At 39.1% G+C, this 126,776-nt stretch overlaps 2 protein-coding genes across 5 annotated transcripts; one reads left to right on the top strand and one right to left on the bottom strand.

Annotated features, from left to right (window-relative positions):
* Window positions 1–11,581: 11,581 nt before the first annotated feature.
* On the top strand, window positions 11,582–31,179 carry LOC139145396 (conditioned medium factor receptor 1-like). The gene is made up of 9 exons (XM_070716538.1): window positions 11,582–11,900; window positions 16,440–16,661; window positions 22,987–23,123; window positions 23,518–23,789; window positions 25,602–25,781; window positions 27,381–27,470; window positions 28,034–28,178; window positions 28,650–28,726; window positions 29,571–31,179. Exons 1-9 carry the CDS (start codon window positions 11,736–11,738, stop codon window positions 29,720–29,722), a joined length of 1,440 nt encoding a protein of 479 aa, XP_070572639.1. The 5' UTR covers window positions 11,582–11,735; the 3' UTR covers window positions 29,723–31,179.
* A 2,220-nt stretch (window positions 31,180–33,399) lies between these two features.
* On the bottom strand, window positions 33,400–124,141 carry LOC139145395 (tetratricopeptide repeat protein 28-like). 4 transcript variants are annotated; one of them, XM_070716534.1, is made up of 15 exons: window positions 123,971–124,141; window positions 91,695–92,009; window positions 51,613–51,907; window positions 51,158–51,283; window positions 50,370–50,528; window positions 46,143–48,959; window positions 42,363–42,929; window positions 41,695–41,939; window positions 40,913–41,112; window positions 40,035–40,566; window positions 39,313–39,544; window positions 38,718–38,794; window positions 38,259–38,367; window positions 37,788–37,895; window positions 33,400–37,431 (listed from the first exon to the last, which is right to left on the bottom strand). In XM_070716534.1, the coding sequence occupies exons 1-15, from the start codon at window positions 124,001–124,003 to the stop codon at window positions 35,246–35,248; spliced, it is 8,001 nt and encodes a 2,666-aa protein (XP_070572635.1). In that variant the 5' UTR covers window positions 124,004–124,141; the 3' UTR covers window positions 33,400–35,245. The 4 variants fall into 4 exon arrangements, with proteins under 4 accessions (XP_070572635.1, XP_070572636.1, XP_070572637.1 ...); XM_070716535.1 differs by lacking the exons at window positions 91,695–92,009; window positions 123,971–124,141 and adding an exon at window positions 77,672–77,972; XM_070716536.1 differs by lacking the exons at window positions 91,695–92,009; window positions 123,971–124,141 and adding an exon at window positions 61,828–61,975.
* Window positions 124,142–126,776: the final 2,635 nt, after the last annotated feature.

Here is a 126,776-nt window from a genome sequence, read left to right as displayed (position 1 = left end):
ATAAATGGCGCGATCTGTCTGAGCTGAAGGTGTTTTGTAGGCACTGCAATGCGCTGTACAGCAACATAATATGCGTCCTCTTCACGGTTACGACAATGCTATCTAATTTCAATGAAAACAGGATACATTTTACTCCTATGCGTGATATTTTGTTGCGATACATAAATAGAGGTACAAGATATCCAAACCGTCGATGCACTTCCGCTCGCAACAAATACGGACGTAATTTCAAATGTCATGTGTGTCCAGTGTGGGGGAGTTTTCACATCAATAGCTATTCTGTTGTAAAGTTCATTTCGAAGACACGACATGAATTCTACTCGAGTTCTCCTCTGACGTGCGCTTTGAACTTTACCCGCCGTAAACGAAAACAAGGCACAATCTAATAAAGCGTTGTCGAATGGAAAGAGAGAGAGATTAATACGCACAGCGTCGCTCTGATTCAAAGATACGACCGTTTGGAATTTAACAGGATTTCCGGTCAGGACAGCTGAAAATCAATCATTTCGTAAAAAATTCCGTGAGTCGATTTTTATTTTAGACCGTCTTCGTTCTGAGGGTGTATTATGTGCAGGAGTGAAAAGCCATTAATACCTCTTAAGCTTCTGTCGGTTATATAAAATTGTGACACCAACTGTGTGCGACCAAATCAGTATGATATATGAGGGCGCCAGGTGGAAGATCTCAGTAGAAGTGCAAAACTATTGTTTTAGGAAGCGCGCAGTCATTGCTTTGAAGAGCTGATTATTTGATGGATGTCTTCCCGACGAACTGTAAACTTGTCCGTTGCGTTTAGGTGGCGTCTGCATTTCAATCTTTCCATCACTCTTTTTACTGCATAGAAAATTATCAAAATCTACAATAAACAGATCAATTTTTCCCTGGGTCAATTTGACTCATCAGTGACATATAGTTGACAGGGAAATCCATCTTCACGATGGTTTCTGAAAATCCCCGACTTCTTATTGACCCATCTGGAGCTAAAGGCTATCAGATCGAAAAGCGATAATCCGCGATTAAATTTGCCATTACGACAAAGTGTCGACGTCATTGAGCTGAGATCAAGTATACACACTCGTTTCAAGCCAAGGTTATATCACGTTTGATGAAATTTTGACGTTAAGCTACTGCTAATTGCGTGTAGAGGTACTTTCTTCTTTTTGCATATCCCTTTCAGCTCATACTCAAAACTGTATTCTGTTAATGGATCACTAATCCATGATCAGCTTTGCAAGAAGATATAAATATATACTTTGAAAAAAGATAAAATATATCTACCTGTCTGTCTGTCTGTCCGTCCGCCTATCTGTCTGACTGTCAGTCCGTCCGTCTGTCTGTCTTTCTGTGTCTGTTTGTCTCTGTCCGTCTGTCTGTCTGTCTGTCTGTCTGTCTGTCTGTCTGTCTGTCTGTCTGTCTGTCTGTCTGTCTGTCTGTCTGTCTGTATGTATGTATGTATGTATGTATGTATGTATGTATGTATGTATGTATGTATGTATGTATGTATGTATGTATGTATGTATGTATCTATCTATGTATGTATCTATCTATCTATCTATCTATCTATCTATCTATCTATCTATCTATCTATCTATCTATCTATCTATCTATGCATCTATGTATCGTTTATTTCTATGTTACATATGGAAGAGCGACAAGACAATAAAGTGTATTTGGCGCACGTATACTTATTTGGGGTCGTTTATTTAACTCCCACCTCTCTAAAACCCAGAACTGATCCCCACATACTGTTCAAGGGAACCTTGAAACATTACCTCTCGCCACTCATCTTTGTTTGTGCCCTCAAAAAAAACAAGGAACAAAGAATTCACCCCTGATATTTTTTGGTTTACAGAACCCAATCGCATCAACGTTTCTTATAATTCTTGAAATTAATATAGTAACTTAACGGGAAAACTTTCATTTTAACGTTCATGTGTTCACCCGATACAAAGGTCCCTACTGTCGTGTTTCACGAAAACACCTGTGTGAGGCAATGGGCATCGTTTGAATTTCCACGTGACTGATATTGGAAATCTCTTTAAATCTTCCTTCAAATCGAGATGTGCCATACATAGAACCCTATTGCGCAAATAGAGGGGCAGATTCTGGAGGAAATTAATGTTTCGAGCGCTAACACGGTATAATCTAAGATAGTTCCGACCATACACCAAACGATCCAGAAAAATGTCTTGTAATAACTATAAACGACGGCTCTTCAGTGAATCGTTGAATGGATGACTTTCAAAGAAAGAGAAATAACAGTAGAGCTCTTTAGCTCTACACTGATACATACATTGTTCATTTTCACTGTCTCACAAGAACCCCGTTATTTCATGTGCTACATTTCAAGCTAGTCTACGAAAAACTACTATCAGTCATAAAATTTTTCATTCAATTTAGTTTTTTTCCCAAAATCCGTTCTTTTCGTCGGTTTTTGCCATAATATACTAGCCCCATCGAGATTTCATAAACGTATACGGGTATATAAATCCATTTCGCGTTTGGGTTTAGCATAAACCAATGTTTGGCTATATGCTCGATCATTGGTGTTCGTTTCGTGTTAAATAACGCAAGGTTGAGGTCATCGTCTTCAGAAGCAAGGGAATTCTTATTTTTGGTTCGGGGGGAGCTAATGAAATGCCTGTGTACCTTTTGACATTTCAATCAATCACTTTTGCACATTACAGTGACGTCAGTAGGCTTACACACAATGCTTTATGGGACAGCCTGGACAGTATGAGTATGATACAGCCCGGGGATACAGCGGGAGCTAAACTTTTGTGGGGTAGACGCAGATGCTATCGATTTTGTAAATCGATACATCAATGTTTTTAAATTTTCGGCAAGTACGCTTTCTTCGTGATTGAACCCGTCAGTCGATACGGCTGTATCCTGCAACTGGTCGAGAAGACTGGGCGGCTTGTGTAGAAAGGACGGCTCCACTCTGATATTATCTCATGATGACCTGTAAATAATCCATATTTGCACTTTCTCTTGTATGTAGTATCTGTACTGATATCAGATGCCTCTATTTATAATACCCATGTTCAAAATGATACAATGTTAGTGTATGTATTGCCATAGGTAAATACGACACGAAAATCCCAGGAAAATAAAAGAAAGTGAATGCATTAGATACTGGATGTTTCGTCTCTCTTGTTTATCATTTCCATCATTAATGGTAATGTACTTGGGGTCGATCGCCTTGAAATACCAAAAATACCCAACCGTTATTATTATCATTATCTCACGAAAATATATTAATAACGCATGGTGTGCTCATTTCAGCTCATTATACATAAAAATGTCATGATGTTTAATCTGGTGATATGATCTGACGTTCTATGCCCTATAGAAGATGAACTCTATCTTTTTCAAGTTTTATATGAAGCGAAAGAAAATGGAGATGGATTAAGCATTTTCAAAGCAGGAATCACTGAGGAAGAACTTCTGTTCATGACATTCACATCTATAGTGTATAAGAAGTTTGCACCTCGGATCTTGCAGTGTATAAGCATTCAAATCCGGAAAATCACCTGGTCCTAACAGTCTTCCGAACAATCCTTTAAATACTCAGCGAATGTAATTTTGGTATATTTATTAGTAATGTTCAATTATATTCTAAACTCTGGGAAGTTTCCATTAGAATGGACTGTTGTTGATATGATACAATTATTTCAAAAAAAGTGATAACAATGATGTCAATAACCATAGAAGTATTTTTTTTTGAATGCCAAAGAGAAAAAAATTACTTACATTTTGAATACACCTTTAACAAAATGGTCTCACTGATAAATTCAATGTGCTTTCAGATTGTCAGACTGGTTTCAAAAAACTTTACAGGACTGTCGATAACATTTTCACTCTCCACGCCATTATGAAGAACTATATGTGAGACGTGGAAATTGTATTGCCTTAGATTTCGCTAAAGCTTTTGAGTTAGGGCAAAATGTTCTGCATTTGACAGTGTTAAGGCCCCTGTCAGAGAAGGAAATGGGCTTTCTGAGTACTTCAACTGTCAAGCAGAGCGTACGGCAAGGTTGTACTCTGAGCCCACTTATGATTTTTTTAAATTAAAGAGTTAAATTCCATTTGATGGCTTCCAGACAGATTGGAATACAACTTACACAAGAGCTATACGATCGTTTTACTCTAATTAGGCTCTACGCTGATGATATTGTCATCTTCACAGATTCTGTTAGAAATCTTCACAATTCCATCGATATCTTCCATTGTTTTTGCTTAAAGTGGCGTTTGAAAGGTAACACAGAAAATACGAAAATTGCCATCTTAGTAAAGGCGGTCAAAGAGCTCGACATGAAACCTGGCATTTTGGCAGCAATCCCATCGTTATATTCTCTTATTATAAATATTTAGGCCTATTTCTTTCGTCGAGAAATAATTGGTCCAAAGCAGTATTTACTTTGTCATCTCAAGCCAATAAGCACTTAATATACTATCGATTGCCGGGTGAAACCTCGAGTTCTCCCAAGGCAGAATCATTTAAAACTTTCTGAAACAGTGATTTTATGTATATGGGTCTGAAAGCTGAGGATACCATGTACCTCGATGTTGTTTAAAAGGTTCATAGAAAGTGATGTTGAAGATTCCTTAGTGGTCCAAGCCATTACGTCAATTAAACAGTGGTTGGATTGTGTGGCCGCATGCAAGCAGATTCACTATCACACTCCTAAACGATGTATACGCTACTTGCTTAAACTTAAAGATATTCCGTTTGATCGTCTGCCAAAGAAAACTTACATCATGCTGTGCAACCTAGATAATCTAGGATGACATACCTGGGTTACTGGGGCTACTAGTATTGAACACGTGTTATATTCTTATTGGTTTGGAAATGAGTACTAAGGAGATGTTTATGTAAGCCTTTGAACTTCGAATCCCAGACATTTTGAAGCGACAATTGAAAGTCAATCTTAAGGACAAACCAAAATCAAGAAGATACAGATGCTTTAAGAGTATACTTTAACAAAAAATATCTATTATTTAACTCTAACTGGAGAGTAGTACAAATGTTTGCTCCTTTTCGATCTTTACTTCCGCTAGCTACAGAAGAAGGGAGACGCAGGACCATTGATTGATCAGTCAGACTATATAATTTTTTGTAAGCAAGATGGCGTTGATGAGGAATATCATTTTCTTGTAGTGTGCTCATTGTAGATATGAGTCGCGCAAAAATATCTAAACTTACCTAGTAGCCCAATAAGTCAAGAATCAAACTTTTGTAAATTCCATTCAGTAGTGAATACGACAAATACGACGTTAACTTGGAACATCTGTTGTTTTGCATATCATTCTTTTAAAAGTAAGAAAAGAATCTATCTGCATATATTAATTACATCAGTTCGTATGATAAAAATTGCTAGTGTAAAATGTTTTCTCTGTAAAAAGTGAAAAACTAACGGCATTTTCCCGCTGTATTTTCTTTTTTGTAACCTAACCGTCAGTGTACCCCTTTGCATATTGGTCGGAGGCCTTGGAATGCAAATTTATACATGTTCACAAGTTGTGTTCATCAATCAATAGCGTCATTTGTGCAACACTCAAATATGGTCAGGTTGAACGTAAAGCTGCTATTAGAATTAAATAGTTTATTCACTTTAGTTTTCCAAATTCGGTTCTTTGCGTTGTTGTTCGACATCACCCACATGGGACTTAATTAACGTATACAGGTATATCAATTTATTTCGCGTTTGTTTAAGACAAGAGCTAATGGCTACTCAATAATTGGTGTTAGTTTCATGCCAATAACCGCAAGATTGATTTATCTCTGTCTCTAGTCGAAAACATCGTCTTCAGAAGCAAGGGAATTCTTATTTTGGGTTGGGGACCTAATGACATACCTGTACCTTTTGACATTTCAATCAATCACTTTTGCACATTACAGTGACGTCAGTAGGTCTACAGGCAATGCTTCATGGGACAGCATGAGTATGATACAGCGGGAACTAAATGCCTATGGCGTAGACGCAGATGCTATCGATTTCATAAATCGATTTATAAATGTTTTTGAAATTTTCGGCAAGTACGCTTCCTTCGTGATTGAATCATCCAGTCGATATGGCTGTATCCTACGATACTAGACGGCTTGTGTAGAAAGGACGGCTCCACTCTGATATTATCTCATGATGTCTGGAGTATATATGTACATATGTGCCAGAGATAACTTTATTTGAATCATTTGCAAATTCATGACCTCTTGTACGACCTGTAAATAATCCATATTTGCACTTTCTCTATCTGTATAGATATCGGATGCCTCTATTTATAATATTCCTGTTCAAAATGATACAATCTTACTGTATGTATTACACAGGCAAATGCGACACTGAAAATTCCAGGAAAATAAAAGAAAGCAAATGAATTAGATATGTGATGTTTTGTATACACGTGTCCAACGTACTTTCAGATTGTAAGGCTGGTTAAAAAAACAGCACAGTACTGTCGATAACATTTTCACTCGTCATGCCATTATATATAAATATTTGAGTGCAAGGAGGTGAGACATGGAAAACTTTATTGGCTTTTCGTAGATTTCACCAATGCTTTGACAAAGTGCCAGTAAATCATTAAGTCTTACTGTACAAGTTAATCTTTTTGGTATTTAAGGGCAAATGTTCTGTATTTGACCATGATGTACAAAAACGTTAAGGCGTTTGTCAGAGAACAATGTGCTTTCTGAGTACTTCCACTGTCTAGCAGGTGTAAGGCAAGGATGCACTCTGAGCCTACTTTTGTTTTGCTTTTTAAAAAAAGATTTAAAGTTCCATGTTAATGGTCTCTGGGCAGATGAGGATACAACGTACACGAGAACCATCCGATTTTTTGCCATACTGTACGCTGATGATAGCAGTACTAGTATCATCCTCGCAGATTCTTGTAGAAATCTCCAAATTCTCATATCTTGCATTGTTTTTGTTGAAAGTGGTGTAGGAAAGTTAATGCAGAAAATAAGAAACTTGCCATCTTTCGTAAAGGTGGTCATAGAGCTCAACATGAAACTTGGCGTTTTTGCTGCAGTCCCATCTGCATTTTCTCTCATTATAAGAAGTTAGCTCTGTTTCTTTAGTCGAGAAACATTAGTTCCAAAGCGGTATTTACTTTGTCACCTCAAGCCAGCAAAGCACTCAATTTACCTTCAATTGCTAGGTGAAACCTCGAGTTCCTCCCATAGCAGAGTCATATCCGAACATACACGAATATAAAATGTTTTAATGGAAGTAGCGCAGGTATGCCGTCCTAGATTATCTAAGTTACACAGTATTGGCAGACGATCGAGGGGTATTTCTCTATATGTTCGGATATGCGTGGTTGGCTCAAGATGTTTGTGACAAGATGTTTATCAGCTCTTGAACTTAGAATCTCAGACATTCTGAAGCAAAACTGGAAAGCTAATATAATGGGCAAATGAACATTAAGAACATGCAGGTACCTTATAGTATACTTGAACCTGAAAAATATTTGCTATTTAATTGTAACTGGACGGTAACACAAATGTTCGCTCGTTTTAGATACTCAGCACTTCCATTAGCCAATAGCAGAACGAAGATAGAAGCACTGCTTCATCAGTCAGACTATGCAATTTTTGTAAACATTTGCAGCGGTACTTTCATTTTTGTAACCTAACCATCAGTGTACCACTGTGCATATTGAAAATAATTATGAACAATTTGTGTTCATCAATCAATATCGTCAATCAAGATCATGTGCTACACTCCGAAGCTAGTCAAGAGTTAGTTATTATCGAACTTTAAGATTTTTCTTTTAGTTTAATTTTTCCCGAATAGGTTCTTTGAGTTGTTTTTCGACATCATATACTATCCACATCGGGATTTCATAAGCTCATACGGGTATATACATCGATTTCGGTACAATTTGAGGCGTGGACCAATGGCTGCTCAAACATTGGTGCTCTTTTCATGGTATTTAGCGCATGGTCGATTTATCTATCTAAATTTCAATCTCACCGTCTCCCTCCGGGGAAGAGAGAGACAGGTAACAGGATCGACACCCGGATTCTCCACCATGTATTACTGCTCGCCATCTGCCTTCGGGGAATAGCTAGCGAGAGGACGTCGGGGTACAGAAACACTGTAGAGGCTCATAGTCTTCAAAGATAACACTGTCTGTTTCTTAAACATGAATGCTGCAGGTGTTGTCCCTTCTTCCTTTTTTCTGCCTTCTTCCACATTTCGTCAAGGCACCTCTTACATACGTGGTTATTTGCATGTAATTAAAATGTTAACTCACCATATCATCCACTGTACATGTGGACATCATGCGTGATCAGACCGTATTACACTGCTACGTCAATATCATTATCATTTTATGGGTTTTTTTTTAATGATTTCTTTACTTATTGGTCACTGGGCGAAAGGTAACAAGTGTAGGTATTACGTAATAATAGCAAAGAAATGACCTCTGTAACACATCTATCACTTTGCACATTGCCGTGACGTCAGTAGGCTTACTACACGCAAATGACGCAATACTTTATGGGACAGCATGAGTGTGATACGGCAGGAACTAGAAACGCCTATGGCGTAGGCGCAGATGCTATCTACTTCATAAATCGATTTATAAATGTTTATAAATCCTCGGCAAGTACGCTTTCTTCGTGATTGAGCCCGTCAGTCGATACGGCTGTATCGTACGACTGGTCGAGAAGACTAGACGGCTTGATTAGAAAGGATGGCTCTGCTCAGACATTATCTCATGTCTGAAGTACAGTATATATGTACATGGGTACAAGAGATGACTTTGTTTGAATGAAACTTTTGCAAATTCATGGTCTCCTTACGACGTGTAAATAATCTACATTTGCACTTTCTTTATCAGTATACATATCAGATACATGCATAATATTTTGTTCAAAATGATACCATCTTAGTGTATGTATTGCCTAAAGCAAATACGACATTTACAATCTCAGGGTAAAATATTAATAATCATGAAATATGAATATTATTGATAACATAAGTTTGATATTTGATGAGTGTCGAGCTACCATTACGCTCTTCAGTACCTTATCTTGAAAAATCACTAAACAGGTTCGACAAGGTTGACTTTACTTTTTTGCGCTCATATTTGCGCATATTTGCGCTCTACAGTACCTGGAAAATCACTGAACGAGTACGGGTCAATTTTACACAGCCTATACCGTTTACACCATGTCCAATGTAGTGTAACGGGACCAAATCGGGTAGACATATTTGAAATGAAGAAGTGGCAGTGAAGAAAAGGGGCTTTACTTGAACTGTTTGCCGACACTTGCCCCCTTGTTGTTATTTACTGTTTAGAGAGACTGCTATGGGCAATACTGTGACCGCACATTACTGTGCAGATGATCTACAACAATAAACTATTTCCGAGAGTCATTGCTACAACCGCGCGATTTGACATAAATACTGAACATCATTCAGGATTCCAGTGCAGTGCGGTACTTACGTAAGTGTACTATAACAATGGTGATATTATATTTTTATCAACAATGTTAATATTTATAAATTTAGTAATAAGATAAACATTTTTTAGACATTTGATATGACTAATGACGCCTTGTTGCCCAGTGTTGTTACTGTACCTCTGATGTTTGTCACTAACATATGTGGGAAAATTAAAGTTTCTTCGTTCTTGGTATCAAAGTAGACTGCAAAGCATTATGGGAAGGTTTTGCCATGTGTAGAAGTCCATCACTTTCCCCGATAGCCCAAATGACTCCTAGATAACTGACCTAGGCCTACGTCATATTCATCCATAAAATTATCATAAGAAGGTGCGAACAGAAAGTATGTTATCATAACACTGATATTTTAAATGTTGAAAGATAAAAATGATTTATAAATCAGCGTTTATCAACTTTTTGCCAGACATGTTGACAAACTCATCAAGCAGTCATTCTTTGATATAGGCTAAATTATGTAAATACACTCTGTCACATCATTACAGAAAATCCATCGTTCCAGCTAAAAATTTAATATTTAGAATTTTTACAATTCACGTTGTTCTGTCCGGCGTTTTAGAAAACTGCTTGAAACTTCTGGAAATTTCTAACTTCCGTCGCAAACAATAATAATAATATACGGTGACGGATCTACTCGAAATGCATAATGTGATATAAGAAGGATCTTATAAAAGTATACAGTCCAGATTATTTATCATCATCGAGGTGATTTGTCTGACTCTATTTTGGTACACGTCAAATTGAGAAGAATGAGCGAGTTCTGTACACAGCCTACCGAATATGTCGTAGACTATGAAGCGAGATAGAAGTCTTTGCCAAATATTTTATGTAACTCTATACATGCGTTAAATTAAATCGTTAAAATTTCTGAACATGATACTAGCTGCTAGCTGTGAAGCTCATATAATATAGGGAGTTATATTTGTGTTTATAAAATAAGAAACAGGACTACGAAACCATCTGCTCCCTTGAAAATTAATAAGCACAGAGAAACCCACTGGTCACTCAGATCCCACATTCATCAGTTTTTCAGGCAGATAGTGGTGGATCTTTGGCTAACCGAGGAATTCACATGACAGGGAACGGGTTTAACTGGTTGTCAAAAATGATTTAGCCTATGATCGAGAGTATGCATTTTCATTGCAATGAATTCAGAACCTGCTCCTCATTATGTCGGTTACAAAAACAAAAGCGACGACCATGCTCAGGACTAAGGGAGCCGCCATTATTTACGGCCTGGGGGTCGGAGGAATTTATTCGGAAACTTTGAAATTTCGTGTAACCTCCCCCCCCCGGTCAACCCTGATGCATTTTATTTGCCGCCTTCTCTAACAGAAATTATGACTGGCTTCCCCACTTAGAAAAGTTAAATATCAAGACATGTATTTGTAAAATCTACAAAAATAAAGCAATGATAAAGACCTTTCATATCCTGGTGTACTGATGTACCCTGTTAGATTATAATCGGTTATCTCATGAGGGTTGAAAAAGCTTTAGGTGAAACCAACGTACAAAATGAAATTCAAAGTCACAAGAAAATGTAGATATAAATGCTTAGGCCTACGCTATAACCAGTATCCAACCATATAGTGTTGTTTACTTTGGATGGGTATCATGACAGGGTTTTCACCAAGATATCTGACAGGGCGCGCAGAATCTGAAAGTTCGTGGGGAGAACACGCGGCAGGCTGAGGGGGAAGTGTCAAGAGCAGGTTGTACCCTCTCTTGCGTAGGAATATTTGATAAATTTATGTGTACAATGGTGCAGTCTGGTGCAATATGGTAGGTGTTTTCAATTTGTATTTTTACTAAGTAAAACTGTTAGAACAATTCAAGGGGGAAGGCGCTAGAGGTGGGTGTCCCCCTCTCTCATTGAACATTTTGAGAAACTGATGTGTGAAATGGTGCACTCTGAGATGTGTTTCAATTCATTTTGCACCGAAAATTGAATAACCCCCTTCTTTCTCTCCACATTTTGACAAACCGCTCGCACGGGTCCGTTACTTCACAGTGCAGCGGCCCGGACAAGAGACCTTGGGCAAGCGAAGCTCGAAGATGCTTTTCTACCTGTATAGGTCGAGTGCAAAGGTCTCCAAGTTCAAAGGTCGACAGCTGTTCAGCAGTGTCGATGCATTGTGCGGCTGGTGAGCGATACATGTATTTGCGGCTGGAGGGTCCGGTTCTTCCTTCTGACGCTTGCGCCCATAGGTGGCACGTTATCATCAGTATTAGATACTAGCCAAAAGCCTTCGCCATGGCGACTCTAGCTGGTTCTCTCGCGGCATTGATTGAAGAAAACCAGTTTATCGCGGCAGTTGTTGTAATCATCGCGTTGATTGCAATCGCAAATGTATTCAGGACGCTTCTCAACCCACATATTGACAATTTTCCCCGAAAATACCCTTCCGATGCAACAAAGGTAAGTTGGACGTAGATAAGTTTATAGATCTTTGACTGTGGGGTTGAAAGAATCTAGCTCGGGAAGACAAAGCAAAATCATTTTTACTAATGTGTTTCCAACTAAGATCCGTGTATATACGTATTCCGTAAGGTACAATACAATAAAGCCTGTTAGGTTCAGAGACAGGTCCATCATCTGCCATTTACCGACAAAGTAGACTGCTCGAAACCTTAAAATGCAAATACAGTAAAACTGTACTGTGTTTCATTTAATGGCAATTTCAAGCCATACTTGTTCATTGAAGTCGACGGAAAACGGTTCTGAAAATATTTTTGGCTCCGTAACAGTGTGTGACTCAATGACCACTCTTCTCTCTTGGCAATTAATGTGCACTTCTGGTGCTGCCATTGACCGACATGTCGGAATATTGTCAAAGTTAATATTGATGTCCATTCGATATAGCTATGGAAAACTGGAAACGTTGTTAACGTTGCAATTCCGGTTTAGCTATTTTGCGGGTTAATGGTCCATCGAGTTAGCTAAAGTTTGCTGAGATGACCCGAGTTATCTCTTGGTTCAGAGTCCAATGTCCCGGTGTCCTCTAAACCAGTTCTGTGTCACAGGCGTTATGTGGACCGGGTAGTTTGTAAAAGTGTAGTTTATTTATGCTGTGAGTTTATTCTACGTTCCGACGTTATGATACGTAGCCTTTACGTATCATAACGTCGGAACGTAGCATTATTAACTCACAGCATAAACTACACTTTTACAAACTACCCGGTCCACATAACGCCTGTGTTCTGTGCATGAGGATGAGTCTCAACGTACGAGATTTGTATCAATCAATGTGGAAGGTTTAATTTAGGGTCGCTAAATATTAATTTTCCGATTTATATTAAGTTTTGACTTCCGTTTTCATCAACCGTAAATTGTTGACTTCCCAAGTCACGGCAGAAGGATTGTTAAACCGGGTATTATTTATTACATATAAAGAAATTAAATTTTGTATATACCGGTACTCATTTGCCAATGCCAGTTGAGATTTTATAAATTATCTTTAGGTAGCGTCGGAGGTCCATCCGTAAGTTCGATTCACAGTTGTTGTGTTTCAGTCTGTCCAGAAAAAAAAGGTGGATATAAAAAAAGGGTGGGGATTTGGCCGGACGGTTTTGACTGTGATGTCTTCTCTAGATGACTGGGTGCCGTACATTGTGAGTTCGAATCCGATCAAAAATTTACTGAATGTGCTGACAAGCCCCTCGTGAAATGGAGCTACCCCGTAGGACTGCACCTTTATTTTTTGGGGGTGGCCGAGGATGTGAGGGGGTTGTCATCTACAACCTATACTGCGCTGGCTTGCGCTTGCCGATAAAAAGCCATGTATGATGTCGAAACGAAGTCAGTTGATTATGATTTCTTATTTAGAATAAAGCCTAAGGGTTTTTTATTTGAATACGTTTAGAGTGATTTAGAAAAAAATCCAAACGTATGTAGAATAATTCCAAACGCAGCAGATCTTGAGTCAATATGACTGAAATTTAACAGCGCTTTCAATATGTTTAGTCAAGCAGCACCCCTGATTGATGCATCCTGTTTCTGTAGATGAATTGATTCGTGACGAGATAGGATCAGTAGCTCCATGGCACGACACTTTAATTTACAAGGCCCAAGGCCCAAGGGCGGTATCATAGCAGATTCCATGTGCAAATAAAGTACTTTACGTAAAGGGAGGGTGATCATCTCAAGGCATCGGCCCAAACTTTTGTCTGTCCCCACTACATTCTACCTGAAAGGTATACTGTCACCTGTTTCAATTTTGCCACAATTACCATGGAAAGAGAAAATCTAACCAATCACAGATTTTAAGTGGGTGGCCACTTTTTAAAAACAGCGCCATCACATGGGCATTTTGAATACCAAGGAACGCCCCTTTGACCATATAAGGGCATATGTAGATAACAGGTGACTGTATACCTTTAAAGTTTGGGTGAAAGTTTACGTCTTTCAACTTCGAGGCGTGTATTATCTCTCATTTCTGTTGCGTGTAGCTCACTGTCATTTAAACGGAGACAGTCGTCTGAACTGCGGGTGTGCGACTTTCTTGTTTACAAACAATGTATATTTCATGCATGATATCTAGATGCATCATGCAAACATAGCTTCAACATTTAAAACATTTACAAACATGTGTTAACTTTCATCAATCGCCAACATACCCTAGAAACTGCATCGGTTGTAGGGGTCCTTGGCAACCATTGAGCAGAGTTTCGATGACAGCCTCCCTTTAAATTTTTTGAGCAAACCGTGAAAGAAAGAAAAGAGAGGCTTGGCTGGTCTAGATAGTGTACTATAGGAGTGAAAACAAAACCCTTTCCCATTTTTTTGCCTAAGTGAAGTCATTTGTCATCTTTATCGTCTGGTTGTTTCTGGCATACCCGGTTCATGGATTTCATAAGAACATGTTCAACCTCACAAGAGACTTGTTATCAGGAAAATGCTGTTCAAAAATTCACAAACACAGTGACATAAGGCGTATTTCATCTTTAGAGACTTATTAAGAATCCTATTGCAAATATGAATATTATGAAATATTCATATTATCAATAAAATCATATCTGAATGCCATGAGGGTTTTCTTCTCGTCCACAGTATCATAATCAGAAAATCGCTTACTGACACAACAGAGTTCCTAGCGCTTTAAATAAAATTCTTTGCGTGCCGTCCATTTGCGAGTAGGTTTTCAAACAAAATTAAGAAAACAAACAATGTTAACACTATTACAAATGAAAATATTCGTCCAGAGGAAACGAAATTAAAAATGAGCTTATGTTAATATTGTGTTTGTTTTTTTCCCCGGATGGCTGGTAGGTTTTTCATAAATCCAAGGACGGCAAACAAGGAATTTTCTTTAAATGGCCTTACCCAGCCACCCATGGTGTGTCCAATAGAGTAGACACCCTTCAACACACAATATGCAATGTAACAAATATATTGCAAAAACTGAAAAATTGCTGATTTCAGCAAATTTAGCTGTCATGAATTCTCTCTCCCCACATCCCTTGTAAAAACTGCCTCATATATGTTAGTAGAAAAATTGACCAGGGCCAATGGTATGTGAAATCTCCAGGAAGTTGAAGGGTTCTGCCCCCCCCCCCCAAAAAAAAAAAGATACGTTTTTTTGACCTGCATGCCTAGCTCCAAATAAACATAACTCAAATTATGCATGAACGAGACAATTTAGTTTGCAATGTAAAGGAATAACTTGATGTTATTCCAGAGGAAATGATTTTTATCATTGAGTAGCATTTCATACTTCCTTGAATCTGTTACAAAAATATTTGCATATTTTTCTAATTGCATAATCACTTTGTAGTTTATGAGTCATAAGTTAGGGAGTGAAATTTACATCGGCTTTTTTACCTAAGGGTTGTTAATGACAGAGTACAAGAAATTTACATGTCAAAGGGCCTTTCTTAAATATGGCAAACACTCGTAACCTGCCATGTAGCTTTGATGAATTTCATCATTAATCGCTATTAATATTAGTTGCTGTGGGGTGCACAGCTGAGCTAATGTGTTAACAGCAAGCATGTAATTCCCTTTCTTTAGACATTTCATCGTCTCTGTTGTTTACATCTGAAAGTCCTGTAGAAAAAGAGGGGCATTGGGTTGTCCATGATATTAAATAAGCGTCTTTTCTCATTTGCAAATATGTTACTAGGAAGTGGTGAAATATTGTCTTTTTGATTGGGTAAATTGCCCTGTGGCTTACTAGTCTGTTCTGAATTACCGTGGTTTGACGTCTTTGCCAGAGGGTGTTACTAGTACCATAAAATTCTACGTCTATTATTGAAATATTACTTTGGTTATTTTATGTGAAAGCAGCAAGCAGTAACTCTTAATAGTGATAATGGGGAGATAGATGGACAGATAGACAATAAATAAATAAATAAATGAATAAATAAATATATAAAATTTATTACTAATAAATGTATAATGGTTAATTTTTAAAAATGAGTGCAATATTAAACTTGATTGATAAATTGAAAATAGGTAAATAAATAGATAAATAAATAAATAAATAAATAAATGAATGAATAATCTACCACTAATAATGCTTAACGATTAATTTGATAGCGAAAATGTTTAATGAATAGATAGCCAAAACAAATGAGTCAATTTATAGTGAACAATTTCAAACTAAGAAGTGAACTTGGAAAATAGCTATTGAATTAATCTGGAAATGAAAAAAATATGTAAGTAATAAATCAAGAAACAAATAAATTTATAAATAAAGACACAAATATAGAAATACCTGAATACATATAGTTTTGTTTTTAAAATGTTTCTATACCAAAAGAATCTTAGTATTATTTTTTCTATGAGAATATCAGGTCAATACATGATCTCCTCCACTTTTGATAGTTGATATTACTGATAAATGAACACAACTTATGCATGGTGTTGAATATTGATACACTTCAGTTTGATCCTTGTAAATTTTGATTTTTCTCAAAATTTCTTTTTTCTTTGATTTTGTCACATGATGATGCACAGGAGAAAAAGGACTTCTACCATGTAGGCGTGGTTGGAGCCGGTCCAGGGGGTGCCACTACTGCTTTCTACCTGGCCAAGGCAGGCTGGAACTGTCTGCTGCTGGAGAAGAAGAAGTTCCCCCGTGACAAATACTGTGGAGACGCTGTCTGCAAGACAGCCATTGAAATTTTAATGGATATGGGAGTCTATGATCAGCTCATCAAAGAAAAGAAAGCACATGTTGTGAGTATCCTCTGCTGTTCACAGGGAGTAGCCCAAATGTTGTGCTGTACACAGGGACTAGCTCAAATGGTGCAATCTTTCCCTAACCTTGTCACACTGTTTGTACAGTGTATTATATTGTTGTCAACCTTACACTTGGATTTTTATCACTAACTAATCCACAGAAATTTATCCAACTAATTGCATCCACAGATAAGACAATCAACAGGTGTTTGTTGACAGCAGAGCTTAATGTAGTTGATACGCTACCAATGAAAGCCAAGCGCCAGGTTAACCCTTTGAGCGCCAAAGTAAACTTTTGTAGCCTTTATAAAATGTACCCCAGTCAAATTTTTTCAGATTTTTGCCAAAAGTTTGATGAAAACCTGTTGCCAATGAAATGTAATGTCCGTTTGGTCCAAAATAATCAAAAAAATTACAGAAAAATTCATAAAAAATGTTAAAATGTTGCACTAAAATTTTGATGGGAAAACTTACAGCAGTCAAAGGGTTAATACAGGATGAATATGCAGTTCAGAAATGGAAAATAACTGAATTTGGATATAAGAAAAGGAAAAATGGGTGACGTAGCGCGGATACAGATTGGTACATTTTAGCAACTCCTTTCATTGGTCAAAACAGGTCACATGGCTTCATTTACAAGCCTGTAAATACATTCTACACACATAAAAACCATTATGGTAACAGTTTATTAAAATCATGAATTACTTTGTAAATAGAGTAGCAATCGGATTCCTGGACAGGTTTTCATAATGATGTATTATTTACTTTGTTTTTCAAATCTGTGTTTTAAAATTGTGCCAATTTTGGTGAACATTTCTATATGCCTATCTTTAAGCATGGAATGCCAGATATTTACAGTATTGTGTATGATTCCAAGCCAAAAACTACAGTTGATTGTTCCTCAGGCAAAATTTTGTCACATCTTCGTAGTGATGATAGAGTGTCTCAAAAGAATTGCTCTGCACATTATGACTGACTGTCCTCCAATTTACACCTAGGTAGGTTTTCATAGGCAGCCAACATTCCTAAACTATGTTGACATTAGTATCACATTCTGTGTAACATGTTTTGCGAGATTAAATAATTTTATGTGCCGTGGGGAAATCGACCAGAAATACCCTAAGGTTTTACTATATAAAAACAGTATTATCGATATAATCAAACGTCATTGCTGCCATCACTTGTGTATTCGCAACCGTTTATTCAAAATAACTGTTCTCAGGGAGTCATATCGCTTGCAATTGTATTACACATAAAAATTTTCTGAAACTCTATTATTGCGTTTCCCTCAAATTTAGTTTTTAAAAGGGTTGGAAGGAAATTCTGAAATAGAATTACAGTGATATTGCTGTGAACTAGACAACAGAAGTGTCGCATTACCAAGCAACTGGTTCGCTTTAACAAAAGAAAAGACAGTGCAGCACTCAGAGATACAGAGATCTCTGGTTACACAGTCTGATCAAAAGTTTGATGGACTGAATTTGTGTTGAGACTGACTCCATGCCAAAACAAATTACTACTTACCCATTGTTATGTAGGCAGAAGTACATGTCAAAATAAGATGTACCATAGACAGATATACACTTCCACTGCACTGTCTAAATGGATGTTCACGCTTTATATGCATACACACATACATACATACAGGCTACACACAAACAAATTTAACAGCTGCTATGCAGTTGTCTGTGTCAAATATTTACATGCATACAAATAAACCTTACATCCCATATTTTACAATGTTCAGGTCCAACTCTACCACAGAATGAGTAGAATTGGACCATGGCGGTGAAATTAAGGGATAACTCATGCAAATACACACTACAGCAAAGTGCATGCTTCCTTATTTTGGAGAGATGAGTCCACTGCATTGACAAGTGGGGTTAATTATTAATTATAATAATAATATATATTTCTTCCATGTTAAAAGACATCTCTAGGCACCTTATACACTGCAGTTATACAAATAGAGTAGAGGAATATGGTTAAAAATCACTCAAGTAACACTCTATAAAAAGTTCAATTTTAAATCATAGACCCTCAAGAGTTTTTCTCGAGGGGATATGTTTAAATGAAACTTATAAAACATTGAAATTAACAGCATATCAGAATTTAGTTGACAGCCCTTTCCACAACGGTGAAGCACACAGAGAAAATGAATCACCCTAAAACATGGTATATTAAGCGCTAGGCCGGTGTAAATTGATTGCTGCACCCTCAACACTCGACCAAAGAGTGCGCCCTAGATTATGAGTGTGTAGGAGCTCCTTTATGTATCCTGGTGCCAAGTTGTTCAAAGCCTTGTATGTCAAGCACAAAATTTATAGTCTGTTCACTAGAAATAGGTATAGCAAGTGAAATCTACATAGTACTGGTTGAATAAAATCTGTTTTCTTCAATTTTGAAATGAGACATGCAGCTAAATTATGCGCATGTTGAATTTTTATAATAAGGTAATTAGCATTGTAAGACACAACACTCCACCCCATGCGGATTCACACTAATTTTCTAAAATTAATGTCTGTCTCTTCGACTGGGGAGGTCTTTTGCTTTAATTGACAAAGGCAACAATCATGTGCTTTAATAAACGTCAGCAATTGTCCTTAAGGGAACCGTCATTATTTACGGCCTGGGGGGTCGGAGGAATTGCTTTAGAAACTCCAAAATTTCGAGTAACCCCCCCCCCTGCCAACCATGACATGTTTGAGTAACCCCCCTCTCTGCTACAGAAATTTTGAGTGACCCCCCACCCAAAAAAAAAGAAAAAATTGGGAAAGTTAAATATCTATACAGTAAAATGGATTGCTGCTGCGACAGACCCTGTACAGACCCTGATTAAACCCTGTGGTCAGGTCTGTGTTGGAAAGAGGTTCCATTGTTGTGACAGGGGCTGATGTACAGGTCTGTATCCAGTGCTCTGATGACATGCATTGTTCTCCGTAGGATTTTTTTACAAGAGGGCGAAGATGTGGTGCGAAATTTCGCGGTCGCAGGGGGAGGTCAGGATGGGGGTGTCTCCCCTCCTGCCTTTGGAGCTTTTGAAATATAGAGATTAAAATGGTGTTATTTGGTGGCACTTGGGGAGTATTTTTTTCAGATTTTTTTTGTATAAAAAACTCAAAGGAACAGAAATCTGAGACAGTATTCCAAAACTTATATTCCAGTTCACTGATTTCAATGAAGATTACATTTTTTGAAAATGAAAAAATACCGACAGACATACATAAATTTATTCACATTTATTATTTATTATTATTTTCCTGCAATAAAAGATTGGTTTGTTGTCAAGGCATTCCACTGGCTTTAAACTTTATAGAATCAGAATTAGCTTGCTTTACACATTTTCCCCTATTGGTAACCTACATAACCTAACCTGTATACAATGTATAATATAGAAAGCAGATGTTTCTCATGAATGATCAGGTAAATATATCAATCTTTAATCAGGAAATACTGAAAAATGTGCACAGTACTAGCCTCTAACATAAGGCTTGCCAGGTCAAATAGCTGATCATTCTCATCTGAAGATCATAATAACGTGAAAAACACACACACACACACACACACACACACACACACACACACACAGTCATATAAATATATATATATTATATATATATGTGTGTGTGTGTGTGTGTGTGTGTGTGTGTGTTTACATATACCGGGTATGAACATACATATCTCAAGCATACATATTGCTGTTCTTTACTATTATTGTTGTATTGATTCATAACTTCACTGAATGCTTCAGTACATATCAACAAAATTGAGTAGCCCCCCCTTCTTGTTCTCCACTTTTGAGCAACCCCCCCCCTTGTAGCTTTCGATTTTTTGAGTGACCCCCCCCCCTCAGATTCCTGCGACCCCCCCAAGCCATAAATAATGACGGCTCCCTAAGTAGCTCTTGTAATGATCATCAGATACAGAGTTGTCACTTACTAACATGACTATGGCTCTAAAACTGGCCATACAGTGGGAGATTTCATAATCTCTTTTCTGCCATGAAAAGAGAGGGTTTTTAGTTTCTGTAAGGAAAAGACATACAGTACATCACACTGTTGCTAATACACAAAAATTGTGTTCTATGGTCAAAATTACACATTGTATTTGTATCTGTATTTCTTTACCTCAAAATATCAATTTGAAAGTCAAGTGTGATCCTAGTTGCTAGGAGACAAGATGCATCTCATCTGAATCTTCTTTCTGAGGTGTCAGTGCAGAGCATCATGATGAAGTTTAGTCATCAGTGATTTTCTAGTTTTATCATCATTTTGAGCATTTTTCTCCCAGTGTAAAAATGGCATTGAGTCCACTGCATCAGAGTATTGGCAAAACTTTCCAAATTTTATTGCCGAGGCAAGATTACCCAAAGAGAAAAGAACATTACCGGATTTTCTTTTTCTGCACATTTTGCAAAATGTCGGCCGGGATTATGCTCTTTGCTTCTCAGCTTGAAAAGGAATTCCTGGAATTGTCTTTGAAATGACTTTAGGCATGCGATTTTCGTGTAATACATGAAATAGAATCGCTACTTCAGGGGATGAAACGAGAGAAGCTGTACCAACTCTGATAAATAGAAAAGAAGATTCCCTGTCATTAATCTTAAAAAAACCCTTAGCTAATATCTTCATTCCTGGCTGAGCATTGAAGATTCACCCATTATCTATATATGATGATTCATCTAATTTTTTTATGGATTTATCATTTTTTTACGATAAAGATTTATCCAGATATATGTGAATGCTCATGAAAAAGTGACTCTTATTGTCTTCCATTCTTTTGATAATATGATATCTTGCTAGGCCTGGTAATGTTTGTATTGTCCACTTTTGTTTTGAAAGCTGCTTTGTCTCCAGTGTTCAATGATCCTCTTTGGAGACTTCCTAAAGTGTGGGGCTTACATCTTTCATTTTTGATCCCCGAGTGCCTCCATCACTGGTCTAGAAACACAGTTGGTTTCTTTCTGACATGGCAAGCGGGCAATGTGCATTTTATTTACATTTTATTTTTACCGGGTGAATAACAACATTTTCATGTTTCATGCTGCAGGCATAGAATATCGCAAAACTGGAGGACATTTTACTTGACTTTATCACGTACATTAACAAAGAAAAGGGGTGACCAAATTTTTCCATCGTAAACAACAAATAAAAGATGTGATATCAAATGGGGAGATGAGTGTTCAAAGGTTTGTCCATTTTAAAGCTGATATTTATGACTTAGCACATAGAAGAATACATTTTTAAAACTATGAATCACCAATTCATCCAAGTTTTTCATTCATTTCTCGTGAGAAAATAGGGGTGACAAATTCAGAGACTAATCAATATCAAGCCCTCTGTCCGTGCAGTTGGGGTAATTCATACCTCAAACAATAAGTGTTTCAAGATTGGCCGGGGACTGTGGTAATACCCCTTTAAATAGCAGACATATTTACACTTCTTCAGTGTACTTGGGAGTTAATTTATGAAAAGTAGTATACTTCTATCAATAATGGAAAAAAATTGACTCCTCAGGGGACTGAATAAGTGTAGCAGAGTCGTTTGCTCCCTGACATTACAAATTAAGTTGTTTCCAAGACTTGTCAGACTAAAGACATTGTAAATTAAGGCTTGACCAGTATAGACTGAACAAAATTTAGCTTCTCTGATACTGTTAGCTGCTTGTTAGTGTGCTTCCTAGAAAAAGTTAGGCACCACTGACTGAAAAAAACTTTATTTAAATTTTTTGATATTGGCAATTATATGCTGGTACATAGCTTACACAAGAAATATCTGAAAATTCTTAAATTGACTACAAAGGTTCTGAAATATTGTTAGGTTTGGGGCACGTTATTCTAATCTGAATGCTTCTTTGTAATAATGTGTTAATTATCATGCAGATGGATAATTTGGCCCTCATGCTGAGACTGGAAGCTCTCTTGCTGAGAGGCCCTTCAAGAACAAGAAGTGCCCTTGAGCAAGAGAAATTTCAGCGTAGACCCTCCAAAGCAGGGATATTTTTGGTGATTTGACTTTTGGAGCAGCCAGTAAAATTAAAATTTCTTGTTACCTGGCTACAGTTTTCAAGCCCTCCAGTATTGAAGATAACAGCAAAAATGCATCTAATTACTTTCTTGTATTTTTGCAGGTTCCAGGGCTACATTTACATTTTTATCAAACCTGTTTCATAAATATACATGTTTTAGGGCTACACATGTTTTTTCCCCAACCTGTTTTATGGTTATACAGATTACAGGGCGAATCAAAGTTCTCACATTTAAAGAATGTATCTGAAATGTATGGCATTATTTCTTTTAACATGGCTTATCTGTGATTTGTAGTCAGATAGCGGTGGACTCTGCAGTCCTGGTGGCCTGAGTTATGTCGGCCGCAGTAAAGAAATGTTGGGAGAAATTCCAGCTGCTATCGCCTGCAAGAGAATTCATCTGGATAACGCCATAGCAATGGCAGCAAAAAGGTACATTAAGATACGTACTGTTGAGGCACAGCAGAGTTGTATACTTGCTCCTTGCTGATCTTTAATATTTGAATTTTTCTCGGTGCTTCTTTAACTTTAATCTGTTTTTATATATTAGACATTTGAAAGGTAACTGCAGTTAAAAGGTAACTTTCATCAAACAGCACATGATTTTAGAATTTTTATAAATTGTGAAAGCAAGTGCTTACTGTATGTCAGTTGATTCTGATCCGTTCTTGCTTCTGGTCGATTGATTTCTTTTCATGTTGAAATATCACATTAAAGAAAATAAATTTCAGTGCCAAATCTTGTACAGAGTTGGCCCCCCAAAATTTGTTACTTAGGTTTTATAATGATATTACCAGTAATGCGCCTGTTCCCCGAAAACTAACAGAATAGGAGCTGATCTGCAGGAAAATTGCAGTGTATCCAAAGCAGTTTTCGACAAGAACGAAGGACTGTGGACCATTCACTCGGAAGATAGTGACCGCACCTTCAAATGTCGTGTCTTGGTTTGTGCTGATGGCGCTCCATCCAAACTTGGCCTGAGTCTAGGGCTTGTGAAGACGCCACCTGGTGGCACTTGTAGCAGATCGTACGTTGAGCCTGGAACCCACAAATTCAAAGCTGATGGTGTTATCTTCTATAACAAGGGACTTTTGCCAGGTAAGTTGTGATCCGGCCATTCTGTAGAGATAACTGATTGTATGGTAGCTATGAAGGTTTTCAACACACAGAAACAGCAAGGATAGATTTTACCAAACACTAAAGCTTTTTTGTCAGAATATGTAAGCCACACTTTTACCAAATACTGAGATTTTCACCAACAGTAAAAACTTGTATCAAGCAGCTCCACCCTGATTTTATTGTTCAGAACTGCAAGAAACTTTAATGCTATTTTCTCCTTCTGTCCCCCAAATGAAACTTTGGCAACTCTTACACATATAGTAGTTATATTCAATATTCATGTATGTTCGCCAAACAACGCATTACCGGAAATCAGCTTGCCTGCCAAAATTTTATACTGCAATGTGATGTAAAACTTTAAAAAAAATGGATTCTTTAAAAAAAAATCCATAACGATCGACAAGTGCCTGCTTTAGCTAAACAACATATTTGAATTCGGTTGGTTAACTCAGTCATGGATATTTCTAAGTTGCCTGAGTACATAATTTATAGTCTGAAGAATTTCCTAACACCAGGGAAAACTCCTGCCTGATGGTTGCGTATCAAATATGCGTTAATGGCACACTGATTGTGATCAAGATTGACTGCCTTCGCTTGGTAGACTTCCTTTTCTCATTTCGCAGAAGCGAAATCTCAAGAGATTTCTTGCCGAGACTTTTTAGCGGAAACGTGTTCTACTCCAAAGAACATCGGCATTGACTCAGCATATATGACTCATCATCTCCTCTGAATTTTTAACGCAAATCTATTGTTATTTTGAACATTTCTAACACCATCATTGAATAAACACACAGCATCGACCCAAACGTCTGCAAGTGATGTTTGAATATTTAAAATTTCCACCATGATAAATGGCGCATATTTTACCCTGTTCCAGACTCCCATGACGGACGATTCTGCAACAGTAGAATTTACGATTTCATATTTCATTGTTATCTGGCATACTGACTGAGTGTACCTATCAATTTTTCATGAGACACTGGCTTGCAGGCACAAGATTAATGCTTTGTTTGCGACTGTAACTTCTACCTTCTTAAATAAATCAGAAGAAAGGAAAGAGAGAAAATCTGTCACAATCCAATCACAAACTTTCAAACCAGAATGAGTTAGGAATTTGGTTTTACCTGAGAGATTATAATCACTGATTTAGTTTATTTGGGTAGAGCCTCTGGATTTGCCATTTAAAACAGAATTGAACTCTGGGGACCATTCTATTGTATACCAAATAACAAGTGTATCTTTCAGATCAGTAAAGTAAACAAACAGACAAATAAACAAACAAACAAATAAATAATGAGATAGATAATAAAAACCAACAAAATTAAATATAAATCAACCAACAACCAAGCAAACATAAATAAAAAAATAAATAAATTTATTAAGTAAGTGTAGTACCGTATTTACTGTTTTTCTACAAATAATCTTGTGCATATCATATAGTGTTTTTCACCCCACTCCCCTGTGGATGGTTTTTTATCAGGAGAATGACTCTGAGACAAATATTGTTGTCATAATGCCACTGGAAGTAACCGGTTATTTATGAGTAATTTTGATTTTAATGGAAGGGCATTGTGCCGGGATGCAAAGCAACTATCAACGGATGTCAGATTTGATAGTGAATTATGAAATATGACATCATCATCGTAAATTATGAATATGAAATATATCACCATTGTGAATTATGAATTATGATATAATCATAACGGATTATGAAATATGATATCATGGCAAATTATGATCATCGTACACTTCAATGGCTAGATATGAGATCTTGTCTTCCTCTTCGTGTAGGCTATGCCGCTCTCTTCCGTCACCCAGGAGACGAACTCAACTACTGTGTTTACATCATCCCCGGCAATCCCAAGGTGACCAATGATGACCTAGCTCACTGGCACGAGTACCTTAAAAAAGAGGATCCCAATATCAGCAGAGCCCTGGGCAAGGATTTCAAAATTGAAAGAATGAAAGCAGGTGAGAAGAGAGGGTTCTTGGCTGGAGGGGCTGACACACAGAGGCTGTTACATTTTATGCAGCCAATGAGGGAGAGACAATGTGGCCATCCAGATCATTCCTTATGTTTCTCCATCACTTTCAAGTTGTGTTCATGCCGAAATGGAAAATGGTGTTTTTATCCACTGCCCTCATACAAAAATAATTTTATGAATATGGTAATATTTTACTTCTGCAATAATTGGTTTTAGAATTAATTTCAAGTAAGTTTTAGCCAAGAATGTCATAGCAAAGTCTGATAAAATTTGTCTTTTTCAGTCGGTGGCTGCTGCATTTTGTGGAAGAGCTATAAAACCGCCGTACAGAGTTGTTATACTGGTGTATATAGCTGCATATAATCCCTACTATGTTTTGTAATGATTTTATTGTCAGTTCTATTCATTTGACTCTTTTTCTGCAGTCATGACAATTGATAGAGATTTTGCTGTAAATTTTGAAGGACATATAGCTATCTGAACAAACTCTTGAACTCTGTTTTCATGAATGTAAATATTTTCTAAAGTGAATGAAGTGCTGACCATAATTGAATGTTTTTCTACGTGTACGTCACTTTTATGAAAAAAACCCCCAAATTTATAAGTGAGTATTGATTTCATTACGGTATGTATCACAACTGGCTCACGAGTTCAACAACCAGACTAAAAGTGATCTTTAAATTCCATCAATGAAATACTGGGTATTTAGATTTGGTTCAAATGTAAACAATATGTTGTACATGTTTTCTGTGTATAATTTAGAATGTTCCAGGTAAGTTAACATGCAGCTGAGGTAGCTTATATAAATGCATAATTTGTGACAATGGCTATGGCTTTGACCTTATAATGAATATTGGTATAACGTTGAACATGATATTGATTAACAAGGATAACCTAGCTTTTTGCAAAACACCTGGTAGAAAATTCGAAAATTGTCATCATTGTCTCTGCACACATACTGTATTCCTCTGACAACACACGGTATAAACAGTTTTTCTCATGGCAAGCACAGTACACGATGTTATCATAAAGAAGTTTTGGGCTCTTGAAACCATCATGCTTCAACGACCTTAGAATTGGGCATTGGCAATCAGATGGGCATTGTAAATATTTTATTACCCCCCAAATCTGTTAAGGCAGACCTCACTTCAAGCTATTTTTAGATTCAATGTTTTTTATCACTTTCTTGCTAGAGGATGCATCCTGGTTTTTTGATGCAGGTGACCTTACCTTCTGCAAAATTATCATTCAGGCGTACCTAGATGCACAATGTATGGCTCCTGGGTGGATGAATGTTAAAGTTGTTTGTAGGGGAGAGAGAACTAATGAGCTCAACTTTGCATGATGTTGTTACCTAGCAACAGTGAAGTTGCCTTTTACTATGCATTATAGTGTGAAGGACGCATCCACAATACTATTCCCCACCAAGAAAGGCTGCATGACCATTTCATTGAAAAATGGTCACAAAAAATGAAGAGGACAGACAATTTTCTTACAAATTGTAAATGCTTGATTGGACAATCATCATTTGTTGATGACAATTATAATCATATTAAAAATGCTCCATCTTTCTCAATGTTTACAGCAAGCTTGAGATTCGGGGGAGAGCCAGTTACCTACGGTGACCACGTTATTTTGGTGGGTGATGCAGCAGGTATGATCGACCCAATGACAGGTGAGCAGAGTCTGTGTGTGTGTATTTGTGTGGGTGGGAGGGGGGTGTCTCGGGATTATGTCTGTACCTTGTGACAAATTTTGACCAATGACGGTTGATGAATATTTAATGCATGAGTTGATTTGTAGAGTTCTGTGAGAATAACTGAGAATTATGTGACCTTCGATGGAAAAATTCACCAACATTTCCAAACATTGTTAATGGTTCTTCAACATGTACAAAGTTTCACAACACTGACAATTAATTTATAACAAAACTGATTGAGGTTAATGTACTACAGGAATGTAAAGTTGATATATGGACATATTTTAAACTGATATTAAATGACAAATCATACCAACTTTTATCGAATAATAATGGGGAGAGAGACACAAACACTCAGAAAGAGACAGAAAAAACAGGAAAAAACCAAAATTATGAAAGATCAGCATTTACTCTCTGGGACTGATCTGTCTTCTTAGAGGTGCTCACAAATACCAGTCTTAATTTCATGAATAGTTTATAATATGAATAGTCTATAATGAAGAGATGTCGTTAAGATACTTTTTGTTCATTTCTCCGAGGCGAGGGCATTCACCATGCCATGGATGGTGGGCGTATTGCCGCCAGGTTTCTCTCATCAGCCTTGGTCCATGGTAACTACGACAGCCAAGTGATGCAGATCTACCATAAAAGATGGATGAAGGAGTTTGGATCGGATTTTTACTGGTAAATGATGAGCCATGCTTTCGCTGGCTTTGGGTTATTAGATGCGATTTGCGTGGTGTCTGTGTATTTTCATCACATGTGGCGTAACGTGACCCCCCGACACGATCATCACGTTCAAAACAATCTTGCTGATTGATCATGCAGACCATGAAAAATTGATCATCTCATCTTGGCGAAATGCTTAAATTCTCACTTCAGGGCAAACCAATTTGTGTCATGGAAACTAAGACTTATCTTTCAAAAAATGATCGGTTTTTTCCATCATTGAAGAAACCACGCTGAATGGCCATGTCAAGAGATTCAATCATGCAGGAACCACGCATTAGATTCTGAATTTTCAACAAGTCGTCTCATATATTCATATTGTTTTGACCTTCAGTTGGTGCTGCGCCCTCTCTGATAATTATCAAAATCTTTTGCAACATTCTTTTTTCATTATTGATGACATTCCTATGGGGTAACCTTTTACAGGTCATGTCACATTTGCAATCTGCTGTATCGCTTTCCAATACTCCTCGATGCCGCAACTGCAGCCGTTGCCAGGAAAGGTGGGTTTGACATAGTATTTTGTATCCATTTTCTCCCATCCCTTTTTTATGCGAGTACTGGAATACTATATAAGCAGGTGAAATTTCCAGAAGATTAAAGAAATCAACTTCCTGACGGGTGTTATATCAGACATCATGCAAATTTTGATCCCCAGTAAATTTCAATCAAGGGCAGGGCTTTGACCTTTGGTTGTCATGGTAACAACCAGCTGGCTACCTCTGTCGTGGGTGTGCCTCGATAACGAAGAAGAGAAACCTAATTCTTTGAGAATAAATACCATCATGTACGTCAATTAATTGAGGGTGTCATCCACTTAAATCTGTTTTCAGAAATTGAAATTCCAAATAATACAATCATTTTCCATATTTGTTATTTTTGCAGAAATTTCAAATTTTGATATTTTCTACACAATCACAAAGTGTCCTTCAATTTTTTTGCATTTGTACATCATTTGCTTGTCCCTAGAATCAAAACTGCACATTGGCCTTGAACTCTGTTCATCATAATTTTTTCCTTCAAGTCTTCAAGTTTTCCTTGTTACTAATCAAGATTATAATTTCTTAATTTGTAATCAGTGAAAGAATTTCAACATCTGAATATAGTATGTACACTAACATTGATCTGACTGTATAGTGACTATGGTTTCAACTGTAAGAGGAAATGCTGGTAACACTGTTCATATTTCTTATTTTAAAGATTTTCAGGGCATTTTTGCTATTATTACATAAAATTATCATGTATACTAGCATTGCTATACCACGACATTTGATAAATAGTTTTATTGATATTATGTTGTGTCAAAAAATGAATTTAAAGACTGACAGTTGAATTTTTCGTTCCAAGGTGACAAGTTCTTGGCTAGATGGGCAGACATCATGACAGGACGAGTTCCCAAGGTGCACCTGTTGAAGCCCGAGTTCGTCATAGTGATAACCTTTGAACTTTTTAAGTTGATTGGGAAAAGACTTCTGGGAATGAAGATCAAGCAAGATTAAAGAATTACTTCAAAAGTTGTAATTTGTTGTGAAATCTTGCGTTCATGGGGCAGCATTTTCAGATTTGCTGAGGATGTTATTGTTCAAACTTTTCTGCCACACTTTCAATTTTTACATATTTTTATCATTAATTTTTTTCAATTAGGGATGTTGTTGAACAGAATTTTTTAAAGCTCTGCCTGGCAGACAAGTGATTCAGAGTTTGTAAATTTTGATACAAATATTGATGTAAAGTTGTCCCATACAACGTTCAAAGCAACAGTGTTCCCTGTGCAAAAAAAACCTTGAAAAGATTGGCTTCTGTCAATTGTATGCAGATGTTAGAATATGTCTCCCAAGTAATGGATATGTGCCTTTGTGTTTAATTATGGATCAGGGAACCTGCATTGAATTCCCTCAGCTTTCCCTTAATCTCTCACTTTCCTGGAAAAATGCCTGGAATCACATTACAGAAATAGCATTTGAATGTACTGCATGGGGAATCAAAGTGGGCAACGCATTTTTATCGATGGGAATGCCTCAGGCAGTTTAATAAATACTCCCAACCATAGACAGATTTTGAAATATTTTTCAGTATACTTAGAATTACATTCGTTTATCTCATTTTCTTATCGCTGATACTTTTAGAAACATATAATTTTGTCAGCAAAACGGTAACCATCAAATTTCAGAACTGTAAACAGAAATGATTGTTATTCTGGGCACATTGAAGCTAGCCAATATGGCGTGAGATTTGTCTACAACAGTGCCGATCTTTGATTTTCATCTTCAGAAAAAAACAAAAAAAACCAACAATGCAGTCACAGCTTTTGTGCAAATTCTTTTTCCAACTTTTATGTAAAACATTAGCAAAAAGAATTTAAGACCAAATTTTCAAAGGTCTTTTGAAATAATTGGAACAAAGAAAAACGTTGTTAAAATCAAAAGCATTGAATTTTTTAATACTTTGTCGCTACATTTCTTGCTGGACAAGAAATAAAAACGTTAGTGTCTTCAACTTTCAATCTTAAATCTGTGCAATGGTAGCTGCATACATCTCTCTGCGATACCATCATCTTGTTCAATGAGTGTAGCTGTTACATTAAACAGAGCAAGCCTGATGCCAATCTCCATGAAACTCTCTTTTGTCATTGAGGTAAATCTCTAAAGTTTCAAGTCTGTTCTTTTCATTTACTGGCAGGACCATACTTGCTTCAGTGACCGTGAATTGAAGTGACTGTGATAACAATTCCATTCTGTTTGATTTCTGAAGTCTTACTGTGCAACTAACATCCAATCAATCATGGTGACGGGACACAGTGAATTATCTGTACTTTATAAAGCTATTTATCTACAGCACCTCTGTATGCTTTACAGAGATTCTTTGTGTCATTTTATATTAAATACCCAATTTTAGGACTGTGGAATTGGAAATTTGTAAGATCATTTATAATAAATAGCTTTTTTAATGACAAGTCAGATTTCCATTGTGTTTACTCAGTAACGATACAAAATATTTTACATGTATGTATTAAACCATTGAAGTGAACGTCTAGACTTTATAATTGAAATGTTTTCAAAACATGATGAAAATTAGAGCCTTTGTAAAGATTTATGCTCCTTCTAAAGAAATTTTTTGAATTATTTTTCAATACTCTGGAGCTTCATATGATGAACTACGCCACTTATGCAAATTTATAAAATACACCAGAGTCAGGCGCCCTCAGTGGCAGGACCAACTTCGTCTGTTCATCATAATTTGAGTAAATTTAAAAGTTTGGATGTCATGTCATCTCTTCATCAATATTTGGATATCTTTCACGTACCTATCTTCACACTGTATGAATGAAATCACGATATTCTCCTTTCAGCGGTGGCATTCATTAAGCCTATTTACACCCCTTAATCATATCACTGTGTGTTTCCATGGTGTTATTCTAACCTCTACGACATGACCTGCCGTTTCCCATATGGATTATGGAGTGTTTGCTTCAGTGTTGTTGCTGGCTTATAAAATACACATTCTGATTGGCCATTCACAAGCACAAGATTGGAACAAGATTTCAGTCTTGCAACTGAAAGGCCAAGGCCGGATTATGTACATAGAAATTTCACTGAAGATTACGGTCAAGCTAATCCCCTTCAAGGTTTTTGAGGATAAAAGCATCTTTGATTTGAAGCAGATGACAGCATTATATCCCTGCGTCTTTCATAAATAAGTAGCCATCCTATCAACCACCTGCAGATAATTTACAATAAACACACCTGTTGTCCCTAGATTTGAGAGACAAACCTACTCATGAGTAATTTAAATTCACAGTAACAAATTTACACACAGCTAGGTATGAAAAACTCTCTGTGGTACAGGATCATGGAAAATTAGAAACAGAAACAAGAGTTTCACTTGCACTCCCTAATCCTTCATCGTTACTGATAGACTTAATTGCACTTTTTGGAGGCAGTTGGATGGGATCAATAACTCTTAGGCCAAGAAAAATAATAGGTTTGTTTCTCATCCAAGACATATTTCAAAAATGTTGCGGTGACGCGGTTTTTTTTTAACTCTTTGATTTTTTTATTCTTCAATCAACAAGAACGCCGCAAAAACATGAAAACAAAATAGGAATGCACACAGAGATAAATGCACAGTAGTGTTGCTTTAGTATTTTTGTATAGCAACAGTTCTGTGGTTTGACTTTTAGTGCAGCAATGCAGAGTTTTGACAGCTTAATATAACAGTGACATATGTGTACAGTTCTGAATGGAATGTTAGTGTCAGTTATTTTGTTTACGGTTGTTTTATATAGCACTGTGTTATGTGCTATCGTTGCGTATTTTTGCATTTTTGTTTTTATTTCATGAGCAGAAAAAAAGGTTGATGCAGTGGGTGTGAATTGATGCGCGCGCCGATGAGAAACAAACTTTTTATTTTTCTTGGCCTTATCACCCTTCTTTGTGATAACACCCTGCAGCACTGATCATAACAGCAAGAAAATCAAATATTGGGCAACACTGATTCTGGTGCTGTGTGTCATGGAAGTCTTCACGTGGTTATACTTTGAGTGATCCTGCAGCTATGTACACAATGTGTACACTGTTACCAAAAGAAAGTGTATACATATCGCCATGGTGATCATTCACATGCACACTATGTATGACAGTCTACCCAGGTGAGGTACAACACTTAGTACACATTGCCGGGGGGACGGAGGATGGCGAGGGGAGGTGCTAGATGCCATGATGGCTGCTGAGGGATAATTCTTGATCAATCATTATGATAAGGAGAACACATCATTTTTCATCATGACACTCAATTATAAAATCTACATGACTTTTGCACTTTGCATTGCTATGTTCATATCCATTCAATTTTGGAACGGCACTTAAATAATTTCTGACTTTCTACTGGAATGTCACTATTTGGACGTTTGATAAATTTACACTAGGATTTGCATTCACTTATTTGCCAAAGGAACGATAGAATCTATAATTATCCAACATCATCACATCATTGATTAATATATTCCATCTGTCGGTGGAAATTGCAAAGTTTAATCCCAAGAACAATAGTGATGCTTTTAACATTTTGAACGTATATTACTCAAAACCAAACGTGTGGGACTTCACAACTTTTTTCCATTTCTTTACTGCTTATCAGCAAATGGGGACAAACACTAAACCACAACAAACACATAACATCATGTAAATTACTTGCTTGTTTTATTAATTTAAAAGAGCTAGATAAAACACTTGTTATAACAGCATCATTATTTCCTTCACAATGAAATATTCTTCCGCGTGATAAAATAGCTCCCATGGCAATAATATAACGTCAGCAGGGGGAAAAAAAAAATTCCTCATGCTGGTCCGAAAATCGACCAACAGGCCAAATATATACATTTTTCTGTATTGTTACAATGTAAAATACTGATTTATCATTGGAAGCAATGAAGGGTTGTTAGGATTTATAAAAGAAGAAAACAAATTGATTAAAAATATTACAGTATGTACATAATTTGTTTTCTTTCAACATCACACACTCTGAAATACGAGCCATCCCTGTAGCTACAAAAATATACAACCATGTGTTGGTTTTGCATGGAGTCTGATTTTCTTTTGTACTTAAAAAAAAAAATCCATCTGTTATGATGTTAATTGATTGCTTGATCATTTGATATAAAATTCATTTTTCTGTTTAATTCTTTTTTAGCTGTAAAAAATAATCCATTTCCATCAGTACTCCTGATGAAGAATGCCAAGACATGGTTATTAAATTTGGGTAACAGATAAATTAACAAACATAGATACAGGAATTTTTGAACACTTCCCCGGTCATACACAGACATCGGCCATTCTTTCACAACACCGTGTTTACAAATTAATAATATGGAACACAACGTCAAAATCAAAATATTACTTGACACAAATTAAAACACAAAAAAAAACACATTGAATTTAATAAATATTTGTGCCCCTTGCTTTTCTGTGGGGAGCCCCTTCTCAAAGAGCGTAATCGAATACTGCCATCACAGGCATGAGTAAGTGCACTTTTGTTTTTCTCAAACTGCCACCTTTTTGGACACAGCTTGATTCTGTAAGCATTGCATATTTGTTCTCATATGGCACAAACCAGATTAAAAAAAAACTTCTCAATAAATACATCTTTACAAACATGTAAACTTACTATTTACAATGTGAAGCACTGCCTGCAATACTACAAATACTGGTAATCACAGAGTTACAGGCTGAGACTGGGATAAATTTGGTCAATGATTGTGAAGCAGTTCACAATAAATTAGTGCATGACTGTAATTTTAGCAAATTTCTCTCTAAGTAATAACTGCATACCGGTGTTGTACAACAGGCAAAATATACAACATCCGAGAAATTGTTAGATTTATGGAAATGATACCGGACAGATCACCCGAGAGGAGAGACATCCCTTTTGATAACATATTTGAAGTTCATTCAATCAATGCAATTTATTCCCTCTTGGGTAATCTGTGACACTTTATGTTTATCTGCACAGTAAAGGTTTTGTATGTTATAAATATATAATTATGGATATATTACTAGAAAAAAAAAACGCAACCTGTGGTACATTTTATCAGAAGTGAAACGGACAGAAAATCTTTCCAGGGCACTTGGTGAAAACAAAAACAACTTCTGTTTATATTTTGCTTATAAATGTATTCTGTATGATTTTGAATGTACAGAGTTTTTCCTGTCATAAATTCATTTTCTACCAATTTGATCCATATACTTAGGCAGAAACACTTTTCCCCCAAAAAAGTGTAAACACCGCACTGTAGATCCCTTCCTATTAAACAAAACCACAGAGCGATGTATTCAATTGATATATAAATATACATTTACATATATAAATATTCATTTTCCATGTTACATACTTTGTAAGGCAGATTACTTAGAGTAAATGTTACTGCAATGTAGTAGACATGTCCACGGCCCCTAATACTTGAGTTTAGATCAGTCCGTCCATAGAAATAATGGACTACGACACTCTAGTGTGGGGGTGGACAGGCATCAGCAGCTTGATGACTGCAGGTTGATATTAGCTGGTAGAAGTTTCCTTCCTTTGTTGGTCTTGGTTGACTCTGAGTCCTTGGGTGGGATGTGATTCCTAGTGAGGTGTGGCCCACCGTTCATGTGTTTATAGTTCAACGTCCTCTTTGTATCCCCGCTGTTCATGGCAGTACGTGGTGACTTCCCAGTGTTGCCGGATTCTGATGTTTCCTGTGTTAGCTCCAAGTCGCCTGAGTCCACTATGAAAGCGGCGTCCTCAAGGAGGTCTGCTCTGATTGGCTGTCTGCTTCGTGGCGTGTGCATTGACCCCGTGCTGCTCTGCGATGAAAAAGAGTCATTGCGGCCGTGATTTGTCTGGTTGCCTCGGGGGGCAGAGGACTGGGGCCCTCTGCCGGCCGGAAAGTGGATCACACTTGGGATTGACGAAGTTGAGGAGTACAGGCTGCTGGTTGTGCTGGCCACACTGCTTGGTCGGTTCAGGTAACTGCTGTATTGGTCTACACTCTTCACTGGACTTCTCACCACAGACTCTTGTTTTGGCAAAACTTTGTAACCTGGCGGTGACACATAATTCCTTGGGCTCGGCGGCTGTTGCCTTGTCTGGGGCCTGACACTTGTTGTCGGTTGAGTCCTTACTGGCAGATTGGCAGTGGGACTAGTTTTCAGATTATCCACTTGGCTGGGTGAAGACCTCTGGTTCGGGGACGACCTTTGACTTGGTGATGACCTTATCGCACTGACATGTTGGACGTCTGTAGAGCTGGGCGATGCGCTACTGGGGCGACTTCTGTTGCTGTCTCCTGCTTGCTTTGACGCCGTGAGAGAGTCTGTACGGCGTGGTACCTCAGGTCTTGATTGCTGGCTCGGCTCTACCACAGCCTGCGTTGACTCTTTCCCTTTCCTTGCTGCTTGGTAAGCAGATTTTGAAGGCTTTGCCTTGACGGGTGGTGGCACTTTCTTCGACGAGCTGCTGCTGGTGCTGGCGGCACTCGGTGAGGGAGGTTGGTACCTGGGAGGCGGCGTCTCTGGTGGTGTCAACCCAGAGTGTGAACTCCCTCTTGGTGATTTTACACTCTTGAAGGCACTCCCATCAGCAGTCTCAGAGAGACTGCCTCTGGTTACATGAGTATCCCCAGCACGTTCACCAACATTTCCCTGCCGGAGCAGATGTTTCTTCTGTTGCTTCGTTCCCACACTCTCACTGCCGACTCTGTCCGCCTTTGGAGCTACTTCAGGTTTCACTGGCACACTTGGTTTCTGTGGTCTGTCCACACTCGTGGCAATTTCCTGGTTTTCGCACTCTTCCTCCAGCTCCTCGATCTCCGGTTCCTCGGTGATGACCCGGCTGCCCCCCGGAGACACCTGCCTCTGCATCATCTCCACCGCTTGCATGTGTGAGCTGGTGTCGCTCAGCACTTTCAAGGCGATGGCCTCGGGGCCTGACAGACTGATGGCAGCGGCAGCAGCAGGAGATGTAGATTTGGTGCTAGGTCTGACAAAAGCACTCGGCCTGCTCCCATCCAGGGCCCCGAGCTTCGCAGCTGCCTGCTGCTTCTCACTGGGGCTTGATTTTGAACGATCCTCCACTGGACTTACGGAAGGATATGATTTTTTGGTTGTCCTTATCTTTGATTTTGGTCCGTGCATCCTGCGACTGTTGGCAAAGATGTCCTCTTCTTCGTCTTCATTCTGGAACGTTGGGTTTACAGTTCCTGTGATAACCTTCCTCGATGGCGTTTGCTCCAACAAGTTTTCGTGAGATCCGTGTTGGACTATCTTGCTCACATTCAGTCCTCCGCTCTTCCCCTCCTGGGATGAGGGCCTGGCAAATATGGAGGTTATCTTGAGGTCATCCAGGGGGTGGCCGCCGCCCACACTTGATCTTCCATGGAGGGCACAGTATCCATCCCTGGAGACTCCATATGGAGTGGAATGAGCTGTCGGCATGTATGGAGACCTTTCAGGGAATGCTCCAGATGCCCGCCTTGGCTTTGTCGTATCGCCGTCTTTTCTGTCCACAGCCGGGGAACCCTTGAGGGAGTGGGTGGATATGACGGATACACCTGACAGGGATGTTGCCGACATGGAGATTCCGGACAAGGAAGCACCACCCGATTGAGAAGATGCAAGACTTTCCAGGGAAGATGATGGTTCTAGCGGCAAAGTCTTGAAAGCCTCTGACGGTTCTGTTGTAAGGTGTAAAATACCATACTGTCAGTGATGATTGCGAAACCTGCTGAAAATGATATTTGTATCAATGACGAAACAGCACAGTCATGGTGTTTGGTGACATAAAAATTTGTAAAAGAAAAACAGCATTTCACTGCATCTACTTGTTTGTGTACACCGCCAAAGTTACCTGCTCAGTTGTCTAATAGTGCCAAATACACTGAAACACTTACTAATATCTATTCTGGCACAAACAATTTTCCTTTACACCTTGCTTGACCTGGTTACATTCACTGGGCTTGGGAATACTCCACATTGCAGCTTTTATTCACATTAGATGCACATCAGTGTAAAGATGATCTATGTTACTCACCAAAGACAGCTAGCAGTGACTGCAATGCAAAGTACAGAACTCTCTTGCTGGCTTGCTTGCCACTGTGTAGCAGAACTTCATCTTTCCGCACGTCGATCACATCAAAGCCTGTTTAAAAACACATCCAGAAAAGATTGTCAGTAAATCTAATCAGTAGCCTCACCTACTGACAATAACATTTATCAGCGCTTTACAAGAAATTATGATGAAACGCTGTGATCGTACACTTCAATTGCGGTTTACTGTCCTGTATCTACAGATGATATAATATTGACATTGTAAATTTATGGTCAATAAGTGTTGGCAAAAAATAAAATCAAAGAGTACAGGAAGTCACCGTCACATCTGCACTCAGCTTTGTCAAGTTCACAGCCGGACTTTCGCCAAATTCAGGACGGCTAAAGTCAAATTGAACACTTGACAAGAAGGTTAGCGGTTCTCATCAAGAAACGATATTTGGTTTTGACATACCGAGAGCTGCCAGGAATTCATGGCATCCCGGGAAGTTCCACTGGTTGACATGGAGCGGAACCTGCAGCGGAGCGTCACGGTCCTTGTAACGGGAGATGGCTTGCTTCAGCTGAAATGGGATAAAATACGGTACATTCAGGATTAGATGAACTATTCTAGAGGTTTACAGATGTGTCTGCACAGAGTGTGAAATAAAACCACCATTGGTTGTCTTCACACACATTATGTAAACAGCTACAATACAGTGAATTACTGTGGTGCATTACCTGCCTCAATAAAAACATCTTTTGCTTGGGAGGTTTGTTGTAGAACATCTTTAACTTTTTATTTTCACTTTTACAATAGTGACTTTTTCCCCCACAAAGTTATCACGTGTATTGATTATAATTCATATATTGAGCTGGACTATCTCTATCTGATTAGCAGGCAGCTGAAACATATCATATGTATGTCTCTTACCAGTTTTATTATGCTGTGTGCTGTATCTGATGAACCAAGCAACTTTGACAGACCAAGCAACATCTCTCCTGATAAACCTACAATAAAAACAAACAAGAAAAATTGTTCAATAATCTCTTAATATAAGTTTTTCATATAGACTAGAAAATTTTGACGTTTCTGTTTCTAATGGAAAATTCCTTTCTGATTTTTTAATCACTTCATTGCTTTTAATAAGGAGGCCAGGTATCAATAGCTTACAAAAAGCATACTGTGGTAGCTGACAAAAAACAAATGCTGAAAAATATCTGAAATAGAGGGCGCTATACACAGTTGTAGGACCTCTCACACTGAGGCACCACAAGGGTACATAAATCCAGTAGTCAATGGTCTGAAACTACTCTTTTGCAACTGGTGAATTTTGAGATTCTGCTGGTTTTATGGCAAGTGAATACTAAGGGAATGGCACAATATAAATTGCAGCACGAATACCAAATCTTTCAATCTGGGACCAACTCGATCACCACACTACCAATCATATGGATCAACAAGCCCAGAAAATGTTAGTTCCCCTCATAGTGACTATGTACAGACAAAATCACACAAAATCACTCACCAAGTAGTGCCTGTAGGCTGGCACTGGCTTGCATGAGTCTCTCCCCTGGGTCTGACTGTGGGAAGAACACTGATGCTGGGATGTCTTTGCTGGTGGCTTCAAAGCGGAAACCCACAGACAGCATGAGTTCTCTCCATCCCTTCACAGGCCCTACTTTCTTCATGATACTCTGCTGTGTGGTGTACATTGGGTTCCTCTGGCCTCGGTTGATTCTCTGCAGTGACTTCTCAACCTGTTACACGAAAATAGTAGATGCAGTTAGTATACATAGGCATAACACTGATGCATGGCATTTCTTTTCTGTTTCTGAACATTTTTTTATTCAGAATTTCATGTGATATTCTCGTAGAAAAATTGTGAAAGTTTCAAATAAGATACAAATATTTGTTATACGCCATGTTCAGGATTAGTGCTCTATAAAAACAAAGGAAATTCCTTTTGCCCCCGGTGGTGGCTATATTCCATGAGAATGCACACAATCACTTTGAGAGCTAATGGAAGGTTATGATTTTCTGATCTTTGGACATTCAGATTTCCATTGTTTGGAAAAAAGCACTGAAAAGTAAAAGTCTGAACTACTGAAGCATGTCTATGCAAATTGACCATACAAGACTTGGCAAATCACCAGTACAGATATTACAGTTCATATTATGTCTTTTATTGCCACTTGTTGGTGCCTGTGTAGTGGTTCCTATAAGGTTGTAATGAGTAATAAGACTTACCAGATGAAGGAGCACTCTCATGGCTTCTCTGCATTTGGTTGGAGTTGACAGTATTTCTGCCAGGGCGTTACCAAGCATCATGGTCTTGTTGCTAAGCTTGACGTCGGCGCCCACCAGCATGAACCCGGCCCAGTTGGCTGGGTGGTTGTACTGCTTGACCGAGTGGATGCACTGCATGGCGTCGGTCATGGCGTAGCTGGTCAACTTCCCCTGTAGTAGGTTGGTGTACAGTTCGCTCATCAACACCCGCGACGTGACTTCCTTCACCGGCCACAGCGGTACGATAACGCTCTGCGCACCTGCTGTCAGGAACGCCCTGACAAGCCCTATCAGTCCGTCGGACGTGATGTGACCGAGTCGGAGGTCGTGATTGTGGGCGCTGAGCACGATCAGCTTCGCTGATAGTCTGAGATTAAGAATGTCGGCCGCTGTCAAGAGGAACTCGTTCAAGGCAGGCATGTCAGCGTTGCTCTCCAAGTCGCTCTCGTCACTATCGTTGAAATCCATGCGTTCAGGAGGTCCATGGGCATCACTGCAGAGAACAGAATCAAACAGGACAACTAATGTGAATTTCACTCATGAAGACATTGTGTAACATGTGAAAGGGCAATTTCATTAAGGTGCACTTATAAAATGCATTAATTGTTCCATGCACATCGCAGCACACATAAGGAATATCCCATAAAGCATGTAATAAGTCATGTACTAGTTTCGCTTGCTATCACATTTTTGCCAAAACAAGGGTTTACAGCAGGTCAAACATGGGTCTATTCACACTGGAATGTGACATTGCTTATTCTCTGCTGATGTGCAGCTGGCTCGGAAGGTTATATCTGATTGGTTGATTGTCACTATTCTTGTTGAACATCTACACTTACCCAGCCAAGTGGAGGCCTGCTCCTTTGCCGGTTATGGAGCTGTCGCCAGGTGACAGAATGATGGCGGACAGTTTCCAGGAGATGTGAGTGGCAAAGTGAATACACTCAGCATTGGCGATGCTCTTCAGTACTGTCTCCTTGGTAGCTGAACTACCCAGCAGTGGCTTGATGCCAAAGATCTCACCAACAATTCTGGCTTCCTGTAATAGTATGACAGAGAAAGATTTTTTTAAAAACTATTTTATATATCGTCAAATGTATGCTACAAGCTGACAGTAGGCCATTCAGTTATTATACCTCCCTTTAACTACAATGGTGGGGCCAAATTCTGATGCTTTATAACTAAAGCACACTTGGACTGTACGACAGGAATATGGGGGTGGAAGCCTTCGATTCATGGATGCATCCACACTGTACTGCATGCATGACCTTTCAAAGCAATGTTGTGGAAGACCTCAAAGAAGTAATACAGTCATTGATGAAAGGCTGATTGGAACGCTCTCTAAGTATTTCTGAAGGACATAACACTAACAAATCAGCAAAACGCTGACGAGAAATTCTCTCTCAGTTTACTTCATCTTGATTGGCCTTAGGTTGATGACATTTTGAAATTAGAGACATGTAGACAAATGCTTCTGTGTCCTGTAAAAGTTATTTGTAAGACAACTGGCAAAAGAGGTTTTGTCCTTGCAGGCAGTGAGTAAACTTGACTACTGAACCAGGTTTGATAATTTGTCATTTTCATCTCAGATAGTATATGTGGTCAGAAAAAGTTGTCTTACCTGTTCAGCATTCGCCAGACTTCCCCATCCCCACCTATCCTGGGCAGCGGCCGGAAGTTTAGGACTGCCGATGATCAGTGCCGGCAGTGTGCTAGTACTGTTGTAAGTCGCCTGCTGGTGGCTGGCCTTGACGCCTACGTTGAGCGCCCTCAATGACGGAACTACCCTCAGCTTGAACCTCTCAGAGAGGTATTCCTGTGAGGAGGAGCCCCTCAGGACGGCAAATGGTACCAAGTACAGGTCACCTGACAATGGCAATAGACACACATTATTGTACATAAACTGAGCACTGGAAATGATTGGCAAGTTACTCAAAAATTCTATACACAGGTATATAGATGAAAGTTCTATCGTGTGGAACCCTGTTCAGTAGAGTGAATTTATTTGCTAAATCAAAAATTCATGGCTTCAGTCTGCTTGAGCTCAGCTTTCAGTCTGGATATGAAAATTCCCAAACGCAATATTCAACTCAGGATACACATCATGTCTATGTTATTGTTAAGCTCTGTATTGTCCTAATGAGAATGATCAGTTTACAGCTCAGAAATCAGATATTGTCTTTTGACGATTAATTGGTACAAAGCTGTTACTGTACTTACACTTACAACACCCAATACATATCTCTGAATGTATAGATAGGAGAGAGTTTATAAATGGATTCAACATACCTTGTAAGACAAGCACTAATTCCATCGGTGGTGTAGTGGGTCCATTTTGTTTTGGCAACATGTCTTCCATGGGTGCAATCAGCAGGTCATACAGTGTCTTCATCGGTGCTTTTCCCGGTCCTCCTCTCCGGTTTCTCATTCCGCCTTTCCCGAAGCCCATCCCGCCGAACACGCTTCCGTTGAGACTGCCGCTGAACTGACTGAAGAGGCTGTTCAGACTGTGCTGGCTACTTGTCAGAGGGTTGTTGCGCTGGATCCCCCGGATGAAGTCGCTGTCGCTTTCCGAGCTGATCTTGCGGCCGATCTCCTCCAAGTGCTGCTGGAGCAGATCGTCCGCCTCGCTTTCCGTCTCACTGGCGACCTCCCCGCGGCCTCCCAGCGGGGGATGCATGTCCACGCCGAGGCTCTCCCGCGCATACTGAATGTACTGGTCCAGTTGTGTTGAGGTAGTGGAGTTGAGTATTGTGTTTATGGAATTGTTGCTTTCTGATGATGAGGTGCTGTCGGGGGCGCCCTCACCATCAAGTTCCAAATCAGTGAGGTGGCATTGATGAAATTTGACAATACCTACAAGGAAAACAGGCAAGCAGGTTAAAATTTCAATGTAACACAGGACAGTAGACTAAAGCTAAAATGAATTGTATTATAACTGAAGACACTAAAAAATGTCTGAATGTTAGTTTTGATACAACCAGAGACTACCAACTGATGACTGTGGGGCAAAAAGTTTGGATCAGAGTAAACATTTCCAAATGTGTTCAAGGCCAGCTCCTAATTTCCATTTGTTAGCAGTGATTTGTTATAAATCTGTTTAAAAGTCTACCTTTCCATAGACCAGGAAAGACAATCATCACTGACTTATGTCAGTTACAACAAAGTAAAACAGAGGACAGAACAGTACCATGTAATCATTGGGTTGAAATGAGAAAAAATACAGGTGTACATTTCATTGATACTTGTGAATTTCTCACATGAAGGGAGATTTCCTGCTTTTCTACAAACTGTACATGTAGGATGGTCTCGTTTAGACGGTAGCCATTTTCTTCAATTTTGAGAAAATTTCCAAACTGTCTTTCTATTAAACCTTGAGTAAATAAATGCCTGAATCGATCTTTGAAAAGGAAAATCAACAACCTTTTCGTAGGAATGCGATGCTATTTTAAACTTTTTAAATTTGACCAACAATTTCTGTGATTCTGTTTTCTAAACAGAGATTATAAAATGAATAGCACGGTTTACTTTGTATCTATAAATGGTAATGAACCTTTGTGACAGAATTTGTGGCCTGTCGATTATTGCCCAAGATTGTTCCTTTCCCAATTGTGTATGTTTTCACAGCCCAGGAAAACAAACAGCCCATTCTTTATTGGCAAACTGCAAGAAACCATTTGAGAGCTACCTGTAAGTATGGCAAACACAATGCATAGCACAACTACCCAAGGTAAATACAATTACCACGGGACAGTTTTACTGGGCTATTGTTATCCGCAGAATGCAAGTTGTTTGTGTTGATCTTTTCTCTCGCCCTCCCAATACTTGCGGTGGCATGGACAAGCAAAGGCACACAATGAGCTGAACTGGCTACCTGCAATAACTGTTTGGTCAACTAACAGTGCCACTGAAAAGGGTGTGTGGACACAAATTTGCCAAAAATTGCACCTTGTAATGACATGGAAAGAGACCACCATCATGCAGCAATACAGTAGTTACATGTACAACATTGCAAAGAACACCAAGTCCTTGAATTCTTAATGTCTGATTTTATGAGTCTCTGACATAACAGTTCGGCAAATATTTCTGTTTGTTACATTGTGTCCCTCACTCGTCCCTCTTTCACTCAAATTCACCATCTAGTCAGTCTGCGATCAAAATTGAAGTACACATTCTACCTACGGAAATTCTTTCTTGCAGAAATCTTTCCAAACAGATATTTAGAATTATAACAGTGAAATCACTTTCGATTTATATACCCACATTTTCATCAGTCTTTATTCCCCCTCATCCCCTTTTTTAAACATATTTCACAGAGTGGTCAGTCTCTGATCAAAGTGTAGTACTGACTCTACTCACACACATTTTTTTCTTGCAGAAATCTTCCCAAAGAAGTATCTGGAATTTTGATGGTGAACTCAATTTTGATTTATGTACCTACATTTTCAACAGTCTTTATTTTTATGGATACTGCTTGAAGGCTGACCTACTGCAGCATATTTGGCAAACCCATGTCGATAAAAAACACATGATGAAATCCTCTCTTAAAATGGAGTGCTCTCTTTAACTGACAGAGGTATTCTGATTCTATACACATTTTTTTCTCGCAGAAATCTTTCCGAGGAACTCTTTGGAATTATGATGGTGAAATCAATTTTGATTTATGTACCTACATTTTCAACAGTCTTTATTTTTATGGATACTGCTTGAAGGCTGACCTACTGCAGCATATTTGGCAAACCCATGTCGATAAAAAACACATGATGAAATCCTCTCTTAAAATGGAGTGCTCTCTTTAACTGGCAGAGGTATTCCGATTCTATAGACTGTGCTGACTCAAAGTGTTTGTTTTTGTTTGTGAAAGAAATTCTGCCCTTGCAGACCTATAACATATTTCCATTGACATAATGTTTTGTAAAGTCAGAGAGCTTTTTCTTTCACTTATTATAAAGTTGTTACGACAAAAAAATTGCTGAGTGTTTTTCGATAGAATGGGCCGCAGTATTTGTAACCATATGAAAATAAAAACTGCTAAAAAAATTCAAGTTCATGGTGACACTCTCGTCCTAAAATTCATACGGAGCAAACATTTTTAAAGACATGTAAGTTTAGCTTCTTTTCTTCATTATATGTCTTGAAAATTAGATATTTGGGAAGAATTTCCTCATTACAGTTGGTCAAAGAAATTGACAAAGAAAATTGGGAGTCGATTACAAACATTTTGTATTCCTACAGTAGCAATATAGAATTCATAAGAATTGATTGATTGAGATTAGATTTACAATGGCATTGTTGAACAGGTCTCCCATGGAGAATTCTTTCTCTACGTACATGTAGTACATAAATTGTTGAATCGAATGGAAAAAATCCACATCGATAAAGGATGCCCTCTTTGACCTTTCAAACAAAGCCAAACCATCCAAGCCCTAAGGAAAATTTTTTTCACTCAATTAATCACAAAGTAATACATGTCAAAATCTATTTGCTTTCAATATCTTGATAAAGGCTTTTCAGCGCTGGTAATTGTCGGATCATTGGTGGATTAAGTGGTCATGTTACAAGCCATTCAAGGATGAATTGGCAGGGGAGAGCTGAGCTTTGTAATTTTCTGATCCATCACAGCTGAATGACAATTTAACCTGACAGTCTGTATGAATACACACTGCTATTTTTTTCAGCTAACTGCTGCTGCTTGGAGCTTCCTCCTGTCTGCCTTCCTCTACGCATACAGCCGATGTGATTGGTCTTAAAGCTATAGCGGCATTCTTGATTTTGCCAGTAAGTTACAGGGGTGTTCTATCTGGCATACATAAAAATTTTGGACCAACAAGCTGAAGAAGTCCTTGAAGCTTCATGAATCAGAAAATTAGTTCTATATAGTAATTATCTTACAGATTGGTGTGAAAATTAACTAAGGTTAACAGAAATAGAGAAATGCATGGACACACAACTAAACCTGTTCATTCCTATTTACTTTTTAAACAGGTCTTCACAAACAACACTCAACAACAGAGGTGGGCTAAACCATTTTGGCAAAAGGGTAAAAAAAAAGAGAATGGCAGAACTCACCTTGTCTTGGTGTGACAAGCCACATGTACAGGTGTCCCGCTGCAATGGAGTAATACAGAACAGCTGCCGACTGCTTCTTGACGGCTTCAGCAATCTGATCCGTTGTCATGAGCATAGTATCCATGGCTTCCGTAAGATCGTCCCTCTGCTCAGTTTGTCTCTCCAACAAGAGATCCACAAAGGCTCTAGTCCTTCCGCGTTCGGCCACAGCCAAAGCCTCATTTTGCCTGCCGAGTTCTACAAGAACTCTCTGCAGGGCTTGGTAGGACGCGGTTTGTAAATCAAACAACGACAGCCGATAGTCGTTACTGAACTGTAGTTCCCGGCGGATGTTTTCAAAAAGCTCGGCTGCTTTGTACAACTGGTGTTGTGAGTCTTCCAGATTGTTGTTCGCCCAGAGAGCAAGTCCGAGGCGGTGTCTAATTTTGGCTTCGTCTTCTTTCCGACCGAGTGTGTCGGCGATTTGTAAACCTTGTTGTAAATATGTCACAGCTTGGGGGTAATTTCCTAAAGCATGGTGGATACGGCCGAGGCTGCCGTATGCCAATGTCTTTGCCACTCTGTCGTTCATTTGAGCTGCTATACTCAGATGCTGTTCCTGATACATGATTGCTTGTTCGTAGTTTCCGAGAGACTCATGCGTCACGCCGAGATTGCCATAGGCACGTCCCTGGCACGAGGGATTGTTCATTTCCTCGGCAATTGTCAAATCAATTTGATGATACTGAAGCGCCTTCTCATACTCACCCATTTGTTGGTAGACACCGCCGAGTCCACACGCAGCGTCTGCCTCAGCACCGCGGTCTTGTATTTCCTGCGCCAGTTTCAACTGGTGTTCCAGGCACGATATTGCTTGCTCAAAGTTCCCGAGCAGGCTATGTAAACATCCTAGCTCTCCATATGCTGAGCCTTTTGCAGACACATTGTCTAACTCGTGTGCCACGACAAGGCGCTTTTCAAAACACACTAGCGCCTGCTGAAGATTTCCCATGGCTCGGTGGGCATTACCTAGACCGCGATACGCACGGTCCTGATCGGTGGCGTTATTGGATTTCTGAGCAGACACCAAATACTGCTCATAGTTTTTCACAGCCTCATCAAAGTCCCCTAGTGCTTCATAGCACTCTCCCAAGTTGCCAAATGCACGTCCCCTGTCTACAACAGCGGTTGGACTAGTCACTTGCTCCAGCATTGCCAGCTGCTGCTCGAAGAAACCCAGCGCATCCTCAAAATTTCCCAAATTCATGCGGGTTATTCCGATATTTCCAAACGCCTGTGATTCGATGAGAGAGTCTTTCAACTCCCTGCTTTTCTGAAGTTGCTCCTCATAACACTTGAGGGCGCTCCGGAATTTTCCCTGTGTCGTATGCACAGATCCTTGGTGTCCGTAAGCTTTGCACACTCCTTTCAAATTGCCTAATTCCTGGTACAAATTCAATTCCTGCGTGTGATACACTAAAGCCCTGTCAAGCTTTCCGATTTTCCGGTGTGCAGATCCGAGCATTCCGTATGCGGTGGCTTCCAGATTCTTGTTCTTCACATGTTTGGCGAGTACCAGCTGCTGCTCGTAGAACTTCACGGCATCGTCAAAGTCTTTCCTTGCCATGCAAATATCTCCCAAGTTGCCCATGGCACGGAACTTCCCAGGTGTGTTTTTCAGCTGGTGGGCAATGGTCAGGAAAAATTTTTGGCAATCAAACGCTTGGCTGTAGCTCCCCAAAGTCTTGTGGGCAAGTCCCAGGTTACAATATGCCCTTCCCATGGAGATCTTGTCCTGCATCTTCCTAGCTAGAGCAAGATCCTGTTCGTAGAAATGGACAGCATCTTTGTAGTTGCCCAGGGAGTAGTGTGCATATCCCAGACAATGGTAGGCTCTCCCTTCACCCTCCACATCGCTCATGTCCTTTGATAACGAGAGGAAGAGTTCATAAAACGGGACAGCCTGGATGAAATCTCCTTGGGCACTGTAATAATTCCCAAGATTACTTAAGGCACGGGCTTCACTGGCTTTGTCCTTGAGTTCTCTTGCAATGTTGAGATGGCAGTGGTAATGCTCCAGCGCTCTGTCATGTAAACCAAGCGACTGATACGCGATAGCGAGGTTGCCGTGCGTGCACGCCTCTGACGCCCGGTCGTTGACCTCCTTCGATATTGCTAATTCCTGTTTGTGATACTGGACTGCCTGTTCATACTGTCCTAAACCACTGTAGGCGTTTCCCAGGTTGCCGTAGGCACGACCTTGACTGCCGCGCTCGGTGAGTTCAAGAGCGATGGCCAGGTGGGCTTTGTGGAGTTTTAGGGCCATGTCATATTGCCCTTGCTGCTGGTAGATTATTCCCAAGTTGGAGCAGGCACGACCCTCCATGTTTTTATCTTTTGTACTAAGTCCAATGGTCAACTGCTGTTCATGACAAAGTTTGGCCCGCTCCAGATCACCCATGCACCTGGCTGCGTGGCCAAGCCCAGCGAATGCGCGGGCTTCTATCGTCCTGTCTTGGAGACCCTTCGCGATTCGCAGCACCTCATCATGGTAGTGCATTGCTTGTTCATACTCCCTTTTGAAATGATAGGCACTTCCTAAATTGCTGAACGCTCGAGCTTCCTCGTTTTTATTCTCTAGCTCCTTGGCGACGGACAGGTGCTGCTTGTGGCACTCCAGAGCGTTGTCAAAGTCCCCCATAGCTAGGTACACCGCTCCAACATTTCCGATTTCGCGAGCTTCAAAAAGTTTATCATTGAGTTGTCTTGTGAGCACCACACACTGCTTGTGACTGGCCAGAGCGTTTGGATAGTCCCCTATAGCTGTGTATACATGGCCTTAAAAGAAAAACAGAAATACTATACTTTAGACACAGAAATGATCAAGCTGAATGATACAAGGTTCAGCAGAAATGAGATCAGTAGAAATTTACCCAAAACTGATAAAAAAGAATCAGTTTGTAGGTCAAAATCTTCAGGAAAAAGGTTCCTGTCGGAGTCCATGTTCAGCCGATGTTTCTGCCGACATTGTTTAGTCTCTACTCCGGTGTTGAGAAAAATACAGTCCTCTGACTTCACAAATGTTTTTCTTATACTTCCTTTATTTGCCTACATTAACCCAGAGACTATTGTTGTTGTCGCTCTCTGCTAGGTCCCTCAAATATTTCCCTATCTTTCAATATGGACATGCAGGTATGTGGTTGCTGACCCACTTCCATATCATTTACACACCTGTTCTACAAGCCATTTAGCATTTTCAAAAACCAGGGGGAAGAAATTGTAATCCCATGACAAGCTTTCTGTGCAAATACACCTGCATAGTTCTTTTTATGATTTCTACAGCGACTATTGCTTTAATTGAATATTATGTTCGGTGAAGGGCACATGCTTGCCATGAAATGTCAATACACCAAGCTCCCATAAAAAATCCAACCTGTCACACTTGGGTTACGTCAATCACACTGTGTGGGCAACACTATGGATAAAATGGTATTTTTCAAATTAGTGGAGAGGGCTTGCAGATTGGTCATAAGGTCTCACACTTGTCAGCAATGTTTTCTTTGACTTAATATATTTTTGAAATCTTTAAGACAATTCAGGAATTCCTGTAATATTATTGTTCTTTGCGTCAGGCCTTTACTGGTACTTGTGAAAATGAAAACTTTCTTTGAGTCCAAGGTATTTTCCTTGAGTCTGCGGAGCATCAATCTGACTCAAGGGCACACCAGCTGTCATGTAAAAGGAAAGGGATTAAAACCCCTTCCCTGCCAGACATACATATACTTATCAACATTGTAGGTACAATTGTTTTGGAAATCTCATAAGGACTTCATGTGGATTGTGAGAATGCCCATCTTTATCACCAAAAGTCAGAACACCCACATTTAATCATACTTTAGCTCACGACATTATGAGACTACCAAGTACTGATACAAACATGCACCAAGTACAGGTCAAAGGTCATATGAGAGGGTGAAAAGATGTCAGACTTTGAAATCTATGTGTGAAACGATGAAGTGTAATTATTTTTGGAATGTTACATCATACCTCTGTATGTACTACCTTATTAGTACTGGTATATTGGCCTTTGAGTATATTTGAGAACTACAGCACCACCAATAATGTTTCATTTACAATATGTTGCCCTCATACATCAAAGCTTAGATGACAAACAATAACTTAATGAAAACAGGTATTTGGAAGTCATACATCTCTAGGGACAGACACAAAAACAAAGGAAGATCTTACCTAGAGCACTGAGGGCACTGGCGGCAACTTTCCTGTCTTTCTGTTTCATTGCCAGCACAAGTTGAAACCTGTTGTGTGTGAGCGCCTCCTTGAAGCTTCCCTTGGAAAAATATGCTGAGCCTAAATTACCGTGGGCACGGCATTCTCCTTCATTGTCACCTGGAAAATAGAGTGAAAGCGGTTACTTTTTGACTTATCAAAAAATCTTACTTGACAGGGATGATTTTCTGTCTATTATGACAGATTGTGAGTTTTTGACTCGGCAAGTTCTGTCATGTCCATCCTGCAAAGTCCTTTTTCACATTTTCTTCGATTTCCGTTTCTCATAGGTTGGACATATGGTTAGTTCTGTGCCAAAAACATAAATTTTGACACACGATTATTGAAGAAAGAAATTTAATTGCCGTTTCAATCAGGGTATAAAACACCAAATCATATGAATATGGAGACAAGAATTGAGTTGCCTAGTCTCTCCCCTCTTAAAAAATGTTGAGATCACTGAGCAAAATTGAAGAGATAAATACACATTTTTAAAACTTTATTTGGTTTATGTGACTGCAAGAAATCACCATTACATGAATGTCAGTTTAACTTCAGTCCCTCGACTTACCTCACAAACATAGAAAAATGTGTTGCTCTCATCTTGTTGTTTTTTTAATTTTCATCCCTTGTAAGATACTTACAATATCCTACTATGTAAATCTTATTTTCTTTCACCAAACAACACTTCACATGCAAATAAAGTTTCTGCAATTTTTAAAACCTGGTGAATATTACAAAATGCTTACCTAAGGATTTGGCTACAGCCAGGTCCTGCTGCATGTAGCCTATTGCTTTGTCGGTATTTCCCAGACCCCAGTGAGCACTGCTCAGAGCAGAAAATACTGAACCCCTCAGTTTCAAACTGCAGGTACCTGTCAATCAGACAATAGTTTAAAATGATCGGTGTGTGGGCAAAGATTTTTGGAAGACATGTATGCAGACACTTGACTTTGGCAGCATGACTTAAAATATCACGTTTAACAAATTGCTTGACTATTTCTTGCTCTCAATTTCTGCTAAAATTGTTGAACATGATTTTGTTTCCTAGTGCTAGTAAACAGATACCATGGATTTTCACAAAAAAAGAGACTAAAAACACATTATTGTTTCTTATAACTAGGGAATGATAACAGATTCAGATTCAGGGGATTTCAACTTCTGAATCCTATTCACTACAACAGGATCCAGAATCCACACTTACCTATTTTGAGTGCTGATTCCAACACCACTAAGGATGAGGAGTGGTAACCTGCAGCTAACAGCTCTTGGCCAATCACCGCTATAACAACGAATGGACTCTTCTCCAATTTCATCTTCTCCAGTTGTCTGTAGGTGGGCTCCAGGGTCGCCTTGAGCGGGGACTTCATGGCAGCATCTACAAGTCCACCGAGGAGCTGCAGACTCTTGGGGTCCTGGGCCAGCCCTGAGGAGAAGGCAGCTAAGGCATCGGCGTGGCGTCCAAGGCATTGTAAAGCTACTCCTTGGCGATAGTAAGCCTGGATAAAACAATAAGAAAAGGCCATACATTTTTAGAAGATGTGGCACACTGAAATTCTTATCAATTTGATAGATTCTAATGATTGGCTGTTAACAATGGAAAATCCATTTTAAGCGGTGTAGCAGCCACAAAATTACTCAATGAACATACTCTATTTATCTTAAATTCTGAAATCGACAAAAATATCAAATCATTTTCAATTCTCGGAGTTTGGAAGATTGTGTCAGACCAGTAATGCACTAAGTCAGACACAACTGTTGTGAAAAAGACTGAGTTGATTATAAACCGAGAAACCGACAAAAACCCACACTTCTGAAAAGCGGACCCGACATCCAAGGGGCCTAGTATTATACTGACACCTACTTGCATGCAATTACCCATTCTCTCTATATCCTACAGCTTTCAAACAGCTCTTTGCCCAAACATGTCCGGTCGGAGCAAATCCCACTTCACACCGACAATACCAACACAAAGATTTTTTATCCGGGAGCTTTAGCTTGATGGCGTAACTGCAATCATCAAGGAGCAATTTAAAATAAAACCGGCCATAAAGAGTGGTTTGACAAGTGCTGAAGGAGAGGCCCTGATTGATGACAGTGTTGCAGCGGAGATGACCATTTGTCATATCTGGGAATCAACTGAATACAACAACCCCCCTTACTGGGAGACATGGGCTCATTTCCTGTGATAAGAGCTGATAAGCCACACAATATAGGAAGACCCACTGTTGTAAGGTCATCTGTGGGATGGCTTTACAGGGTTTCTGATAACACTCCATTTAGTGAGCAAGGTATTAGCAGTAGGGATTTTGTTTGGGGCTAAACTTTTTATAAGTTTGACCAATGACAAGACTCATATCAAACCTTGCTCGGTCCTTCACAGAGAGTTTAAATATCCTGTTTGGCCCTGTACAGTGGTTTACACAGCATTGTTGGAATGGTGAGATTTTCAAAGTAGATACAGGATTAGCAGGTGAAAGGCCTTCTATAAATGTGAGCTGGACAACAGAGTTTGAATACACGGTATATCACACACTGCAAACACATGAGGGTGAGCACTACCTTACAAAATAATACGCCCAGTTTTCCTTAGGTGCAGTTTTTGTAATGTGCGGTGATTCTTGCTGTTCAGTCAATAGAAGCCATTGGACCTATTCTACCACTATTCATGGTGTCATTTGGTTTTTATTATGCAGATGGTATCACAGAGAAAGGCGAGGATGCAGAAAAGTATATATACCTGGGTGTGAAAAGAACACAGGCACAAAATGGTCTTTTCCACACAAGGGTGTTTAGTTAGCCATTGCGGGGAGAGGATAAATGGTATATTGGTGAAATACTTGCACAGCCAACTGAGGTAACCATGTTGTGTTCACGTAAAAAAGAAAAAAGATATCTGGCACAGAAAGAGAAAGACGACCAGATACCCCTGATGATGTACACAGTCAGGAAAATCCGACCACTTCCATGGCTTGTACGATTTACCTTGAACTCACAAAGCCGAGCACATGACAAAATCGTTTAGCTAGACAAACAATTGACCCCTCTCCTCTACCTTGGGGCAGTGTTTCTTATCTTGTAATCCCCTCGTTCAGAGAAGGATTAGCAGTCTCTGTACCGCTCAGTCACATTCATGTTACCAGGTTTGAATAATGAACTTGTTTGACGTGCGACAAAAAGAAATTTCTGTTCAACGGTCTGCCGGTTGCTGTAATAACAAGGTACAAGGCTGTAATCCCGTAAGATTAATGATCAATTATTCCGCGTTTGTGATGTTGAAAATGCTTAAATAAAGGCACTAAGATATTTCTGAAAGCTTGTTGCAACACGCCGTGTTTCAGAAAAATCCACACATGCTCTCCCATTGTTTATGAGTAAGGTGGTACACAAGTTTTAGTATATTCCCTCAGAAAATTATGGAGATTTACATAACCAAAAATACATATTATAATGCAATTCACAGACAGGAGAAATTGCCGGTTAGTCAGACCTGCCATCTACAGCAAAAGTTTTCAAATTATTTTATTTGGTAATTCATAAAATTGTGCCAATGTCACTAAAATGTGTATCGTACTTTCAACAAAAATATATAATTTACTTAATTAATGAAACTAGTGACATCTACATCTGTTGATCTTGTGTTGAAGAACCTAAGTGTCTACCATTTTACAGATCACGGATACTTTTAATTGCATTGAAACAGCACAGTCTGTGAAATATGAAACATTTTCATATTGCCACATATGAAATAGTAAAAATGGAAAAAGATCATCAGTTTTTTGCTCTTGAGCTGTAGCAAACAATAAAATCCTGTCTAAGTTAAACTAAGATACACAGTTAGTTTAATTTTTGTTTGGTCAAAACCAAAACCATCATGTCCATATATTTGGACACAGTTACAGTTATTACACAGTTACGGCAGACATAAGAAGAAAGTTACACCTAGCCGTTACATCTAGGTGGTAAAATTTTATTGAGACCCAAGATTGAATGATTTTTGCATTGCTGCAGATGATTGATAGACATGTCCCTCGACAGAAACATAAAAAAAATTTACTGGTGTTGACAAGAAAACAACAAACAAAACATATGATGCTTCTCTACGAAAAGCCAAAATATGGACTGAAAAGGGACGATTAATGTACTGAGAACGGTTCACTGAATTCAAATTGCTGTTATTAGAAGAATGTTGACTGTCAAATGAGTGTTGAATACACTGGGTTGGAATTCAAAACTGATCATATCAAATTTCATCGCATTATGAAATCAACAGCCATACGATGTAACCATGGTAACCACAGACATTACCATACCAAGCACAATACCGGTACAAGAGAGTTAGCTTTGGAAAGATATCATAGGGGTGACTGAACACAGCTAAAGGCCCCTTAGATCGCTGCACAGCTTGAGTTGGAAGAATGGATGGGGCTCATTCAGCGGAAGCTGTTCTTAAAAGACAGTTACTGTTGAGATTCTTTGAATTGGATGCAATTGTTACCAGCCACCTCTCTCTGAATCATTCATTGTTTTATCTTTTTCACACAGTTGCAAGACTCAGCCTGTGTGTTTTCATAATGGCCAAGAATACCTGTTCAGTGTTCTGAGCTGCTAAATGAACCCAGAAAATGCAACATCCTTCTTGTGCTGCCGATGTTTATGTTGAGTCATTCACAAGGTTTGAAAAGCAGGGCGAAAATCCATCCTCCCACTTTGCATTTTCTGAAGTTAAATCTTTTGCAGTCTCACTAGTAACAAGCCTAGTTGTTTTTTTATGATGATGATTGTAAACACCCCTCTAGCCTACAACAGTAAACTGCCTAATGGTTGACCACAGAGTCAGTGAAACGAAACAGGCAGCAGACTTGTTTGTGGCGTACCTTGGGACAGATTTGAGAAGATATACGATGTCAGATGGGCTTAATTCTAATGAAATTCTGTGACACACAGAAATCCCTTACAATTCAACAATTCTGAAACTTGGATCCCACGACTTCAATCTCAAACATGACATTATTTTCTGATTGCAAAAATTAATCCTTTTCATATTCTATCACTGATCATTAATAATTAGAGATGTGAATGCATTTAATCAAACTGCCATACTAATCCCCTGACAGTGAAGGAAAAATCACAATGCACTCACGACGAGTTTGCCAGAGGCTAGTCCTGTTTCTCCATGAATTATTTGATAGGAAAGGCTCAGAGATTTACTTGAAAACTATACTATCAAAACTCACCACATTTCTGCCTCATTTCAATGCTAGCCCATGCACAAACACGCACACTGAAGTACATATGTAAACAAAGGGCTCACACATAAATACTTATGTGGAACATCCTGTCATTAATTGATGATCTTTCATTTAGAATGTGCTCAGTACATTCTCTGAGACCACAACCACCACCCTCTGTGAGAGCCCAACACTTCATCTCAATGACAGAGCAAATGGTTTGACCGATTGGAGCTCAGAAGTGGCACTCCTGAAAATCAGCTTTAGCAGTTCATATTCGTAGACCAGGATATAAGAGGGCCATCGATGTACACAAACAACATTCACCAGAGAACACATTTCAGAGATTACTACGACAAGCTCTTTTAGCTGACCCACCGCGACATATTACACGTAGTTATCTGCACGACAGTTTTTTTATGGGAACGAACAAATGACATAATATTCTTTTGGCATTGAACTTTCTTGATTGCCTATAACCGCATACCAATCATTTTACAGCGAACGATCGATCCTAGGTACGAAGAGGAATCTGGAGTGCTTGATGGTCTGATCAATTTGGTCATAACAATTTAATTTGGCGACACTAAAAGACCAGCGTTGAAAGCTTTGTGGGCACACGGCCAAGTACAGAACTGATTGAATCACAGTCATTAAGGAATGCACTATGATCCTTTCAATTTTAAGTTACAAAAAAAAACACTTTTATCAAGAAAGGGACCTTCGAAGGAATATCCATTGAAATCGTCTCATTAGCACAGCATGATGTAGAAAATGGATAATTATTGTAATGGAGTGATATCAGCATTCTATCAGTCTTCATGTAGCACTGATGGCTGATGTAGCATTGGCGGCTGACATTTTGCTCATCATGGTGCGTCACTATCCATCCAAAAGTGTGTGATGTGAATAGCTATGACTTTGTGCTGCAGTAAAGAGTGCATACATCTGCTTGAATGTCCCATCCACATTTTCATCTACCTGTGATTTCAAATTTCATATTTTGTGTCAACATTCAGGTAATATGAAGGATGTGGATTGAGGTATGGGAAAACATTTTGAAAACTAACGGCCTTAACTTCTCCCTTCCACAGGAGGGTACTTGTGTTCATGCAGAACTATTTCCCGCTCTCAAATTTATTATTCTCCAATAAATATATAGATTTGTACATTTCTGGGCATAAGAAAAGAAAAACTGAATTGTAAATGCTATGTTCTGTTGGTGACGATATACCTATATGATAATGTCTGGATGAATTTGGGTGTACATTTTATACCGATAGTCAATCTTCTAGTAATGAATGCAATGCATTATCTCGCTGTGAGGCAATAACCAACATTTTTACCACCTTCCTTCTGGTAGAGATTCCATTGTACTATAGAAAACAATAGGCTTGCTCCAAAACTTGGTGGTGAGAGAACCAAACACTTAACACCACATTTGCAATTCAGACTTCTAATTTTACAGCAACATGTACGTGTTATTTTCAAACTCACGGTAATGGCCAGACACAGTGTAATGCAAATGTGTAATGGTATGTGCCAAGACCGTGTAAAAGAACCAAGTCCTGTCTGTTGTTTCCCTGACTGGACACTTTCCCATTGCCATCTAGGATTACACAGTATTACAATGGATCCACTGGCAAAAGTGCTGCTATGAAGAGACCACCTGACCAATTCCCTGGGCTGTAACATCTCACAGGCTGACGGCACAGCTGACTGACAGCCGACCAACCTTGTGGAAAAGTTCTGGTGAAATATGTACGGTTTTCGGCAAAGTCTGGTCAACCTTCAACATTGGCATTCGAGCATTAAAGCACAGCCTGATCTTGGGTTCCATACGGCACACTTCCCTGCTTTCGACCTAATGGAGCTCATATTGCATGCCTTGATGCTATTATGGGGTTAATTCAAAGAATGTGAACCAGAATTGGGTGAATTATTGGCAATGCAATATGGCTGAAATTACAAGCAGAACTCTGTGTGCGTCTATGCATGTTTACGTTACAAATTTCAAATATGCACCCCTGACGTCTAGGCTTTGTACAGACACATCATCGACTGAATGAAATGCATGCAACTTGGGGGCCATTCAACACTAATTGCACATACTAATCTGCCTGTTATTATGTTTGTCACGCAAAACCCGGCATTTTACTCATGCCTGTCCATTAAATCACTGCTAATTAGCTAACACGCCTTGTACGGCAGGAACCTCAGTTTCACATAAACACATTAAACTTTTTCCATTATCTCTAAAAGGCAGATCTTTTTAATCCCTGTCAACAGATTTGCGCTATGTCAGAAATTATGAGATTATTGCAGTCATTTACTGAAACTGTTTGGGGGAAGAAAGGATATAATCTGATAAATACGAATGGCCTTTACCCCCTTGAAACTAAGTTTTGGTTTAACCTGATCGATTATGGTGGCGAGGTTGGACCTGGGTTCATGGAAGTAGGTGTGAAGGGGTTTACTAAGTGCTCTTTGGTATCATAATACAAGGTGCAGTTGATTCTTGGGCTGGATGTCTGCTACTGAGAAAGAAATGACGGCTTCAAAGGGAACTATATGTAAGGGACGTTTACAAGCCACACTTGACTTCAATTTGGCTTCATTTCCACAGACAGCTGCACAACAAAAATGTCACTGGCTGGCACCAGGCTAGTGTAATAGCACTATGCAATACCTGAGTTCAGGTGTACTGGTGTGCAATCCCAAACAATCCACTAGTCTTTGTTCAAAGCATCAATTAGGGAGAGACTGGAACTGTTTTATGAGATCTGACAATGCAGTCGGGACTCATCTCAAAGCCCCTTTTCAATTTTCAACTCTGTACTATCTGTTCTGTGCGGCCAGAATGAAAGCCCTCGGAGACAACGACTGACAATCAGTGTGCTTCAACTCTTGGCTGTAGTTGGACAATGTACAAAGCAACCGAATGATTTTATTGAACCACACAAAGAATTGTTTATCATTCACTGCTGAGACAGGTAGCACCTACCTGTGTTCTGTGCCTTTTTAATAAAACACAAGAAGTTTACAGGTACGCGTAGTCAAGCAAAGCCCACTGACACCAATGTGTGAATATGTACATTTATATAGCAATGTTATGAGGTTACGATGGAATGCAGAGGCAGAGAAAATCTACAATTCATAGCATGATGCTGTGTGTAATAAAAAAGTACACACACTATTTTTCCTTGACATGAAGTATTCAAAAAGTGGCTTAAAATCATTTTGCACAATATAAAAATGGCCTAATTCACCATCATTGCTAAATATATTTTGAAAAGAACTTCAATTTTTTATGATTTTGTCCTCTTTACCAGATATTAAGCATAAGGCTACTTTCATTTATCAAAGTTACAATCCATCACACAAATTAGGTGAATCACTGGTATTACATCCACACATGAGAACTGTATAGATACTGACAAACAATCTACCAGAAATTTCAGAATAATGTTAATATTGTGATAAAAAGTTTTCATCTGATCAAGCCAGAATTTCTGTTGGTACAGCCAATACAGCAACAGAAAATATGAGAAACCAGCAAGAACACAGATTACATGAGGTCCTTGCATAAGAAGATAATATGAACAGCTTTCTCAGACTTTGACACGTCTTCAACCTGTCTACAAATTGTCCAACCCACAAATCAAAGGATTCTCTCACCTCTAACCCCTTAACCTACATTCCTATTATTGAAAATCCACCAGTCTCGCAGACAAGAGCTCTTTAACAGTCAAACTATTCCTTAGAACAACACAGACTAGGTAACCACGCGCAAGAAAATGTAATTAGACGAATTGAAGATGAACTCGACATTGAGACAGTTCAGTCAATCAAATTATGTCTTTTAGAGTATTTTTTCCCAATTGTTCTTTTTTTGTTCCATTCTCAAACAGGTAAGAGGCTGACACAGGTATGCATTACACGCCAGTGTCTAAAATAGGAAGATTTACAGCCATGGTGATTCACCTTGTGAACTGAGCACACATAAAAAAGACAGATTCCCCTGCCACAGGGAGCATTACAACTGACGTCAGAGGGCAGGGACCATGGCTTCTTGTGACGCAGGAGAACATTAACATTCTTTTTGACCGAAACACTTTTCAATCCTTTTGCCTATATTATGCAAAGGAACAATGCTTGCAATTTTTGATGATATTTTGACTACATTTTTCTCACATCCCTGGAAGTATATTGAAATACTCAGTATTAGCCTCACCAAAACAATGCACTATGTTATTATGTACAGAATGCAAAGTTATTGTTGACAAGTGAATGCTAGTCCCCCATTTAACATTCAGCCACCAACAATAACATAGGGGAATTGAACATATACATGGCTGTTTCGACAGCTCGAACACTCTAGGCTTTTGGACTGCATTATGAAAAGAAGGACAAGAAACTGCATTTTACAGACAAAACAGAAAAATCTCTAGAATTCTTCAAGAGCGACACCTAAATAGAGCTTAACAAGCCAGTCAGTGTACCAACTCAAATAGACAAGACAGAGTTAAATCAGAGAAAAACTTAAAAAGACAAAAGAGCATTTCTTTGCAAAAAATGACCAAGACTTTGAAAAAGAATTCTTCATTTCTTGTTACAGCTAGCTTTTATAGTACCCGTGCGCAGAGTAAATAAATAACAACAAAGCCACAAACGATAAACAAACATCTTTCTCTGGGGAGGACAGTGGGTGGGGGAGGGGAAAAGAGGGTGATAAGCTGTTCAAATGTTGGAGCTAAAAGGAATTTCTCATCTGAAAGGTTCAATGAGAAATTGTAAGAGCACACACAGTTACATGCATCACGGGCAAAGAGAAAAAGCAACGGGACACTTCACTTGTTCCTTGCAAACAAAAGCAGACAAAGTTCAAACATAAACAGGCAAGATAGTTGGAATTGTTGCCGGTAACTCCACGTTTTCCATGAATGAAACAGTGAACAATGCACATTCTGACAAAAAAAACAACAACTGCTGCATACTTTTCTGGTGACTGATGTTAAAAAAAAACATGCTACAAGTCATTTTGTCAGACCTTACAGGACAACCAACCAGTGGTTGGTTGCCAATTTGAAAACTATAAGTCTTGTTGCCACAACACAATGGATAAGAAATCAATTGTATTTGGAAGGTTAACTGAATATGAAAGATGCTGCCAAAGGTCTAAATGTCCCAAATGGCTGTTGGAACCTGTGTCAGTTTCAGAACTTGAAATACACATGATCAGTGTACATTTCAACCAACATTAGCAATTCATTTTCTTCCTCCACATAACAAAATTGATGACTTTACTCTAAATACATATTCCTTTTCCCAGGAGAATTTCAATAATGTCAAAAATCCTGGACACAGGAGCGAGGACACTGAACTATTGTCTCGCTCCTTGATGGCTCATAATTTTCTCCATTCACTTGATGATTATTTTTCCCACACAGAGCATGTAACACAAATCAGCTTTAATCAGTATAATTGATTATGGCTCATCTTTTTCCCATGCTCACAGCATCCGAGAGGTAAAGTACAGGGGGCAATTAGCATCAGAAGAGATCAAAAACAATAAAGCGACTGATATTCTGAACACAAAACAATCATAGTTTTTACCACCTGAGCTGGATGAAGTACATCCATGATAAATATCAAGGTATGCAAATAAAAAGCCGGAAAAATATGTGTTGACTTACTGATTCCACAACACTGAACACGAACCATGTACCAACACAAAGTCTCCAGTTTTATGACATAATTTTTTGAAATAGCTCTGTCACAGAGGTCAAACAACAACAATACTTGTCCTACTGTACCGCTACATTACTCATTCGGCCTCTGAAATGCCTGTGAATTATATCCTTGTGCATTTAACTACTGACGTTACATCTGCCTCTGTGACCAGCGGCCCTGAAATTCAACACTGGTGCTATTTCTTGGTCTGAACCGAACAGCCTAAAGATATGCGTTAATTTTTCATGAACGCGGGTAGTGGCAGCCATATTTTCTGCGCTGCTGAAAAAGGCTCGCATGTTTGTAATCTTGATGATAATGAATTGAGCAGATTACGGGCAAAGTGTGAGAACAACGAAATTCCTGTAAAATATTGGGATTTTCCGAATGTCTTATTTGACATGACAAACACTTCATTTTATTTATTATTAGGGAAATAAAACATGACTGTTTACCTTTTTTCTCGGTTGCCATTTCATCATACTGGTTCACAGGGACTGTGATGATAGAAAAATCTTATGTGTGATCACATCCTTGCCAAAGACTGCAAGCAAAGGAGGAGGCACTTCTTCCAAAATGTACCACTTATCCGTGATTTGTCAGGAATATTGTCACATCACGCACACAACACTTAACACGACACAAGGCACTGACTCGGGCCTGTTCAAATCAATGCCTCGGAGCGACTGATTGCATAATGATGAACACCTCCAATCAAGGACGGGTCACTATGTTCCACCGTCCACTTCAGATTCATTATTGTCGCAAGAAAGTCAGGGGAAGGTAATGTCCAAGCTAAGTGCCTACAGCATTGTTGATTTTACTCCGAGCATTCAAAATTTGGCAACTCGGTGTGATGACGTAGATGACAATAAACAAATGAACAGAAAGAAAGACGGTGATAATTACTCCATTGGAAGATCTTAAAGACCCTGTAACTGATGTCGTCAAATTGGAAGAAAGTACGTCAACACAAGTCAACTGTGGAGTGCACATAGATCACAGCATGAGATAAAATTAGATGAGAGTACTAGCAGTCGGTCCAATACATCACAAAATCTTCAGAAGTCACACACCTGGAGCCATAAAAACATCAGCTGTACAGTCAAGCACACCTTTTGATCTCCTTATGCAAGAAGCACAATGATCGTTACAAGACTGAAGTATCTCCCAGTACGTGCGGTTCCTTGACAAACTCTATGCTGAATATATCCGTCAGTGATCCGTTCTTCTTAACATTCACTGGAAATTTTGTTCTGTATCAAAGCGGATCCATGGGCTGACTCAATCAGAAAATACTGGCAAGTGTTCTTTCCATTTAAGAAAAAAAGGGGCATCTATCGGACACAGTGCACACGTTCCAATTCGGTGCTGCTTCAGCTAATGGCTTCACATAGTATAGCACGGTCCGATTATTATTCAGCTATTCACCTCAATGTACACATGTATCACGGCACTGTCTTTTGTCGGGCCTGACAGTCCCTTACAGCTTTCACAGCCAAGCACTAATCAAAGAGACTATTGGTTACAGATACACGTAGGGGTCGGGATATCGCCAATCAAAAGAAACAACAGAGAGAAAGTTTGGCCGGCTTTGCCTTGCCGCTACCTGCTTGCTGTCTCTCCCTCCGTCCCCTCTGGCCAGAACATACCATTATCTCAAGCGGGGATCTCAAGCTGACAGATTGTGGTGAGTGCATATTACCTGTGCATTGGACTCTGTCCAAGACACTGCTAATAACCTGATAATATGTTGTACCCTTGCTTATCCGCTGTACAAAATCTGCATCCAATAGAAAGCCAGTCGATAATTCACAGACTTCAGTCCCTGCCATTGGTAGCAGGGCAATTTCATTTTACTCAACTGTATATTACAGCTTGTAAAGCGGAGATGATTTCGTAAATTTATCAATTAAGAATTAATTACCACAGGGGTAACAGCCCCTCTTCAAATTTGACAGCCCTTTTTGAACACGCATGACATGATTTTTATTTCCACCGCTGGAGTCTTCACCTTTTCACCTCTTGGTCAATGCATTTGTGAAGGTCCAACAACAATGCACAGAGTATACCATTGGCTTTGTCAACTGTACCAGTACTGTATCTTGATGCAGTTTCTGTCCATATTTCCCCTTTTTTTGGTTGCACATTTTAAATAGATGTTTGGGACCAGAGAGTGCTAAAATGCAAGTCAAAATTCAGGGACTGACAACCGTGCAATATTCCATATAAACCTGTAAGCTTACAATCCCCCTTTTCCCGAAATGGTACAATCCCGAGTGCTGCGCAATAACAGGCATGATGTATTGCCCCAGGGTCTTTCAGGTAGGAAAGAATAGCGAGAGATGGTATTGCAGAAAAATCAATGAAAGTGGAATATTTTCTGCGTAACAGCTTTTTGAACAAATCAATTTGTCATGGCAGGCTTGATGATGGGAAATAAATAGCTCAGAGCAATTAATTTTTTTCTCAGTTTTCTTAACAGTATATCTATCAATATGATAACCTCCGCCGCACTGAAAGAAGACACCACACACAGTCATCCCTTCTGGCTTTTTTTGTGCAGAATCCCGATGATGAGAACAGATCTGTGAAGATTACACTTCATCAAAAGAAAAACCCGAGACCATGATATGTTTGAAAGGTATTCGCTACTGGGTAATGTACCATGCCTCACCACAGGGATGAAATAATCATTGGACAAAAATTACTATGGGTAACATGAACTGCGAACACAAGTTCACTTGAATATAATCTGAAGTCTAAATGTTTGATGACAGCAGAATGAACACTTGTGAAAATTTTAAGACTAAAGATAACCTTGCCTATTTCTTTGAAACAAAAGACTTATACTGTTCTTATCAATTTTTGGCATCTTGTCCAAACCTTCAGATCTCATCATCTTTTCTTTTAAGAATCCCTTTGCTGTCAAACATCAAGAGTTTTCCACTGAAAAGTCACATTGATACAATCTGTACAAAAATCCTAGTAGAGAGCTTTGCAAAGACTATCGCGATCGGTTCCAACATGTTATATCAATCTCCGAGTTGGAGTGTTTATATTGTGGTATTTGTACTGGGGCTTGATTACATGGTAGTGAATATTTCAAACATGCCGGCAGTAGTTCAAATACGGTGTTGTGATTGATAATTTGGCTTCAGTTGGCATACAGCAAATAAAACTTTGAAATGCGGGTTCATGAACACAAAACCACTGCTTAGCCTGATTGACTAATGCCCTTGTTTGTCAAGTTCCACAGCATGTGACAGAATAGGAACATATTAACAGCATATGTCTAGAAATATGGAATTTCACTCTCTGTGAAAATAATTTCAGTTTCTCTATTTATAGGTGATGATATCAAGCACAATGTAAAAAAATGCACATTCTGTTATAATCCATTGGTGTATTTATTTATGTTCAAATTACTAAATATCCTTGAATACTTCCAGAATATTACAAGCAACTAACTTCAGGATCTTTACAAAATGGCAACTGATTTAATTTGTTCAGTGTTGAATTATGTTGAATGTCAATCTTTGCAATAAAAGTGTGAAATTTTGCAACATCTTCCGTATCAATGATATTTTCACTAAGTTTTATGTTCATGAGCTCTGATCCTGATATTACAGTACAGCAGCCTATATAAACAGCTGCAATTCTGTAAAATGTGATGGGGAAAATCGATAGAGGGCGCTCTTCAAACATACTCAACAGCATGTTGTAGTTAGTTAGCATCCACTTGTACACGTTGCTGAATGTGTCAAACACACCTGACAACAGTCAGCTGGTACAGGTTAACAAACAAATAACACTCCAGAAGCCATGAAAAATCTTGTAAGTTTAGTTTTACGATAAAGAGTTCCATTAAAACTATCAGAAACTATAATTTGACAATCAAACAGGTGGTTTTTGGTCTGACTATTAAAATCAGATATTTCTCTCAATTAACAATAACAGTATATAAACCTACCAAGCTTATAAATAATCTTCATTAGGAAATAGGGAGGCATGAGTAAACTGGTTCTTGATGACAAGAAATGTAAATATCAGAACTAAGTCAGTCATCTTACAGATTTTATCTGTAAAAAGGCTGTAATTTGCTTGACAATATAAAAATAGCTTGTCATGCATATTTCATCTGCATCTATCACCTCAGGACACAAGCAGTTCAACATCTAAATATTTAATTAAAGATTCAGTATTGACATTGGCAATCTAAGGTCAAGTTCATCTTTGCAGATTAATGCATATGTTTCAATGATTCATTTCAGCTGAGCACTTGACAGCTAAATATTTCATAAAGGTCGTTTAACAATTTATTAGTGTTCCACTTGCTCTTGTTGTTGAGACGTGATCTGTTATCAGGATCTTGAACTTCAGAATCTGCATGTACATACATTGACATACACAGTTATTTACATGCTATCTGTGGTTTGTCAACATGAGACAAACATGACCATCTTTAACCTTAAATTTTGTATCAGTAATGGCCATAGTGTGCTTGTAAATTGTACATAATCGAATTATGAGTCAATTCACAACAAGTAATCTGGTCAGAATGATTGCCATTTACTGTTTTGACAATCTTGACAGGTCTGGTAAATATCATATTTTTGCTACCATGCATGATAGGGTGGTAACACTGTTTGCCATATAAACACTGGATGTAACCTTGCTGGACTTATGTGACACCCAGGGCCATATTTGTAGTTCTGAATCTCAACTATGCTTTGTAGGAATCAAAGTGCTGTGTCCATGCCAGTACTAAAAGCTGTGCTTTCGTTGCAGCCTAGTTTCAATGGATATCTTGGATCTGTATGTACAGAAATGGGGTGGTCCAATAATGAGGTTTACATGTAGGTTGTTTGTGTGCTTGCAGTAGGTGAACACAAGATGATACGGCCAGGCTTTCCTAAACCTGACAAACATTTTGAAGATGACCAATAAAGTATAGAGATTGCAAAGTGTGTCAGGATGAGCCAGTCATGGGGCTAACACAGTTAGCCTCAATTACTGTGACATTCATCGAATGAAGGCCAATGATCACTACACGCTATGGACAACTGACATTCTGAATATAAGACATATGATATCCACAATCCAATTACTTTAGTTTGTTCTGTAAACCTAATTTGAGGGTTTCATTTTATTAGATCATTGTTCAGCCCTTTGTACAGAAAAAATTAATTCCCAACATTGCATGAACGATGCATTCACTTTCAAATTTAATATTTAACTTCTTGAAATATGAGAACTGAAAGAGTGGTAGTATTTCAATTTTAAAGTTCAACTTGCATTGTTTTTGTCATGTCTGATTATAATTTCTAAATATTTATTCTCCATATTGATATTAATCCTCAATATATTGAATGCTTATTCTGGCATAGTACAAATATATTAAAGGTATTAAAGGTAATACAAAACCAAATGTACGTTATACCTGGATATGATGGTCATTTTCAGTTCTGGTACCTGTACAAATTTTTACAAAAACATGATGAACTGTAAAATTTTGCAACAACCATAGTAACTTTGTTATGAAATTTCTTAAAAAACCCAGTGAACTCATCATAATGAAGCAGTCTGTCTCTGATACAATTCCCTTTTTGGAATTTTGGTGGGGGGGGGGGGGGGGGGGGGAGGTAGTTTGTAACGAATAATCTATCCCCAAAGTGAGAATTTCCAGAGGGATCTCTCTCCTCATTATTTTATGGGACTGATACCAGGGAACAATAAGTCTGGCTCAACACATTCCGTGTAAATGAGTCACTCTGGACACAGGTATACCACATAAACATATATAATGACTACATAATGTTAATTTCCTAGTTTCATTTCACTGTTTTTACACTTGGTCAGACATCTACACTGTGCCACACCAGGCATGTTGCACATCATGGCGTGGGCTGATTTGTAATTTCATCAGAAACCTTACAACTGGGCAACCATATGGTGTACCACTTCAAAGCCTGCCGCTGCCGATGATTTACTGAGTATTTGGGGCAGAAGTTCTGCTGTGATGTGCCGCCTGGGAAATTGCTATTTCATCTTGCACATCACTACATGAAATTAATTTCACATTTGATCAAGCACTGCAAGACCCTTTAAAACAAGCAACCATCCGACATTTTGTATTTCACATGTACAACGGAACCATTCTATACTCACTGGCAACAATAAAACAGGTGACTATTACTATTTGAAAACAAAATGCAAACATACTGTACCACGGACATACTAAGGTTCCAAAGTCTCACTGTTCAACATTTCATTTTTTAATTACAATGCAGTCTCATACTTTTCATGTATTCTCAATCATTTTTTGTTTTTTTCATGACATGCCTTTTCTTGTTCTACTCCGAAAATCATGCCATGATACCACCTAGATTCTACTTGCCAACAAATCCTGTATCTAAACAGTCTCCTATGGTAACTGTTGACAACTGAATTTTTGTCCAGACCTGAGACTAGAAATTAGAATTATGGACTATAACAAAGCATTTTGTACACAATGCATAGTACTGGTGAGACTTGCACTTGGTACATCAATAAACTTTCCAGAGAAGACGTATTTGTGTTCTAGAACAAAACAATTATAAATATATCAGTAAAAGTTACAGATATTGCCTCTTCAACCAAGGTGTCAAATCTAACATACAGAACATGAACTTGGAATGGAAACAGACCAGTCTGAATCTGTAGCCATCACAGATCAGGGTATAGAAATACAGACTTCGATCGTCATCCCTCCGGGCTAATCCCAGTCATATTTGCACTGAATAAATATGCTGACTCAGCAAAATTTGGACTTAGTGGAGCAGCAAGAGTTCTGCCAAGACTGATAGTCCTGTCATGAAGGTATCTGCATAACAATACCAGGACCAATTTTCAATGTCCTCTGTGTTTGAGATACACAATATTCTGACTTGCCGACGCACAACACGTACTCTGAAAATTTGCTGATTCATCAGCCGGGGTGCCACATTTCCGAAAAACTGCCTGAGGACACACTGTACCCGGATCCCTATCTCTGTCAGGAAGACAATGTCTGTACTTTCCATTCACTTATGTATCTATGGCCTGAACAGCCGTTTTGCAGGAGCCAGAACTATGACCTACCGGAATGGGCGAAATTCAGTGATAATTTTTCAATACAACCAGTATTTACTCCTGTCTGTACTTTCCTAGTATGGCATTCCAACTCGGCAAGTCTGTGTGATGAGTTGACATACACTCTGGTTAATTACACCTAATATTCAATGCAGTTCACAGTTCAGCAAAGAGAGGAATTGACATAAAAATCACCAACAACAGCAGCAGCTTGCCCATACTGACAGATCACCCTTTCTCTCTATACCTTGTTTAAACCCTATTACTTGAAGTATGAGGGCTAGACCAAATTACCGGTATGTCGGGATGACTAGCCTGAATATCCCTTGTGAGAAGGCACACACTGCTGTGAATCCGGACAACAACGTGGTCATCTTTGTCACGGAAAGTTCAAGGGTTCTTTGTGCTATTTCCCAGGAACAGCCAGTGGCTAGGCCGCCTGAGACAAGAACCATGTCTTTCTGAACTGAAATTTTCTCTCTATTCATCACAGACAGGTCTCAATGGAGTGATGACAAAAATGCCTTCAGGGCTGATGGCACTAAAGATAACAGTACCAAAAGACTGACTCTACTGCAGAGACAGAGCACATGCCAATTACCTAGGTTCCTTAAAAAAAAACTTACGCTATGCTGGTTGTTCATTGTGGTCAGTGAAGAGGAAACGACAGAAAGCTTGACCATCTTGTTTCTACTTGTTTGGTATGAAACTGACATGAATCTGGAATATACTACGTCTACACAGTCACCATAAGTTTGTGTCTCATCTTGAAAACTACAGTTGCACTAATATTTCTAGACCAGTATATGGCCTCAGCTGTCTGTCAGTAAATTTAGATGAACCAACAGTATACCCTGCGCAAGAGTACATACCTAACTTCTTTGTATAAATTGTAATACATCATCAATAATTGTGGAACTTAATTTTTGCAGGTGTTATAGCTGAAATATAATGCTCCTTGCATGACCAAGCCAGCCAAGGAAACCGAAATGCGTCATTCTATTTATTGCGTATTTCAACTCTTTTGAGACAATTTTTATAGGAATTTCTGGACATTTCTTTTCAGTCTTGCATAACTACAGGCACTTTGTAACATTCTGCTTGCGTTGATAGCATGTGTATAGGTGAGAGCTAGAATTTGAATGAGCAAACAAACAACCATGGTACACACAAAGCCATGAGCAGGAACTCACTCAGAAATACATGTATTCCCATGCACGCATGGATCCTTGTATTTGTTTGTACCACTAGAGGAACATTATTTCGTCAGCATCCATCGTACAGAACACTGCAGTAGTCACAGTGTGTGGCATTTTTATTCTGAAGTAGATCCATTTGGCTTTGACAGCACAGTGGTTAGCTTAGACTCTCCACAGTCGCTGTGCCTTGTTTTGTGCGCGCCCACGATGGGCCTGCATTCGAAGACTACACTGTGCAGCTATGAGCACGCGCTGCCAGACACAGCGACTGTCAGTTTTTGCAAGGGTATGAATATTCATAAGGGTAGTGACCTCAAAAGAAACACCTATCTAACTGGGCGGAGAGAATATATACTAGTAGCCGGTAGACCTATATACGTGGTATGTTTTTATTTTTCATTTTTCATTTTATTTGGCTATGCTACTTGTCATTTTTGTTTTGATTAACGGATGTGTGGAGTTCTATAAAGTACCCGGATCAGGCAGAAATCCGACCGGTCGCTTGCAAGAACGTCCAGACCCTGGGATTCGCGTCGCGTCTCTGAAGGGCGCGCGTGTTCCAACAGGGGAGAACGCGAATCACAGGGTCTCTGCCAGACAGTGGTTAGCTGTGTCACTGAGAAATGCTAGGCTCAGAGTTGAGTTGATATTTTCTTTTTTAAACACTAACAATGCACGCGTCTAATAACATTTACAGGTCTTCTTGCTAGGGTGAAGTGAGTACAATGGTTTAATTTAATTAGGATAATGAAAATTGACAATAGTTAGAAAGACAAAAGGCCCATGCATTAGCATCAACTGAGACTTTTCATGTTTAGCGTTGATTTCAAATTCCAGTTTGACAATCACCAAGAATGTGACTATGAAATTTTGTGTCCGAGAAAGTTTTCGTGGGGGCTGTCTAGTGCATAAATTTCACTAGTGAGCACAAATAGTGTTTTGAAATGATGTCAACAAATACAACAAGGTGATGGCTATAATCTAGGAGATCCTTTGGGGTTTGCCGACAGACAAAATGAATGTGTAAATTCTACACTAATGCGGAATGGACTTATTTTCAGTGTTATGCAAATCAGAGAGGAATAAGCGGCACAAACGTTCACATGAGAGTACAACTGTACTGAGCAAGAAGGCTTTTTATATAAGAATAGGAAATCATAGCAATAATCCGACCCAGGGACTCGACTTTGCACACCGTTCTCTCAAACTTTTTTGTACTCTCCTCTGTTATCAAGAGGTCTTATTCACTACAAGCCAGTGTGTGATGTGACAGTTCCCTTGTTCTTCACATCAAATTTTCAATAACTCTCTGGATGGTCACCGCTCGTCATAAAAGAACCCCTTTATACCAGGAGACAATAGCATACTGAAAAGATGTCCGACCAAAGTACCATAATTGACCTAGCTCTTAGCAGAAACTAGGTAAAAGGTCTCTAACAAGCCGATCCTCACTAATTATCCCCATTTGTTGTGTAACTTTTCTGTTGTATGGATAAAAATCCTTGGATTAAATAAAATCACACAAAAAATTAAAAGCCATCACTTAACTGGACCAAAAGGAGAATTCCTTTACTAAAAGCCTCTTATCCAGATTTCTTTTCACCGGAGATGAGTTCAGAATGGTATCCATAAACATCCCCACCAGCCAACACTTGACTCTCAATGCAAAGAATAGGTGTACAGATCTTAAGATATCACGCAGATTTGATTAAGAATAGGGGGGCTGAGACCCTCGGTATGTGAAATGTGACAACAAAAAAATCAAGAGGGTCAGACACCTGTGTTGGAGACGACGGGGAAATCTTCACGTATTCCACTGCCAGAGATAGGTCACTGAAAAACTGATATAGCATTTATCGACACCAACCTTGAAGTTAATAACCGAGAAATTTGTTTCTTTCATTACTCTGGAAATTGACGTGCTTTGTGAAAGTGCACCATTCTGGTTGTTTGTTTGACTCCCTGGTCCCGATTCCTGGCTTTTGAGTAATCAACGCAGATCAATACTGGGCTTCTTTGTTTCAAGAGAGAGCTGTTTCTAAATCCAAGCACTCTAAATTGTAACCGATCAATATAACAGCCGCTGAGTGCATTAGGGTCCTTTTAATTATTGTCGCAGCATTAAAATTTAGCAACACAGTGAATTTTTCAAATTTCCAGAAATATGCGGTGGGGGGTCACTGACTTGCTGGCATGATGGTGACAGAAGTAGCTGATAGAGGGCTCCCTTCACTCTATACCAAGAACACGTTTCCGTTCTCTCAGCATTCCAAAAATGTTGAAAGTCACAGCACAAAATGACATGCAAGTACTGTGGGATAGAAATGTTCTTGTACATCAACTTCTGAATAGTGAATCCTGTATGAAACTAGTATTATAAACACATACAGATCAACACATTAATAGCAGAAACAACAGCAAATTTTTTCCAACTGCAAATGATATGAACTCATAATGCTCTCAAATTTGTGTTGGATAAGTGAAGGTAAAGCGAAATGTTTGTTTTAATTTGGCACTAATACTGCAGGAATTTCGTCATAGAGGGGGCGTGCTTTTATGGCATTACTAGCGTGTTTACCAATCTATTATACAAGATGTGTCTATTTGGATACCAATTTATATACAAAATAGATCAAATATGGCTGCAGATTGCATCCAAAACTGAAAAGTCAAATGGGAAGATACTCAGCAAGAAAGGAATGGACTTTCAAGGTTGGAGTGATTTTTTCCTATATCCATACAAAAGCATGTATTCACACTCACTTAATACCTCCCCCTCCAAAAAAAACCCAGAGAAAGGCCACTACTACATACTTCATACACACCGCCTCACAGAAGGGGTTCAGTTTTATTCCAATGTCAGCCTACAGGGAAGTAGCATTCTTTTCTTTGAGCGGGTGCCTTAAATGTTCCGATTACTCCGATTACTCCGATTACTCCAGCAGGTTTTTCAAATTCCCAAGGTCGAGTGGACCCTTCCTGAATTTCTCAACCACTTGATCACTAAGATCATGACAAAGTTTTATTCTTATTCACTTTTTCAGAAGGAACCGTCCGACGCTGACCAGGACGTTCACTTCAATGGCTTCTTATATTTTTTTGAAAAAGTTATTGTGAGGAGTGACGCAGGTGATACCGACCACATTTGTTTGGTTTTTGAATTATCTGGTCCGCAATGCCAATAGCCTACAGAAAAGGACATCCTGCAAATGTTCAGTTCGAGGTGAGAGATTTGAAGAGCCATTGTAAGCCACCTTTCCCTCGTTTCGGATTTTTCCCACCGCAGTTTCACAAATATAAGACACTTCACTCACTCTGTTAATTCCAAATTAGTACCTTTCTCGGACATTTTTGTAGCGGGTCAGTTCAAAACACCCTGGCAACTGCTCATCTGAGTGAAATTGCTCATGAAAGCGTCCACAGCTGAAACACTGCATTTTTTTCCCCTTTTGAAACAGAAATGGGAGAACACATTAAATGAACACAAATGAAGCAGTTTGCAGGTTAACTGCACAATAAACAAGTGTGTGTCAACCTCAGCCTTGTATACGAATGACTCTAATGACTCGGACACCTTGAATACATTCTGGCCTTTGAAGAGAAAGACATTCCTAATTTCTCTTCACACTACCCTGTTTATTTTACGATGACCAAAGGCTTTGTTTTTTTTCATCAAGTCAAATTTTCAGCTACAAACATTGTTTTAGCCTTGCAAAATACAAACCCAGCAACGGCGACTCTTTGCAAGTTCGTGCGTCTGACAAAACGTCAAAAACTAGAGAAGTGACTCAGGTATACATACATAACAATAAAAATCACTTAAATATTGACCCCCTGTAAAAGGCGTGTTCTTTTCTTAATTAACCAAGCCAGTGATTTTTTATTATTTCTTTTATTCTGGCGTGAAATTCAATCGAGTTTGCTGGCGTTGAAGTCGTTTGATAAATCCCAGGAGTTGTTTGTCTCGCTGGTGACACAACACCGAAGGCCGCCATTTTGACACCTGAGCGGACAACAAGAAAATAGCCAATTCCGTGGAAGGAAACACATGATAATCTCATCACACGGAGTTTCAAGCTCTCACATTGGACTCTCTGATGTCGGTGAAAAAAGGTTTAATTCACACTGCTGGTACACTATAGAATACTTGAGCTGTCTGGTTATCCTCACATTGAAATGACATAAATATTGTTGAGAGAAGTGGTAACTGTTTTCTACGGTTTCCATTTCTATTTTTTTTATATAGGCTGAGTACAAACGATAACATTTTGGGGTAAAGGTGATTGAATTTGCTATAATGTTGTCTTATGACAAGTGATGGCCAAGGCAATTTTCACGTATAGTTATAAGTGTCTGATTATAAGCAATGCATACTGACAAACACTGTGCTAACATGGTTTTTGAAGAGACTATCAAAGCTGCTAAAACTTCTTCACAAGTTAGGCTGGCATTTTCAAGGAGGGAAGAGTTTAACCAACTTTCACTTTGTGCCAACCATTTGGTTTCGGAAATCAAAAGCAAAGATCAGGAGAGACACTGGGTATGGTGGTGGGTTATGTCAAGGGGTGACTGTGCGGACAAGAGTCTGTTCAATGTCAGCATTAAGTGTTGCTATTTTACATATCCGATGAGTTATGGATCCAACCAGAGAACAGTCTGTATTCCCAGTCTGTCAGGATAGTAACAGCTACATCACAAACCAACACTGTCTGTGTACAGAGGTCAGCTTTTCAATTCCATGGAAAGTAGGTCATGTCATATGTGTTTCTGGATAAAAAGTCCTTCTAAGCTTCTATGATAATTTTTTTTCACATTCAAGTCTTCAAGAGTTAAAATGGCTCCTAGCAAAATAATTTATTCATGAAGTTTTGAGTGATAATAGACAGAGGCAACTTTGCGAAAATAAGTTTTGCTTTCAAATTACGATTTCAGATGTATTCGTTAAAGTCAAAGTCAAAATTTCTGTGTTGATATGTTTGGCACTATAAAACAGAAAAGAGTGTTTATTGATAAAGAGTTTCAAGCACTTTTCTTGCTCCTAAAAATACAAAGTTTACATCGAGTTTTACTTATGCAAATGCCAATGACCTATGACCTACCTGGGATGACAAGTCAACATATCAACATTGCTCAGCTATTCAAACCATGGACATAAACTTTTTTTTTTACGTGCATGCTTACACATTGGTATTTTGTGAGATTAACTTTTTCTCTCATTTGCCTACTTCACACCACAACATTTTGCATAACAATAGCTCACGGTGCATGGTAAACAGATATGCAGGTAGGCGACAGAATTCTCCAGACAAAATTCCAATTACTTAGGGGATTGTCAAGTAGGTGTAATTTCACATATGGTACCCGCTTAAAATTAAAATATTTCAACAAAATCGTGGGAAGTGTTGCAAAAAAGACATTTCAAAAACGCAGAAACATATTCTCTGTTTGCTTTGAATAGCTTGCTGTTTGTTCAATGGAGATTTGATTCGTAACTGGATTTGCAGGAGCGTTATTGTGCGAAGATATCTCTTCCACTGGTGTCTGGACAAATGCCAGCGGTAGATGAGCATTTTCAAAACATGGCTGCCAAGTGACATCATATGTAGACATGAGAATGTCTAACACAAATTCACACTTATTCTCTGAATTTTAAACTTGAAACACCAGTACAGAGTTAGGGTTGTAACATTCTTTGGTGAGGAAAGGGACAAAATCTAGATATCTGCACTGTCCCACCATCCTCATTTTCTTCATGACAGATTTTTTTCTACTGGAAATTTTTCTGAAAATGAGAATATATCTTCCTGTTGCATTACATGCCAAGTTGTCAAACTTACTGCAGTTATAATGTGGCATTTATATTAGACAGAGCTAATGCTCCTCGTAAACTGGATAAAACAGCTCATATTTTATCTTCCATGAATGATGACCAGGAACTTGTTTGCTGTATTATTTACCGCACAGCATCTTGAACCAGTTTTCAAACCTAACTGCTAACACATGCACTGGCAATGAAACACCAGATATGACAGCACTCTCATGTTAGATGAATAAAGTGAGGCAAGATAACTTCCTTCTTAGTCTCCTCATTTCAAAACGAAGAATTAGGCATGAGTTTTACAACAAATGAGATCTCCGGCGTTGTTGATAATTGGAAAATTTCGTAATTTCCACCTGCGAAATTGAGAAACTGTAGTATCGAACTTAATCCCTTTGCATCAAGAGAGAGGCTTGGATAAAAGACACAAAAACTTCGCAAAGAGAGCATATTCATACACAATTAAGCATTCATCTTTCTGAAAGTTGTTCACGCTTTGAGTGCTGAAATCAATTTTTGCCGCTTTAATAAAATATTATCCAGCCAATTTCTTTTTCAGATTCAGACAATTTTTACCAGATTTTTTCCCAAAAATCTGATCAAAAATTTAAGTAAATGAAAATTGATGTCTGTTTAGTCCAAAATTACCAAAAAATTAGAGAAAAATTCATGGAAATTGGTAAACTTTTGCGCAAATATTATGGTGGGAAAACTACAGCACTCAGAAGGTTGACCAGTACCACTGACACAAGTACGAACATGACGTTCTAGAGGCATACCAGCATTATCTTAAGATCCAAATAAGGTGTTGCAATTCAGAGTAAAGTACTGACACCAAACATTTCCTAAAAACGGATGTGTTAGAAATAACTTTCTATTGCTCTTCCTTGTTCCTCATCAACATACAAGAGTTACGCTGTCCGTTTTTTTTTTAACCCCGAAATTATATCGAGGAAACAAAGGTTTCAGTATGATATTCTCTGTTTATGGGTTTTGGGTGATATCGGCGCAATCAAGCGTACTCTCTCTAAATGCCAAATAGTTTTCACCAATCACAATTCAACCGTGGCACTCTCTTCTCTTTCAAAGTCCAGCTGGAGCGGAACTTTTGATGGGAGGCTGAAAACACTGACCGCATCAAACAGTTCTCTTGTTCTCGGTGATCGCTTTATTATTCAAGGTAAAACGCTGCATGATCGACAGGCAGAAAACGGATGAACGAATCAACAATCTCACATTTCCAAACCAGTGACGAAAGCCCAGGGGGGGGTTGTGGGGGGATGGGGGCGACAGTCATGGCCTCTTGACAATCACTCGCTCGTGCTCCCTAACTGATTTTAGGGGTCAAGCTACACTACCAACTTTTCATTCCACACAATCCTGAAGAAACATCATGGCCAACAATCTGGGTGTTTTGGACTCTGAGTCTGACATAATAAGAAAGCTGGTGTAACGTTATCCTGTGGTACAACCTGTTACAAGTAACTGTCTAGTGGGGCTAAAGACTGTCAGATTCTTACTAATACTGCTAAAACTACTGTTGATTTTGATATCCTTGCTAACGAGCAGAAGTTTGATTTACAAATTGTATCAATGTATGATTTCATCTATCATTTATCAGTATTCAATTTAAAATGCCTTTGACAAACTAAATTTACTTTGTCAAACTTCCCATCAAACGAACTCAATTTTAAAATTCACCACAAATCTCAGCTAAAATTTGAACAGGATCTTTGGTAACGTGAACTGAATTGTATATGATCAAAGTGAGTGTCACAGGTAGCACTTTCTCTGAACCCAATTCTTTTCCAATAAATATTGCTTTGTCCCAGGGCTCAACTTTGCAAAGAGTATATTAAACTTAGTCAAACTTAGTCAAGGGACATTATGTACAACCAAAAGCTATGCTGACATACTAGTTATGTTGATAACACAAGATGAACACTTTCAATGGGTGCCCAAGTTGCCTGTGTTGAAAAATCTACTCAACAAAATATTCCTGTCGTGGTCTGAATTTTGCTGCAGCACACGAATATTACCTAGCTCCAACTTTGACATGGAAAAACAAGGTAGTTGTTTTGAAATTTGGTGGTGAAAGTGTACTACACAAAGTATGTACAATTGTCATGCCAAGGTAAAGATGGCGGAATGCAATGCATGTTTTTTTACCTTTTTGTGGGGAATTGCAATCGATGAAGTCACAGGAGAATACGCTTTCTTGATCCCCAACAACGTAGAACGACTGCTCCCATCTGAACAAATGTTGGAAAAGTTACAGTTCACTTTCAGGTTCTTGGAGTGTCTTCTAGCTTTGGGATTTTTCTTCGCTTGAACTCTCGGTGGCGGAGGTGCGGAGGAAATCATGGCGTGGGTTGTTTTTTAGACATATGTAATGTGTATGCAGCAGCGACACTGCTTTCCTCGCTGTCCGTGACAATGACTCAATGACATCAAGACAAATTTCCTGGCAAGGCTCCCAACATAAAAAACACAGCCGTTTGTTTGCGAATCGAGGGTTTCCGAAAGCACACTCGCTTTCTCTGCTAATGATCTGTGCAAACAGTTTGCTCACAGTGTTTGGGAGACTAACATGACAAGACGGAATGCCGGGACTGTTCTCAAAACGTCAAGTCTAATAACACACACACAGGTCCATTTTCAAAGGAGTGTACACACAGGCATTCAAAGGACGCCTGGGTCATAAACATAGCAAATCCGGATGCCTTGAAAGCCACATGTTCTTGGCAAATACAACTCCAGAAATTAGGATTGTTTAATGAATTTTTGCAAGGATCTCCAATGTCACACTAGAAATTGGTCTAGTCCAAGGCAAGGGCAAAAAAAAAGGGGGTCAGCTTTGTTGAGCAAAATCTGACAGCCTACACGAAATGTTCACCTATGGAATATGGTTCATCAGTTTTTCATACTCAGTAATGACCACAGAAGCATCTACTCATGCTGTTTGAGCATGGGGATCAAATCACATTCAGGTCCTTGTTACCGGTTCTCCTCATGAATGGGCTGTTATCTTTCACTGGATTTCAACTTTTTCTCTGTTGCCATGGAGAAGTTTGCAATCCAGTTGCCTGTTGGTTACTTTGCCGACTTCGATAACAGAGTCTATCCTCGCTGAGTGTATGGTTTGAGAATAACAAAAAAAGGTGAGCTAATAAAGGTGCCGCCTGGTCTTCGAGTACTGAAGATACTTGACTTGTACTTGACATCTACGGCATACAATGATTGGCTCTCTGCGTAAAAATTCAAACCAACCTATTGCCGAACACCTAGGAACAGAGGATTGGTATTTGCAAAAATACTCCACTTACAAGCTGCATGATGTAAAGAAGATCCCAAGTCCTTGAATATCACCCAGTGAAGACTTCTGTAATCTCGACAAGCCACCGATATTTGTTACATGAACATTGAGCGAGAGATTGATATTTGTTACATGAACATTGACTGAGAATCTCTCATGTCTCCGCCTGAGCTGATTGGCATCTGCTGCACATGCCTTGGTGGTCCCTAACTTCTGCGACTGGCCTACACCAAAGTGTTACAGCCAAGGTGCTCTGGCTAGTTTAGGGTGTTACAGGGGGAAGCTTTCACACACTCATTGATACCTACTCAACTATGCAAATTGCGTCCAGTCAGACAATGACTTATGCGTGACTTCGTTCCCACATGGGCGACTCTTGTCTCCTGCCGGTACTCTAATTCCAGTAATTACGGCCCAGGCAAGACACTGAGTAAAATAAGATCTTTTCACAAAATCCCGGATTTAATCCATTCAACCAGCGACCTTTCTTCCAGCACAATAACTTTCCCCAGCTTATATGGAATCGGGCAGAGCAGACCACAATTGAGCAATCACTGGTTGTATAAGAATTTCAAGCGATCCTTTGGTCAAAATTTATCGAGTGTGCCTTGAGGAGATGCATTGTGACAGTTCTCATCTCTGACATTGAAACTCTTTCACTGCGGACCACAATTAAACCGTCTCGCCCAATCCACACTTCTGAAGGGAGGACATTCCCGATTTATTTCCAAGTGAGAGAACTTCAAAGTGAAGCTAGCTCTTGTATAGCGTATCCTATGCGTCCACGAAACAAAGCTTAACAACGGATGAACAAACTGCTTAATTAATCCAAAGAAGCAATTGCTGTACAGTAAATCGTGTTCTTTTGCTCATATCAAACTAGGTGCAATACAACCTAATTGATGTTTTTACTACACTGGACAAGTCAAGTGCTTTGCGCATCCTTTGAAAGCTTAGCTACCATCATTGTGTTGATGATCATTCTGTGACTGTGATGAGAAATCTGGAGTTTGCTTTTTTTATCACTGTCAGAAAGCTAAAATATCACTCATTTTTTGTACAAAGAAAGGTGGGACATTCCTTACTCATTGTTCTCATTCTACCAGACTGTCATGGTAACTGATATGCAAATTTCAATCATATGCAAATTTTGATCGCACCACCACAGAAACTAAGAAGAGGCAGAATGGAGACAACATGATCATTTCAGTGTTGATGGTTTATCAAATTCAGTACCACCAGTGTTTTTTGCTAATGACTGGATATATACAAGGCGAAAGCTTTGGGAACTCTGGTAACTTTTCTGATGTACCTGCTTGTATTTGCCAGCGAGAGCCACTCTAACAGTAATAGGACTGTGGAACCACAATCTTTCTGATGTATAGCCCTTCACAAAAAAGCTGTATGCACTGACATGTTTTTCCTCAGATGGCTATGTAGAGTATTATAAATGATGAAAAGGCAGTTTGGCAGCCCCTGAACAATCTGTCACTGTTGTTAAAATAAGCTTGCATTACCGAGTGGAAATACAATGTAGACAGCTACTTCTCAAAAGCATATTATCAACATTAATGAATTTTAAATCATATCCAAAACAGTCTGAAACATCAGAAAAACATTTTTGTACAATCAAGCTTTTACATTTCAATAGACAGATAAAAAAAAGTTTTTTACTTTATTTTGAATGGTTTTACCACAGTTCAGTAAAGCGACGACTCACACTATCTGAGGACAATCAATCCTCAAGTTCAATCACACAATTTATAATCACTATGATCACTAATGTGTTGCTGGAATAGAAAAGTAATTTGCCTTTTTTCCAGTCTATCATTGAATACTGCGTCTGATGCATCCGATTGAAAACATCACTATATCCCCATTCACTGTGGTACACGGTACACACCTAGCCACCAAAGACAAACCAATTGTTCCTTCTCCTGTATGGACGGACGCCTGTTTCTTGATCATTTCATTCCTACGTCCCCTTGCATTCAGGCCCAATTACGACGCTGTAAACAGCTGTATTAAACCATACATAGGCGGAGATGGGCTAAACCACAGGTGTGATCTTTTTCATTTCCCTTCTTTCTCTCTGTCGCAGTCCCTTTCTTTTTCACTCTGACCTTTATTTCTCTTGGCAATACTGTACGTGCAGTTCTCTACACTTTTTTCCAAACGGTAAACCCACCATTCACGAAGAATAATGCTCAGATTCAATTGCTGCACAACTTCTGAAGACTTTTCACACCAGAGCCCTACAATATGTCAACAGGCCATACACAGAAATTCCTATCACTAAAAGGGCTGATTTTTATTCCTCTATTGTTTACGTGATGTGTGAAGGACCCAAGCAAGTTAGCCTTCAGCCGTGAGCCTTTCTTTTCCATCCATGGACATCCCTAACAAGTCTAATATATACTTGTGATTCAATGCATAATGGGTAGAGTTCTGTCACCACACCTGTTTTGTTTTTATTTAACTTCATATGACTTCAGAGCTTTCAAAACTTGGCAAAGCCGCAAGAAACAAATTCTGCCTCTGCTGCAGCTCGAAAAAAGTATGTCATGTGAGTATGTAAAAATCTTCGGAACACAGACATTTCAACACCTCATCCAGTCACAGATATTCCCACCTACTTGTGGAATCGTCACCCGGTCCCTAACGGACGCTGCTTTTTTCATCTACACATACATTTGTTTCTAAAATGTTGCAGTCTGGTGTGAGAGATTGCATTGGTTGCAGACCGTTGGAGATGGAATTTTAAAAACTGTAATCCAATGTACCAGATCAAGTAGGTTTATGTAAAAAACAACAACATGCACTGAACAACAGAAAAAAAGTGACACTGAAATCTAGAATTATACAAAGTTGGCTTCAAATCCATGATAAAGTTCATTCAATTTCCTGAATTTTTTGACTTATTCAATTTTTCAACCCATGCAATTATAGTTAGCAATGCTTGAAAAGTTGTAGCAAAAATATTTATTGGGTTTTGTTTTTTTGACAAATTACACTGGCGTAAACATACAAGTCTTGTATTCCACCACAGGTAACTTGATCAACATCCAGCTTGCACAATGCAGTCGCAAATGTAAACAGAACCAATTCACGGCGGGCCCGGAGATTGAATACGGTTCCTGGCCACGGACAAAGAGAAAGCAACTCTCTCGATACACATGCGTGGGACCAAACAGTGCAAGCCAGTTTGGGGATGTCTGTCAACACAAAGCGGCTGGAATCTGAGAGAGGGAGGAAAAAATACAGAATTCGAAGCAGACCTGCCAAGAAGACTCAGAAAAGCACACCTGTTTGGAAATAATGACAAAAGGTTAAAAAGATCTGAAAGGGTCCAGATTTTTTTTGGTCTGGGTTGCAATTCCTTTATGATACGTGAGTGTTTACTCTATGAATTGACTCCAACACACTTTGATGTGCTGATGATACTAGAAAAACTTGGGTATGCAGCTACAATGGGAGGCGAGATGGCGTTCATTGTGGGGCAGTAGCTTTGTCTTCATCGCTACCCTATAGACGGCAGAGAGAACTTGTGGCATTCATGGATGTTGCATCTTCTATCACAATGCTACGATGGCAGTAATTGGACAGTTTTTTTATCATCTAATTTGCTTTTTACGGCTGGCTGCACGAAAAACTTGAAACGGTAACTTGGGAGACCTCTTGACATGACAGTCTATGTAAAAGACGCACAAAGCCTGTGTGACGGCCACTGTCCACTGAATACTGGTAGGGAAGGGACTTTTCAAAAGCGTTACAGAACTAATTGACACTCGTTTTCTTCAACTGGGGAAATGTTAAAGTTAAAGTTCTGGTCTTATTGTGCTTCACAAAATAAAAGCGAAAATGTCTGGTTATCTTCAATCACAGTGTAACAGGAATTTGACAACTATAGATATGTGCGACAGATGCTGTCGTCGTGTGAGTTCCAGCTGCCCAGCAGCACCGTCCCACGATTAAAAACAAATTTCTGAGTTTAAAATAAAACCCTGACCATCGACAACTTATGGAAAAGGCATTCCACGTCTACTTGTGAGTGGGTGGTAATGTTACAAAGGTGTTAGGCAAAGCCAAGTGGAACTCATAAATGTCATTTTAGCCACTGAAGTAAATCTGATTGCTGGCTCCAAGACACGCCACCCTTCATTCAGGGTTGGATGACTCACTGAAGTCAAATGGTCTCTCATTTGTAAGGCTCTCATTTGCTCGTAGAGGTCCATTGGAGAGAGTTGGTGGCCCCACATTAGCAAATTCCGTATTCACATTCACTGAAATTACACAAAAATGTTAATGTAATGTCTGTGTCTGCTACTTTCCACATGTGTTGTACAGACCATATGATTGTAGAGAAAATAATTTGCCATATATCGTTTGACTCTGGTGCCCAAACAAAGTCTACATTTTGTGTGTGTTTTCTCCAACCGATTGGCAGGACCTCTACAATGGAACTTATAGAGAGCATAGCTGGCTTTACTGACATAATGTTTGCACTTGCCAAAGTTCTGTTACATTCTTGTATTTACACCCGAAAAGATTGAACAATTACATTTATCCAGTGACTTGCCCGATTTAATACAATAAGATATGTGTACTCAAGAGGTGTATACCAGTATGTTTTTGATTATTTCAACATTACATCATATCCATATGTGGTGTATGTGTAAGCAATGACACTAAAGAATTCACTTGATGTCAATATGATACTGTTCTAATGTTGTGTCCCACGCCGCAGTGCAGTGTCACATCTATCCTCTGAGGACATGTGCAGTGCACCTGCACAGAATCAGCAACGAGCATAGGTAAATATGGTAGTCTGTAGTCTGTTGAAGTGGTACAAACTTTACACCGGAGACATCACTAGTGATGGCCAGTGTCCTACACAGAATGGTATCCATAACCTAACCTTCCAGTGAAGCACCTTGTGACTTTTGGCTCAAAAAACCTCCCCCAAAATCCATTAAAGGAGGGCTAAATCTCAACATGACATCATTGGGGTCAGAGTTCAAAGGGTAATGATGAGATGTCAGTGTCTTAATCAGCAAGGTATCTCTGAGGCAGCAGCAATTTACAACTTAACGATGCCTTGTTTATATCAAACATTGAAAACACTTGTTCCAAAAGCTGCAAATTCCCTTCCTGACATCAGGATTTGACCTTTTATGAGGTCATCACAGACAAGACTCAAAATCCTGTGACCTGAATTATGTAAAGTTGGAACCGAGATCAAGAGTTTGGGCATACGACACCCACTTTAAAAAGAATACACAGTACAAACCCCTTTGAAGTCCTAACTGTAGATGAGTTTGCAATGCGTAATTATTGTGTTTGTTGACAGCAACATTTTTCAAAAGACACCTACTGTAATTTTCCTCAAGAGTATGTGATGATGTGTTAGACTTTGGCTTTTTATTCGGCTTTTTTGAAAAAAGTACACTTTCGCAATGAACAGGAATCACTTTGCATGATTCAAGACAACTGTACAACGTATTTGTTGACAGAGCCCTGGTAGTGTTTAATCAACTTCAGAAAAAGAAAGAAAAAAACACATTATGTACCATGATACCACAGCTCACTGCAAACTCGCTCTGACAGGTAAATGGACGTGTGGTGTGTAGCTGCCAAAGCCGGCATTTCAAACTTCGTCCGAGCAGTCAGTTCGAAAATGACAGTGTAACAATTCACGGTTGCAGGAGATCGTTTGACGTGGTTGACCCTGCCACCCCTGCGCTACGGTTTAACCCTATTGTTTCCACTGAAACGGGCAAGATCAATGCATGAGAAAATGGGGTGAAAAGGTTACTTCAGCGGCGGAATTTCAGATGGGAACTGTGAAAGATTGGAGCTGGAATTTCCATTAATGATTCCTGAGTTTTGAGAGGAAGATAAGAGAAGGTAAACAATGAGCCTGAAACGACTTGAGATTTTTTCCCGATTTGCCTGCACTGTGTCTGGTAATGTCATCAGTGCTTGAGGATGCGTGGAGGTGACCCTTGACAAGCAATAACTGAACATGCTAAGCAAACAAACACGCTACCAACAGATTGGCTCGGGAAGGGGAGGGTCACGCAAGTGTGAAAAATCACGTCTGTCGCTGAAATAGCCATTTTGGCTCCCTTTTGTCGAGGATTTCAGTGTTACCCTGGCATTAGGGCAGGGTAATTACAAATCGATTGAACTTCCCTGGCTTGTCACGCAGACAGAATGTCGTCGAGGGGTAGGTACGCTGTCCTGCAGTCGAGCTGTCCACTCGAAGAAAAAGAGAGAAGTAGAAGAAAAGGGCAGCTGGTTGAACAATGCTGAGAAAAAAGGGTCCGGCTGCCACTTTGGAAATGATTACAGTGGAATAGAAAAGACTCCACTATACTAGGGTGATGATAGATATGGCATCAACAACACGATACACAGTGATGTTCTACCTGCCCCTGATCGATCGTAGACTGCTGTGTACTTTGAACTTCAGACTGACGGCCGGGTTTTGAGTCGGTCCTCCCTTGGTTTCAGAAAACCTGTTGAGTTGCTCAGCAAAGACAATGGAAAGTATGCGAATTGCCGGGCCAATCTCCCATGCGAGGGCTTGTATTACACCATCAAGAGAACCACACTCAAACAGAGCAAACATATGAATGCCTCTCAATGGCGAATACACTTCAATGAATAATTACAGCAGCTTACACATAAAAACAAATTAGAAATGAATGCAATCCTGCCACAGAGACACTGCCCTCTATTGTGTAGTGACACATTTTCTTTTGTTTTAACCTCAATCACTTCATCTTGTAATGATGCACCTTTTTTACATGCATGTCCTTTTGTACCTGACGCAATTGGTAGCATACAATTGAATCACTCTCCCGGCACAGTTTCTCTGGAGATAGTCCAGCAGCAGCATTCACATAAATCGAGCTGGGCCGACATGTGGCGGTGACAAGGGCTAAAACAAACACCGTAAAAGCACTTTTGTAAAATTGCTGTTCTGGAGAGAGAACAAATAAGTGGATAAAAGGAAAATACCATAAGGCCAGAATGATAGATCACAGGCATTATCAACACGAGTGACAGCTTTACCCTCCATGACATAAAGAAAACCTCATTGACGTTAAACCCCCTGATACGGACGGAATGTTGCTTGTGTTAACCCCAAGTTCAGGTGTTCAACAGAGTGAGCAATATTCCAGTTCTGGTGATAAGATCCTCAGCAACGAACTTTTCTACAGCCTGGTTATTCATATAGCAACGTCAAGCTGCCTTTGTTACCACCGTCCGACTATTTCTTACCAGCTGGTTTACAATGGTCAAAATCAAACACAGGAGCACCGACATGATAAATACAGCTCTGGGTGGCTTGGCTGAGTTTTCCAGACTTACTCGTTCGCGCACCTGTTCCTGAATGAGCTGTGCCTCATGAAGCTATATCCAAGTGTCCTGTCGTCCCGTGTTTTTGTAATGGGCAGGGCATCTTTACATGGATCAGAGCAACTCTGATTGTAGTATTTCTGCTGTCATGTAACACAGTTGCTTTGGCTTTGCTGGGAAATACTGAATCAACGATTGAGGTGAAATGTAGCAGGTTTACAATCTGTTCATAACATTATAGCACTTTTAGAGTGTTATGAGCAAATTGGCGACTGCATGCAAAGTATCAAGATCACTGTCATTAAAACATCAACATTTGACAAGAGCTAACTTGGCTGTGTTGTATGCTTTTGAATATGCCTTGCCAAACCTAAAACTATCTGCACACAAAAATATTACTGACACTAAGCATGTCCTGTGATGAACTGAGTTCGAAAAAAAAAATTTTTAACAAGAAGCTTTTGTTGCCTGTTGTAATAAATGGGTCTCTGTAGAGTGTATTATTGAAAACAGTCCAAGCACAAATTCCATCCAATTGACAGCGCACAAACACCAAGTGTAAGCCGACTATGAAATAGAACAATTACTTTGTAATTGCTGTTGACCATGTGGGGTTGGAAAACGCCGACAAACTTTGATTCCGACATGTTGTTTACCCAGGCTAATCTTTGTGTCCACCTGTGGGATTACGGGAAAATTACCCCAAATCTTGAGTAAAGGTTAAAAACCACCAAACACTCCTGAGCATAAAAATGATAGCAACAGAGATACTAAGCACTGTGTCTATAGAAATGGCTTTGAAAATGCTGTTGTTTGGCAAGAGGGGGATAAAATAGGATACAAGTTAAAACCATTAGAATCACCATGTTCAACATACCTCACATTTATTAGGGGTTGAATTGGCAAGACTGACAGCTTAAATGCTCTGCTCAGGAATTAATTATTAAAAATCATGGATTAGCAAACTTGCTGTAATATGTTCACTGATACAGCAATAGCAGCCAGGGGACAGGTGATTTGCATACATTACACAAAACACATTTGCTGCAACAAGTGACAGCTACTGCTGGCTACTAGTCATAGAAAGATAGACCAAATTCACTACAGGGATGAGTTTCTTTGCTCTATGACTTCTAATATATTTACTGAAAACCACACTCACGGTGTACATCATCAAAATACTGTTCATAAGTGTATGACAAATCTATCTTGTTTGCCTATCTTGTAAAACATACAGTGCGTGCACTGGTCTATATGACATACAATACAATAAAAATCCAATTCAGTTTCTGATGTAATGCATTGAGTTTGTGGGGCGAGGGGGCGACACAAAGAAGAAATTTACAAATAAATGAATGTGGCTGTTAAAATGGGATTCCGAACATTGCAATTCTGATATAGATTGAGATTGTCTCATTGATGGATGTTTATTAAATCCCAAACAGATCAGGCATTTTCCTGCTCTTTTGAGTACAATGATTATAATGAAAAAATTGATATGCAAGTATATTTTGCTTCTTTCTAATCCTATGTTGAATGAAAAGTACACTAGCCTTTCACACATTGAAGTACAAAATGCAACTTTTTTACTGACAAGTAAATTCTAGTCCATACCAAAATTCACTTTTCAAGAATATTATTGAACATGCAATACACACCTAGAGGCTATGTTGACAGGTTGAATACAAAGCATTAGGCAGTACAGACCTGTACAAGACTAAAATAAAATGCATTTTACAAACAGACTTGACAAAGAAAATGGAAAACACACTAAGAGTTGCAGCTGACGAAGCTTTCAATTTTTTTTATTTGTTATTTGATACTTTCAATTTTTTTTATTTGTTATTTGATACCAATCATGCCCATATAATTCTATATTACAACATAGCCGAAAGGCTAACAACCACTTATCCGCACTAACTCAAAAAACTGATTCCACTAAATGGATCCTATATGTAGTCCCAGAAGTGCAGAAATGTGCACTCGGTAGAATGCCAAGGCTCTACCCTATTCACATCGATGGCGTTCTCTGCCACATATTACGATAATGCACTCCCTTCCTCTTCTACTCGGCACACAATTTTTTCTCATGATGCTATTACTATTATTATTACAAACAGACGATTCGGAAACTTGGGAGCTGTCAGCCTGTTTTATGTCTGTGGGGGCCTCCCAGTAGGACTGTGCAAACATTGACACTGTCCTGTTGATTCTGAAGACCCATGTCCTACTGTGTGAGCCAGCAGTGCCTGGGTAATGTACACCCCATATAACCATGGGATGTTATGATAAGCCAGGCCATATCCCATGACCCATCAAGACAAACATTCAATGCCACTCCACTTGTCTCTTCCCACTCCACATTCCAGAACTCTCTCTCTCTCTTTTTTTTTTTTCATTTCTCATCTTCCTGGCCAGACTGCCAGACAGCGATGACAATGGAATGTGCGTCACAGCTGGAAATACTTGACACTGCTGGTCCTTCCATTTTGCTTTCACTGTCTCTGAGGGTACAGACAGCAATATTCTCTCGAGGTTCAGACATAGGATCACAACTTTCTCTCAGAGAGGTGTTCATTTTTGTTAGATCTCACCCTTTTCAGTCAATTACCTATGACATCATGATTATTCTGCATACAAAACTTTGTGTACAAATCCTCAAATATTCTCATTTTCAAAAATGTGATTTCACATGAACTCCTAAAAAAAGTTTACATCTGAATATGAAAAAAAAATGTGCGTAGTTACTGTATCAGGAAAAGATTGAAGTGCTATGACTGGTTTTTATCAATACCCAGAAAAAGAACAATTCGTACTGCAAAGTTAGGTTTGACAACCCACCCACTCAAGAATTTCTTTGGTTATCACAGACTGTTCAGTTAAAAAGACTAAAAAACAATCCCGCCACTTCTGGATATTGGAATACTTGTGAAATTTGCAATCCCTCGGCATTCTCCAAAAAAAAAAATCAATGGGCACCATATGTTTGCCGACAAGACGACCTCTATTGACCTCGTGAAGTGTCAGTTACAGGGCGGGTACTGTCTGACCAATCTGAGATGCTGACAATAGCATCAACAATACTGCCTTCTCTGCAGGACTCTTTTGAAACCATCTGATTTCTGGTCTTCCATTTGAAAACTCGGGCTTTCAGATTTTTCACACCCCTTTCATGGTTTCTAATTACATTTTGACAGCGGGAATCAGGCGTCAATTGCAAGCAAGATGAGTGTCATCATGCTGGTGTCAGAGATGCCAAGATGCCCTGGATACCGCTTTTCCTCCCCGCCCCCACCTCCACTTTTCATTCCAGTAACTTTCTTTATTCATAGATTGAAAAGCATTTTTATTTACGACAGCTATGCAACTGTCTGCGCAGATGTATTCACATTGAGAAAGGCAAGAAAGAAAGCAAAAAGACCACACACTCAACAGTTTGGCCTATCTCTAGGCGGTACATACATTTATATCAATCACACATATACAGTCTGCTGAAATGATACTGTTTAGGTACAGGTAACCTGAAACAGTATCTCTCTCCACACAAGGACAAACTTGAAATACTAGAATGAAAGCAAGACATTACCCCTAGAGAATTGTGGCCTCTGTGCCATAATATCCTAAATTCCCAACGGAATAAAATCTGATACTGAATGACTCTCTATGTTCATCTTTTAGGCTCCCCCCCCCAAATACATATGTTTCTGGTAACCCACCCTTACCTTCAGAAAACCCACTAACCTTACACATTTTTTCCGCATTTTCAACAGATTTGGTGTAAAATCTCTAAAGTCTACCATATTTCACAGGTCTCAGCCAAAAGAACGACAAATAAAGGCAATTTCCGCAGACTTTACTTACCCTAACTTTCGAGCATATTACCCTACACACACAATTCTTTTTATTCGGCCTTATGGTAAACAGTCTCTGATCCATGTCTTTTTAAACAATCACTAACTCTAACACAATACCCTGCACCATTTTGATTTTCTTGTTTTCCTACTTCATGCCTTTGATGGTATCTGTTTCTCTCCTTTACCTATTAGTTATAATAATCTGGTTAAGATGCTTCATTTAAAAGGCTTATCAGCTAGTCTGAAATCTAGGTAGCCAGTCATTTTTCAGCTCTGCAGATCCAATCTGGTAGACAAGTGAAATTCTAGATGCCCAACAGCTAAGATGAACAAATAGCAACGCTACCAAGAATCTGATCTTCACACTCCGGCTTATCCCTCACCGGCTTCATTCACACCTACCACAATACCTGTGACACCCTGAAAGCCATTCATCTGCCAATAAGTGCTCTGAGTGGCCATTTTTCCTGGTGCTATTTATATGTTCTGGATGGGTCAAGGCAGGCACACTCTCATATATCACCCGGGAATCCAGAATCTACAATCGATGGAGTTGTGTAACACCCATCTCCCTCAGCTGGGTGAAGAAACCTGACACCCAGTGCCTAAACTACACATCAAAAGAATATATGCCTATTGTTATAATGAATAAAAAGGAAGTGGGTCAAAGGTTGTGGCCTGTGACCTGTAGTGTCTATTGTTACTGTGAAATTTGATCACAAAGTACGAAATGCTGTAGGCTCAGGCCGCTCATATGAAAGAAAGGATTAGTTCTGACGATTTGATTATTTCATCAGTGTACACAACCACGACACCTTGAAATACCATGTTGTAGTTTCCTTTGTTTTTTAACAATTTTAATTTCACGGGGGATGGGGTGGGAGTGTGAAAAAGCCAGGATCACTTTTCCGTTTGTAGAAAAATAATTTTCATGACATACAAGCTACATGCTTGATTTGATCACTATGTTTTGTAAATATCTTTCTGAAGAAAATATATCTTCCTATTCTGCACATCATACAAGCTATGGACAGGCAGGTACACGGAAACCCAGCTATATCTGGGTGACTCTTTGGTCAATTTGCAGCGTTGATTTGTCCCCTATAGGAGGGGACGGCCAACCAAATAATTCACATCCATGAGAACCACAGTGTATAAACAGAGGTACGCAATGGCACGGTTACGTTGGAATGCTCAACACTCGCCGTGAAAGATGTGCCAGACACAACTCTTATCGGCATGACGACCACTGCCTCACGGAGGAAGGCAGAGAGACACTTAGCAAAGTTTGCAAGCATCTGTACTTTACCTTGTCATAAGATGGAATAAATACATTATTTCCTCCAGTATGTCAGAAACCAGACCACATCTCCAGAGTAACCATCACTTAAGAATATTTTTACACAAAGGATACACACGTTTCAGTGTGCTGTTTTTTTGTCGAAAAAGGTTAAAGGGTGCGAATAAAAAATATCAATGACTGCACTTTGCTGGCTCTGTAGGGTCGTCTGTTATCTTTAGACTTGCATACCACCATTACAGCCTCATTTAACCCAATAATGGTCAGATCAACATAATATAAATCTTTCATCCTCAAAAGCTACAGGGGGAAAACGCATTCCATCTGGTGGTGTGTAAAAAGACAGCTCCCTACCTTGGCCCATTTTGGATTCAGCTCCTTTGCCTTCACTGCATCCTGCAGCGCCTTTTCGAACTGCTCCATCTTGACGTACGCGGCCGACCGATTGCTGTACAGCACATGGTTCGTGGGGTCTAGCGTAATGGCTTCCGTGTAGAGGCGTATGGCCCGCTGGAAGTCGCCGTTCTGGCAGGCTTCGTTGCTCTGCTTGACTTTGTCCAGGAAGAGCGCCTTCTTGTCTTCGTTTGTGACCGCCGGATCTCCTTCCGTTGTGGTGCTGGAGTGCCGGCTACCAGTCTCGCTACTGGTATCTTGGCCGTCTCTCATGGCCTGTGAAAGAAAGAATAAATTGTTCACAGTTTGGAGTGAGACATATCTTGTGCCATTCAAAAAATATAAGCTCTTTTTGGTATTTACATATAAAACCAAATATGAGCTAACAAAAATGCATTTGTGCTTTCGCTTTTCTTCCTAGAGAAGCAGAAATGGCTGACATAGATATTTACAGATTGCAATGGTATACTTCAAACCCTGAAATGTTTTGGTTGGCATGATGAGAAGTAGCGCCACTGGTATGACATCCTACTGCTGCAAGTATGTTTGGTTGTATCAAAATCCTTAGTTTCAATTTCCCTCCTCAACAATATATAAGTCACTTGAGAGTGATGAACTTAGCAGAGGCACTGTAAGGTAGAAGCAATGTACGTGTTCCTGTTTATCACATGGCTATGCCATGTGACTGTGGGGTGTCTAAATTTTGATTCTTTGGCTACCAAAAACCTAATGATACAAGTTTTCGAGTCAGAGCTTTGAATAGTGCGGCAACAAAGAAGCCTGAGAACGCGCCAGACAAGGGCATTGATCTTATCAGTTTCCGGAGGTTTCCTGAGCAGCTTTCCGTTGCATGTTCCGTGCATATCAGAATCCATGGAAGTGAAGTACACCTCAAGCTCTGTACTGATGCATTACTCTGCTTTGGCTACTGTACATGTAAATTGTGACACTGTCGATGTAATAGTTAAATCTGTCCAATGTTTATCTGGTTGGGTAAAAGTACTGCAGCTTCACACGTACATATACTTTTACGTACTAATAATCCACATGGTATATAATAACACACAAACACGCTACAGTACCAAGTATGAATCAGAGCTCTCTACTCCTTTTATCTCTTGATAATCTGAATGGAAAACTCTGATATTATTATGCAAAATACACATTTACGATGCTAATATATAAATATGCTATGATTGGCAATAAAGCCGATTGTAAATTGAAACAACTTTAATTAAATTAGTTCAACGGATTTATTACCTGTAACAATATAATTTGTTCATCAGATGATGGCACAGCATTGTTGGACATCGATAATATCAGTACCTGACTCTCTGCCGTTTTAATCATTTAATTAAAATGCAGGATAGAACACTGAAAAAATGTACAATTGGGAATATTGTGTGTGTACGTCAACAATAAACACTTTGCTCCACTGAAATTAATGTTGACTTACACTTGTACCAGTACATGTTGGGAAAATGGAAGTAAGAAAATATTTCATAAAACAGACAATTTGAAATGACAGTATGTAAACAAACAAGGGATGCTTCAAGTCAAGTTCAAGTAGGCCTATTTCCTGATCTGTTTGGTTTACCAACAAAACGACAGATAAACACGTGTGAAGAGTGGTACGTTCAGACTGACGACTTTGCGTCGGCCCAGGTCCCGACCAGGGCGGGGCCGACGTAAAAAACCAATGTGGACACGCTGAGTCGGCCCTGGGCCGACTCAGTTTGGTCCCGGTTAGAAGGGGGGGTTCAGGGCCGACTCAGGGCCGACGCAAAATTTGGTCCGACACAAATCGCCAGTGTGGACACGTTACGTCGGCCCTGGTCCCAGTTGACCAGGCCTCCGCTATGGATCGAAGTTGAACTAGTCACACTATTTGCACAAAACAAACGACGTTTGAAACTAAAGTTTACACCTATCGAAAGTTTTCAATCCAGTCTTTACATTTTATATCATCCCATGTACGCTGAACTTCCCACCAACCTTTGTTCCGCAAACGAGACCATGTCATTCGATTCCACAGTGCACGTAATAGACTAGAGAGGCATGTCAAAAATGCCGCGCACTGGTTATTTCTCCACCGCAGTCTTATATATACCATATGCTCATCCAATAAATGGTGAAGATCTCTCCGATGATTAAAAGGGTGAGTGGTAGTCATATTTGCCCTTCTTGTGCGTAAAAACACAGGAAAAATCATGAACAGTAGAAACAGGGTGCCATATTCAAATGCGCCATTTTGAACTTTGACAGGTCAGAGGTCACAAAGGAAGGTAAAGTTACGTCGGCCCTAATTCTGGTACCGGTAAGTGTGGACACGGACAAATTTAATCCCAAAAGGACAATTATTTTGCGTCGGCCCAAATTTCAGTTGGGTTGCCAATGTGAACAGATAGAGATGAGAGTCAGATAAAAATGTTAGACAACCAGCAAAATATTTGTTTGAGTCGGAGAATTCATTGGATATTGTCCTACATGTTACTGTACATATTTCCCTCTGCACAATTTGCATGGGTGAACTGTATGGCACTGGCTACAGTATTGCCACTTGAAAACTCTCCTTTCAATAAAACACCACAATTATCTCGGTGCCAAAACATTTATTTCACACCTTGACAAAAGCCGCGTCTGGCTATGTGAAATCATCAAAATGAATTTCAAACGTCAAAAATTTTCAAGGTACAAGAAGCTACATCAATAAATATATTGATATTTCACGTCATCACAAATACATGTATGTCCATGTACTTCGAAAAATTTCAAATTTCAAATTTCACCTTGCACAATAATTTGCATATAAATGAAATATTGATAATGATTTAAATGTAATTACTAAGCCTCATCCAAGGGTGTCATAAACAGCCACTTCTTGGTTATAATTTTAATTAAAAAAGTGCTATTATAAAATAGTAGCGTTTCTCCATATGTAAATGTTGTGCAATAACCCATCAATGATATAGGCTATAGCAACTTTTCAATTTGCTCTTACTCTACAAATGAATACCAGCGATGTAGAAAATTTTGGTTACAGGAGGCAAATATTAAAGTATAGGCGGTTACAAGTAGTGTATGTGCACATTAAGTTTGTGCAAAATGTCCTGATTTTTCACTATAACTACATTTTCATAGCTGGCAAATTTTAGCCACCAGCCCGTTGTTTTTGCCAGTTGCTGGCTATTTTCTACATCCCTGAATACATTGAGTTTTTTTTATTTTTTATGGAAATCCTGTGAGTTTTAAACCGTTGATTGGAGAGACTGGTATAGTGATCATTCAATTATGACACTTTTCAAAACTCCCTTGACAAATTATAGGGGTGCCAACATGTCAACCGAGGGGAATCCCCTCATCCCCCTGTCTAGATGAAACACTGCTCCACAGACAAGATATCATTTCCAATCCAAGTGGTCCAATGATTTGTACACTTTTCAATGTTTTGTCAGAAAAAATTTGTCGAACAGAATGTAAACAGACTAAGTGCAACTGCGGGGAGGCCAGACTATACCTTGTTTGTGAAGAAACCAAGAAGACCTAGATTTGTGTTTCAGCATTGTTCAGTTTTTAACCCTTCCACAGCCATGGTTTGGCCCAAACCCATTGTTATCGATGGTGTCTGTGGACCTATTTACAGGGAATTGGGGTGTACAGGTTAAATTTCAGTATTAGGCAGTGGTGCATTGTATGTTTAGTCGTTAAAAACGTTGATAGGTGAATCTCTTCCCCTTTTTTGACTCAGTTCCTCACTTGGCGTCTTTTTGAGTGACTTCTTGAGCTGTCTGTCCCTCTTGTTAACGAAAGCTGATTTATCTGTTAAAGCCATAATCTGCGCATGACAGGAGATCAGCCATGCGTGGAGTCAGTCTGTTCCCCCTATTGAAACAATGGTGACCTCCCCCCACCGTCCATTCTCCACTGAGGTGCTGGGATACCGTCTGCAAAATGGTAGCAGTGTTTTTGAAACTAGAATAGTTGAGAAGTTGTACATTTGTGATGAAACTGTAGATCCAAGTGAAACAAAGCACAATTATCTCAGTGCTGCTAAACTCCTCCTTGACAAAAGTCACATGGAAGTGAAATACGAAAATCTTGTTTTTGAGGTTTGGAATGAGCCAATGGGGACATGGGAACCATATAGGTCAGTAAACTCTACATGTAATGGTGGTGGCGCGTCAGAGTTATTTCAGTTGCTAGGTACAACCCCAGCTTGTGGAAATTACCTTGGGAAAATATTTCTGTATCTATTTTTACTGTGATCGGATGTCATGTCAGAGTTCTCAAAGCTCACGTAAAATGAACGATGTGAAGCTAAACTACCTTAGACCGAGAAGCACATGCATGCCAAACTAGAACACATTGAATTACTACTGGAAACTGCTGTCATATACATAAATGCCGCAGAAAGATTCCTGATTGAAGGCAGTATGGATCTCGCTGTCCCTAAATGAGCTATTCAACTAATTCCATTGAACAGCGGGCTAATCATGAGAACTTGAACAAACCAACTGATACATTGGAGGAAATTGGCCCTCTTTTAATCTGTGGACATAACTGTTTACCTAGATCAGTTGTAATTAGATTTAACCTAAATAGCCCAATTTTCCTATCATTTGACCTGCTAGGCAAATAATCTGTGGGGGCTTCTGGGGGGATCAGTTGTCAGATGATTACCCCTTGTAAAAACTTACCCATTGTGAAAACTAAAAAGCCCATAGCCTGTCCTCTGTTCGAAAACAACAAAAGATAGTCGGCATCGAGTTTCCAATTTTAGCCAAAATTATGAGCTATCCAATTCAGGAAGGGTTTCGAATTTCACTGGGTGACTCTTTGCGAGCTGTTTGGTGCCCAGTGTTCAAAAAAATGCATTATTGAGAAGGGGGGTCTCACTGTCAGTAGTGAAATAGACAGGCAGATACACACACAAATATCCTGACACACAGACAGACAGAAAACCCATAGGGAAAGCATGCAAATCGGCACTGTCAGTAAAAGGTAATGTCACACACACGGTTACGTAAGTACCACTGACTTGAAGGTAAACACTTTTGGCGCATTTCATAAAACAACTCAATTTCCTGGTGATGCATATTGGATAATGACACTGTGTACAAAACCGTGAACTCATCAGCCCTTTGTAATTTGCAACTTCCTGTCCATCAAAAGAGTGTATTTTTCTAACAGGTTAACTAATTGGTTATGTGGTATGCATTACGTTGATACTATAAATTCTTGGCATGTACCTAGATGAGATTTGAAAGTCTGCTAGGCGGTGCATACGACAAACACATATCACCTAATTCTCTCATTTGAATCACTTATTCCAGCGTAAATTACGTCACAGGTGATAAACGATGTCGACTTCCAATTTAACGGTTGTGTTTTCCGTATCGAGGGATTGCTGACGTGATCCTTGGTACCAAACCACCTGACCTCATGACCCCACAAATCCCTGAATAATACTGAAATTCCTATTGTTTCCTATTGTCCAATGGGGTCAGACTATTGGGCAATTAAAAGTACAGTTAAACGTTATTTCCCCCTTTTTTGACAATTGACGTTTTTGAAGAGATTGACAACTGTGTAGAAAAGTACGCTGATGAATTTAATTCTCACTGCATACTAAATTTGGGCGGTGGGCTGGCTAACATCACAAGCAGCAAACCAATACATTGTACATAAGTTGTTTTACCCATTTCACCACCATGGTTTGGCCATATCCTACTGTTTTCAATGGCAAAGTGGGATACTTGAAGTGGTAAATAGGGGCGAAGAGAACAGTACTTCCAACCACAACTACATGGTCAGCTGAAACAGCCTGAAAATTGGTCACAGTAACTTTGAATTCTGACCCAATGAACTAACAATAACTACCAAGATTCACAGATTATCAAGGGCTACTGGCAACTCCTGCGATGTATGCTGTAGAAATCATAAACAGAGGCCAAAAGCTGCCGTTACCAGGGTTGGCTTGGATGGAAAAAATGCCATCTCATAATGCTGTCGTCAACATGACTTTACGACACACACAGCCGACTACCCCATTCTGAGAGCGACTGGCTGCACAATGAACTGGGTGCAGTGGACACAATTGTTTTCACTGAGTGGCGCCAGACAGCTTCCCCAGCTGAACTGACATCATGCTCTGTCGCATTTTACGGCTAACCTCTACACTTCAAATTGCTTTCCCGCTCCTTATTTTTGAAACTGTTGAACTCCAATCACTTGATATCTTCTTTCTTGTGCCTGTCGTATATTTTACTTCAAGAGAGTCTGAATCCACAAGTCCGTCAACGTCCACTCTACACACTTTCACCACTGACCGACTCAATAAAAAGCTTTTGTACACAGTGCCGTTTTTCTCTTTTCTTTATTCTCTGGACTTGATTTCAGCTTGACTGTGGATCTAATGTGGCATGAAGAACGTGAAAATCAACGTCGCCAGCCTTCTATTCTTGTCTGTGGTTACTTTTGCTGTGTGTAAAGTTGTACACGTTCTTGACTAACAAGAAGATCAGACATCCATAGTGTTCACTCAAAGTGCCATCGACAATGATCTCCCAATGAGGGTGGCATAAGCCTAATAAGGTCACTTCCCAGACAAAACCCAGCAGACTACCAATACAAAACCAGCATAGAAAATAATTATCTTTTTATTAAGTCTGGCCTTTGTCCTGTACTGTTAAAGCTGGCAATGAAATCTTGAACTGGAATTTATCCATGCTATGCCTTTTGCTCAGCAAAAAGATTGTTGGCTGAGTGTATAAAAAAGCAAACATGTATGTGACATAATCGGGAGGCTGTATGGAGATTACATATGCAGCCTGCAAGATTCCATCTCCACACAAACGTCATTTCTCTACGCACAATCTACTAATATTTGAACACTGTTGAATTCTCACGGCTAAAAATGACAAGGAAACGAATTCTCATGGGGTACACATCAATACTACTTACATACTACTTCCTACGTCGCTGTTCAATCAATATAAAGCTCTGGGGAGAGGGCTGATATTTTAATGAGCAGAGGGAAATACCAAATATCTATGAAAATGACCATGTGATCAAACACCATTCAAGAAATGACATCGGTAGCAAGGAGGTAGAGATGCCATATAATGCAGGCATTGGAAAATTGCCTACACTCCATTCACATGGCAGCGTGACTCAACATTTCTTTCAGTACCCAATGTAACATTCTTTCTATGCTCTGATACAGCTCCACTGAAGCAAACACGATCAACTCTTACGGTATTTGAATCCCCGCCGACCAGAACCCCCGCCCCATTTCCGCTGTGAGCTGCCGCTCACACAGACCTATTTGGAAAATGAAGCCCAGGAGTGTCCACGTCATGAAGGCACTGTGGACTGTGCTTTCTCAGACAGAAATGTCTGGACCAGAACTGCGGTTTCTGAAAGGTGCATATTCATGATATTGTATCGACAAGAGACTGGATGGTGCCACACATAGGTGTGAATGATGCATTTTAATAGGGTACTTATCACACAGGTTAAACTTTTGACAGTAATGTCCTAAATACGGTGCCAATCTTCTGACCTCGTTGAACTATGTACAAAACCACGTCATTTTTTCATCTTTTCTCACAAGTACAAAGAATTTGAAAAATTTGATTACTGACGAATGAAGGCATAAACTTCACCAAAAATTGAAAATTGATGTGACGTGGTTCTAAATCAAGCTTTGCATGTGTGATGAACAGAGATCTATATGTACATGTAAAACACAAGCACATATCCATTCAATGAGCTTCAAGCTGAGGTATGCACTGAAAATCATTTATTTTTACAATGAGTCTCCTCTACAACCAGAAGAAGTAGTACTGCTACACTATAAATATTGGTATAGTGTAACATTTTTAGTGAGATACACAGAATAAATTCAAAAATAAACATGATGCAAAATGACCACTAAAAAGGGTCTTCTTTAGATTAGGTCAATTATAGAGATATGTGTGCTCTGAATTAATGAGTGGTCTATCAATATCACAATCAGTATAACCTAACATGTAGCATAAACTTTACGTGACGGTGAAGTGCTGAGAGTGAACCACTTTAAATTTCTCCATTAGGGTTGTTGCGATATTACGGTCAATGAGCAAACTAAACTGTCCATGAATAAGCATATACAGTTACCTTTTGACAAGGACTACTATTGTTGAAGAGTGTTTTTTTTTTGTTTCGCACCGATACCCTATATTGATCCCAGTTTGACCATAATCTTGCAGTTGCCTGGTATCAAGGCAAATTCTGATCCCATTAAGGGCTTACCTGTGAACGATAGTTCTTAAAATGATGTGATACGGGCGTATTCTGGCACTGTGGGAAGATAAATCTTGCAAGGTTATGCGTGGTATCTCTCTCAAAGGAAGACAACTACTGAACCCTTTGTGTTGGTGCCTATTGTGCTCTCCCAATTACACTGGAAATATTCAACACATTGTTTAAAACTTCAATAAGTTATGGAAGGGCATGATTTCAAATTTCGCAATCAATAGTGCAGGAAGTTCACTCATTCCTATCCTATGCGGGGACTGAGGATGAAAAGTTGAAAATATTCCGAGCAACTTTTCAAAAAAAAATCTGTCCCTTGTACATGCCATACAGAGCTCCTTTTTATAACACAGGTGAGAAAATTCTCCACCTTGTTGCACAAACTGCATTGCTCTGTCATTCGATAGGGTTTACTCTGCCTTTGCATCTGAATACACAATTGACCAATAGCTGGCTAAATGCTATGTTGACGATGGGGCATAATGCTGTGCGCCCGAGGCGAAATTTCTTGGACATCCCACCACACACAATCTCTTTCAAAGGGTGCGTGAGCAGAGGAGTTCAAACGACGGCGTCCTCAACGACACTCCTAAATCTAAAACCCATTGCGCATGATTACTTGTGGGTGCTCCCCTGCCCCGAAAATGATCCCTATTTTATTTGAACGTAACTGTTTCTACCATCCTTTCATCTGATAGGCTGATAAGCCGAGTGAAGATCGGCTGGAGTCTATTATTTGAGATTTAGGATTAGGCTTTCGTGTTTTGAACAAACAAACAAAGGACAAAAACATTCAAATTGGTTTTTACAGATCCTGAGCTGCCAGAGTACGACAAAAGTATGCAAATTTACATGCTGTAGAAGACCACAGCATATGTGTTGTTACGTGTGTTTAGACTGAGTACCTATAATTCTCCGAAAAAATTTGACTCTACAGTAGACTGAAAAATTACTTTTATGTCATGCCAAAGTGAGACCTCAGACAATACGGCTGCTGACGGACAATGACGCACCACAGCAAACATTTTCAGTGTTGACACAAAAAAACCAACAACAGGTTTTGCCATCACGAGTCCACTGCCAGGCCCTTGGGAAATTGTCTCAAACTGTTCGCGTCGAAACAATACAGGTCATAGATGCCTGCAGAGGCAGAAACAACCTGATCAACCACCGTGGTTAGCTTTGAGTTCCATCTTCCTCTGGTCACGCCTCAGCAGACAGAAATAAAAAAGCCCGGGTTGTTACAGACAAGTGAAGACAAGACACCCCAGGAATTATGCAACCAGCACAAGCAAAGAAAATGAATCCACACAATTCGGAGACAAAACTTGGATGGACTGCTTTTGCGTCATTTGAGAGGTGATGTTTACTTTGCCCTGAATGGGAAAAGTCTCTGCTATGCTAGAGCCCACTAACACAACAACAGCTACCTGTAATCCCCCATGTCTACTGCCCCTCCCCTTAGCCTGTACAATTACCCTCTACCCTCCTCCTTCAAAGCAGAACTGAAGAGCTCCTGCAACCATTCACGGTCCACAACTGAACATGGGGAGCACTTTCTCTTAAGTTGACAAACCTATTTTTTCTTCTTCTTTTTTCAATACATACTTGGTGGACTTCCCGTGAGATGAAAGCAGTGATAACTTTGATGGCAAGAATAGAAGTTTTGTGTGCTTGACAGCCACAGGGAGACTGATTCAATACCTTTTATTGAGGTGCAAATGGTTTTCACACTTTTATAAAAAAACACTCCAAGGTTTCTGTTTGCCCAGTAGTAGCTGTTTGGCAAACAAGAGTCGCCCATTCTGATTGGTCCCAGGGGGTTAGCTCACACACTGTTTCATAGAATCCTCCCTCCACTAACGTCGCAGGTGACAAATTGTTGGTAGCCATGGGGGAATTTGTAGGCCAGTCAAAGGAACTTGCAGGTGAACAGACAGGAGAGCTATGACTTTTCATCAAGTCGATCGATCAATCATGAATTTAAGGTAATTTTGGGGGAGGAAGCAAGGGGAGGGAGAGGGAGGGGCAGGGACAGAAACAGAATGAGAGCAAGTTTGTGAACAGAAAAAAAGAAACAGAGATAGGAAAGACAGGTAATGAGCCACAATATTCAATTTTAGTAAACGACTGGGCAGTGCTGCTGGTAATGATTTGGAAAATGGCATTTTTTCCTTACAAAGGGCATATGAAATTTCTGTCATGGGACAGAATCTGTGTCCGCGAAATGATAATACATGCACACTAGAGACAGTACGCCTTCTTAGCCATATTTTCCCATCATTGACTGCACAAAGTTTTCTTTGGAAAGCGTACATTAACAGAATATCATACACACTATAATATAAAATATATTACAGGGTAATAGCAGGGTTGATGAAGAGAAACTGCCCGTAAATTGTGTCAGTTGGCTCGAAGACCTACGAGCTACATCAGGTGACACATTGATAAAGGAATTGGAGCCAATTAAAATGTGTGAACATTACAACCAACTGCAGAATTCTCTACTTCATGTACTTGTAAAAATAAATGCAGTAAAGAATTGTTTTTTTTTTTGAAAAACCCTTCCTTCGAACTTTCTGTCAGGGGAAAAATTACCAAGATGACTATGGCCAAATTCAAGTTATAAGTAAATCAGTTCAGCAGTGCAATTTCTCTGGCATATGGAAATTCATCTCGCTACTTTCTAACCATTGTATACATGCACTCATGCACGTCCACTTCAATTGAATCCGGGAATTTCAATTTATGTTCAATCAATAAATTACTCAGAAATCAATAATGAAAAACTGTGTATATATTGTGAATTCAAATAGCTGACAATTAGCAATCAGTTGAACTTTTGCAGGTCGTCAAATCTCTTTCTTTGATTTTAAACTGATTTTTTCTTTATCTATTTATGTATTTATTTTGTGACCACTCTCTAGCAAGATCTAAAAATGTTTATCAAATGGCAGCAAAAATGGTTGCAAACACTATTATGACTTGTTTTTCAAAAGTCTGTGCAGAACTACTCAATATACAAATGGCTTTTGATTTTCCTGACACGAGGAAAGAGGAACTGTATGGCTGTGATAAACTGTTACAAAAAAAAGGAAAAAGAGAAACCAACTTGTTTTCTTTCATGTGATCTCAAAATTCTTCTGATGTAAGTTGATGCTATTTTCTGAAAAGTAGTTGATGTAATGTTATCGTCACCCTGGTGTCAAATCACCAGCGTGAGTATACCTATCAACAGTGTCAGGCTGGCCTTTCTTAGGGGCAACCTAAAATACGATACCATCCTACTGACACAACATTAGTTCAGTCCGGGTGAAATGTTTTCTGAGTCCTTTGCCAGATGTAACAGTTTTGCAGGATACGGTGACACGCAAACCAAAACAGACTGTGAAACAAATCTCTTCTCTGGAATTCTTGGCTATCGTCTTGCTTCTTGCAAAAATCAAAAACTTCCTAACTTGAACTTCACTGTGAACTTACAGGGTCACTGCTTTCAATCTCAGGTATGCATGAATATTTGCATTGTTGCTTATATACTCAAATTTTAAAAAACATTTCTTGATACCAGCTTCTCACAACAACGGAACATATTGCATTCCTGACGATAAGTTGAAAAAGCGACCTAGCGGCCGATATAGCTCCGCTGTGTTTATGTAGAGAATAACTATTTTTGACACATGTTGATGAAGAAGGAGGAAATCTTTGATAGCTCAATGCAGTGGCCAGAAAAAAGTGGCTAAAATAAGCTGCAAAAATACACAATTGAAGATTTCATCATACTTTGAATATATCACATCGGATCATCCCTAGGAACATGTCAACCAAAGCTATCTGATGAGTAGTGTTTTGAGAATAAAATTTTCTGACCAAAAATGGCAACAATTGCCCCCCCAAAATAAAAATTGCAGATTTCATCATAATTTCAAAAGATCAAATTGAGTTCATCTATAGAAACCTGTATACCAAATTTCAAAGCTGTTAGACCAGTACTTTTTGAGAAACACATATTTTGACCAAAAATGGGAAAAATTGCCACAAAATTCAAAATTGCAGATTTCATCATTATTTCAATAAATATCATGTAGTCATCTATGGAAACCTGTATACCAAATTTCAAAGCTATCAGATGAGCAGTTGTTGAAATACACATTTTTTGACCTAAAATTGCAAAATTGCCCCAAAAATACAAAATTACAGATTTCAGGAGAAATTAAATATATATTACTTAGCTCATCTGTAGGAACCTGTATACCAAATTTCAAAGCTATCAGACCAGTACTTTTTGAGAAACACGTTTTTTGACCAAAAATAGCAAAATTGCCCCAAAATTACAAAATCGCAGATTTCATCATAATTTCTACAAATATCATTAAGGTGATCTGTAGGAACCTGTATACTAAATTGCAAAGCTATCAGATGAGTACTTTTGGAAATACACATTTTTTGACCAAAAATGGCAAAAATTGCCCCAAAAATACAAAATTGCAGATTTCATCATAATTTCAATACATATCATTTAGTTCATGTGTAGGAACCTCTATACCAAATTTCAAAGCTATCAGATTATAGTTTTGGCAATACACATTTTTTGACCAAAATGGCAAAAATTGCCCAAAAATACAAAATTACAGATTTCATCAGAAATTCAATATATATTACTAAGTGCATCTATAGAAACCTGTATACCAAATTTCAAAACTATCAGACCAGTACTTTTTGAGAAATACATTTTTTGACCAAAAATGGCAAAATTGCCTTAAAAATGCAAATTTGCATATTTCTTCACAATTTGAACAAATCTTAAATAGATCATCCCTAGGGACATATGTACCAAATTTCAAAGCTATCTGACCGGTAGTTTTGAAGAAGAAGATTTTTAAAGATTTTTTTACCAAAAATGACAAAAATTGCCTTAAAAATACAAATATGCAAATTTCACCACGATTTGAAGAAATCTGACTGAAGTCACCATAAGTAAACTGCATATTAAATTTCAAAGCAATCGGACAAGCGGTTTGAGAACAGAAGATTTTTTTACCAAAAACACCAAAAAATGCCCCAAAAATACAAATATGCAAATTTCACCACGATTTGAACAAACTTAAGTGAGGTCACCCCAAGTGAACCGCATATAAAATTTCAAAGCAATTGGACTTGCGGTTTCAGAGGAGAAGGCAATTGTTGACGGACGACGACGACGACGACGACGACGGACGACGGACGACGGACGACGACGGACGACGACGGAAAATCAACCTATTTGATAAGCTCCGCGTCGCTGACAGCGGAGCTAAAAAGCTGATATAACCCTATATCACCAAGAAAAGTATGTTTTCTGAAGGCGGGTAAATTTTCCGACTTCTTACAAAGACAAGCTTACTTAAATCTTATTTCACGGAGGAAAGCGGTAAACTGTGCCATTTCTTGAGCACACATGCCTGCATGATCCATATCCAAAAAGGGATTAACTTTCTCTTTACTGGCTGAAAAGCACCAAATCCTCCTTTCTGTGATGAAGTTGGAATTTCAGAAGTCTTTGTTTATTTTGACGTCATTCATCCTCCTCCATAGAGCACCCTATAAATAAGGCTTTTCAGCATGTATTAGGTCTGTTGACCCATTCCTAATGATCCTGAACACACATATTGTTCTATAAATACCAACAGTGTTGCTTTTACAGTTTAACAACCGTGCCTCCACATACATACATCAGGCTGCTCTGACGTGATCTCATAGTAGGAATTTCAAGTATGCTGATAACGATGAATAAATATTTATAATTTTTTTTTGCTATTTCATGCTGTGACTAAGTAAAGAAATTTGGACCTGAAACCTTTAACCATGGTTCTTTACTGTTCTTTTAGAATTGGCCATCCTGTTCTGTTGAGACATTGATTCAAATGATACAGTAATAGCCAATCAAAAGAGTAGATTTACAAAACAATACAATTATGCAAATTTTTCATTATCATGCAAATTAACTGTCCTTCTAAAACAAAATCTTTCACCCCCATATTTTGGAACAACCCCATTGTTCTCTGTGGTAAAGTCAAGGCTTTATAGAAGGAGATGGGGATGAGAGCTGAAATGACTGATCTTGGTGATCATCATCAACATCATAACAACCCTGAAGGAGCTACATGGAGATCAGAGATGACACAGGATTTCCTCTGTGATAGCAAAATTCCTGTAAAGTACAATGTCTACTTCACTTGGTGAGTGCCTCAACAACAGCATCCTGTGGAAACGTGCAAATATCAGCTGATAGGCTGGGTTTTTTTTAAATTTCGGTTTATGGTGTACTTTGACACACATTGATATATGGGGGCTTCGGTGCACGTTTCGAAGCAGGTCTCCACCTCGACCTAAATTCAATGACAAATCTATTTGATACATTTGTAATGCCTCAGAGACTGAAAACTAAATCTGGACTCCTTCAGATAAAATGGCTTGAGCATTTGTGGCTATGCGGCCATCTATTCTTGCATGTACAGAATACAGTAGCGCTGCGCAACCTGTTTCCAGTTGTTATCAACACACAAACGTTAAATACGTCGTCGGCATACAGCGTATAATCTACTTGTTGAATATGCAACATAAAAAATGTCATGACAAATGCTGGCAAATATTTACTGAACATACTTGCATGTGGAACCCACTAGGAAGATTTTGCATAAACAGAAAAGGTGATGCATCTGGCAGCCATTCTGCTTCTAGAGGTTTTACCGCCAAAAAACTATTTCACGATCATCGCAAAATGTGCTGACAAAATTTAACAACCAGAGATTATGGTTAACACAGTGTAATTGTGGGAAATGACTTGACCGAGTTAATGACAAAATTCACGACGAAAATCTTAAACAAACATTCCTGCATATTTCTTGTTTTGGTACTATAAATCAGCAGTGCTCAATATCAGTATGAACTGTTCCAAGGTGACCTACATTGTCATCGAATAAGTTAATCCAAGCTCACTTTTTCACTATTTTACTAGGACACCACAACAAACTGACATCAAACAAGTAAAGACCACAAAAAATCCAAATGCAACAGAACACGTTTGCTCAGTTTTATATTTTTAAGGACCAGCTACATGTTGTTTACTGTAGATCACAGCTAATCAAATCTGCCGGATTAGAGTCTCGCTGATAAAACGCAAGACCGAAAAGGCGCAGATATTAAAAGAATTTACGACGCTGAATAACGTGGGATCAAGGTAGATTTACGCTAAAGCCCTTGATTGATGATTAAGATTAGCTCCAGGCCATAAAAAGTCAATACAGACAGAGAGACAAACCAATGAAAATCTCATCTCATCTCTTGTCTTGTTTACTGTTTACATTTTCTGTCTGGCACCACACAATACTTACATCCCTTTGATTGGCAAAGAATGAACAAACACTATAGGTATACGCAAACACACTACACATGTAACACTAGTTACACGCATCTCGTAATTTTAACGATATTTTCTACAATTCTCATAGTCTTTCCACTGAATTTTTAACATTCCTGAACACACAGAAGATAAAGGAATCTATTTCCTTGGAGACAGATAAATAAACAAATAAACAAGTCATCGTTGATGACACAGTCCCCACTTGTTAATGGGTACTTTGATTACAGGTCCTCAGAGAGGATAGAGTCCTCTTCATTAGGTCTGTGATAAAAATACTTTTGAATAAATTCGCTTGATACATGTGTGAGTTGTAGTTTCAGGACATGGAAAAATCGTAATAAAATGGCCACATGGTGGCATATTGGATCATATCACAAACAAATAAATGTGCATATGTATGACATAGGTCAATGTCCTTGTAGCATATTTGATTAAAATTGGTTGAGATATGCCTGAGTTACGGCTTGTACATGAAAAAATCATAACAAAATGGCCGCACAGCAGCCATATTGGATCGTATCACAAAAACAAATTAATGTGCATATGTATGACATTGGTCAATCTCCTTGTACCAACTTTGAATAAATTCACTTGATACATGTCTGAGTTATGGTTCTGGACATGAAAAAATGTAATAAAATGGCCACACAGCGGCCATATTGGATCGTATCACAAAACAAATCAATGTGCATGTGCATGACATAGGTCAATATCCTTGTACCAAGTTTGAATAAAATCGGTTGAGTTATGCCTGAGTTATGGCTCTGTACATGAAAAAATCGTAACAAAATGGCCGCACAGCGGCCATATTGGATCGTATCACAAAACAAATTGATGTGTATAGCTATGACATTGGTCAATGTCCTTGTACCAACTTTGAATAAAATCTGTTGAAACATGCCTGAGTAATGGCTCTGTACATGAAAAAATCTTAACAAAATGGCTGCATGGCGGCCATATTGGATCGTATCACAAAAAAAATTGACGTGCATATCTATGACATTGGTCAATGTCCTTGTACCAACTTTGAATAAAATCAGTTGAAACATGCCTGAGTTATGGCTCTATACATGAAAAAATCATAATAAATGGCCGCCTGGCAGCCATATTGGATCGCATCACAAAACAAATCGACGTGCATCTGTATGACATATGAAGTAATCCTTGTACCAAGTTTGAATGAAATCGCTCCAGGCATCTCTGAGATATCTGCGTGAACGGACGGACGGACGCACGCACGCATGCACGGACGCACGCACGGACATGACCAAACCTATAAGTCCCCCGGACGTGTGTCTGGGGACTAACAAACAGATTTATAACAAATTGGTGGCACGTACATTTACGTTTCTGCAATGAATAGGGGTGGAGGAACTTTGGGCACTGACGTAATGCAAGTACTGGGAAATTTTTGAGGCTGTACTACAGTGATCTTCGGTTTTGAAAATATCATCAGAAATGAGAGAAGATTACTATCAATTGAGAAGTCCTACAACTTCTCTTATTCAAGTTGCAAACCTGGTATCTTTAAGACATCACTGTAACCTGTACTCTACTTGTTGTTTATGTATGTAAATTTCCGAACACTACGCAATGATGAGGTAAATACGAAACATGAGTGACGGAACATTATATGGCACAGATACTGTACATTCATTTTTACCCTGGAATTGCATCTAGCTTTATAATACCTGCACAAATGAGCACATCTCCTTCTCAAATACTGATTGTCTCTAACTAAATACAAATAAATTCACAAATAACAGACACAAAATTACTTTGCGAAAAACATTGTACACAACTGTACATGCTGACTTTACCTCTAGTGTAGGCTCTTTTACACCTAATAGCTTTTCTAATTTGATTCCTCAACCAGTTACTTAGGCCCAAAAATTCTGTTATAGGTATTGTGCACTTCAACCCATACATGGGGATTATGGTTGTCCATAGCTCACACTATTACAATTGGGGGTCACAGTCCTATCAGATACCAGTACAGGTTTTATTTGACCTGAAACAAGTGACAAGCAGAATTTGAAAACAATGCTCTTTCGCGAAATTCCATATTGGAGGGTTTTTCTCCTCAAAAATGACAAAAACGCGTTGATTGATGTATTATTTCTTCTGAACAGGCGGGTAATTCATTCCAATTTTAGATTTAATTGGTTGATAAATAGCTTTTGTGTTACTCATTCTGCCACTTAAGTACTTCAAAAAGCAAGAAACGTCATCACCGTTTTAACAACTTGGCTTTATACAGATCTAGACTATAGGTTTTTAACAAAAACTTGAGAACATTTCAGAAAAATGCAAATTACACATCAACAACGGTTCTTAAAGAAGATACAGTTATAGTTTGCATTGGGAACAAACATATTTATGTATGACCTGCCCTGGTGTTAATTTGGTTTAATTATAATGCATTTTACTTAAAAGGGGGTGGAATATGCCCATGTTGGTGGACCGTGTCCAAAGTGCAATGAGGCACCCTAGAAAAGTGACATATCCCTGTACTTCCCAAGCCTTGGCAAGGTCAGATAACACATAAGGTGTTGGATTTGAGATAACCCGCGACTCAGGGGGTCAAAATAACCCTATAAATCATCATCTATGGTCGTATCCTCAACACATTATAGCAACCACTTGTTACAGCAGGCCCAGCAATTGATGTAGTCGGTTGGCCCTCACGAAAAATCTTGAGAGCTACTTGAGAATGTGTGGGTGACTATAGCTGGCTTGTCAGTTGTTGTGAAATGGCAATCTCATGAAGCCACTTTATCATGTTTTTTTTAACACCTCTTGATTTTCAAACCAACGTTGGTTTCTGCACTCCCTTGACAGGCAGTGTATTCTGCCACCTTTGACCCTTCTTAGGGGCATGGTAAAAAACAAAAAAAACATGTCTGACATCATTGTGTTTTATTGGCAGGTGTGACACATTCTGACATTATGCGTAAATATGCCACTCAGCACTCAGACCATGATGCAGCAGATTGTAAGCTTCTTGGAATCGACAGAATTGTTCATGAACATGTAATTCTATAGGAACCAGTATCTTCACGCACCCTACAGTACCATATCAACTAAAATGTCCACACTGGGCTGTCAGTGTGTGTGTTTCTCATACCCTTTTCTCAATGAGAGAAAAAAGAAACATTATTTACCAACCAAAAGGTTCGATATATCATGTATACACTCAGAGATGGATGGTGGGCATTGCCTTGCCCAATACATGGAAATTTGGGACAAGTACACTGAGAAACATCACATACATGTACTTGTATTGGTACAACATTAACCTTACCTGGCCAACCTACAGTACTGTTACAATTGTCGGCCTTTTTCTTCCCCGATGTATTCTTTTCATGATGTACTAACAAAGTACATACACATTAAAAGATACTATTTATACTATTTTAATTGGTCTCAAAAGTCTAGCCAAATCGGCTCCGTGTGGACTGACTCTCTTGCTGTGGTACGAACACAGCATGTTCAATGCACAGCCACAGTGCAGCTGTACCACGGCATGCAGGATGCACAGTTTGAGATCCTAAACTTTGATCAACACTGCCTATAGTTAGAACTGTTGCCAATAATTGATAAGATAACAAAACCTGGCACATGACAACAAGGCGATAATGAACATATTTATTTTTATAAATTAACATCAAACTATCCATAGTTTCGGGTGCACTGTAATGTCATTAGTATATTGATCTAGCTGTCGGAGCAAGTTTTTTTGTTTCAAAAGAGCCTTGTATTTACACAGGGCATCTAGGGACTGACATTTACAGAAAATCTTCTTCCTGAATCTAATTCTGGGGCATAAAGAAAATTTCAAAAATTGGGGAGAGAGGAAACTTGGGCTAAATTCAACCTACTGCTATTAGTATTACTATATAAACATTACAATGATACACAACTTCCCTTCTAAGCCCTTGCTAGTCCTGAAATGCTCTTCACTGTGGCATTGGGAAACTGGTAAAATTCAACCCTACTTTTGAACACTGTGGCATTGGGAAACTGGTAAAATTTAACCCTACTTTTGAACACTGTCAATATTTTGCTGATATAAGCCAGACATCAGGGTTTACAGTATCTCACACAAATTGATGATGAACATGATAGTTAGATAGATAACATAAACAGAGGAACTTTTCACAACAGAAACACAGCACTTAAACAACAGCCGCTCATTTTCTCCTATAACTTTTGCAAGAATACTCTAAGCTGGCTTGCTTTGGGATTATTTATGTGAGAAATGCACGTATGCTGTACATGTACTTGTGTATATCATGTTTTTGTCAGGGTGTAATGTTTGAGTGAGGCAGTTGCCATACATCACTTGCATCAAGCACATCGAGAGTAAGCTTGTGCACAAAATTACCCATATCACCTGAAACTAGTTTACGTCTTGTAAGTTCAATCTAATAAACAGATGGTGGGATTTCTGACCCTCACGGCTACATTTCTTTGTAAACAACATGGCATCTGGCACAGAGAACTTGAAGTTACTATCTACATGATGCTCAGCACTGAGTTTGATATAGATTCTGAACTGCAATCCTTGAGACCGATTGTTAGATAAACACAGCATAAGCAGTTAACTGCATGTACACACCAGTACAGTGTAGGCATACATACAATCCTTGGATGGGTAAATACGTATTCCATGAAGACTGGAGGACTTGAAAGGCTGGTTTAGTGCTAAAGTACTATTGAGAACTGGCTATGGTGAGTCAAAGTACTGGGATAAAACCATACCAGAGATAAAAGTGCTTGAGAAACACAAAACCCGATGTAAACCCCCTTCATACATGTACAGTGTAGAGACGTTACACTTGCCATTGGGAGTACCGTACAAGTCACAGGCATAAATATTGGGAAGCTTCTATCAATGTATGTCAAAATATGGGATACCCCGGCTTACAATGTAATGCAACAGGGAGCTCAATACGAAAATCTGCCATGTCATAGGATTTCAAGCCGTTGTGTGTGGAAACATGGCAGACGACATCTCCAGCATACAAAATCACCTCTGTGGGATTTGCAGCCAAGCCCGGGACATAACCCACATTCATCCATCATCATGGCCACCAGCTAAACTGTACATTATACCCAGCCTGGGTCCAGTCCATGGCGTGAACAAACCAATAGTTGAACTTACTGCGGGGTCACTGCAGCTGAATTGATGTCAACTCCTTGCAGCAGTCACAATTTATTATGCTTTTCTCTTCCATACTCCCTTTTGATCACTATCGGATTCAATGCAACCCCCACAACACGCATACAGATCCTTTGGTTGGGCTTTCTCAACCCTCAATGGGCTGCCTATGTACTCGCTGTCCGCTGAGACCCACTGATCACAATGCATGGGAGCAATACCTACAGAACAACACTTTTATCTAAGTTTGTTCATTGAAGACCACATTTGGCATAAAACACACAAACCATTAGCGACTTGAGATCACTCTTGCCAAATATCATTATAATATTTTTGCCAGTTAACTAAACTGGAAAAATTTCAGACAAGGCTAAAAAATACTTGCTCAGAGGTGATAAAACACAAATAGACTTTTAACTCAGTCTCTCTAGCCCCATTGAGACTATACTTGTTAACGGCAGGATACGAAAATACAGTCTTGTACTGTGCAAGAAAAACCAACAATCCATTCCCACAAAACAAACAGAAAGCGCCATAACGCAGCAGACGACTTTGTTGGCCTGAGCCTAGCTACCAGTGAAAGTTGAATAGTGAGCAGGTAATAAATCTCCACTTAAGCTTTGCCAACGAATCAATTCACACCTCACACCGTGGGCTGAGGGCCGACAGGAATGGTAATTTCTGACATCTCTCCTTTGCGGGTGAGTGAAAATATGCCGATGTCCTGTTGTCCTCTTCAACAAATCTGAACTTTGCATTCCCTCCAGGGCTGGGATAATAGGCACATGTACATGTACTCCACAAAGGCGCCAATGGAACACCAGATTTTGTCTGATACAAAATACTGAAATCTGATTTGCATTTCGTAACCGCGACTTCTCTTATCAGCTTTTGGGATGATGTATCCAAAATTTCAATTTTGAAGGGGATCTAACGAAAAAATATAACAAGGTCTTTCTTTTTCACCTTTAATTCAAAGAATACTTGTATACTAAATATCAGTAATGACATTACTATCTCTGCCTGCCAGACAATGTATGACCTTCTCTTACACATAACATTCTGGTTATTTTTAATGGTTGTTGTCATTCTCTGTATTATGCAGTATTCATGAGGTTATACGTCTTCGCCGTTTATTGGGACACTTGTGAGTTGTTGTTTTTTGCAATCTTTTCACTGGTATCCAGAAGTACACCTACGGGGCTGTTTACACACGTTTGATTGACAAATATTCACGTACATGTGCCATCCATGGCATTCCCAGAGGATTTTTCCTGTCTCACACACCCGGAAAATGTTACCAAAAAAAAAACCTTGGGGGTTATGAAGATAATGGAGACAGATCTTCCAAAGATGGATGAATTTCAAATAGCCTCTCTCTGAACAGCAAGTCTTGGAAGTACAGGAGCATGTATTACAGTAAATGCAGACATAACAGGGAGCTGCTACCACCAACACAATATGGCTTCCTGAGCTACGTCAAGCAAAACAAACCCACTGACTAACTGTAGCTGGCAAACCAAACAGAATGATATGTTTACAAAGGCAAGAAATACAGAGCTAGAAAAAAGAGAAAGACAAGAACAGACAAGAAAAGAAAGATGCCTGGTCTGATAAAATTCTTAGTGCCTGATAAGTTAGTACCTGCTGATAGCTGGAGAAGTTCCCCCAGTTTGCTCTGTTTGAGAGCAAATATGGATTATGCTAGTCTTTTGAAAACACAACTAAACTGCCTACAGAACTGGGAATCGGTGTGTTGCTTTGCATCGGTACTGTAGGGTAAAACACATACCTACCAAATGATCCTTGCAAGACCAAAACAATGCTTGGTACACCCAACAAGTAAAAACTGTTGCATCTAATTTTAATAACCTTCAAACTATCATATCTGTGTACTTATCTCCATACTGGCTTAATCAAATTCAGATTTGAGAATCTCCAAGGGTTTGTATCAGCTGTAAAGGACAAAATTTATTAAGGTGGCTGGAAAGGCTATTTTTGCACCAATTCTTTTCTCAGAGTTAATGTCAAGTTTCAAGTGTTAGAATCAAGATATTTAGTTCAAATTTTCAGGATAACTCCCTTAGTTAATATTTCTCCAAAGAATATAAAAATTGTATACTTGCAGCCATGATTTTGAAATATGACACCAGTAAATATTAAAATTTAATTTTTCATATTCTTTTTCACATATTTGAATTTAATAATAATTGGATAGTATTAATATTACCAAATTAGTTATAAATATGTTGACACTATTTATTGTAAGATTTGTACGGCAGGATTTGTAAATAAAATTTGTTTTTATGATTTTACATGGGTTTATATATCAAAAAATTATTAAAAATTCTTTCAAATTTCAAAATGTGATTTTTCAAAAATACTTCAAATACAGGAAAATTGTCCCTTACAAATCTTATCTGTAACCTTGTTAATAGGCTGTAAAAATTCCATGTCCATATCTCATTTCAAAGTTCGATTAAATTGGTATAAAATTATGTAGGAAAACTGTTATTCTGTCAAAAATGTTGAAAACAAGCCATATTTGCACCCCTCGTTTGAAGTCATAGAGCAGTTTTTTGGTTAATCTCACTTTTGACACCTCTTTGACACTCAAAGAATCTAAAAATGCATTTACAATAGCAGTCACTCACTCTGAATGCCAGCACCGCCTTGTCAAACTTTCCTGAAAAACAGCAAATAATGACTTTCCCTTTTCAAACATTTTATTAAAAGCTAGGGGACCTCTACCATAGTTAATACACTAAGGACTCCTCAACTTCTTCTTATTTGGTCAGTTTTTCAGAAGTTTTAACAGGCTATAATTCTGCAATGCCTTTGTGCCCAAATGTCTAGTTTTTTTTATTCCACAGAGAATATTGACTACTTTTATATTTTAATAGTTTTGTTAAAATTTATAACTGACGCTCTAGCCTTCCAACCACCTTAAGAGAATTACATATACGGGTGCCTGAACTGATTTCACAGTAAACAAGTCATCGTTGATGACACAGTCCCCGCTTGTCCATTTTGTTATAATCTTTGGTGTCTAGGTAGCTGTGGAATGACATTGATGCAACGGGTGCATCAGGCCTGTGACTTGCATATAAAGTAATCTGAGGAACGTTCAATAAAAGACTCATCTCTGCCGGTGTTGACCACTAAAGGAACTTTTGATTACATCACACTGGCGATGCCCTCACTGCCTCTAGTATCATGACAGCACATACTATACACATGGTTTGGTGGAATTTTCGAAATGGTATGGTATGTTGTTGTAATCAGCCATTTTGGATCATATAACGAAACAAATTAATGTGCACAAGAATGCAGCCATATCACGTTTAAAAAAATCAGTCCATTGAAGGACAGTGACAGTGAGAGTGACAAGCATATGTAGGCCATAGTGTTATGCCTTTGTGCAAAGTTTGAACAGAATCGGTTCAAGGATATTTGAGTTATGGTTCAAAGACATGAAAAAATCGCAAACAAAATGGCCGCCTCGCGGCCATGTTGGATCGTATCGCAAAATAATTTGACATGCACATGTAGGCCATAGTGTTATGCCTTTGTGCCAAGGTTGAACAGAATATGTTCAAGGATGTCTGAGTTATGGTCCAAAGACATGAAAAATTGCGACAAAATGGCCGCCTCGCGCCCATATTGGATCGTATTGTGATATAATTTAACATGGATATAAAAGCCATAGTGTTATGCCTTTGTGCCAAGTTTGAACAGAATCTGTTGAAGGATGTTTGAGTTATGGTCCAAAGATATGAAAAATCGCAACAAAATGGCCGCCTCGCGGCCATATTGGATCGTATCACAAATAAATCGACGTGCATCTGTAGGTCATAGTGCTATGCCTTTGTGCCGAGTTTGAACAAAATTGGTTCAGCAGAGTCTGAGAAACTGTTGATGACGGACGGACGGACGGACGGACAGACGGACCACGACGCACGCCACAGACGGACCCAATCTATAAGTCCCCCCGGACTTCGTCCGCGCGGACTAAAAAATTCGTTGGCAAACACATGTATAGATAAAGGTCCCCACAATGTTCAACAGCAAAGTACAATCACAGAACAGATACTGGGCACAAGACTTTAAAAAAAATTGCTCCCCTTTAGATACCAAGCAGGGGGGTTAAGAAAACAAAGCCTACGACAGATGATATAATCTTGAAGACTCTGATGTGTTAGCACGATCACCTTACAAGAGGTACATACAGTTATATTTGTTGGAATTCCTTTGAGGCTTACATAACCTAACATGCTATGCATTTACAGCAAACACTCTTCCAGTGTTCTCACACCATCTTGGAATTGCGGAGCCTCCCCCTCTCCCCTAAAAACCTGAACACCACCTATGTGCACGGGAGAAATTAATATCAAATGCATGAAAAAATTACTATTTTGCCCTGAAATTAGAAGCACCGAAGATACAAACAATTGTCTCTCTTCTCTCTCTGCAGACGTTTTTGTCAACATGCACGTCAAAACAGTTTCAATGAGTGACCATGCCACCGGCCTCTTGTCCAATATCTGGGACAAGTCCTTACATTTTCTTGTCTTACTTTGTTTGTTTTGTTTTCTTTTACAACAAGCACCAGGGCTACGGGGTTCACAGTACCTGCTACAGCATGTACATGTCTGCCAAGCCACTTCAAACTGCCAGAAATTGTAACTCTTCCTCCTTCTGTGAGTGCAACATTTCCGACCACTGATGCCGATTCACGATCCTTTCAACAATGACACAGGGTCTGTGTCAATATCAAAACTGGCGATCGGCCAAAACCAAAGTCAACAGCAATTTTCGCCTGAACACTTGACTCTAATTTTGGCATTAATCAATTAATTAATTAACTAATTGACCACTGATGTTTTCCACCTAACTATAACTGACATAGCCTCTCACAAAGGTAACTTGTTTTCGGTGTAACTGTTTGCCAAATCTGGCACTGTGACACAGAAAATGACCGTCCCTGAGCAGACGACTGGGTCTACAGAAGACACGAACCCTGAGGGCTTGAAATGCCTCGTCAGTAAAGTAACTGAAAAGCACCTAATTAACTGGGCCCTTAAAATACATTTGGAAACAACTAAGTCCAAGAGCTTTTGAACAGTACGTTGTTGAGGTATTATAAGGGTTTTAATGATGCAATGTTTTGATTAATATTATTAAGTTAGCTGATAATCGATTAGAAGGCCTGCATTCTTGACATTAAGCGCAATCACAGTTGAAGAAGAAAATATGCAGATGACCCAACACCTTCTTTCTTTACTTCTGAAATTCTCAGTTTCAAAAGAGCATTAACTGTTTGCCACAACACTTGGTAGCAATTACTCTAAAACAATAGCCTAATTGGGGTCATTTACATGAGTTGGGCAAACCACGCCTGAGGGGGTTATTTCAAAGGATGTTTGAATACAAGTTTTTTTTTTCCAGCAACCGGGCTTTCACAATTAAACAGCATGATAAACGCCAGGAATAGGTAGAAAGAAACATCAAGAGCTCTTTGTATCTGAAGTATCTACCTTCGACATTCCTCAAGGGTTTAGACGGGGATCCATGAGTCAATGTGAATGGCCGTCCAATTCTAACAGCCCTGCTACATATCACTGATTGTGTTAACTCACAATTAACAATCACATGTAATTAGGATCTCGTTTTCCCTCTGTACACTGCGGTCTGTCTCATTTCACCAATTTACGGGTAAAACAGAAAACAAAATACAAGTAACAATATCTGTCTGTAGGACCTACATGTATATGCAGAACAGTTGCAAGAATTCGATAGCATTATCCTGTGGACATCTCCACTAGCCCATTAGCTCTCAGAAAAAAATGCTTGACTAATTTCTGATACTACATGTTACATTGTATGATGATTGTGAAATATTTTTATGCAACTAAACTTTCAATATGCTTCTGAGAATGTTTTGGTCCCCTTAGTCTTGTAAACAGGAAGTAATGGTCTATTACTTATTCTATTGTTTTACAACAATAAGGCCAAAGTAATTAAATTCTTTGTTTTGCGTCCCTACCCGCTTTGGTTTTTAAGTTTTTCATGAAAAACACACACAGTGTATTTGAATAGGAAATTTTAGGACATAACCGCTAAGCTCTTCTTAACTAAAATTTTGTTACAATTTTTTATTTGCTGCAATCAAATTGCATTGTGTTAATTTTCTTGTTTGTGTTTTTCAGCTGCTTAGACACATACCTTTTCCCATTCAGAGTGGACGCAAAATTAGGCCTACGGTTAAAACAATATGCCAGTAAGAGGGGTAGATGACAATGGCAAAGTGTAAATTATGTGTACAATTTACAAATGTCTCTGAAGACTACAGGCAGCCATGTTTGGTTTGTTGGAAAATTAGTGTGTATGCCTTTGCCACACAAAGTACAGAAAATCAATGAGAAAGCGGTGAGTCACTCCTCAGACATTGCACTGATATGTATGCAGAATGTGCCAGGTCCTTGTTTACCAAAGGCGTTCATGGAAGTTTGTAAAATTCCAGCATCCACCACTACTATCATCAAGATCATCATTCTAATCATCGTCGTCATCAGCATCATCATCAAAACTATTGCAATGTTTTCCTACGGAAATTACCTTTTCAAAAAAACATTTGAGAAGCCCTACGCTGTACATCAAAACCATTTTGAAGATTTAACCCCATCTAAGTTTCCCCTGCCTTGCCCTTCCTGCAAATTCTTGTGGCCAGGAGAAGTGATAATGGATATGTCTGACCAAGAACTGAAGTCATACATGTATAATTATGATTTGTCTGGTCAGATGGTATACCATTTCATGCTCCAGGTGGTATCTTAGACCATGTGTGAAAAGCGCTCAGAGTCAAATGCAAAATCCAGCAGTCTGTCTGACATTTTGCTTGTCTGCAAAATCAAAACACTGACATAATTACCACATATTACTCACACTTTTTTCAACACTTATTTTGAAAATTCATTGACTCTTTATAGCACACTGAATATTAACATGTCGAGCCACGACCCAAGACAACGTTTCTCTGCCATTCACAGATTTCAACAGACAGGGAGGGCAAACAATACGCAACTAATACAACACCGTGCGGGTCATCATGCCACAGTATGCGTTGACCCCTGCCACTGTTCAGTGGCTGCCAAGACAGCCTTCAAGTGGTGTTGTGAATTTGTCCACAGACATGATCCCTTTTCTTTGTGGTTACGAATATCACAATCCCAGCAGGACTGCCATTTATTTCTATATTTTTCATCACAGACGTGTATCCAACAATGAACTCTTTGTATCTAAACAATGAAATAGTGATGAAGAGGACAGCAATGTCATTGGCGCGGTATGTATCAAAAAAACCTGGCGAAAAAATTTTGTCTATTTATTTCCAATTTCTATAATCCTTTTATGATATATCTATGACTGAGGTGGACATTTAGTGATTTGCCCTTTTCACAGTCGACTAGCATGACAAAAGCAACCACCTCAGCAGGGCTCCTCAATTCTACTGACAAACCGCCTTACAAGTTACATACATGTTTGCCTGGTGGACAAGATGCCACGGAAGATGGAAATAGGGGTGGCTGTCATCACAAGAGTTTGCTTCCCATGAGGAGGTACCATCTTTAATTAACCTTTAGAGCACCAAAGTCAATTTTTGCCGCCTTTATAAAATGTGACCCCAGTCAAATTTTTTTTGGATTTTTGCCAAAATTTTGATGAAAAACAGCAGCAAATGAAATGTGATGTCCATTTGATCCAAAATTATCAAAAAATTACAGAAAAATTCATAAAAACTGGTAAAATGTTGCACTAAAATTTTGGAGGGAAATATTACAGCACTCAAAGGGTTAAGACATATAGATATAGAAAAGCCTGCACTGGCATTATATATACAAATCAATTACAAACCACATGTACTGTAGCCTTCCAAAGTTGTAAATCTCTCCCGGTGAACACAAGTAAAAATTGGCCTTGACATTGCCATCCTCTAGGAACTTCACAACGCAAAGAGGGCATTAAATGTTACTGATGTATCACCTCAAGCAGTGTGCTTTGTTAGGACCATAATATTAACTACTAAAGGCTGACATGGCCAAAAAGATAAGCAAACAACTTTGTACCTTTAACATGCCCTGACTGAACACAATTACTTTTACATTGTGGTGAGCGATACCACAGTTCAGGTTCCCTACATCACAACTATGACTATAGATACCAAGGAAAACTTGTATACTGGTATTATAATAAGAGACTAAGAGGCAGTATGAATGTAATTATGTAAGTGGGCAACAAATAATACCAAACTGATGTGGGCAAAAAGCATAAACTGCTTTACGTGCAAGGCTCTTTATATTGCATGGAAACTGGGTGATATTTGACATCAAACGCTGTGGTATGATCATTTTATCTGTTGCTATGCAGCTTTACATGTAGTCTGGGTCCCAGTGACCGGGATACCGTACAATATCCTTTGGCAATGTTGGCAGGGGTGAACCACTGTTATCAAAAAGAGTCATCGTACGGAGGCATTTTTTGTCATAAAAAAACAAAGATAGAAGAATTTGTTTGAGAACTGCATCACACAGCAAAATGTCAGATCTTCTATGGTGTAGTTGCAATGTTCCTACATTGGGTATAAATTCAGTGTTCGTAAATACTAAGTTGTACCAGGGAAACCTCTGAGTGATTCTACAGTCAGTCCATCAATACTTTTAAATGGAAGACAAACCATTTTCCCTGTACAAACCATTACCTCGAAAAAAACACATTGGCTAAGCTGTGATAAATCTTAAACCCACAAAAAAAGGGGCACCTCATGTGATAATGTTGTATTCAAGAAACATCACAAAGAAGCAAGCACAGGCTGGGTCAGAAGTCTCGCGACCAATGGCACCTGATCTAACTCAACAAAACACAGCCTTCCTGGCATACGGATAATATGATTGGTTATGGAGATTCGCTTCCTGAGCTGGCGACCCGACAGAAAACGGTGGCATCAATTTCTTTTCTGGACCTGGCTACTGAGGAATGCCTGTTGTCTGTGAAGGGCTCCTTGGGACAGTGTGTTGAACTCCTGCAATGTGCACTTGAAGTGGACTTGATAGATTGAATCTCAAACAATTCAAATCTCATCTAATGCTTTGGATTGGTGTAGCCACCTTCAGGGGAACTGTGTTGACAGGCATTCAGGTCAACAGAAGACTGAAAATTAGGAAGCAGGGATGTGTGATCGTGTTGACATTTTATAAGAAGTCCAACTCCAGCCACACACCCTATCGTGTATCTGATTTCATGCCATTAAGCTGTCTCACTGCTCCTATTTGCACTGTGTTTGCTATTGCAGTTATACAGACCTGCTATTTTACCGAGGTCACTGTCTGGTCTTGATACTACTAGCAGCAACAGAATTCATACCCTCTTCCCCTTTTCCAGGTACTACATCTAGTCTTTCGCAAGTGTTATTTCATGTGTCTGTCATCAGCTAGTGAAGGTCATTTGGTTTTTGGCCTGTCTACTTCAGGGTAAGTAAGGCTGATCTTTGGTAGCCGCGCCGGGCTCTTGTATGTGAGAATGAAACTTTATAAACTCTTGAAAATAGTGCTTCCACCCATCCCCGGGGACCAGTACTGTTTCTTAATTCAAAAGTACGAGTTGTACAATAATGTGCAAAACTGAACCAGCAAGTAAGAAATTGATTTAAAGTGTGGAAGTCCCCCAACATCACACATTACTTGGTATTCCTGACATTTACAGAACGCCACTGGTACAACATGAAGTCTTCAATGTGTATTTTGACATTGGATTCCGTTCCGGCACCAGTAATCGCATGTCGACAGCATGGAATGTCCACATTTCCACTAATCCTTCCACAAAGATTTGAATCAGAAACAGGGTACAGATTTTCGAGGGGAAGAGGATTTTGACTAGGATAACGCGTTAACGGTACTCGCATAAACGTCCCAATTTTGATTTTTTGTGACAGTTCGACATGAAAGTCACCCCTTGAAACTGTGTATAATAAATAATAGTTTATGTAGCAGAGCACATGTGGTACCAGGAACTATGGGGGAATGGCTCAAAAATGGGGTTTACTTCACAGGCCTAAAAAGTAAAATTTCGAAGAATTGGAGGAACATTAGTAGGTGCTGTTCTCTTCAGTGAAAGTCAAGTCAAATATAGTGATTTCTTACTTTGTTCAGTTTCTACTGTCTATAGTTTTACGCTCTTTTCAAAACCATATGACATACGGCTTCAGAAAAGACAATAAAATTTTATGTCGAGTCTGGTTTTTGTTATGTGTCCCACACTTGGCGTGAAATAAACTGGTAAAAAGAAACGAATAAACATGGTCTGACGGACACTTGACTGCTTGATTACATCATAACGTCTGTCACCCCAGGTAGCTGTCTGAGAGACGTTTCGACCATCCCGTGACTTTGCCGACAACCAAAGAACACCTGTCAAAAAATTGCTGTGAAATAACACATTACGAGGGAAAAAATTCATCCAAACGGAACAACATGAACTAGACCTGATGACTCTGTCTTCGGGCTGCACGGAAATAATGTTACAATGGCACCGCGCCATTGAAGATGGCTTTACCTAGCTTTGAAAATGTGCTAGAGTCGGTAAATTGTGTTCCGCTTTGACAAAGTCGCCTGGTTTGACTGGAGACTCAAAACTCCTAAGAAGCACGGATGACTGTGTTTATGTTTGGTGTCATTATCACAAATCTCACCGTTCCTACCCACCCAAACAGAGCTATTCTTTGCACGCCAATGACTCCGTAAGCTCTATTCAAACCGTGTGACGGATAAAGCCCCCGATCTGGACGGACCGAAAACAACGGGCGCTCCACGCCAATCAATAACGAATAAGTGTCACCTCTCAAACTCGTTTGTTTTGTTCGCCGAAACTAGGCCTTGACTTTGACACATGAAGATTTTGAAGAAAAAGTATAATAAACGATGTCTTTTAACACAAAGCTACTATAAAAATAATCGCGACGACTCTAGTTTTTGAAATTTGTGGAAGTATTCGTATGTTTCGCATGTTTCATCACTAGTTGTCAACTATTTCAATTTTCTAACGTTCATCTGTTCGAGTAGAAGTTTACTCGCGACTGACAGCAACTAGATTGGGTCCACTATACAACCAAACAGTACAATACATCTGTCCTGATGAAGTCTCGGGTGTTTTTGGTGCAAAAAATTAAGTAAATGGGGGCACAAACTCGCCACAACGTTTACCAAACAAAACGTAGTATTAAACACTACACCACACTACTGGCTGGCTGGTGCCGTGAAGTGTGGACACAGCGCGATGGAAGAGTTTCTGAACGGCAACCGCTCAACAACGTGTTTAACTCACCTTTTCTCGCTCCCTCTCGCCCGATCTATCCATCCTGGTCACCGTTGATTACTTCCATTGATGACTGGACATAATCCAAACAAGGTACTCATACAGAAGAGATTAAAATTGGAGTGAGAAAACTGCGAAACGATAATTCCGTATGCGAACGCGGCGCCATTTTGTTTTCAGGTGAAGCCCATGGTGAATAACTTTACTATCGACTCCCCCTAGGATAAAAGTTATCATTTTCACTAACGATTGTTCTTAGCACGATTACACCGTAGAAGCCCATTTTCAAGAAAGGATATATACAAGATAGTATCGTCTCATTAAACATAAAAGAAAACCCATCGTTTACACTTTTCTGCATAGATTTTATCAACATTTGCTGGGAGTAGAATCAGATAAAGTAACAGCGTACCCACTGAAGCCTTGGTGGAATGCGAGAGGGCGGGGTTTATTATAGGTCTATTGTCATGTTTGTTTTGATTGACGTATACCGAAATCGGTAGCGATTTCGTTAGACAGACATTCGCAAACGTAACTGCTGCACCCGATCGATATTATTATACGCCACATGTGTATACGCCATCCCTTTAATTTCGTATTGTGGGGGCGCACTTTCTACAAACCACACAAAAAGTTCAGGATTCAGTTTTGTTCCTCTACTTGTGCTACTGTACCCTGTAAAAGAAACTGCTACCGTTTTAGAATACGCCTGGAGACAGATACTCGGAAGTTCAAAACTTTTATGTCACTGTCATGCGAGTGTGTACTCATTTTGATGCTTGTTGGTAAATGAAGTTTTCTCCTACTGTACGGTGGTTTCTTGAATATCGAAAATCCATTTTTCCGTCACAGTTGACATGGGGAAAGCGGCTGTTGGAATGACAAACATCAGTAAATTTTAGGCAGTTTGCTTCTCTGGTACCGAAATTTGTATGATGATTTTATTCCTGGTCTACAGTCACCAATTGGTTTGGTCAAGCCATGGTGGTGATAGGGTTAAAGTTTCCCTGAGGAAAATTTGAGTAAGAGACACTCAAGAGAGTAAAACAACTTTTAAATTTCAAGACATTTTAACAAGACTGCATGACAATTGTTTTGATTTTACCTACCTTGACCAGATATGTTCTTCAACACTGACCACAAATTACATATACTTCAATCCCTTCCTTGCAGCTGGCATAAAAGCTTCATTGTAGGATAGAAACTCTACTCCAGAAGATAGCTTCATATCCCCAATGGTCCACGATTTGTTGAATTTACACTGATTAAGGCTAAATTTATGAGAATTTTGACTATGATAGTATTTTAGGTGGTATGGTTACTTATTATTTAAATCAAATATTATCGATCAAACAAGAACAGGTTTTTTTTAGAGCATCAAATTGTGCAACATATTACAGCGGAGGCGACTGGAAATGGACACCCAATTTGCAAATTACCCAGCTGTATTGCTGGCCATATAGTGAATTCACTTGGTAATTAGCAAGCGACTTTGGTAACTTGTCAGCGATATCGTTTTTCATTTCAGTCAGGTGCAGACACTTTGTGCAAGCAGGGGGTATGTTGCCATAAAGCTTATCTGGGTTTGTATAATTCAGTGTAGGGGTGGCTGCTTGTTGCTTCATGGGATTCAAAATGAATAAAGATAATAATAATATCTGGAATAATATCATACAGTGGAGCCAAAGTAAACCCACTCAATAAAGATATTTCATCAAGCTACATTTGGTCTCATTTACTGCTCTCTGAATTTCAACAAAATCTCCATCATGTTCATGAACTGTAAGTGTTGTGTTATGAATGAGTGGTTTCTTCCAAATAGCAATGATTGGATATGACTTTTTGGCGGCAAAACTTCAGAGGCCGATGATCAGTCAAAACAATGTGTCCCGGGCAGACAGTGTGTCTGGGAAATGAAAACAACTGCACTGCAGACAGTCTGTCTGGGAAATTAAAAACAGCTGCACTGATCTTCATATGTAACTAACAAGACACTGTGATAAGGTCAAAATATGTACAAGAAATTTTGTTTGGTCTGCAGAGGATAATTACAATGACACCAGTTTTTTCCTTTGATTATGGTATAGGTAGGACAAATAGGTTGTCTGAATAAGACTAGTGCATGGACCAGTGCGTGGTAATGTTATCTCAATCTTCACCACAGAGTGCCAATCATCAACTCTCATTATAACCCTTGGAAGAGCTGGTTTTTCATTTGTACAAACAGAATTTCTGACTGCATCAAGTTGGCTTAATCAACAGTAAAGTGGCCTCCAAAGTTGCAGTGTCTCTATAGTTCAAAGTTACATGTATTAGCCGAAATGATAACTTCTCCTGAACTTGGGTGTAAACTGAAACCACGAATGAGGCCAGACAAAGAGTCTCCACATGACTACACCCCACTCAGAAGGGAACCAGCTGCACTATTTGGAAGAAACCACTCATTTACAACACGTGAAATCGACACAAACAAAATAATTTTATTGAAATTCAGAGAGCAGTAAATGAGACCACAAGTGTAGATTGAAAAATTATCTTTATTTCAGTAGTGTAGTATATTATATCCCAATTATATCAACACAAATATCATAATTATTTTATTCATTTTGAATCCCATGAAGCAACAAGCAGCCACCCCTATACTGAATTATACAAACCCAGATAAACTTTGTGGCAACTACGCCCTGCTTGCACAAAGTGTCTGCACCTGACTGAAATGAAAAACGATATCGCTGGCAAGTTAACAAAGTCCCTCGCTAATTACCAATGAATTCGCTATATGGTCAGCAATACAGCTGGGTAATTTGCAAATTGG

Source organism: Ptychodera flava, chromosome 12, assembly GCF_041260155.1.
Source record: "Ptychodera flava strain L36383 chromosome 12, AS_Pfla_20210202, whole genome shotgun sequence".
NCBI lineage: Eukaryota > Metazoa > Hemichordata > Enteropneusta > Ptychoderidae > Ptychodera > Ptychodera flava.
This window is presented reverse-complemented; position numbering and strand designations above follow the sequence as displayed.

Coding starts and splice junctions, on each gene's coding strand:
- LOC139145396 (XM_070716538.1), top strand. CDS start 11,736: ATGGCGACTCTAGCTGGTTCTCTCGCGGCATTGATTGAAGAAAACCAG. Junction 16,662..22,986: donor AAGAAAAGAAAGCACATGTT/GTGAGTATCCTC, acceptor TGTGATTTGTAG/TCAGATAGCGGTGGACTCTG. Junction 28,727..29,570: donor TGCAGCCGTTGCCAGGAAAG/GTGGGTTTGACA, acceptor TTTCGTTCCAAG/GTGACAAGTTCTTGGCTAGA.
- LOC139145395 (XM_070716534.1), bottom strand. CDS start 124,003: ATGGATAGATCGGGCGAGAGGGAGCGAGAAAAG. Junction 92,010..123,970: donor GCGAGAGGGAGCGAGAAAAG/GTGAGTTAAACA, acceptor TTTCTTTCACAG/GCCATGAGAGACGGCCAAGA. Junction 51,908..91,694: donor TGAATCCAAAATGGGCCAAG/GTAGGGAGCTGT, acceptor TGTTTTATCCAG/GCTTACTATCGCCAAGGAGT.